This window comes from Onychostoma macrolepis, chromosome 12, assembly GCF_012432095.1.
Source record: "Onychostoma macrolepis isolate SWU-2019 chromosome 12, ASM1243209v1, whole genome shotgun sequence".
Lineage (NCBI taxonomy): Eukaryota > Metazoa > Chordata > Actinopteri > Cypriniformes > Cyprinidae > Onychostoma > Onychostoma macrolepis.
In genome coordinates this window covers 21240982-21350916 of record NC_081166.1, presented here as the reverse complement: position 1 = coordinate 21350916, position 109935 = coordinate 21240982, and the positions used below count along the sequence as shown (strand labels likewise).

General features: G+C 39.9%; 1 protein-coding gene and 1 long non-coding RNA gene across 4 annotated transcripts; both read left to right on the top strand.

The window, feature by feature from the left end:
- The first annotated feature begins 346 nt into the window (after positions 1 to 346).
- si:ch211-217a12.1 (alanine aminotransferase 2-like) lies at positions 347 to 71775 on the top strand. Its single transcript, XM_058792700.1, has 12 exons — positions 347 to 466; positions 24979 to 25158; positions 26295 to 26384; positions 26473 to 26581; positions 33084 to 33217; positions 49027 to 49270; positions 49812 to 49891; positions 49985 to 50121; positions 50858 to 51032; positions 51997 to 52152; positions 53955 to 54067; positions 71298 to 71775. The coding sequence occupies exons 2-12, from the start codon at positions 25024 to 25026 to the stop codon at positions 71386 to 71388; spliced, it is 1464 nt and encodes a 487-aa protein (XP_058648683.1). The 5' UTR covers positions 347 to 466; positions 24979 to 25023; the 3' UTR covers positions 71389 to 71775.
- LOC131550548 (uncharacterized) lies at positions 54087 to 71289 on the top strand. 3 transcript variants are annotated; one of them, XR_009273563.1, is made up of 4 exons: positions 54087 to 56058; positions 56291 to 56355; positions 66994 to 67157; positions 67320 to 71289. It is a non-coding gene; the product is annotated as an uncharacterized LOC131550548 (long non-coding RNA). The 3 variants fall into 3 exon arrangements; XR_009273561.1 differs by having other exon boundaries at positions 65942 to 67157; XR_009273562.1 differs by having other exon boundaries at positions 54087 to 56355.
- Positions 71776 to 109935: the final 38160 nt, after the last annotated feature.

Below are 109935 nucleotides of genomic sequence, written 5' to 3'. Positions count from 1 at the left end.
CTTCCATTTCACAACCAACATGTCACAATCAGCTGTGCGTTATCTTTAGAAAGTGGCCCCTGTGTTTTGATGGCTGATGTTTGAGCAACAGCTGTTGAAGATGTGTAATATGGTATAGTTTATGCTGATGGACTGCAGCATTTGTACATTTTGTCAGAGTGCAGCACATTCTGCTCAACTGAATGTCATCTGGGTCAACATCACATGTCTACAAAGATCGAATATCACTCTCTCCTGAGAAGGTACAATCCATAGAGGCCAAAGTCGACTCGGAAATGTCTTTGAAACTTTCCTTGAATAGAACGGAATGAAAGGGGTGGGCAAGAAAAAGCTCTGATGTCATATATGAACACAAGGTCTTCACATTGGTGGAGTTGTCTTTTAAACTGTGCACAGAAAAGAGGGAAGAGGAGCGGATTAAATAACTGGAAGACTAGAGATTAATGACCAAAATTTATCAAATAAGGTACTGTGCAATTATTTACTGTACTATTTAATTATTTAATTATTTATGTACTTCATGAGTTGTTTGCAAATATTTTTGTGTCTGGAAATGTTTTGTTTGTTTGTTTTTGAAATGACAATTTGAAATGACAAAACAATGGACCAGCACTGAAAATGATTGTTACACTTTGTGGTTGCAGACATTAGTGGAACGTTCAAATAGTTAATGTGATGATGTGATTACTCTTTTAACTTGAGGGAAACTGACATCATACATCCACTAAACTCATTTTTTACACCAACAGTTTAAAAGTTAAGCAAAAATGGCAAAGTTAAAAGTAAAGAGAAGTTAGTTTTCATTAGTTGAATGGCAGAGAACAAATGTATATGAGCAACATGAGGCATGGTTATGTTAATATAGAAATAATTGAAATCAGTGCTTCTCAAACCTGTCCTGATTGTCCCACCAATGCACATTTTATATGTTTCCCCATCTATCATACATGATTCATCTCATCAGCTCATTAGTAGAGACTTGAGTAGAGTACTAGGAATGAGTCCTAAAACCCATAAATAAGTTCCAGTCTTTTTGAATGGGTTTTTGGTTAGATGCCTGAAATATATTTGAAAGATATTTGCACTTATTTTTTTCCCACCATAAAATACATCTAATTGTTATGGAGCCGACGAGACGTGAGGCGAATTTACAGTAGTGAACTTGCCCGCGAAAAACTGACCAATGGCAAAGGAGATTTCTTTTGTTTACTGTTTGGTGGAAGCAGCGGTAAAAGGACAAAAGATAAATGTTGCACCGTTAACTCGACAAAAAGGTTAGTATATTATTTCTGTTTTATGCAAAACTGAGATATTTTAAGATGTTTTCACTTGTTAACAGCAAACTAACATTATTCATTGTGTCGTTTTTCATTTCGGGAGTTGGGGCCTTTTTTTCTGACTGACGGCCGGATTAACGCCACCATAATGGTGCTAACATCGACTGGTGAGTAAGTTAAGGTCACCTATATTAGTCTAAATAAACCTTAGTTAAACTGAGAAACAAGTTTGTAGGTTCTGCTGCCCTTTAATGCAAGTTAGTTAATCTGGCGAGTCGTTACTTAACCTTAACAACGAACTAATGTGAAGTAACGTTACTGAGGTAAAGTGCGTAGGCAGCACCACTGTTTCTGTGGAGATTTTAAACAGTATTTTCAAGTACTTCTTTTGTTTTCAAGTTTATGGTCTGGATGTCGTTTGCAATGTCGGAGGTGTATTTTGGATCCTCTTCTTGTGAATGCCATAGTATCGATGATAACATCAACTGGTAAGTTAATAATGTCAGTTAGCCAAAGTTAACTAACTTAGTTGAAAACAGAGAAGCATAATATCTTTTGTACACTGGCTCTTTATTGCATGTGTAATTCTCTTCAAATGCTATTTAAGTTAGAAACGTATGTACCAGTGTAGTATGTAACTTTAGAGACGGTCCCTAAATTCAGTGAGAGACGTAAAATAAAACCGCGAGCTAACATGAAATACTGAGGAAAACTGAGTTAAGAAATACCACTGTAAAATACATCTTTTGTATTTTATTTTCAAGTTTGTGGTCTTGTAGTAATGTCGTCTGCATCGGAGGAGTATTGGAGTATTGGAGCTTTCATCAACATTTTAAAGGGATAGTTCACCCAAAAATGAAAATTTGATGTTTATCTGCTTACCGCCAGGGCATCCAAGATGTAGGAGACTTTGTTTCTTCAGTAGAACACAAACGAAGATTTTTAACTCAAACCTTTACAGTCTGTCAGTCATATAATGGCAGTCAATGGGACCCACGGCTTTGAGAGTTAAAAAAAACATACACAGACAAAACCAAATTAAACCCTGCGGCTCGTGACGATACATTGAGGTCTTAAGACACGAAACGATCGGTCTGTGCAAGAAACTGAACAGTATTTATATTATTTTTTACCTCTGATCCACTGCAATGTCCAACTGTCCTGAACGCGTTCATAACAGTCGGCGCGTGACAGTGTAAACAATGAGTGACGTATACGTGCGACAGATCGCTTCTGTGCATGCGTCTACTATGCCAGAGCACGCTGACGCATCACGCGCGTGTTGTGAACGTGCTCAGGACAGTTGGACATTGTCTAGTACAAATATGTTGCATTGTTTCATAATTACAGTGTATATGTTTTTCGTTATTTGCCTCAAAAGAATGGAAGTGAAATGTGACAACATGCCCTGTAGGTGGGGTACATTGTAACATGTGAGGGGCAAGTTGTAACATAACCACATGACCGCTTAAAATGTTATCGGATCTAATGAAAAAAATATACAAGACAAACTAAAATATTTTTTCAATAAAATAAAATCATTAACTTTTTCAAATAAAATAATGAATACATTGTTTTTTTGTTTGTTTTTTTCTTGTGCTTGCAGGTTCATTCAGACAGTCAATCTTTGTGGCACCAAATGCACTGAAAGTCACAGATCAGCTGGAATTCTGGAAAGAGGGTGCAAAGAAAAAGCATCTGCCTGAATTCCATCCTGCTGTTTCTCATCGGAGAGCTTGTCAACTTTGACTGTCAAAATTACTGAAATTTAACACAAAAACACAAATTCATTTTTACTGTAATATTTAATTTTATTAACACTACGAGTCAAAAGTTTTTGAACAGTAAGATTTTTAATGTTTTTAAAGAAGCCTCTTCTGCTCACCAAGCCTGCATTTATTTGATCCAAACAAAGTACAGCCAAAACAGTACAATTTTAAAATATTTTTACTATTTAAAATAAATGTTTTCTATTTGAATATATTTTAAAATGTAATTTATTCCTGTCATCAAAGCTGAATTTTTAACATCGTTACTACAGTCTTCAGTGTCACATGATCCTTTACAAATCATTCTAATATTCTGATTTGCTGCACAAAAACTATTATTATTATTATTATTATTATGTCGAAAATAGCTGAGTCCATTTTTTTTTCAGGTTTCTGTTTCAGAAGAACAGCATTTATCTAAAATAGAAATCTTTTGTACATTATAAATGTCTTTATCATCACTTTTGATCAGTTTAAACCACCCTTGCTAAATAAAAGTAGTAATTTCTATAACCCCCTATTTTAAATATTTATGATAATAATAATAATAATAATAATAATAATAAACGTTTAGTTTATCAGCATATTAGAATGATTTCTGAAAGATCATGTGACACTGAAGACTGGAGTAATGATGCTGAAAACTTTGCTTTGATCACAGGAATAAATTACATTTTTAAATATATTCAAATAGAAAGCTGTTATTTTAAATAGTAAAAATATTTCACAGTATTACTGCTTTTGCTGTATTTTGGATCAAATAAATGCAGGCTTGGTGAGCAGAAGAGAATTCTTTAAAAACATCAAAAATCTTACTGTTCAAAAACTTTTGACTGGTAGTGTACTTACTTGTTTCTGCTTTTCAGTATGTGTATGTTTTGCCATGATACAATGTGCCCAGGGGACTGTGGTGATGCCCTTTTTTCAGCTAGTTCATCCTAGAGATCAAGACTTGTAATTTGTAAAATGTTCAACAATTAAAAAGAATATTATCAGAACTAATGCACATGAGTTATTGTGATTTTTATGGAGTTGGGGTGGTAAAAATCATGGATTACAGTGCTGTACCACAATTTGCTCGTACAGGTAAAAAATGTTAAAACTATGTGAAAATAAACTCTACAGTACTGATACTGTAAATGAAAACACGGTAATAATACTGTAAATGCAAATATGGTAATAATGCTGTACATGAAAATACAGTAAAGCCATTATTATACTGTAAATGCAATTACAGTAATAATGTAACCATTTTTACAGTAACTTACTGGCATCCAGCTGCCAGTAAGTTACTGTAAAATTTACAGCAATCTTTTTACAGTGTATATATATATATATATATATATAGATAGATATATTGTCACAAAAAGTAAGTTTTCAAAGACAAACTTTTGCTGATTATAGCATAATATGGCATAATTTGAATCAATGTTCTTGAAATGATCCAAGGAATCTATCAAGACCAGTCTTATGACAATAGGCAAAACTAATTAAAAGCTATTCATTATAATTTTTGACTACAAGGGCGCTGGCCAGAAACTTTTTGAGTACCTTTCAGGGCATGGTGGTGAAGACACACACCAAGTTTGGTAATGATATGCCAGTACGGGAAACATATCGTTCAACTTAATATGTCACACTGAATCTAAAGAGACCATTGGTAAGTTATAAGCAAAAATAACCATTTTCATTTTTAAACTTTGCAGGTACCCTCAGGTCATCATAACATTCACCAAGTTTGGTCTGAATCGGCTAAAGCTCCGCGGGGATAGCCTCATGTTCAGTTTGGCAAGCTCTTCGTCAAATTTGTTCGCTAGTAATTTGTATTAATAATAATAACATTTTGACTAATCAACTTGAATTTGAAAATGTTTTGTTAGCATGGCCTGAAGATGATCGGATTTTCACAAAAATTGGACCAATGGTCTAGGAGGAGTTTTTTTTTTTATCTGTTACGAACAGCCAGAGCCTCTGGGAACAGCAATGTAGCGTTTCCTTAGTTACCGCTTTAAACAAAGCAGAGCTGTGCTTAAATAAACACCACAGTTCACCTCTCCCAAATTAGTGGGACAAGTGGGCTAAAGTCAGTCACACCCAGGGGCGCGGGAAGTGTTTTTTTCATGTGGGCAACTGTTTAATTGTTGGGAATATATAAAAAAAAAAAATCGGAGTGTCTATTTAAGTGCAAATAGCTATGTTGCTGGCAGAGGCTATTTAGATTAACTCCACCCACAAATGTATGATTGGGATAGTCAAATATGCAAAAGACGGTTACTAGCTGTCAGATTCAGTGGTGCAGATGGCAAAATTTGCGTTACACTTCTTTCGACACGATCGACCAGGGTTCGAATCTGCCTTTTGGCAAACTTTTTTTCTCCCTTTTTAAATTTCAAATCACATCACATCAGAAAAGCATTTATTTTTTAATAAAAATTAAGGAAATAATCAAAGAGTTGAACATAAAGTTTCGGGTAGGGTTAGGGTAGGTGTAGAGAGGGCTTTTGTCCCAATAAGGTGGCATCCATTTAATAATTAGAAATAAAATTAAAAAATTACACTCAATAAGTTATTGCATACTATTTTATAATGTATTACAATGCAGAAGTGCAGATAATTACCACTATTTTGCAATAAGTAATGTTTTTCTCTAATAATGTTTTTCGCCATGTTTTTATTTTATTTTAACATAGAATAAATAGAATCTAAAGCTATTTGCACTGTGTAAATAACATCACTAAAGAATACTGCTATTTTCACTTCGTGGTTTAGTCTTGACTTCTGGTCGTGAGTGACAGTGTTGGGGGATGGGAAATCTGTTGATTGTCGAGTGCCAAATAAACACAGAGTGTTTATTATGTATATAGAGTATATTTATTTAAGTTCTGATAACTTATACTGTTTTGTGCAGAATTGTGTTTTTCATGTTGAAGGATTTGTGCAATTGAGAAATATAAGCAATTTTTTATAAATTTTTTAGCAAAAAAACCTAAAAAAAAAATTTCTCGATGGGGCGGAATCCTTACTCGCCCGGGGAGTAATTCAATGTAGAACCGCCACTGGCTATAGTTTAGAAAATAGTAATAAAATATGACAGGAACTCAGTTAAACTGTATCAGGAAAAAAAAAAAAAAAAAAACATCTTGATAATGTCAGATAACTTTGATAGAAAGATATGTAATGGATTACAATCAACCAAAAATTCAGACAACTGTTAGTATGACAATATTTACACAACTATCAATACTTTGTTGAACAATTACCAATTAATTTTGTTCAGTCTGTAAAAAGGTTGCATTAGCAATTAAAGAAAAAAACACTTAAGCAAAACATGGTCAGGTCAAAGTGTCTGAATAATTTTTGGTCCCAAATAATTTTTTATTAATTTTACTGGTAGTCCACTTTATGAATAATTTTGGGGTATAATATAGTTTACTTTATTTTGCTATATTCACTTAAATGAACTATAGTGTCCTGCATCCACTAGCAAAAAAATATCAAAAATTATATCTGGTGTCTGAATAATTTTTGGTTTGACTGTGGATTAATTCTTGTTAACACTGATTTCTTTCTCCACTGTTTACTTTCACTTAAGACATAACCGACCGTTTTTTTCGAGGATACTCTCCGAGACGGGTATTTTGACATAATTCTGTATGTATTTGTTGGTACAAGAGCAAGAAGAATTCGGTGTTCAAGTGCTTCGAGATGCATCTCTCTGCGTGTGCCCAGTGCGCACAGAACACCGCACACGGGTGCTGAATTGGGCTCTTTCACATCTTTTTCTGTTTGCATGTTTAAACTGCGATTTGTATTTGTTCGTTTAGGTGCATGATGCGTAAGGGACCGTCTGACAATTCCACCGACTGGGTTTAAATCGTCTAATGTATTTTAACTAGAGTGACTTTTAACATTTAAAATAAAAATTACCAAACTGTAAATCTTTTATTACTCATAGTGATTTACTACAGGTGGGATCTTGCCAATACTTTCCTTCATATATGCAGTACAGTACACAATTATGTTCATAAAAAAGCAACTGTAAGTACCCAAATGGCTGTTCAAGGTTGTAGTACATTCTTAGTGTCCAGACTGACTTACTTCAGGTGAGATTTTTCCGATATTTCCCTTTCTGTACATACAATACATAATTATTCTTAGAAAACTATTACTGTAATTCACCAAAACCATTTTTTCATGTTCCAAAGGCTGTAGTACTTTTGTAGTTACAAGACTGACTTACTACAGATGGGATTTTGCCAATATATCTCTTACTGTACATACAGTACATAATTAATCTTAGAAAAAAGTACTAAAATTCACCAAAAGGGTTTTCCTAGTTTCCTTACATTCCTAGTGGCCACACTGATTTACAACAGTTGAGATTTTGCCGATATCTCCCTTACTGTACAGTACACAAATATTTTCATGAAAAAATACTGTAATTTTATTGAATTTTACTGAACATTTTATTAATGTTCCAAAGGTCATAGTACATTCCTAGTTAAAATACTAACTTACTATAGGTGATTTTTTTGCCAATAACTCCTTTACTGTACGTACAGTACATAAATATTTTATGACAAAATGATAACAATTTACCATTTTCTTTCATATTCCAAAGGTTGTAGTACATTCCTAGATACAAGACTGACTTACTACACATGACATTTTTCCAATGTCTCTCTTACTGTACAGTCAATACTTAATTATTCTTAGAACACAATTACTGTAATTCACCAAAAGGTTTTTTTTAATGTTCCAAAGGTTGTAGTACATTTGTAGTTACAAGTCTGACTTGCTACAGGTGAAATTTTGACAATATCTTCCTTACTGTATGTACAGTACACAAATATTTTTAGAAAACAATTAATTTAATTCACCAAAAGGATTTTTTTCATGTTCCAAAGGCTGTAGTACATTTGTAGTTACAAGAATGATTTACTTTAGGTGAACTTTTGCCAATTTCTTCCTTACTGTATTTACAGTACATACTTATTCTTAGAAACCAATTACTGAAATTCACCAAAAGTGATTTTTTTTATGTTCCAAAGGTTGTAGTATGTTTTTATTTACAAGACTGACTTACTACAGGTGAAATTTTGCCAATATCTTCCTTACTGTACATACAGTACATAAATATTCTCAGAAAACAATTACTGTAATTCACCAAAAGGGTTTTTTTCATGCTCCAAAGGCTGTACTACATTCCTAGTGGCCAGAATGACTTACTACATGTGAAATTTTGCCAATATTGTCCTTACTGTACACACAGTACATAATTATTCTTAGAAAGAATGTACTGTAATTCACCAAAAGGGTTTTTTCATGTTCCAAATGCTGTTGTACATTCCGAGTGACCAGACTGACTTACTACATGTGAAATTTTGCCGATACTGTTACAGTACATACAGTACATAATCTTAGAAAGAAATTAATGAAATTCACCAAAAGTGTTTTTTTAATGTTCCAAAGGTTGCAGTGCGTTTGTAGTGACCATACTGACTTATTACAGGTGAAATTTAGACTCCGTTACTTTATGTACAGCATACAAATATTTTCTTTAGAAACTAATTCACCAAAAGTTTTTTTTTTTTTTTTGTCATGTTCTAAAGGTTGTAGTATGCTACTAGTGGCCTTGGATTCTATAGTAGATTATTTATATTCATATTTATGTATGTATGTATGTATGTTTGTTTGTATGTGTGTGTGTGTGTGTGTGTGCTTGTGTTTGTATGTACTGTACGTGCATAATTATAAGGCAAGTTGATCTTCTGATTATATTTTTTTTACCAAGCACATTTTACCAATTCCAAGCCACATCATTCTAAATTACTACTATTAATTTTGTATTTAATCATTTATAAGTGATATATAATTGTCCATGAAGGACAAACTTCATATATTCAGGTGTGCATAATTATTAGGTAGGTTTTCTATTACCGATAAAATGAGGCAAAAAAAGAGATTTAACTCAAAAATTAATAAATGCCTATGAGAAATATTCAAAACTAATGCACTACAGAAATTGAAAAGTTAAGGCATAACCATTGGACAGCAAAATGCTCATTGGGTCAGCAGGGTCAGAAAAACAGGTGGAGAAGAAAAGACATGTTACGTACAAAATAATTAATAATTAGAATTAGATGTAAAACCATCAGGAACTCTAGTGCCACCATTTTCCAGAACTGCAACCTACCTGGAGTTTCCAGAAGTGCAAGGTGCCAGATTGTCAGAGACTTTGCTTGGGTAAAAAAATCCTAAAAAATGACCCTCACTTAATAAGAATACCATGCTGAACTGTTGTGAAATACTTGAAGACTGATTTTTTTTATAGGTTTTATACAGATAAGTTGAGAGTGACTCTTGAAGGACCAGCACCACATCCTATTGTACCACTGTTTGAAACATTTACATTTAGTGATTTTGCAGACGCTTTTATCCAAAGCGACTTACAATTGGGGGATACATAAAGCGATTCTTCTTAAAGAGGCAAACAGACACAGGAAGTGCTTGTAATACCAGGCATTTCAGGTGTTGAGGAAAATTCATTTTATGCTTATTTTCTATGTTTATGAGAATATGTAATGCAAACCTTTTTAGGTCTGGCTGTGTAAGAAAGGAATGGGTCTGGGGCCTTTTGCTCCAAGATGAATGGGTGACAGAAGGATTTTGGGGCTGGGAACCAGATAAGAAGGGGACAGAGGAGATATAAGTTTATGACCTGAAGGGTTATTTAGGCCCTAAAACCAAGGGGAACAGGGGTTGAGGGTATAATAAACTAGAGTGTTCCTTCCTTTCTCCCTTTTGGTGGAAAAGTACAGCTGTCTCAACATGTGATCTTTTGACCTTGAGTGTCTTTAAGAGTGTATAAAGGCGGAGGACTGCCCTCCCCTTTGGTTGCACTCTGCAGAAACCTGTGTGTCTGTATGACTGTTGACCTTCTTTGCAAAGAATAAAACCTTTTATTAACTAAGAGTGAGTTTGTCTCTTATGCTGATGAGAGTCAGTTAAAATTGCCCCGACAATTTGGCGTCAGTATTGGGATTCCTTGGATGTGCCTTCTGGACCTGAGAGCGGACGGTGACCGTACATCCTGGACTTAGGGTCCAGCCCTAACTAGGGTTGTTCCGATTCCGATACTAGTATCGGAAATTCCACCGATACCACAGAAAATTCTGGCATCGGTATCGGAGAGTACTTGAACCCAGGTACCGATCCGATACCATTCTTAAACAAGACCTTTAGTTATGCGCGCTGGCTTTGCTTAACGCTGCAAATCGGAAATCAATTCTTCTTTGCTGCTCAGAATGCAAACACAGGAAGCTGTGCTGTGTTGCCACAAGCAACCACTATTTAGAGCAGCGAAGAATAAATACAAACGTGCTAGCACATTGCCAGTAAATCACTCGCGTATGTGACTAAATCTTCTATAATGTGACTAAATGGTATATAATATTAGCCACTGGCTAATAAATGCTCAGATTTTACTCTCCAGTGTGTGAGTTGGAGGCTATGTATAAGTTTAGCACAGATATATCATCACTCTCCGAACACTCTGACTGAGCGCTTCAGAGTTTCGCTCTCCGTCAAGTGATCTGTGCTATTTATCAGTTCATCTGAATGGATGCGCAGCGCACCTGTATTTGACGTACTGTAAGCTCTAGTGTGAAATTCACGACTCACCGTCGCTTTGCTTTTGTCCTCACACGCAAAGAGAGAGTCTTAGATGTAGCGCGTCAGTTCTGCATGGTATGTAAACGATATTCTTTGTTGTATTTTCCTGTCAAAATAACGGAGTTCCTTTTGGAATTCTTCAGCTTTTAAGAACTGCCGGGATCTACCGTAGTAGGCGGAGCTAATACGCAAACGACAATCTCATTGGCTGGCGCTCACCTATTATCGTCCCTGGTTTGAGTTCAGCAAATCGGTTCAAGCGAATGCAGACAACGTGATTAATATTCATGAATCCAGCAGCTCGTTAATCCTTAGTGCGTTTTATGTTGTTCTTAGTAGAATTCATAGTATTATTATCTTATCAGTATTATTGATAGTCCCCCCCCCCATATTTTACAGAAACACTGAATGACCAAAAAAGCACCACCACCAGTTCCGTTAAAATGACTGTATTCATACATGGTTACCAAGTTTTAATTCTAATTGCTAAAGTTATATCATTAAATAATACTTGATTATCATAATAATTATCATAGACTGACTGATGTTAAGAGTGTACTTTTAGATATTTAAATAGATGTGCCATTTAAATAGATGTGCCAGCATATGGTGAAGCACACCATAAAATTATTGTATCAATTCATACAGGGCTAGTAGTACATACAGCTGTATTACCAGATACACACCCAGGTATCGGATCAGTACTCGGTATCGGCCGATACCCTGAGCCTAGGTATCGGAATCGGTATCGGGAAGGGAAAAAGGGTATCGGAACATCTCTAGCCCTAACCCCGAATAGAATTCAAGGGACGAAAGGGACCGACCGCCGAGGCCCGGAGGGGACACCACTGGAATCAGAAAACGAACCGAGGTGGCAACAAAACTCTCTGGTAAGAGACAAATCAAAATTTTCTAAAGAATTTGGGTTTTGAAAATTAGAATTGGAATTGAGAAAAGGGAAAAAAAACATATTGGTGGGTCTGACTCTGTGGTAGTGTGATCAGAAGATTTCTGGGAGAAATTGAGATTACCTGAGTAGATACAGCACAGTTAATAAATTTCTAGGGGGAAATTGAAACTGCTGCAATTGGCGTGATTGGAAATTGAGCAAGAAATTGAGATCAGGTACGATCCGGAGATTTCGAAGCAAGAGATTGAGATCACACGCAAGCAGTTAACATATTTCTAAGAGGGGAACTGAAACTGTGCGGGTATTAATCGGAGCTGCTGGTGCGCTCCGCCTGGCCGGTCTTGGGATAAAGATCGGATCTGTTGGAGACGTCCGACAGATTAGTATATAAGCGCTTAAGAGAAAATCCACAGAGAAGAGAGAACAGCCAATATGGGGAAGTCCCAGAGCAAGCTCGTTAAATATGATACACCGGTATTTTGGCAAATGAAGAAATTATATGGCCAGAAAAGCATGCAAGATATGGGGAAATTAATTAAGTATCATAATTTTCCAGAAGAGGGAACACTGAGTGTCACAAGATTGAATGTTGTGAAAGAATCAGTCGAAGAAGGGAGTGAAAAACAGAAAGGGTGTTGTGTGAAACACAAGTATGATAAATGTGGGGAAACGGTGAATTGCTGGATGGGGGAGGCAGATAAGAGGGAAAGAAGAGCGATGCAAAAAGAATTAGCGTGTAGAGCTGATAGCAAAAAAGAAAATGAAAAATGTGAAGAAAAAGTAACTACATCACGTAGCCTTACTAACCGCTCTGATGTTTCTGTGTTTAAACATGCTCCACCACCCTATCATCACTATCCCGTGGCGGAGCTGCGAGCCCTGAAAATGGACCCTGACCTCGACTGCTCTCCACCAAAGAGACCAACAGCACCGCAGGCAGAGGAGGAAGAACTAATGGAGGAAGACCCCGACATGATTCCTGAAACACCCCACGAAGAAGAGATGGCGTACAGAGCACCCCCGACGAAGAAGAGAAAAACCAGACAAATGGTGAAAGAAGAAAATGTGAGTGTAACAGCACCGATGATTGAAGTTTCAGGACCTGACGGACCAATGATGGTCTTTAGACCATGGACAGTGGCAGATATGAAAGAAGCCATGGCTCACTTGCCGAGCCCTGACGAAGCTGGTGACAGATTTTCCTCAGAACTGGTCACGTTCTGCAAAGAATTCAGCCCCACCGTGTACGAGCTGAAGAGGCTGCTGGCAGTGAAACTGGGGGCCTCGAGCTGGCACAAAGTGAGTGGAAGGCTGCCAAGGGAAGACTACCGAAGAGGACACACCGAATGGGAACACAGAGACAATCTGGAATACCGCGCTGCTGTTGAGGAGCTGGCTGAAAGCATAAGAACAGCATTTCCGGCGCGGGTGGACACAGCAGAGATTGGCAACTGCTGCCAGAACAGAGAAGAGTCGGTTCAAGACTTTTATCATCGCCTTTATGAGATATTCAACAAACACAGCGGCTTGGAGGAGCCCGGCGACCGCGGAAATCAGCCTGACACGTGGGAATGTCATCTGCGGAGCTGGTTTTTTGAATGGACTGAGACCTGAGATTGTGTTGGCAGTAAGAACCAGCTATATTGAATGGAAACATGGACGTTTGTCTGCTATTTTAGCACACGCTTTGCATGCAGAAGAACTGCAGATAGCAAAGAGAGAGAGAGAGTGAAAGCAAAGACTGACAAAGATCTACAGCTGGCTGTGATGCAGGCTGTCGCGAGAACGGGGGAACCCTCTGGCCAGCGCCGCCAGCAGATGAGGTGGGGGAGAGGTAAAAAACGGAGCGAGAGGAATCCAAACGGGGCTGGAAGGAATTCTGAGAAGTGGGCCTGCTGGATTTGCGAGACTGACGATCATATGACCTACAAGTGTACCAAATGCAGACTGTGCAAAAAAGATGGACACTGGGCCAAGGAGTGCCCAGAAAATCAGCAAACTCAAGAAGCAGATTGAAATGAGGATGGTGGAGAGCAGCGGGGACGGGAGAAGGGGGAGCAGTCTCCGAGAGCCACCGAAAAGGGAAGTGAAAATTTTTTAACCACACACACACACACATACACTGATGTATACACTGCTCTCTGCAATGAAAAAAAAGCTTGCATTTCTTTGTGTGATTCTGATTTGAATGATGAAGATTCTGATAAATGTTTAATGATGTACAAAAGTGAAGCATTTAAGAAAATGCCGAAATACCCCATGCTGATTGAGAGGGTACTGATTGAGTTTCTAGACGATTCTGGGACTTCGAGGTCATCCATACGACCATGTGACTTGCCATGTCAACCGATAGTAACAGACAAAACTAATGAGTCTGTTTCTGCATCAGGGCATACAATTTTTGAAAGATTCACGGTGCCTCTAAATTGTGAAACAGAGGGGGGAAGAGTGCTGAAACATGCATTCATTTATTCACCAAAATGCCCTGTGCCCATTTTGGGCCGAGATCTGTTGTGCAAACTAAATTTGATGCTAGTTGCAGACTCCTCGGGTGTCAGAGTGGCAGAAGAGGGGGAGCAATGGTGTTGTTTGCGAACAGAGCCTCAGTGGGCATACGAATGGCACATCATAAATCATGATTGGGCTGAAATGATGTGCGAACTGGCTAAAAGTAAGACCAAGCCATTTAACACAGAAATAATGGTGCCTGACAATTTGCATTGCACGTCACATGTCGTAGTGGAACGAGAAAACCAGTATGAAAAAGACTGGTTTGAGGGGGAAAAAGGAGAAACTTTGAGTTTTGAGAAAATCTTTTGGAAAGAAAATATGTGTGCTGTTTCAGTGGGCCTGACAGAAAAACAGCTTCCCTTTTTTCTAATATCAGAGTCTGTGCCTCACTTATCGCTCTCCAAGGCCAAAGAACAGGCTTGGGCTGAGCTGGGGGGGTTTGTGAAAAACTGTGTTGATGCTACAGACTGGTGTGAGATAAGCGTTGGGGTGAAACACAGCAAAAGTTTGGGAGCATTTATGTCAGAGTGCAAGCATGAAATTGAGGTAGAGAGAAATGTGACACCTATTGACAAAAGCATAAAGGGAAATCACTGCATGACAAACATTTGTGCCTCAGAAATTCACCCGGCTTTAGCGGATGTGCCATCCGAGCTGTGGGCAAAGCATAAATATGATGTGGGACTGATCAAAGGATGTGAACCGGTTGTAATCACCCCAAAATCTGATTACAGGCCGTGTCAACGTCAGTATCCCTTGAAAAAGGAGGCAATACTGGGAATCAAACCAGTATTTGACTCACTTTTGAAAGAAGGCATAATTGTTGAATGCAATGATTCCCCAGTAAGAACACCAATCTTCCCTGTAAAAAAGATAAGGGACAAAGGTCAACCCACAGAGTGGCGGTTTGTGCAAGATTTGCAGGCAGTGAATGCAGCTGTCAGGCAAAGGGCTCCATCAGTTCCAAATCCATATACGATTTTGTCACAAATGCCACAAGATGCAACATTTGACAAAAGAATTGAAGGCATTAAGAATGTACCAAAACCAATCACAAAGAAACAAATGCTATCATTTTTGGCAATGTGTTCATACTGCAGAACGTTTATTCCAAATTATGCAATTCTTGAGCAGCCTCTGAGAGCCCTAACAACAGGGAAGGGGTTGAAGTCATGTGACAAAAATTGAATGTTAAGATGTTTTGTAAGGGGTTTTTCAGCCCATCTATGTCTATACTGTTGAGCTTGCTTGAAATCAGGGTCTGTCCCCGCAAAAAAAGCCTTAGCAGGTTTTTCTAAACTTCTTTCACAGATTTAAGAGGGTGATCATTTATACGAAAATCAGAGATGAAGAGTATAAATGTGATGTAATAGCTTAAATTTTCTTTCTTTTTTTTTTTTTGAACGTATTACGTATAATCTAAGGTAGCATAGTGAGAATGATAGATGTAGAAATTAATTGTTATTATAATCAGTTATCAATGAATGATAAAAAGGGGGAATTGTTGAGGAAAATTCATTTTATGCTTATTTTCTATGTTTATGAGAATATGTAATGCAAACCTTTTTAGGTCTGGCTGTGTAAGAAAGGAATGGGTCTGGGGCCTTTTGCTCCAAGATGAATGGGTGACAGAAGGATTTTGGGGCTGGGAACCAGATAAGAAGGGGACAGAGGAGATATATGTTTATGATCTGAAGGGTTATTTAGGCCCTAAAACCAAGGGGAACAGGGGTTGAGGGTATAATAAACTAGAGTGTTCCTTCCTTTCTCCCTTTTGGTGGAAAAGTACAGCTGTCTCAACATGTGATCTTTTGACCTTGAGTGTCTTTAAGAGTGTATAAAGGCGGAGGACTGCCCTCCCCTTTGGTCGCACTCTGCAGAAACCTGTGTGTCTGCATGACTGTTGACCTTCTTTGCAAAGAATAAAACCTTTTATTAACTAAGAGTGAGTTTGTCTCTTATGCTGATGAGAGTCAGTTAAAATTGCCCCGACACAGGCATTTTTCAAATAAGTACAAACTAGAAAGGGAAGGAATAAATAAAGAGAAAGACAAAGTTTTTTTTCTTTTTTTTTTTCTTTCAATTTTGGATGAAGTCAAGTAGTGTTGAAAGAGATGAGTTTTAAGCTGTCGCTTGAAAATTGTCAGGGATTCAGCATTTCGGATAGGGGTGGGAAGATCATTCCACCTGCCAGGAATGGTGAATGAGGATGTTCTGGAAAGTGATTTTGAGCCTCTCTGTGATGGTACCACAAGGCGTCGCTCACTAGCGGATCTCAGACTGCTGGAGACAAAAGAGCAGGGAGACAAAAGCCCAAAAGCCCACACAGAGATTCCAGAAAATACACAGATAATGTGTTCCGTGATTTGTCCCAGGATCGTTTGATTTTGGTTCATTCACACTGCCAGTGATTTTCCGGAATCCGTGTGTGCATTCATACACATCCCGTAAAGATCCTGTAAAGACACGTGACATTATGTGACGGGTAATGTGGCGCGTACCGTTTCACTAAAGCTGGCGAACGATCTCCGCTTCAGTGCAGATAGTGGGGAGCTCCCTGATCTTTGCTTCATTACAGTTTGCACATATATTTTCATTGCGAACGTTGATCTGCCTTCAAAACACCCGGTAAAACAGTCACACGATAACGTGCGTCATCACTACGACACACCCTTTACGGCATTGATCCGGCTTTTGTTCACACAGAGCTCGTTCCGGGACTGAACCCGGCAATGTTACTAGGTCCCCAACCTGGGATCGATCCCGGAATCAATCCCGGGACGTGTTTGCGTACACACAGAAGGCACTCCGGCAATTTTCCGGGACCAACGTGCAGTGTGAAAGGGGCTAAAGAAGGCACTTTGTTGAAGACCAGTCGTGCCGCTGAATTCTGAATCATCTGTAAAGGTTTGATTGTGCATGATGGAAGTCCAGCCAGAAGAGCATTGCAGTAGTCCAGCCTAGAAATGAAAAGGACCTGGACAAGAAGTTGTGCAGCACACTCCGTTAGAAAGGGCCTGATCTTTCTGATGTTTTGCAGTGCAAACTTGCAAGATCGAGCAGTTTTTGCAGTGTGATCTTTAAAGGTCAGCTGGTCATCAAAGATTACACCAAGATTTCTGACTGAAGTTGATGGGGTAATTGTAGAAGAACCTAGTTGGATGGTGAAATCATGCTGTAGAGTTGGAGTGGCAGGGAAGACAAGAAACTCAGTCTTTGCCAGGTTGAGCTGTAGGTCTTTGCCAGGTTGAGCTGTAGGTGATGCTCTTTCATCTATGCCGAGATGTCTGCCAGGCAGCCTGAGATACGTGCAGCTACCGTTGGATCATCTGGTTGAAATGAAAGATAGAGCTGTCTGTCATCAGCATAGCAATGGTAAGAGAAGCCATGTGCCTGTATGATGGGACCTAGTGATGTAGTGTATATGGAGAAGAGGAGGGGTCCAAGAAATGATCCCTGAGGAACCCCAGTGACCAGTTGATGTGCTTTAGATACCCCCTCTCCCCAGACCACCCTGAATGATCTACCAGAAGTGGAATCCCTGTGATGCCCAGTGATGAAAGGGTGGACAGGAGGATCTGATGATTGACAGTGTCAAAAGCAGCTGATAGATCCAGCAGAATAAGAACTGATGATTTGGAATCAGCTTTTGCAATCCGCAAGGCTTCAGTGACTGAGAGTAATGCAGTCTCAGTTGAATGGCCACTCCTGAAACCTGACTGGTTAGCATCCCGTTTGTTGTTCTGTGAAATAAACAATAATACCTGGATGAAAAAAAACTTGTTCGAGGGTTTTCGCTATGAATGGAAGGAGAGAGACAGCTGTCTATAAGAGAAGTAATTAATGTAGGTTTTTTGAGCATTGGGGTTACCCGAGTCTGCTTGAATGCCGTGGGGAAGGTGCCTGTGAGGAGAGATATGTTGATGATGTGTGTGAGAGCTGGTAAAAGTGTAGGAGAGATTGCTTGGAGAAGGTGTGAGGAGATAGGGTCTAGAGGGCATGTTGTAGGATGGCTGTTTGGATACTTCAGCCTCAGTGACGGGACAGAAGGAGAAGATGGGAGTTTTATCAGTGGATGTGGTTGGTTTGAGGTCCTGTGTGTGTGGAGGTGAGAAATGACTACTGATTGTTCTAGTTTTTTCTGTGAAGAATGTGGCGAAATCATTAGCTGTTATAGAAATGGTGGGAGGTGGAGGAGGGGGAAAGAGGAGAGAATTTAATGTTTTGAAGAGATTACGTGTCTCTGGAGCGCTGTTAATCTTGTTGTGGAAATATGAAGATTTGGCAGTATGGACTTCAGCAGAGAAAGATGAATGCAAAGACTGATACATACTCAGGTTTGACGGATCTTTTGATTTGCACCATTTTCTCTCTGCTGCCCTGAGTTTGGACCGATGCTTACGAAGAACATCGGATAACCAGGGGTTAGGAGGGGCAGCCCATGCTGGCCTGGAGGAGAGAGGACAAATATCATCTAGACAAGAAGTTAAAGTAGAGCATAAAGTGTCAGTTGCTGCATTCACATCCAGAGATGAGAAATGGGTAGATGAGGGAAGAGAGGAGGATACTACAGAGGAAAGATGGGAGGGTGAAAGCGACCGTAGGTTTCGTCTAAAAGTAAACGGTATAGGGTTTGGTGGCACACAGGTAGCAAAATGTAATTTAAATGTAATGAAGAAATGGTCAGAGATATGAAGGGGTTGTACCTAAATGTTGTCTGCAATTGTCACGCCCATGGACTGTTTTGTATGTGTTTTCCCTCCCCATGTAAGTTTTAGGAGTTCATTTTTAGTCATCTCCTATCCTGAAAACTCTCTCTTGCAGAGACTGGACTAAGGACTTAGGGGTTCCTAATGGGTTCACACCTAATTCTTCACATTAATTCCTTTGCAGTTAACGTGTCTTTTCTTCTCCACCTGCTTTTGTTTCTGACTCTGCTGACCCAATGAACATTTTGCTGTCCAATGGTCATACCTTAACTTTGCAATTTCTGTAGTGCATTAGTTTTGAATATTTCTCATGGGCATTTAATAATTTTTGAGTTAAATCTCTTTTTTTGCCTCATTTTATCAGTAAAATAATTATGCACACCTGAATATATTAAGTTTTTCACTTCCAGCCTTCATGGACAATTAAATATCACTTATAAATGATTACAAAATTAGTAGTAGTTATTTAAATTGATGTGGTTTGGAATTGGTAAAATGTGCTTGGTAAGAAGATCAGAAGATCAACTTGCCTAATAATTATGCACGCACTGTACATACACACGCACACATGCACACACACACACACACACACACACACACATACATACATACATACATACATACATACATACATACATACATAAATAAATAAATATAAATATAAACAGTCTGCTGTAGAATCCAAGGCCACTAGGAGCGTACTACAACTTTTAGAACATGAAAAAAAAAACTTTTGGTGAATTAGTTTTTTATGAAAATATTTGTGTGCTGTACATATAGTAAGGGTGTTAATGTCACAATTTAACCTGGAATAAGTCAGTCTGGTCGCTACGAACGCACTGCAACCTTTGGAACATAAAAAACCCTTTTGGTGAATTTCAGTAATTTTTCCCCTAAGATTATGTACTGTATGTGCATTAAGGGTAATATCGGCAAAATTTTCTCCTGTAGTAAGTCAGTCTTGTAACTACAAACGTACTACAGCCTTTGGAACATTAAAAAAAACCTTTTGGTGAATTACAGTAATTGTTTTCTGAGAATAATTATGTACTGTATGTACAGTAAGGGAGATACTGGCAAACTTTCACCTGTAGTAAGTCAGTCTGGCCACTAGAAATGTACTACAACCTTTTTGAAATTTTTTCAAGAAAACAATTGTGTAGTGTACGTACAGTAAAGATGATATTGGCAACATTTCACATGTAGTAAGTCAGTCTTGTAACTACAAACGTACTACTACCTTTGGATCATGAAAAAACCCTTTTGGTGAATTACATTAATTTTTTCAAGAAAACAATTGTGTAGTGTAAGTACAGTAAAGATGATATTGGCAAAATTTCACCTGTAGTAAGTCAGTCTGGCCACTAGGAATGTACTACAACCTTTGCAACATGAAAAAACCCTTTTAGTGAATTACAGTAATTGTTTTTTAAGAATAATGATGTACTGTACGTATAATAAGGAAGAAATTGGCAACATTTCACCTGCAGTAAATTAGTATTGTAACTAAAAACGTACTACAACCTTTGGAACATAAAAAAAAAACCTTTTGGTTAATTACAGTAATTGTTTTCTGAGAATAATTATGTACTGTATGTACAGTAACGCGGATATTGGCAAACTTTCACCTGCAGTAAGTTAGTCTGGCCACTAAGTATGTACTAAAATCTTTATAACATAAAAAAAAAAAAAAACCTTTTAGTGAATTACAGTATCCCCCCCCCCCCCAAGATTAATTATGTACTGTATGTGCTATTAAGGAACATATTGGCCAAATATCACATGTAGTAAGTCAGTCTTGTAACTACAAACTTACTACTACCTTTGGATTATGAAAAAACCCTTTTGGTGAATTACAGTAATTTTTTCAAGAAAATAATTGTGTACTGTACGTACAGTAATGATGATATTGGCAAAATTTCAGCTTTAGTAAGTCAGTCTGGTAACTACAAATGTACTACAGCCTTTGGAACATTAAAAAAACCAACCCTTTTGGTGAATTACAGTAATTGTTTTCTAAGAATAATTATGTACTGTACGTACAGTAAGGAAGAAATTGGCAAAATTTCACCTGTAGTAAATTAGTATTGTAACTACAAACGTACTACATCCTTTGGAACATAAAAAAAAAACCTTTTGGTGAATTACAGTAATTGTTTTCTAAGAATAATTATGTACTGTATGTACAGTAAGGAAAATATTGGCCAAATTTCACATGTATTAAGTCAGTCTGGCCACTAGGAATTTATTACAACCTTTGGAGCATAAAAAAAAACTCCTTTGGTGAATTACAGTAATTGTTTTATAAGAATAATTATGTACTATATGTACAGTAAGGGTGATATTGGCAAAAGCTCACCTGTAGTAAGTCGGTCTTGTAACTAAAAACATAATACAGCCTTTGGAGCATGAAAAAACCCTTTTGGAGAATTACAGTAATTTATTTAATAAACATATTTGTGTACTGTATGCACAATAAGGAAGATATTGGCAAAATTTCACCTGTAGTAAGTCAGTCTGGCCACTAAGAATGTACTACAACCCTTGTAACATTAAAAAAAAAACCTTTTGGTGAATTACAGTATTTTCCCCCAAGATTAATTATGTACTGTATGTACAGTAAGGAACATATTGGCCAAATTTCACGTGTAGTAAGTCAGTCTTGTAACTACAAATGTACTACAGCCTTTGGAACATGAAAAAACCCTTTTGGTGAATTAAAGTAATTGTTTTCTAAGCATAATTATGTTCTGTATGTACAGTAAGGGAGATGTTGGCAAAGTTTCACCTGTAGTATGTCAGTCTTGTAACTATAAATGTGCTACAACCTTTGGAACATGAAAAACCCTTTTGGTGAATTATAGTAATTTTTAAAACGAAAATAGTTGTGTACTGTATATACACTAATAGAGATATTGGCAATATTTCACATTTAGTAAGTCAGTCTGGCCACTAGGAATGTACATTAATCTTAAAAACATGAATTAACCCTTTTGGTGGATTACAGTAATTGTTTTCTAAGCATAATTATGTTCTGTATGTACAGTAAGGGAGATGTTGGCAAAATGTCACCTGTAGTAAGTCAGTCTTGTAACTACAAACGTACTACAACCTTTGGAACATTAAAAAAAAAAAAAACTTTTTGGGGAATTAAAGTAATTGTTTTCTAAGCATAATTATGTTCTGTATGTACAGTAAGGGAGATGTTGGCAAAGTTTCACCTGTAGTAAGTCAGTCTTGTAACTACAAATGTAGGCTACTACAACCTTTGGAACATGAAAAACCCAATTTTGATGAATTACTGTATTTTCTTTCCTAAAAATATTTGTGTACTGTACATACATTAGGGGACGTATTGTCTATGGCGACATATTGGCTAAATATTTTCAGTCAGTTTGCCCACAAGTAATTTACTATGGCTTTGTAAACATAATTTGTATTAATTATTGGACTTCGTTTTTTACCGAGGTAAATTTGCAGACGGTCCCTAAAGCAGCCTAGGCGAATATCCCAGTAGCCCCTCACTGCAGAACAAAGATCCAGGGGGCGGGGTTGGATCCACATCCAGGGGGTGGAGATTGGTAGGTTTAGGGGTGGAGATGGGTAGGTTTAGGGCAGAGCCATAGAGAGAGAGATGCGACAACTCCGTTGACTCCAATGGACCGTTTTTTTACAGCAATGGCGGATCATGGAGCCGCTCAATAGTTCCCCGAAGTTCGCGGTCATACTATCAGCGCCATAGAGATACAGCAGAAGAGACCGCTGTGATGAACTTTTAAAAGGTAAGACATTTATAGAACAAAATTGTATATTATCAGCACAGCAAATCAAATTACCTTGTGCATTAAAACAGATTATTATTAGATTATTCCTAACTTAATTAGTAGATTTACGGGATGTTATTCATCTTCGGGCAGTTTCATTCGTTTCATTCGTTGTTGTGTAATTAAGGCTTTTAAACGTGATTTCTGCTGCTGGGAAGTTATTTAATAGATTTAGATTTATTGCAAAGGATGCTGATGGACCTGAGTGAGAATAAAAATAGGCGAGCAGTTTTCATTTCAGAATCATGCTAGGCTAAATTTCCAAAAATGTATTATATAGGCCTACCACTACTATTTTATAGAAGTAATCACAATAAACCTGTACTGTATTTTATACTTAAATGTCTTAGCTACTGTAGAAGCACTGTGTTGAAGGAGCAGATGCCACAGGACTGAAATGTGATGGAGCATCATTAACCATTTCGCCTGTGTTTTTCTCCTTCTCTATCTGCATCAGAACAAGAACCACCTGAAGACTCCCTGTAATGAGAAATCACCCTCACAATGAGTCTTCACTGGGTTTGGCAAGTCTTTCCCTGTTCTTTGTGAAAAAGTGTCAGTTCCCATATGATTACATCACATTTTGTTGGTGTAATCTATAGATTGCACCTGCTGACTATATCCAGCATCTTATGAAGACTTCAGATGACCAGCACCTGTGAAGAGATGACGCCAGCCCTTGAGTGGACTTCAGATGAATCTGACTCTGAATAAACATACAAAACTGCTAAATTTTCCTTTCATTGTAATCAACATGATCAAATCATGTAACCATTGCTTTAATTTATTCATTGTTTCTGAACTCATGACATTACTTAACTGCATGATTTGTAAAGCCTAATTTTAGAACATTTCTGCCATATGAACATTACTTTGACACAGTTACACCTGTTAACAGAACTCTTATTTGTAATGTAGAAACATTAATTTTCTGTAAAGCTGCTTTGAAACAATGTTTGTAATAAAAAGTGCTATACAAATAAATGTGAATTTAACAAAACTTGATGCATAATTTTTTTCTCCTCTCCGTGTCAGTAGGGAAACCATACATTCATACTCCTTTCTGTGAGTGACTGGAGCGCTCCCATGCAGCACAGCAAACTATAGTGGAGACTGTTCAAGGACAACATGCTTTATAGCATGTAAATAAGTGCATAACAAAAGTTAACATACATCAAATATATGATTAAATGGGTAAAAATGTTTTAAGTTATTTTAAATTTGAATATACTACAAATATATATTTATATATTAATAATGGAGGGGTGCACAAGAATCAAAAACATTAAAAGAGATTAATTCCCACTTAATCTTAAAATATCTTCACTTATTTGGAATGAATTTTCAAAGACAACAAATTTAACATTCACCATGAGATTAATAAAACGACAATGAACATTAAGATGTGATTGCACTTGACTAACAAGTTGTTAGAAAACACACACACAATTATATTTATACAGAGAGGCTGAAGTTGGTAAAAGACCACAATGTCATTTATATAGCAAACATGGGCTTTTACTATGGTAACGTCAGCCTAAAATATATTAACATGGCAGGTAAGGACAGCTGACCACATTAATCCTCAAATATTAGCGAATTTTATATTTTAAAAACAACACTGATACAGCTACATATACATTATTTTATAAATAATGTAAATAAAGTATTTTATTGTCTACTAATTACCAAAAATCGCAGTTCTGTCTCACTATAGTCACTAACTCAATGCATTCCAATTGCCCGCAATGAACTTCCTGGAACTACTGAGGTCTACGTGAACCACGTGACGATCGAGCGTTTTGAACTTCCGTTGTCGCAACTCTGTCTCTCTATGGCTCTGGTTTAGGGGTGGGGATGGGTAGGTTTAGGGATCAGGGGCTGGAGACAGGTAGGTTTAGGTAAATGTAAGGTGGGAGGAGTTGGATCTAGATCCAACCACACCCCCTTGATCTTGGGTTCTGCAGTGAGGACCATCTCGAATATCCAGCGAATATTAAACCTAAAACTAACTTTACCGCGCTGCATGTCAGCCTAATTTCATAACTCTCCCACAAAGCAGTTTTTATGGGCTGCCACAGAATCAAGAGCGGGTGAAGAAGAAGAAGAAGAAGAAGAAGAAGAAGAAAAAAACTAACAGATACAATAGGTGCCATCGCACACCTGTCATGTTGTCTCTTTAAAAAAGAAAAAAAAAAAAAAGAAGAAGAATGGAGAAACAAAGGATGTGATGTGCATGCATGACATTCTTGATTATTACTGCCGCCTTTTTTGAGTATTGCACATTTGTTCTGTTATTTCCAGGTTTACACCAGAAATTCTCTGAAAAGAAATAGGCTACAAGGAGATATGAGTGAGAACTGTGAGTACCGTGAGAGGGTGTTGACAATGGACACGATGAACCCTAACGTTAAACGCGTGGAATACGCTGTACGGGGTCCCATTGTCCAGAGGGCAGTTCAGATTGAAAGAGAACTCATGATGGTGAGTGTCAGTTCATCTACTCATAATCATTAAAATCCTGTAGGCGGTCAGCAACTTCCACAGAAGGCAATCAGCTAATTTATTTATTTATTTATTTGTATTTTGAAGTTGCGTCTTATTAAATACTAGTATACATCTTGACTGGCTTACTACACAGCATACAGCGCTCTGTTTCTTTTCCAAAAAGTGTGAAAACATTATAATGCCATAGGCTATGGCCTACAGCAGTTAGCGTTTTATAGATTGTATATTGTTATCATATAATCTGCATTGTGGCAAGTTTAGTTCAGATAGTTATCGTCACAGAAATAAGAATAATTAATTATTATTTTTAAACCAGCTTTAGATTAGTGTTAACAACAAGCATGTCTGAATCCAATGTTTGTGTAACATCCTGTAAGAATAAAATGCAGCCTAAAGGAGCTTTGAAAGAAATATGTGCATTTGTCTATTGAAAATTAAGACTTGTATTCACTAAATATAATTGCATTTGTTTGAAGATTACTAGATATTATGGTGGTGCCTAAAAAGTCTATGTGTGAAGTCACCGACTGACTGGGCAGAGGTAGCAAGGTGGCTGTAGTTTCGGACACAGAAAATAAGTCAAGAAAGAAATATTACTTCTAGTTCATTCTTCACACTGGAAATGCAAGGCTGAGTGCATTGCATTGTGGAATAGAGTATTCCTATCAGCTCTGTTGTGCTCATTTTGACAAATGTAACTCATCATTAACGTTCATCTAAGTGTCACCTAAATGTACTAATCACTATCATACATCATAACAACAGTGGCTACCAAATCTGCATAACACAGAAAAAAGACAGATTTGAGCTATAGAACACACTGTTGTGATGATGGCTGTGTCTTAAAACCTGGTGAGCTGCCTACCTGATGTACTGTATATCGCATCACAATCATGCTGTACTATGGTGGTACGATGATTGTAATGCAGTTGATCTTGATATGTAGTCTACTGTGTCCTGGCGGACGTTAAGGAATAGTTGTATGAAAATTCTCAAATTATTTAAGAATCCCAGTTATAAATCTTCTGTCCTTTTTCCTGTTTCTTTGTCTCTTCAATTCTCTTTGCTTTCCTAACTTTTCTACTTTCTCATTAACTGCTCCATCAATGTAGGGAATAAAAAAGCCGTTCACAGAGGTCATTAAAGCCAACATCGGTGACTGCCATGCTATGGGCCAGAAACCCATCACCTTCTTCAGACAGGTGTGTTTATGAGATATTGTACATATCATGTTGTATCCTGAGCAGTAGTTTTTGCACATACTGTACATATGCTCCATTTATTTGTCAGGTCTTGGCATTGTGCTCTTATCCAGATCTTCTTGAAGACAGCAAATTTCCAGAAGATGCCAAAAGTAGAGCTTGCCGCATTCTCCAAGCGTGTGGCGGAGGAAGTCTCGGTACTGGAAAATCTTTTCAGTTAGACATTACATACTTCATGTAAACATGAAATCAAAATGAACAACTACTTAACTGTTGCCGAAATCTTGTTCAGTCTCTGATTCTTCTTTTTTACTGACATCACAAAGACAGAGCAAATTATCGGTCAATGTTTTTCCTCTAATTTCCTCTCCACCATAATGCTCATATAGCTCAGTAGGAATCCATAGCTTCTATTCAAAATCTTACATGTGCAGGACAATCTAGGTAAATATTTACATTTGGTGTGAAGGGTCTTCAGCAATAAAGCCAATTGGTGATGGTCTACAGTAATATCTGACATAGTGTTAATACTGGAAGGGTCAATGGAGTGATTTAAAAAAGTTAACTCACACCTTAGAAAAGCTTTGAAAGCTAGAAATGGGTAGACTTACAGTATTTACAATGGTACGCACTGTATAAAGGTAATAGATCCTTTTCAACAACTCACTACTTTCAAAACTGTTTTATGGAGGGTTTTTTTTGTCTACTTAAAGGTTTTTTTTTTTTCAGAAAGACATTTCACCAGATGAACAATGTTATTGGTATGTTGGTATGTTGTTGAACACACAGTACTTCTAGCCCTCACAGCCTCATTTTCATTCCTGAGATGCTGTTTATTTATAAAGATTCAGAAATGTGAGCTCTAGGGCATCAGCGGCCGTTCAGCACTTATGAAACTGATGTTTCTATAGTGGATAAACACAAGAAATAGTTAGTTTTGGGTATATCTCATTAATGTATTATTTCTTTTTATATAACTTTAATGCTGCATCAGAGTGCTGCCTTTGTACTTTTGACTGAATTATTTGCTTGTTTTTATTTTCTTTTACAATGGTTATTATTGTTTATTAAATATTAATTTTCAATAAATAATATTTAACTTAAATAGTAATAGTATTTAGTAATAGTATTTGGTGTTGAGAAACAGTATATGTGTTAGTGATGGTGATTTTGACTTCATCGCAGGTTGGTGACAAGAGACTGTCTTTATGAGTGAGTCAGTAAGATTTTTATATTGAAAGGCTGAAACAAGGTTGTAAACAAGGACATTATTTTTATTTTAAAGGGAAAGTCCATTCAACTTGTACTATTTACTCACCACATTGAGTGTTTAATCTTATCATTATACATTACTGACACTCTATCCTCCAATTTGATACTGTTAAGTGCTTTGACACAATCTGTATTGTAAAAGCGCTATATAAATAAAGGTGACTTGACTCACCCTCAAGTTGTTTCAAACCTATATGAGCTTATTTCTTCTGCTTAACAAAAAATTATATATTTCGTAGAATGTTGGTAACCAAACAGTTGATGGTAGTTGACTTCCGTAATACTTTTTACATATTTTTTTCCGTTGTCATGAGAAATCCCCATAACCAGTTGAAAGGATACTATGACAAAGATATTACTTTCTCAGAGGACATTTGAACTATATGTTATGTGTCATGTATTTTGTCATGTGTTTCCATTCCTGTTTTGCCTTATTTGGTCTTGTTCCTGTCCTTGTTTAGTTTGATTATTACTTGATTCCCCGCACCTGTCTGTCCCTCATTATCCTGTCTTTATACAGTCGTGGCCAAAAATATCGGCACCCTTGGTAAATATGATCAAAGAAGGCTGTGAAAATTAATCTACATTGTTAATCCTTTTGATCTTTTATTTTAAAAATTCACAAAAATCTAACCTTTCATTGGATAATAAGAATTTAAAATGGGTGAAATATCATTATGAAATAAATGTTTTTCTCTAATACACATTGGCCACAATTAACGGCACCCTTTTATTCAATACTTTTTGAAACCTCCATTTGCCAGTTTAACAGGACTAAATTTTCTCCTATAATGCCTGATGAGGTTAGAGAACACCTGACGAGATCAGAGACCATTCCTTCATCCAGAATCACTCCAGACCCTTTAGATTCCAAGCTCCATGTTGGTGCTTCTTCTCTTCAGTTCACCCCACTCATTTTCTATAGGGTTTAGGTCAGAGGACTGGAATGGCCATAGCAGAAGCTTGGTTTTGTGCTCAGTGACCCATTTTTTGTGTTGTTTTTGGGGTTTGTGTTTGGATTATTGTACGGTTGGAAGATCCAAACATGGCCCATTATAAGATTTCTAACAGAGTCAGTCACTTATTGATTTTTTATCTGTTGGTATTTGATAGAATCCATGATGCCATGTGTCTAAACAAGATGTCCAGGACCTCCAGCAGAAATATACACATGGGGTACTTTTTATCCCTGTGTTCACCAAACCCATCTTGAGTGTTTGCTGCTAAAAAGCTCACTTTTTAGTTTCATCTGACCATAGAAGCCAGTCTCATTTGAAGTTCCAGTCATGTCTAATAACTGAATATGCTGGAGATTGTTTTTGGATGAGCTAGGAGAAATTTTCTTGAAACCCTCCCAAACAACATGTGGTGATGTAGATGCTGTTTGACAAATATTTTTTAGGTTTTCTGGCCCCGAGACTCAACTATTCTCTGCAATTCTCCAGCTGTGGTCCTTGGAGAGTCTTTAGCCACTCAAATTCTCCTTCTCACCGTGCATTAGGACGATATAGACACACGTCCTTTTCCAGGCAGTTTCGTAACATTTTATGTTGATTGGAAATTCTTAATTATTGCCCTGTTGGTGGAAATGGGATTTTTCACTGCTCTAGCTCTTTTCTTAAAGCCACTTCACTAATTTGTGAAGCTCAATTATCTTTTGCTGCACATCAGAAATATATTCTTTGGTTTTTCTCATTGTGATGGATGATTAAGGGAATTTGGGCTTTATTTTCCCTCCTATTTATATTTCTGTGAAACAGGAAGCCATGGCTGGATAATTTCATGTTCATAATCACCCTGGAGTGCTCAAAATTGTGAATATGAATGGGAATATATTTCAGAGATATTTTACTCATAAGAATTTCTAGGGGTGCAAATAATTGTGTCCAACGTGTATTTGAGAAAAACATTTGGTTTCACTTTATTTTGATGGTCCCTTTAACACATTCTATTGACTATAAGTAACATTGCACCTACATTTCTACTAACTCTCATTAGAGTGTTAGTAGTGTATTAGTTGACTGGTAGGGTTAGGGTTAGATTAAGTTGACACGTTCTTGCAAAGTTACTTATAGTCAGTAGAATATCTGTTGGGAGACCAACACAATAAGGAGTTAGTAGATATGAAGCAGACCATCTACTAATACTCTTATGAGAGTTTGTTGACATGTAGTTGCAACATTACTTAGTGTCAACAGAATGTTCAAAAGGGACCATCAAAATAAAGTGTTACCAAACATTTATTTCATAATGATATTTCCCCCCATTTTAAATTCTTATTATCCAATGAAAGGTTAGATTTTCGTGAATTTTTCAAATAAAAGATCAAAAGGATTAACAATGCAGATTCATTTTCACAGTTTGTGTTTGTCGGGTCTGCTAGTTATTTTCGTGTGTTTCCTGCTGTTTCCTTGTGGATGTACCCTGTGTTCTATGGATTAAAGACTATTGATTATACTCAACGTTTCCCTCGTGTTCCTCCCGACCAAAAGAGTAACCTCCATGTGTCTACCCTCGCCATGGTCGGAGTATCCCTCACCTCCGCCTCCAGCCTCCAAGGCCCGGACTCCGCCTCGGCCCATAGAACCAGCGGCTACACCTCGGCTACTAGCTCCTTCGCCTCCACCGTCACCCGTCAATCCACCAGCTCCACCGGGCTCCCTCGTCCCTCCGGCTCCGTCTTGGTTGGGCGTCGACCCGCCATTGCCTCAGGACTCCGCTCCTTCCTCCTGCCAGCTCCACCTTGGTCCTCAGTCGCTGCAGCTCCACCACGGATCTCCGGATCGCCGCCTCCGCCCCGGTCGCCAGAGCCCTCGGCTCCTCCCTGGCCCCCCAGATCCTCAGCATCCCAGTATTTACATGTGTTATCATAAGAGTCCTGTTCTTTTTAAATATTGCGGTTATCGCCAATACCGGTATATCGTCACACACTAAATTAACACGATATCGATAATGGTTGCTTTGAATATCACGGTTATCGTCAATACCGGTATATCGTGACACCTCTAGTTCCTGTCCTTGTTTAGTTTGATTATTACATGATTCCCCGTACCTGTCTGTCCCTCAATATCCTGTCTTTATAAGCCCCAGTCTGTTCAGTTTGTGTTTGTCGGGTCTACTAGTTATGTTCGCGTGTTTCCTGCTGTTTCCTTCAGGATGTACCCTGTGTTCTATGGATTAAAGACTATTGATTATACTCCACGTTTCCCTCGTGTTCCTCCCAGCACAGTCCGTGACATTATGTGTGTGTTATATATATTTTTTTGATCCAATACAGCATTTATTACGCTTAAACTTTTAGGCTACAATGGCTGTGTGTTTAACTGTTATTTAGATATATTTAAGATATATTTAATATACAGTGGTGGCCAAAATTATTAGAACACTAGTATTTTCACCAGCTAAAAAATGGTTTTAAGTCAGTTAATTCTATCTTTTGCTGTAGTGTGTCAGTAGGAAATATCAGTTTACATTTCCAACATTTTGCCATTAATTGTAATAATATAGTGAGATTTTTGTTTGCACAAGGAGTCTGACAACAGCCAGTGCTCCACACAGAGATCTGATCTCATCATCATCCAGTCTGTCTGGAATGACATGAAAAAACAAAACAAACTGAGACAGACTAAATCCAAAAGAACTGTGGCAACGTCTCTAAGATGCTTCAAGAGACCTACTATCTGACAAGCTATCTGAAAAACTATGTGCAAGTAAGTGCACCTAGGGCAAAAGCTGCTTTAAATGCAAAGGATGGTCACACCGAATGTTGATTTAATTTAGTAAATAGAAGTTAATTGATAAAGAAAATCTATTTATGAAGAACTGGGGCAAAGACAAGGATCCATCCTGCCATCAATATGGAGCAGCATTTTGCACCCTGAACCACATTTTGTCAGGATGTCCTAAGGCTCTGGGAGAAGGACGATACAGATGGAGACATGATAAGGTCCTCGTTGAAATTGGCAAATGGACAGATTTGCAGAGGATTAAAGCCAATGAACATAAGATACCACCCCCCAGAGGAGTCAGTTTTTTAAAGCAAGGAGAAAAGTTTCCCAAGTCAAGGAGAACTGATAGTTCTGCGCCCTCTATTTTGTATGAAGCATCCGTAAGAATAAAAAGAAGCTTGTCATCCCAGAAGAGGTGGCGATGACTACACTTAGACCAAATATGGTTCTTCTGTCCAGGAGCAGAAAAACCATCATAGTAGTTGAGTTGACTGTGCCCTGGGAGGACAGGCTAGTCATCTCTCATGAGTTAAAGAAGGCTAAGTATCAAGATCTGATCAACAAAGCTTCTATTAAACAATGGAATGCAGCTTTGTTTCCTATCGAAGTTGGCTGCCGCAGCTTTCCAGCTACATCTGTGCGCTACTTCCTACAGAAGACTGGGTTGGAACCTAAAAGATAACAACAGCAGCAGCTGAGTCTAGCTCAAGGTGCTTGTGGTCAATGAGAGTTTGTAAGTGGAATCCTTCTGCAGGTGAAGGTTGATCTTGTCTTTGCTGCCCCGCTGAGGTGAAGTGTACAGGTTAAGGGGCAAAACACTCATGACCCTGAGGTATCTGCTGAAGATGCAGAGGGATTCCCAATGATACCATTACTCTGACCACGCTGCCACCAATGGCTACCAAGAACGGGGGTTAGGACGATTCTAAGGGCCCGACGATGCGCACATTTATCTAGGTTTAACGTTTAAACATTACTGTTTCAGTATATCTATAGATTTTATTTTAAGCAAGTCGTGATGATTTGAGAAGGCTAAATTGATCAAACATAGGCTATGATCAGCCTGCCGGACTGCCACTAGCCGCTTGGTCGTTACTTTAAGAAAGAAAAAACTTATTTAACGAACAAAAAACTATTTTAATAGCTGAAATAGTATTATAATCTGATTTGGGAGAAGGGGAAACGGGAGACGGGCTCGACTTGGGCCGGTAATTCTGTTGAACTGTCGGACAAGTGCCAGGCTAGGGCCTGAGCGTCTCAGCTCTACCGGAACTTGATCTGTACGGAGGGGGAAACCAACAACACCCCCCCCCTCACACACACACACACCCGCCGGAACGCAGGAGGGCCCGAGTGAATATTCTGTCCAGGGGACCCAGAATCCGTAGCGGCGCCCCTGACAAAGAATATTGCATCCGTAGTTGCTCTCGCAGTTCCTGCTTGTGGCAAAGCATCATTGATGTTTATTTCACCTTAGGACATTATTTTTGACAGCATCCTCATTTTACAGCATTTTTACACAAGTGCCTAATATTTTTAACAGTACTGTAGCTTTGCAGGTAGGTTTCTTGAAGCATCTTGGAGATATTTTTTAGCTGGTGAAAATACTAGTGTTCTAATAATTTTGGCCACCACTGTATATTTATATTTGTTCATGTTTTTCCAAATGAATTAATTTTTGGCTTTCTGGACCTTTCAGGTGCTTACAGTACTAGTCAGGGAATTGAATTGATTCGGCAAGACGTCGCACGCTACATTGAACGGCGAGATGGAGGAATCACATCTCACCCTGACAACATTTACTTATCCACAGGAGCCAGTGATGCAATCATGGTAAGCAGATACGACAAACAGACCAAAATGTAACATTAATTTTAAAAAGTGTTCATGTGAATTTTTATTCAAAATAGATATGTGCATCATCCACAGAAATCATTCATCCACACTCTAGTCTCATCATCACAGTCTTCTGAAGTCCAACACTACAAACTGTAGTTTTCAATTCTGAAAACTTTGATTATGAGGTTATAGTTATAGTTCTCAGCAAAGATGTGGTAACATTGCTGTCTAGAGAGACATGGCGAGAGACATGGCACAGACACAGGTAACTGACACGTGCACAATTTATTTATTTATTTTATACTGCACTACTTTATTTTACTTCAAAATTATAGATGTAATGACCTGTAGATAAAGTAAAGACCTTCATTCATCTTCAAATGAAAAGTACGTAAGTCCTTCGTTCTTCTTTGGAACACAAATTAAGATATTTTTTGATGAAATCTGAGAGATCTCTGACCCTCCATAGATAGCAAGGGTCTCTGTTCGTCCTTCTAGATGACCAACTTCATCAAAGTCGTCTAGGGATGGGAAATGTGAGTTCGCAAATGGCTAATAAGGCCAATCCTGGCCTGGAAGTTTCTCTGAAAAACGTGGCAGATCAAGTGACCTGGGGTGCTCTCTGTCATTTGATTGCTGCTTACTCTAGCTTTTTTTCTTTGCAGTTTCACTGTGCATCTGCTCTGAGACCATAGCCCCATTTAATACAGCAAGATGCCAGGCTGAGCGATCCTGTGCGAGGTCTTCCCAAGTGGAAGGATTGATGCTGAAGTCTTTCATTGAGGCTTTTTCTGTCCTCCTTGCGAGCGTGCAACTCTTTTCAGCTCTCCATGCAGGATGTGTTTTGGTAAACGTTCATTTGGCATTTTCACAAGTGACCAGCCCAGCGGAGCCGAGATTTTTGCAACAGTGTGAAGATACTGGGCATGCTTGTCCTTTCAAGTAATTCTGTGTTGGGGACTTTATCCTGCCACTTCACTTTTAACAGTTTACGCAGACAGCAAAGATGGAAACGATCAGCTTCTTTGCATGTCGCTGGCATACTGTCCAAGTTTCAGAGGCATAGAGGAGGGCAGACAGGACTACTGCTCTGTAGACCTTCTGCTTGGTGGTGAGGCTGATCCCTTTACGCTCCCACACTGATGAGCTAAGTCTACCTAAGGCAGAGCTGGCCTTGGCTATTCTGACATCTGTTTCTTCGTCAATGTGCACACATCGTGAGAGGGTGCTCCCTAGGTTGGTAAACTTGTCCACAGCTACCAGTGTCTGGTTGTTCACAGTCACAGTGGGCTCCTGGTATGGCTTTCCTGGAGCAGACTGATACATCACCACAGTCTTCTTTGTGCTGATAGTCAAGCTGAAGTTATTACATGCTGTGGAGAACAGTTCCAGGCTATCTTGCATATCTTGAGTACTTACTGCATCCAGGGCACAGTTATCAGCAAACAAAAAGTCACGTAGTCTGACTTCATGGACCTTTGTCTTGGCCTGAAGGCAACGCAGATTGAACAACTTTCCATCTGTCCTGAACTTGATGTCGATGCCAGGGTCAGTGTCCAGAAAGGTATCTGACAGCATTGCAGAAAACATCATTCTGAACAGTGTGGGGGCAAGCACACAGCCTTGCTTCACTCCATTCGTAACTGGGAAAGGAGCAGATAGAACTCCATCATCAAGCACACGAGCCTGCATTCCCTCGTGGAATTGTCTTACTATACAGATTAATCTTTCTGGGCAACTAAACTTGCTCATGATCTTCCAGAGCCCCTCACGACTTACGGTGTCGAATGCCTTGGTTAGGTCCACAAAGGTGGTATAGAGGTCAACATTTTGCTCCTGGAACTTTTCTTGAAGTTGTCGGGCAGCAAATATCATGTCTACTGTTCCTTGTTCTTTCCTGAATCCGCACTGGCTCTCAGGAAGCAGCCCCTGCTCTAGGTGCATCGTAAGATGGTTCAGAAGAATTCTCGCAAGAATTTTACCTGCAATGCAGAGAAGTGAGATTCCACTGTGATTATCGTACATCTGTCTGTTTCCTTTACGTTTGTTGAGGTGCACAATGGTGGCATCCTTGAAGTCTCGAGGGAGAGTGCCTTGCACCCACATTGTTTGGAATAGTTCTGTCAGCTTGTTATGCAGGCATGGTTCAGCAACTTTGTAAATCTCAGATGGGATCGCATCAGCTCCAGCAGCTTTGCCATTCGACAGTTGGTTGATGGCTTTGTCGACTTCTGACAGTGTGGGGGCATATCGAGATCATCATTGACAGTTACCTGTGGTAGCCTGTTGATTGCTTCTTCACAGATGTGGGCTAAGTTGTTGAGGACTGCATCAAAATGCTCTGCCCACCGCTCAAGTATCTGTGATTTCTCTGTAAGCTGTGTTGTTCCATCATCAGTGAGAACTGGGGATGAGCTGACAGGTTGGGGTCCGTACACTTCCTTGATAGAGTCGTAGAAGTGTTTTGTGTTGTTCGTATCAGCATAGGCCTGGATTTAGCAGGCTTTCTGGGTCAGACAATCATCTTGCATTTTCCGAAGTTTGTGTTGAAGCACACTGCGAATGCTGTTAAAGGCTGCCTTGTTTGGAGACTTATTACTAAGGTAAATCCAGTGAAGTCTATGCTTTTCTTTCAACAGTGATTAAATTTCCTCATTGTTATCATCAGACCAGTCTTGGTGCATCCGCTTACAACGACCAAGTAGCCCATAGGTGGAGGAGTAGACTGTCACAAAATGTAGCCCAGCTGTCCTCGATGTTGTCATTAATCTGGAGATGGACAGCTAAGTTCTCCAGTTTCTCTGTCAGCTGTTGCTTGACCTCTGACTTCTTCAGCTTTGAGATGTTCAGCCGCTTTGGTGCAGTCTTCCCTTGTTCCCGTCTTTTCTGGAGTGTTCTTAAGTTCATCTTGCTGATGATAAGTCTATGGTCAGTCCAACAGTCAGCTCCATCTTATTGACTTTGTTATCGTCAGGAGGAGGGACGGACAGGATGTAAGGGTGACAAAATCCATGTGTTTTGTCACCCTTACATCCTGTCCGTCCCTCCTCCTGACGATAACAAAGTCAATAAGATGCCAGTGCCTAGAGCGTGGATGAATCCATAATATTTTATTTCGAGTAGGGAGGCGAAAGATTGTATTTGTAATGAGCAGCTCATATTCAGTGCAGAACTGTAGTAAGAGAAGTCCATTGGAGTTGCACTTCCCAATGCCATGTCTACCTATAGCTCCATTGTTAAATTCTGTGCCAACCTGGGCATTGAAATCGCAAGGATGATGAGCTTTTTTTTTGATCATCATAGAACTTCTCCTTGACATCATCTGGGTTGGTCAGAGTGGGAGCATGCACAATTTATTTATTTATTTTTACTGCACTACTTTATTTTACTTCAAAATTCTAGATGTAATGACCTGTAGATAAAGTAAAGACATTATAATATTAAGATATTTTTGATGAAATCTGAGAGCTCTCTGACAGCAAGGGTACTTCCACAATCAAGGCACAGAAACATAGTAAGGACACCGTTAAAATGGACATCAGTGGTTCAATCGTAATTTTACGAAGCTACGAGAATACTTTTTGTGCCCACAGAAAACAAAAATAACGTCTTTAATGTAAGATATCAGAGCGAATCAGACAAATTAAGATTCGATCAGATTAGTGTTGAACAACCCAAAGAGCCAAATTCCACAGAGAGGCCCCAGATAACAAGACAATGTCATAAATCTGTCCACGGTACCCTGGCGTCACGAGTCTGAAGCAAGTCCAGCAACTAGCAGCTTTGAGCAGCTCACAACATTAAAACAAAAGAACACTTATTGACCATTCCAACAGGAAGGAGTTTGTCAATTTGGGGCAAGTAACTAAGATTAATGGTCAAAGAGATGTACCGCGTGACCATCACATGTAAATCTGTGATAGAAATCACAAGCTACAGACTTTCTTGGAGAGGTTTCCCCCACCTAGAAGACAAAGAACCAGACTGAAATTCCTTGAGACCTTTTAACCTCTCTTCACAGAACATGTCCGTATGCGCACAGAATGGCACAGAAACCGTCTTCTATGTGTAGATGCACCAAAATCATCTTAAAAGGACTTTTGAGCAACTAATCATTTCTATGCATAACTCCATATTATGTATGACATGTAACCCACACATGTGACTATCATGTTTTAATCACTTATTGTGTATGTCTTTTTAATAACTATTGAATAACTTAAATAGGTTCATATTCATTTTTGGTATGTATGAGTTTGAAAAATCATGCTTGAAACGCTTCTTTCAATTAATTCTTTGTCAAATGTATCATATTCTGGTTATAGAAATCACATCCAAAAGTACACTTTGCAAGAGCGTGTAAAGTTCGGACATGTGACTGACCAGATAACATGCTGATTTATGATGGGGAGGAGAAACAGAGCAACACCCCGAGCTAAGATAATATCTAATTGATCAACACACCAGTTGGATGTGTCCAAAAGCCGAGTTTAAAAACTCAGGACACCATCAAATCTCTCTCTTCTTCTCTTTTTGCTGTTGCTTTTTTCCACCGCGTTTTGACGCTGTTTTTAGCGCTCTTTGAGCGTGCTCTGGCCTACATGCTAGCTGCTACTTAACCACGATGAGAAGAAAAACCACCTAGTTTCGTTACATCCTTTCTTTCTTTTACTTTAGTTTCTTTTCTTTTCTGTTGTGAGTTTCATGTTCTCAGTTTAAGTTTTGCCGCCATGAGTTCAACTCGAGCCTGTGACCGCCTCAAAACTTCTACCAGCCACAACTCAGCATCTTCAGTCAATGCCCAACCATTGGCTTCCCAAGACATCACTTCAACGACTACTGAACTTCCAACCAATCAGAAACCTTGGGAAACCCCCTTTCCTGCAAAGATGAGGACAAAAGGGAATCCCTTAACACAAAGGCAACGCAAGTAATACAACTCTTGGTGCATTTAATGTCAATTTTAGCCTCATTGAGAAACTCAATGCGAGGGTTAATTAAGTGATTGATGGTTGTTCAGGTCTATGCAATTGCACATATTGCTGTAAACTTGGGTGTGATGTGGTTCAAGGGTGGGAGGAAAAAGACAGGGTCGGCATGACTGGGACTCGTAGGCTTTTTAATCTGGTGCTCTTTCACACAACAAAACAAGGCGGGGCGCTCACTGCGCTCCCAAACATTTCAACAAATAACTCAGAATATCAGATCTGCGTATCCTCTTTTCCTCTAGCACCAGTCTCTCTGTCCACCTCGAGTTCCCAGTCCTTCTCTCTGTCTAGCCTCCCGTTCTGGTGGCTTTATCCGGTCCCTCCATGCCAATTACTGAAACAAGACACAGGTGTTATCAATTGCACTTGACCCACTTACGCACCACTCGTCTCCTTTCTCTCTCTCCCGCTGCAGACCTCGCTGAACCACGCCCCCCCCCGCCACATACCCCCACCGCCCGACTCAGGCCGGGGAGCCCTCCGGCCTGCAGCCCCTCCCCCCCCATTTCTGGAGAGGAAGTCGGCTACAGCCATCTGCGGCCCCGGCCTGTGGACCACCTTGAATTTAAAGGGCTGTAATGCCAGATACCAACGGGTGATCCGCGCGTTGGTATCCTTCATGCGGTGGAGCCACTGCAGGGGGGCGTGGTCCGAACAGAGAGTGAATTCCCGCCCCAGGAGATAATAGCGGAGGGTGAGGACCGCCCACCTTATCGCCAAACACTCCTTTTCTATGGTGCTGTACATCGTTCTCTCTCTTCGAGAGCTTACGACTGATGTACAGCACCGGTCGTTCCTCACCCTCTACCTCCTGGGACAGGACTGCTCCAAGCCCCCTGTCCGACGCGTCAGTCTGCAACAAAAAAGGGAGAGAAAAGTCAGGAGAGTGTAGGAGCGGCCCGCCACACAGAGCAGCCTTTATCTGGGTGAAAGCCTGCTGGCACTGCTCCGTCCACTGGACCGGATCTGGTGCTTCCTTTTTAGTGAGGTCAGTCAGCGGGCTGGTGAGGTCCGAATACTTGGGCACAAATCTCCTATAATATCCCGCCAGCCCCAGGAACTGCCTCACCTCCTTTTTGGTCTTGGGTCTCGGACAGGTCGCAACCGCTGCGGTCTTATCAATTTGGGGACGCACCTGCCCGTGACCCAAGTGGAAACCCAGATACCTGACCTCCACACGCCCAACCGCACACTTCCTCGGGTTGGCCGTCAGCCCCGCCCCTCTCAGCGATCTCAGAACGGACCGTAAATGCAGCATATGACGCTGCCAGTCGTTGCTGTAGATGATAATGTCATCTAAATAGGCAGCGGCATATGCAGCATGTGGTCGGAGTATTCGGTCCATGAGCCGCTGAAAGGTGGCGGGAGCCCCGAACAAGCCGAAAGGAAGTGTAACAAATTGGTGTAATCCAAACGGCGTTGTGAAGGCTGTTTTTTCTTTGGATATCGGAGTCAAGGGGATCTGCCAATATCCTTTCGTTAAATCCAGTGTCGAATAAAAGCGAGCCGAGCCGAGCCTAGCCGATCAAGCAACTCGTCAACCCGCGGCATTGGATATGCATCGAATGCATCAGCATTCACCTTCCGGTAGTCTACACAGAACCGGACCGAGCCGTCCGTTTTAGGCACTAAAACTATCGGGCTCGCCCAGTCACTGTTGGATTCCTCTATTACTCCCATATCCAGCATCACTTCTAATTCAGCCTGAACTACCTTTTTTTTTTGTGTTCAGGTAAACGATACGGCCGGCTGCGCACTACCACACCGGGCTCGGTCTCAATGTGGTGCTGAATGAGGTCTGTGCGACCAGGCAGGGGCGAGAACACATCGGCGAACTCCGCTTGCAACTTGGCCACGTCAGTGAGCTGGGATGGTGAGAGGTGATCCCCTGCTGGGGCCAGAGCGAGAGATTGGGTTTTAGCTTTCACTTCTGGCCCGAGATCTTCCTCTCCACTCACCACCATCGCCAACATCACTGACTCCGCCTCGCTCCATTTTTAAGGAGATTGAGATGGTAAATTTGACGTGCACCGTTCCTGTCTGACCATACCACCTCATAATTGAGATCCCCAACTCGTCGTGTGACCTCAAAGGGTCCTTGCCACTTGGCGAGTAATTTGGAGCTAGAAGTTGGGAGCAATACAAGCACTTTCTCTCCCGGTGCAAATTTGCGTAATCTGGTTCCCCTGTTATAAAGCCAGCTTTGTCTGTCCTGAGCCTGTAACAAATTCTCCATAGAGAGCCGCCCCAAAGTGTGGAGTTTTGTTCTCAGGTCCAGCACATACTGAATTTCGTTCTTACCAGTCGAAGGTCCGTCCTCCCAAGTTTCTCTTAGGATGTCCAAAACCCCACGGGGCTGTCGTCCGTAGAGAAGCTCAAAGGGGGAAAACCCCGTGGAGGCTTGGGGAACCTCGCGCACGGCAAATAACAGGGGTTCCAGCCACTTGTCCCAATTTTTGGCGTCCTCGTGAACGAACTTCCGAATCATGGTTTTCAACGTGCGATTAAACCGTTCGACCAGACCGTCTGTTTGTGGGTGGTAGACGCTGGTACGAATCGATTTAATGCCCAATAACTCGTAAAGCTCGCGGAGGGTCCGTGACATAAACGCCGTGCCCTGATCGGTGAGAATCTCTTTCGGGATTCCCACCCGGGAGATTAAATGAAACAATGCGTCCGCCACACTTTTCGCGGAGATGCTGCGGAGCGCCACTGCTTCTGGATATCACGTTGCATAATCCACCAGGACTAAAGCAAAGCGATGCCCACGTGCAGATCGTTCTAATGGCCCGATGAGGTCCATGCCAATTCGTTCGAAGGAGACCTGCATCAGAGGGAGCGGGCACAATGGTGCTTTTGGGGTGGCCGGTGGGTTCACCAGCTGACATTCACGACAAGACGCACACCACCTGCGCACGTTCTCATGAATGCCCGGCCAGAAAAATCGGGTCATTAGACGATTCAGTGTTGCAGTTTGTCCCAAATGCCCAGCCATCGGATTGCAATGAGCCGCCTGGAAAAGCATTTCCCGACGGCCCTTTGGTACTAATAACTGCGTTGTATCTTGTTTTGACTGAGTGTCCTGGGTCACTCGATACAACCGATCTTTTAAAATAGCAAAATAAGGGTAGGAGAGCGATCGCGTTGGCTGGAGAGGCTGTCCGTCGATGGCACGGACCTGATCAAAGGCGTGTTTGAGCGACTCATCCTGGGACTGTTCCAGGGGAAAATCATCACACTCTGTGAGGTTTCTCCTCACCACAGCACTCCGTTCCCCTGTCTCAGCTCCCATTGGTCACGGCTCAGCCTCTCCCAGCTGCGCGACCGCCCCCCTTCCCCGCTTCCCATGGCCCCAGGAGACATCCGCACATAAATGCCCCAATAATACATCAAACCCTGGCCAATTTGTTCCCAAAATCAGCGGATGTCTGAGGTGCGGGCTAACTGCCACCTCTATTCTATGCTTTTGTCCCCGAAATTGAATAGCCACCGACACTAGGGGGTAGTTCACCACGTCCCCGTGTATACACCGCACCCTAACCATGCGGCTCTTATCCAATGCCTCTGGTTGAATCAGGCTTTGATGCATTGAGGATTGGTTACATCCCGAATCCACCAAGGCCTGATACGTACCCCCCTTAATACTCACAGGTATTTGGTACTGGCCAGCTTGATCGGGGGCAGCCTGTGGGTCGTCCGGGACCCGTATCAGTGTCCCCACCTCCATCACAGGACACCGACTGATGAAATGACCTGGGTCCCCGGTTTATAGGGCAGAAACACAGGAGAGGAGGGAGAGAGAGAGACAGATGGCAGGGCCTCGCCGACCCCGGGACACGCCACCATCTGGTCCTCCACCAGCTGGATGGCCTGTTTCAGCGACGCCGGGCGGTTCACAAACTGCTCCAGCACCACTTTGTCGATTACCTCCTCGACGTCGCTTCCATCGGCCATCAGCCATCTGTGGCAGGCGTCCCGGAGCTGTTGGGCCATCACGAAGGGTCGGCCACTGTCCCCAAGATCCAGGGACCGGAAGCGCTGGCGGTGCTGCTCGGGACTCAGGCCGACCCTCTGGAGGATGGCGTGTTTCAGGTCTTCGTAGACCAGGAGGTTCTGAACCGGCAGTTGTTGTGCGGCGACCTGGGCTTCTCCTGACAGCAGAGGGATGAGCCGCACTGGCCAGTCCACAAGAGGCCACCCAGATGCCTCAGCCGACCTCTCAAACAGGTCCAAGAATGCCTCCGGGTCGTCCTGGGGACCCATTTTGTTGAGAGGTACGTGAGGGGGCGGGGCTGAGGCAGATGGAGAACGAGTGGCCCGAACCTCCCGGTCAATCCAGCTCCGGAACAACTCGCGGTCTTCCTGCTGGGCTTGGAGGAGGGCACGAAAACTCCGTTCCTGATCGTCCCTTATGCCCAGCAGGGCCTGATGGTGTTCCTGGTGGAGTCCTGCGAGTGACTGGATAACCTCCGCAAATGGCGAAGTCGGCGGGGACTGCATGGCGGCGGTGGCGTTCCTTTTTCCTTCCTCCCGGGTTTTGGCACCAGTGTGATGTGGTTCAAGGGTGGGAGGAAAAAGACAGGGTCGGCGTGACTGGGACTCGTAGGCTTTTTAATCTGGTGCTCTTTCACACAACAAAACAAGGCGGGGCGCTCACTGCGCTCCCAAACATTTCAACAAATAACTCCGAATATCAGATCTGCGTATCCTCTTTTCCTCTAGCACATACTCTCTGTCCACCTCGAGTTCCCAGTCCTTCTCTCTCTCTAGCCTCCCGTTCTGGTGGCTTTATCCGGTCCCTCCATGCCAATTACTGAAACAAGACACAGGTGTTATCAATTGCACTTGACCCACTTACGCACCGCTCGTCTCCTTTCTCTCTCTCCCGCTGCAGACCTCGCTGAACCACGCCCCCCCCGCCACATTGGGATTTCACATTTTCATTCTCTTAAACTCATCCTTTCCTCACTTTCTCTCTTCCTACAACATGTGAATGTGTGAATGCATGTGTTCATATGTTTGATTAGTTTATATGTCTTAGATTTATCCAATAAAGTTTTATTTACATTGAAAAGAGAAGTATCTTGTGTTTTGTGCTTACAAGTTAAACACTAGGGTGACGCTGAGGAGAAGAATTGTTGAATAAAGTCATTATTTTTGTTTTCTTTGCATACAAAAAGTATCCTCGTCGCTTTGTAAAATGACGTTTGAACCACTGATGGACTATTTTGTCGATGTTCTTGGTACCTTTCTGGACCTTGAACGCAGTGAAAAATACATTGCAGAGCAAAGAAGAAACTGACAACGTGCCGACAGACAAGACAGAGCAGGTACTTCTGGTGTGAAACAAGGTCTCAGGACTCTCAGCTTTCATATTTTGTCATTTTTAAAGAAATTCAAACAATAAATACCATTTTGTGGCTCTTTAATGTGTCGTATTGCCTCAGTTAAAACATGTGAACTGATCGTCATTTCATATTTACGTAAAGCATGAAATGAACATAAATAAACATCAGAAAGTATTTTATTTCAACAGCGGAACACACCATTTTTCAAGTTTAAGTCCACCGAGCCAACAATATAATGTGAAACCTATGAAAATGATTTAAAAAAGCACATGGTGCAGTAGTTTCATCACTTTACAGTGTCGCATTGACCGTCTTTTTGCAGTAAAGGACCTGTCATAGGTTAATGAGTGGGAAGGTGAAGCAATGCGAGGTTAGCTGCATTGAAAACAGATGAGCGCACATGTGCATACCTTACCAAAAAGTAGTATACTTGAAGTTTATTTTATTAAGTATACTTAAAGTATACTTAAAAATATACTTGAACTTTACTTATGTAGTAAGTCTACAAATATCAGTGTACTTGTATTATACTTGTAAGTGTACTATTTCAGTACTCTTTGGGACTAAATTGGCCCACTTTCTAGTATATAGAAGTATACTTTTAAGTATACTTTAAGTATAACAGTAGTAAACTTTGAGTACACAACTAGATTACATCAATGTTTTTAGCTTGTACTGCAACTATACTAAAAGTGAACTTAAATGTATACTTATAGTTCAGTAATTAAATACTTGTAGTAGTATTTTTAGTACACTTTGAAGTACAGTGTCAGTAAACTACTAATTTAGTAGTTTTATACTGAAAGTATACTCATACTTTTTTTTTTTAAAGTGAACTTTACATCATACTTTAAGTATATTACTATGTCCCTATTTAGGTATTAATTTGTATATATTTTGTTATATGAATATCTGAACATGCAAAACATCAAAAAAAAAGAACAGATTATCTGCTTGTAAATAAAAACATTTTATTCTAGCTTCTTGCATTCTTTTTTTAAACACTTGAATGTGGGTTTCATAAATAGTTTATAAATAAAAAATAAAGAAATAAACAATATTTTGAACAAAAAGCTGAAAAAGCAATATGAATTGGATACAGAATGATAATCAAAATGTAGACGGAATCAATCAACACCCCAAAGCTTGACAGTCATTATTACCTCTTCATTGGTGACATTTTATTCCATAACGGTACACAGTTTTGATGCTGTTTTATGTTAGATGATCGTGTTAGATTACACGTGGAAGCATCTGTTGTTTCAGTTTCTTCTTCACTTGTGTTTTTTGGACATTCTGTAAAGAAGATGTGTACTAGCGTCCCCTACCATATAACAATGAAAACACGGATTCTAGGAGCACATATATTTAAACTTTTTCTAAGTATAAGTCAAGTATACTTAAATGTCATTTTAAGTATATTTCTGAGAAGTACATAAAAAGTATACTTTCCTATGTTTTAGTTTAAAAGAAGTATACTAATAGCACACTTGAATAAACAGCTCCTGATCAGGGCGAAGTTCACAGGATTTTGTCCACAGAATGATAAGAGCACAGTCATCACACGTTTTAACATATTATTTTATTATTTAACACTCAGTATTTTAACTTAAGCCATGCATACAGCAACGGACATGACAGATTTCTGGTATGCAAAACAAGTAATTTAAAGGAAATCCTTAGCTTATTGCGATTACTGTGGTAGCCAACAACAACACAGTTTAACCCTGCAACATTTTTATATTTAGTTATATTGAAAAAGTTTCAATTCAGTCTATCTTTTTAACCCAGTTTTAACATGGATTTCTATGGAGACCAGCCGTAGATGTCGGGCAACATGGCGGATAGCAGAGGCGGCACATGATATCGGCATTCTGATTGGTCAGATTGCCTGTCAATCAAGCTCCCTGCTACCCCATTAACCCTCTGGTTGTGTTCGGGTCAAATTGACCTGGAGAAGATTTTCTTTTTCCCAAAAATACTAGTTAACATTATGGCATTGGACTCAAACTTACTGACTTTGTTCACGCAGGGTATAAGTACTTCTCAGAATTTTTTGGAATTTTTGTAATTTTTTGTGGGTTTTATTTCACCTAGTAACACTTGTGGTGTTCAATTTTTTTTCTGAATAATTTTCACAGTATTAAACAAAAAATTATAAAAATTTACACTGTTTATCACACTAGTGTGCTTTAATGTTTAATCAGGAATTTTGCTTTTAAATGCTTTTATTTTCTACAAAATTGCAAAAAGTCACACTTGTGGTGTTTCCGGTCAAAAATGACCGGACTCCAAACAATTGCTTATAAATCTGTTATTATGCTATATTATTATCAAATATTGGATTCAGTCTTTTTGTTAACTTGTTTTCTTTCATTTAGGACTGGTTTTGTGTTTCTATTTGCATCTGATTAGTCATAGGCCTTATTTATCTGAAAGTAGGCACCTCATTTTTTGAGTAAAAAAAGCATTTTTTATGCATAATTTTCACAATATGAGATAAAACAAATTATGAAAATTTGCATTGTTTATCACACTAGTGTGCCTTAATGTTTAATCAGGAAGTTTGCTTTTAAATGCTTTTATTTTGTCCAAAATTGCAAAAAGTCACACTTATGGTGTTCCCGGTCAAAAATGACCGGACTCCAAACAATTGCTTATAAATCTCTAATTTTTCTATAATATCACCAAATATTGGATTCCTTCTTTTTTTCAATTTGTTTTCTTTCATTTAGACTGGTTTTGTGTTTCTATTTGCATCTGATTGAAAATGTGCACTGTTTATCACACTAAGTGTGCTTTAATGTTTAAGAGTAACGGGTTGAGTAATAGCTGAAATCCATGAGCCAATTGTACCATTGTCGATGGTTGTGATGTTAATGGTTGGGATGCAGGGAGAGGTAGGAATCTTGAATCTGGTAACTAGTTCCTCGTTGATTACATTAACAACAGATCCTGAATCTACAAGTGCTGAAACACATTGAGAGGTGGTATCACAACCCAACTTATAATTAAGTAGAAAGCTGCGTTTGGATGGGTAAGAAAGTTCAATGGTACTCACACTGTTGGTGTTTGAGGAGGATATTTTGGCCTTGTGTGGGCAAACAGCATTACAATGTTTTTCCTCTCCACAGTAGTAACACAGATTCCCCTTCTGGCGTTGGTCTCGCTCCTCGGATGATAGACAAGTTGATGCAATTTGCATGGGTTCGTGTGAGTCGGAACATGCCTGGACTTGGTCCAGATTATTTGCCATCTGGCGGCTTGAACATGGGTTCAAATTGTCGATCTTAATAGCAAGAGTAATCAATTTGTTGTAGGATAACATTACATTTTTAATGAGCCATTAAATTTATCAGGTAGGGCAAGTCTTACTGGGGGGTTATGGTGTGTAGGAAGAGAACGGATGTATTGCGTGAGGGTGTCATTAGTATTCTGTGATGGAGCCATAGGTGAAGACATAAACAAGATGTAAGATCCAAATGCAAGAAGTTTAATAGTGTTTAGCAGACAAATCCAAACCACAAAGCTGTATCGTCGTTGATGAGACAGGCAGGTTTTCAATACACAGGCGATCAGTCCAATCAGGCAAACAAAACAGAATAGATGATCCAAAAAACAGTGGTCAATAAAGGCAGGCATAGATATCATAACGATAAGGCAAAACACAATAAATGACAACGCTTGGTAAGGCAGTGAGAACTAGCAATACTTCGCAATGAATGTGAGGAACAGCATGGTATAAATAGGTCACCAAACAGGAAGTAACCCCTGATGAAGAGACAGTCAGTATTCTGGGGAAGGCTCCCTCTGGTGGCCGGATGGATGGTTACCAGACCCATCCATTACACATATTGTGAAAATTATTCATAAAAAATTCTTTTTTCACTAAAAAAATGAGGTACCTACTTTCGGATAAATGAGGCCTACGATTAATCAGATGCAAATAGCTGAAAAAATCCTAAATGAAAGAAAACAATTTGACAAGGGCAACAATTTGAATCCAATATTTGGTGAGATAGCATAATGACAGATTTATAAGCAATTGTTTGGAGACCGGTCATTTTTGACCGGGAACACAAGAAGTGTGACAGGAATCCGAACACAACCAGAGGGTTCCCAGATAGCATGCGGATGTGGGCCACTTAAGGCAATGATACAGCACTGCTGGCCTTCTTATGGCCTGTACAAAATGGATGTAAGCCTGAAGTGGCCCACATGTAAAATAGCAAAAATGGCCCAAATGGATTAAATCACATGTGGGCCTCTGTAGGCAAAGATGTGGTGTTCACGGCAATGTGTAATCTGAATGTGACCCTTAAGTGGCCCATGTGGTAAATAGTAAATATGGCCCAAATAGTACCAACCAAATGTGGTCCACCTTTGGCAAAAATGTGGCACAATCAACAAAGGCTAATCAGGGTGTAATAGGGGTGTAACGGTACACGTATTCGTACCAAACCATTTCGGTACGGGTCTTTCGGTTTGGTGCGCATGTGTACCGAATGAATACAGTTTTCTTTTTTTCCAGGAAATTCAAATAATAAATGGCGTTTTGACAGTCTTTGATGTGTCATGACAGATCGCTCTATAAACGCCTTGGAGAGCCGCTTCTGGCGACGGTTCAGAAACGTGCTGGTATAAACCCAACACAAGCATAAGGCTCTGATACTGCGCAATGTCAGACACAGCACATGCGGCTACATTTATTTGTGGAACTTAATATTTTTTGTCTTCATTCCCTTCATCCCCAAAAAATGTATTCGGTTTGAATCAGAAAGTAATTTTCCTTCAAAATTCACTCCTCAGACTCAGTCCACAAAATTCACTCAGATTTTATTGTAAATGTCATGTGGAGAGCATTTTAATTCACACTACTAAAAAAGTGTACACAAGGTTAGGTCAGGTGTGTGCGCAGACACTGTGTGCATTTTTCTGGCAAATTTATTTTTATATTATGTGTCTGTGGGAAATGGAGTACACACTTTTTGATGCCCAAAATGGACAGTAAAAAAGATAGCATGGACATTTTTAAAATGATATATTCACATTAGGAGCAAAACCATAAATGCACAGATTTCAAATATTGCATGATTGAAATAATGGGAACAATATGCAAATTAGGTCATGGGTATTTAAAAAGACATTGTCAGCTCTGTATGGTTATTTCTTGAAGGCTACAGTACATGGGTGTAGAATAAGGCTAATCGCAAAATGAACTTTGTATGTGTACAGGTGACTTTATGAAAACGTTTGTGTGTGTGTGTGTGTGTGTGCAAAAGTTTCTTTTCTAACATATGTATACTTTTATGATAAAATCTAAGCAAAGTTTTATTTATGAGTGCCTGCCTGGATACTTCATACACTCTTTATGTTTTAGTTTTTTTTTTTTTTGCTACATGTCAGTGTGTTAGAAAATTAAATATCAGAATTACTTTTAAAGTAAGTCTGTCTTTGTCTGTGTCAGACCATGCTTAAATTGCTGGTGTCAGGGGAAGGAATGTCTCGTACGGGAGTGATGATTTCCATCCCTCAGTATCCTCTGTACTCCGCTGCTCTGGCTGAGTTGGGTGCTGTACAAATCAGTTATTATTTGGATGAAGACAACTGCTGGAGTTTGGACATCAGTGAGTTACAACGTGCCCTGCAGGAAGCAAAGAAGCACTGCAGCCCTCGAGCTCTGTGCATTATTAATCCTGGCAACCCCACAGGTGTGATGACATATCTATCAGCTTTTATTGTGGCCAGTTTGTGTTTGCAATATAAGTTAATTTGATATTACTTGATATTAAACTTAAATTTAAGATACATTTATTGAGATGCAAAATAAGAATAAGTCTTGTTTTCTTGAGAATTTAACAAAAATCAAGTAAGTTTATGCTTAAAGCACAAACACATATCTGTCAATGGTGTATGAAAACTAGTTTTCTAGTTTTTTTTTTCTTTCTGACCTTATTGACATATTTGTTGTTGTTTTAATAATATACAGTATTGTGTTCCCTTTAATTATTATTATTATTTAAAATTTCATTAATTGGTCTTAAAAAGTTTTTTTTTTTTTTTTATCTTAAATTTACCTTCATAAAACCTACAGAACCCTGTAATAGTATTTATTAAGGATTTCTCAATTATCCAAATTTTTATTTGCATAAAATTGTTGTTGCAGTTGTGAACACAGGAACAATCATGATAAATCACTGAGCTAAAACATATCAAACTAATCTGGCAACATTGTTTGTCTTTACCTGACAGGTCAAGTGCAAAGCCGGCAGTGCATTGAGGACGTGATCCGATTTGCTGCAGCAGAAAACCTTTTCCTCATGGCTGATGAGGTGATTTGTATGATAGGCTTATAGTTTTTTTAATTAAATACACATAAAAACACACACATTAATAATATTTTCAATATGTTCCGCTTGTTCCAGGTCTATCAGGACAATGTTTACGCAGACGGGTGTACATTTCACTCCTTTAAGAAGGTGCTGTTTGAAATGGGTCCGGAATACTCTGAGAAAGTGGAACTAGCTTCGTTTCACTCAACGTCAAAGTGCTACATGGGAGAGTGAGTATCCAAAACAAGAGAAGTGCAAATGATCTTTAGGTGATTTGGGACAATTATTCCATAGAGAATATTATAGAATCTGATGAATTTGGTTCCAACTCACAGTTTTTCTAACAACTTCTTGTTTTTAAAGGGATATTTCACCTAATAATGAAAATCCTGTCATCATTTACTCACCCTTATGCCATTTAAATTCCATAACACTTTTATCTTTGAAACGCAATTGGAGGTATTTTTTTTTTAATAAAACCTGTGAGATTTCTGTTCCTCAAATGAAAGCCCATTACATCAGATGTTTGACAATTCAAAAGTTTCAAGACCTCTGAAAAGACATGATTGCTATATACGATGAAAAGATGAAATTAGGCTTCTATTCACATATAAACATTGATGAACACATACATATGAGGTCATCAAATATGGTAAACATAACCTCAAACCCGCTTGCTTTAAGCTCCAGAATCAATGAGGTTTGATCTTACATGTCACACAAGCACATGCACAATCATCACATATTGTGATTCACCAATTACAAACACTTTTGCAGTCACTATAAAGACAATTTCCTATATTGTTCCTCCATACTTTGAAATAAAGGTTGTGAAATGATGTGGGCAAGGCATATTGTATACAGTACAAATACTGTGAAAGAGATTATTTGTTTTGACCAAATAGTAGTGTCCTAAAATAAATCAAGTAAATAGCTAAGCTCTAAACCTGTCTGTCTTGCTTTAAGGTGTGGTTTTCGTGGTGGTTATATGGAGGTGGTAAATCTAGACCCTGAGGTTAAAGTTCAACTCACTAAGTTGGTATCTGTACGGCTGTGTCCTCCAGTGCCTGGACAGGCTCTTCTTGATGTAGTGGTCAATCCACCCCAACCAGATGAACCCTCATATGACACATTCATCAAGGTCTATATTGTCCTGTTTATTGTTTCCTTTGTACACTCTAAAAAATGACTCAATGCCTTTGTAAATAACACACAATTTCACAGAAGTAAAAATCATATTAAATATTAAAAGGTTACTCCAACCCAAAATTAAAATTTTGTCATTAATCACTTACCCCCATGTCGTTCCAAACCCGTAAAAGCTTAGTTCGTCTTTGGAACACAATTTAAGATATTTTGGATGAAAACCAGAAGGCTTGTGACTGTCCCATTGACTGCCAGGTAAATAACACTGTCAAGGCCCAGAAAAGTATGAAAGACATCGTCAAAATAGTCCATCTGCCATCAGTGGTTCAATCTGAATGTTATGAAGCGGCGAGAATACTTTTTGTACGCAAAGAAAAAAAACAATTATGACTTTATTCAACAACTCGTCACCGTAGCACCATTTTGGAGAATATCCACTGGATATCCGCAAACTGCGTACGCTGTTCTGTGTCAGCTGCGCCACACGGATCATCAAAATAGTCCACTTGCGAAGGAGACGAGTTGATGAATAAAGTCGTAATTTTTATTTTCTTTGCGTACAAAAAGTATTCTCGTCACTTCATAACATTTAGATTGAACCATTGATGGCAGATGGACTATTCTGACGATGTCTTTCATACTTTTCTGGGCCTTGACAGTGTTATTTACTTAGCAGTCAATGGGACAGTCACAAGCCTCCCGGTTTTCATCCAAAATATCTTAAATTGTGTTCCGAAGACAAACGAAGCTTTTATGGGTTTGAAACGACATGGGGGTAAGTGATTAATGACAAAATGTTCATTTTGGGGTGGAGTAACCCTTTAAGTCTAAACTTGTTTCACCAAAAAAAAAAAAGAAAAAAAAAAAGAGTACATCATGGTTTACATTTTTGGAGTGTACCGGTTAACAAATTTCTATCCAACAAGAAAGTAATCAAACCTTTTCTCCATTGTCTTCAGGAACGTACAGATACTTTGGCCACACTGGCAGAGAAAGCCAACATGACACAAGATATCTTGAATCAGGTCCCAGGAATAAAATGTAACCCAGTGCAGGGTGCAATGTACACTTTCCCACGCATCCACCTCCCACCGAAAGCCATCCCGGAAGCCAAGGTAGTATCAACTTGTGATCAGTTAAATTTAACAATTGTTCACTTGTAACTTGCATTTTATTGATCAGATATCTGATTTCTAACAGATAGCTGCTTGGTTTGAAAGTGACTTCTGTGTGAGCTGTGCATAATACATTGCTACACTGTTGACAACAGACATTTGCTAATGTGCTAAATGCGCCAGTGTGACTGCACCTTGACTCGCCTTTGAAGTGACTTGAATTGGGATTCATGGTGTCACGAATCCTGCCCGTGGCCTTCCGTCCAATTGCCACCAGAGGTCGTCCGTCCATTATATTCACTCCTGCACTACACATACTGTTTTGTGTCACTCCAGACTACATTCTCCATGTTCCATTGCACTGATTGGACTCACCTGCAGCAAATCACACACACACTATATAACAACCACTCAGACCCTTTTCAGATCGCCGAGTATTGTTAGCATTTATCCCTGTGTTAGTGATAGCAACATTACGGAGCCATTCCCAGTTTTCTGAGTCTTAGTCTAGTCTAGTCCTGTTCTATGCCTGATTTATCTGTGTCTTGATCTTAGCCTGTTTACCTTGTCCTGTCTGCTCTCTGCCTGCCTTGGACTTTAGTCTGTCTTGGATTATCCCTTTGCCTTGCTGTTTCGGACTTTGTTTGCACCTCGCCTGGAATATTTCCTGTTTGTGGATTCCCCGTTTGCCTCGCCCTCTGGATTACGTTCGCCGTCGACTGACCCATGCCTGTTTCTGGATTACTCTTTCATCTTGCCTGTGCTATACCTGTTGTTGTTGTTGTCAACCCATGCCTGTTTCATGACCACGTCTTCGGATAAAGCTTTGCAGATGGATCCGCATGTCTCTCGTCTCGTTCGCCCCGTTACACATGGAGCATATTCCACTGAGTTACCATGATTTACTGGGACATGCCAACCCTAGCCCTAACAATTGACTACCCCTAAAATTAAATGGGAAATCCATCACTCCTACAAGGAAATATTGGCTAAGTGGGCAAAATAATAGTTTATAGACAAAACCAGTGGGTGTTTCTTTTTCTCAAATATTTTCTCAAATATTGTTGTTAATATTCTCTGATTATAGGCCTATGGTGAATAAAATTATTAAATTCATTGTGCTCCCTTTTGTTAGTTATTAAAGCAGCAGAATTTTGATTTGGCCCTTTATTTATTCTTGAAGATTATGTTGTTCAGTACATAATAGTGAATAATTTCAGAATAATGATAAGAATATAACCTGCCCTTGAACCACAAAGTGTCACGTGTCTGCCCTTCTAAGTTCCTGTTTTCCCTTATTTGGTTTAGTTCCGGTTCTTATTAGTTAATCATCGTAAATCACCTGATTTGTATTATCTTGTTTGCTCTTTTGTTCCCGTCATGTTATAAGTCCTCAGTTTTCCCCTTTTTCATGGTCTGAGCTAAACGTTAATAAATGGATATGTGTATTGATGATACTTCGTTCTCCTGTCCTTCATTTAAGTTAAACTACAACCACGAACCCCTAACATAAAGGCTGGCTTTGTATAACAAAGTAAACAAAGTAAGAATTGCAGGATTGGTTTTAGTTGGTAATACCACTACACTTGATACACACTTTCCTGTCACCTGAGGATTTGAGCTTGAATTTGTAATTAGTTTATGAGCATATCCCCAGAAAAGTGTGAGGTCTGCAGCGAATAATGTTATTACAAACAAAATGATATAAAATAAAAAAATGAAATAATATTATAGTTCACTTGGTTGAATTAAACAGCATTATAAAACTCTAACCAAAATCCCCCATCCACTCCCAATTTTAGGAGAAGGGACAAGCTCCGGATATGTTCTACTGCATGAAGCTACTGGAAGAAACAGGCATCTGTTTGGTTCCTGGCAGTGGTTTTGGGCAGCGAGATGGCACCTACCATTTCAGGTTACTCTCCCTTTATACAAACAAGAATGATGAGATTAGCCTTGGGTATGTTTGTGACAAAGGTTAGGGTGTCCTATTTCAGAAGGAGCTGATGGGAAATTAAGAGTGAATTAACATCTGAAATAAACGGCAATACAAAAAAAGTTTAAAATACAAAACTAAAAGGGGTGGTTGAATGTGAATTCACTTTTTTAACTTTATTTAGTGTGTAATGTTGCTGTTTGAGCATTATCTGCAAAGTTACTATGCTGAAAGTTCAATGCAAACAGAGATATTGTCTTTTAAAATGATGTCAGTTTAAAGCCTACAATTACGGCTCGTAGGGACTACAAGAAGCTACTTCCCAGGTTGGTGACATCACAAACCCTGAAATTTACATAAACCCCGCCCCCTGGGAACATGCAACAAAGGGGGCAAGGCTATATAGCGCTGCTTTAGAGAAGAGGAAGAGTTGTTGCCATGCCGTCAAAGCTAGGGGTGCACGAAAAATTCTATTCATATATGAATCGCTATTCTGTCTTCTAACGATTCTTATGGATTCACAAGTTTCAAAATCAATGTTCTAAATCAGCTATTCTTAATCCTGTTGGTCGCTTTCCCTTGCTCTGCATACACTCTGCTCTGCATCTGTCTCTCTCTCTCTTTCTCAGATCATCAGCTCGTCACCTCGTCACCTCCATTAATGAACTGTGTTCCAATTGTACACTTTATGTGTATAGACAGACAAATATTTTTCACATAGCTATGAGAAGCATTTAACATGGACTTGCACACAGTTGCCGTGGTAGTGAGCAATACTCGCTGGCAAACACTTCTTACTGTTACAATAATGCTGCAACGCAATCATGTATTCTGCTGTATTAAAGCTTTAATCAGGATTAAACCGTATATTAGATGCTAACATAAGCAGTAGCATTTACAAATAACAGCGTATCTAAAAGTACAGACAACAAGGAGACAACAACAAACAAAAAAAACATTCTGAAACATCCTGTAAGAGCTGTGCTTGCACAGGTTCTGAACGATCCTCTTCACTAATATTCTCTGTGTCTCAATCAGGCACAAATTGATAAGCAATATTGACGATGTCATTGTTTACAATACAATCGGAGCACATGAGGGGCATGATGTTTCTGGACTGCACTAGGCAGTTTAGTGAATCACAACACACTGGGCCAGCTAACCAATCTGAGCCCATTGCGTATTTCTGAGGGAGGGGCTTTATAAAACCAGGAAATCATCAGTGCGTTCATAGGAGAAGGGACATAACGGTGAAGAATAAAGGTAAATTATGTGAAAAATAATGCTTTTTAGAAAATAAATAAATAAACCCGAAACATTAACACATACACTCCATAAACACAATCAAGCCTAGTAGGCCATACGGTGAAGCCATTTTTTGTTTAATCCCGTTCCCATACATGGGGCACTAAATTCTTTTCATTCCAAAAAAAAGATCTATTGGTTTTGAGCGAGAAAATAAAAGTTCTCCATGTGTAATCCTGCAGTTTATTTTTTATAAGAGTTTAAATTTGACAATAGTTCTTTCCTCGCGTAATCGTATTTTGATTGTGAGTGATGAGGCTTTGCGTCATGTGCTTCCCATTAGACCAATAAGGTGGCCGCTTTTCGGAACAACATGTAAACATAAGTCCAAGATGTTTGCGCCCTTGTCATCACTAGTAGTGAAGAAGAGGAACTTACGGCCAGACCTCCTTCAAAACTATGTAAAATTTATTATAAACAACGCTATAAGCATCTCACGTCCATAAACAAATAAAAAACAAAGGATTTTACACACACACGGTGGATACATACAGAAACGACGTCAACAAGTGACTTGGCTTGCAGCATGAAAATCAGAAAATAGCAGAAACATACAAACATTGTTTCTGCTTTGTGCATAAATTTTAAGAAAACGGACAAGTACATTACTGTGGCAGGCAAACACCAGAAGGACCATCTTTCACAGGCAGAAACGTTGTCAGCAGGTACGTAAAAACAAAGTACACACATGTTTGAACTGTTATGCTATATGCTAACTTTCAATTAGACTATTTATTTAATATTTATTGTACAGTCAGAGTCAGGTTTGCATTTTGATGTTTTGCATACAGCTACAGCCAGAACACTCAGTATTGTTTAACTGCAAGCACAGATTTTATTTAATGGGTATTATTTACAAATTAATTTAATTATAGTTTTTTTATTATTTATTTACAGGCCAGATGCTGAAAGTGACATGATGAGATGAAAGAAGACAAAATAAAGATTCTGTGTCTCTGGAGGTGCGATACCACAAGTCACCTTTATTTATATAGCGCTTTTAATAATACAGATTGTGTCAAAGTAGATTTACAGTATCAAATAGGAAAATAGTGTGTCAATAATGCAAAAGGACAATAGTAAACACTCAATTTTCAGTTAAAGGCAGTTCATCATTGAGTTCAGTGATGTCATCGTCCAGCTCAGTTCAGTTTAAGTCATATTACAGACAGTATACCAGGTTCTTGACAGTTTACTGCAGGGGTCTCAAACCCTGAGCAAACGTCCTGCAGATTTCAGTTCCGACCCCAATCAAACACACCTGAAGCGGCTAATCAAGGTGTTCAGGGTGTAGCAAATCAGCTCAAATGGGATAATTACAATTAATTATGATTAATTACACTTATTTATATCAGCTGCCAGTAGTAACTGTAGCAGAATTAAATTGCCATCAACTAATCTGTTTGTCCAGCGAACATTCCGTGTAAGTTCATATCAACTTTAATGGCTCGTTTCCACTGAGCGGTACAGTACAGTACAGTACGATTCGGTACAGGTAACCCTGATCAGGTTTGCGTTTCCACTGCCAATAGTACCCTTACTTGGTAGGCGTGGTGTATGCCGGAAAGTAGCGATCAACGATAAAGCACGACAATAAGCACAACTCTGCCTCTTTTTGTTAAATGTCAGTTTTAATGAACAATAATAGCCATTATAAAAGTATAAGTACAAAGTATAAGAGGCTTATATAAGAGGAAATAAAGACAAAAGCAAACAATTCAGTCAAACGTATGCTACAGGTCAGCGCTGTACTACGGTATAGTTCAAAATAAATATATAAAGTTAAACATAACTTTGTGCTCAGACAAAACGATATGACCAGGAACAAATAATAGATTCATGAGAGCACGAATGCCTGTTAAATATAGCCTACCCAAAACAAATTGTATCTCATGTTTAATCACTGCAGAGACATTAGAGCCAGCGGCAAATGTTGGAAAGACTAGCCGAGCTAAGGCTGCTCTAGGCGGATACATGAGCGCTTATCGCATGGAGCTCCGAAATTGGCATATAAAATTTTAAAATAATATAAATCTTTATAAATAAACTGCAGATTGGAGTTTTAAACAACTACATTCTTGCCTGAAAAACTCTTAAAACTACATTTCATGACACAATAACAGTATATTTAGAAAATTACGCGGGTTTTTGAGCAATGACGTTTCACCAAGAACAGACAAGAACGCATAATGAGAAACAGCTATTGTCTATGTGAAAATATAAAATTATAAAATACACTGTTATATTTTTTTTTTGTGTTTGCGCACTCTGATGTAATTATAAGTCCAACACTCATGGACAGCAGAGCGGAACGAGTGAAGGAGAAGCTTTATCACTTTGTATCATGCAAAAGTGACGATTCTAGTCAACCAATCAGCGTTCTGCAGTGAGTTTCGCTCCACCCTTTTGGCACCCTTTGCTGTGCTAGGTACCCCAATGGAAGGGTACCAAAAAAGTGGTACGGTACGGTTCGCTATTTTGGTACCATACACAACTTCTGACAGTGGAAACGGAAATAATTGTGTACTGTTCCGAACTGTACCGCTCAGTGGAAACGAGCCATAAGAAAGGATATTTTCGTGGCCACAGAAAATACTCTCCTAAGTATTAATGCATTAGAGCATGTAGTAAGGATCAAAATCATAAAGGGGCATTATCTACAAGTAGAATCAGAAACTCATGTAATTTGTGCACAAGAGTTTTATTAACTAAACACTAACACAAACTAGTCTAACAAACAAACAAACATACATACACTCATACATGGGAAAGGGCAAATGAGACTTGATGGATGAAATTATCAGGAAAACCAGAGAATGAAGCTATGAAAAGAGTCAGTTAACCACCTGAGTAAAACCATCAGCACCGTTTTTCAACGTGGTCTACAGCTTATACTAAACCTCTGTTTGTTTAGTTAAATGTACGATACTTGCATTACCTTGGTCGTTGACAAGTGTCTGGATGCAGTCTCGGATGAAAGACATCTGCTGAGATCTGAGGATCTTTTGTTGAGTGGAAAGGCCGAAAAGCCTGGCACAAAAACTTAAGGGTCCAGAAGAGTTCTAGCTCATCCTCCTCATCCTCTTAGGATCTAAAAGAACCGCAAACTGGGTAGGTCACTGATGTTAGGCCTTTTAAACTCTGTGGAGATCATACCTCTCGGGGGTCAAAGAGCCAATGATGACTTTCACTTTTGGAGGGAAAGTTTACGACTCTTTGTCTCAGACCATGGTATTTTGCATAGGTGACTCGATTGGGTTTTGATGCAAAAACTACTAAAGATTCTTAGAACACTAAAATGTTGCATAGGTATAAAAATGTAATATACACTCTCAATTAGATCATCCGAAGATGAATTCATAGAGACCAAACATGGTATAGTTAAGGTTATGTGAACGAGTGGTGCTATCATAGGCATGCACAAAACAGTATACAATACAAAAGACAATATACAAGAACAGTAATAATATACATAATGACCTGAGGATATGTGATAGGAAGGTCAAAGAAAAATCTGTCTATGAATTAATGAAAGAAGTCCTTTCCTATAGAAGTATGTGTCTGTTTTAGAGAGAATTGAGTAGGGGGGAAGATTCTCTCTACATACTTTTAGGTCGTAAAGTTTATCTGATCTGGCTGAGGAGTCCTGGTTGCCGTGGTAACGAGGGGCCTGGTGTCGTTCACAGACATCCTGGCACCCAGTATGTTTATTGGGTGAGGGGTCTGTGACTATTTCGTCGCCTTGGGATTATAAGGTTCTATCTGCATTCTGAGTGGTTTTGAGATATTGAGCTTCAAAGTTTTTGCATTCCATATAGCAAAAATGATATGGGGAACAAGTCTCTTTCCTACATGAAAATGACAGAGACCCTAAATGTATTTTAAATATACAATATCAAAATCCTCTCAAATTTTTAAATGGGGATTTTTGGAACAGGTCAAATGCAGATAGAACCTTCTAATTCTAAAAAGTCCTTTTCCGCTTGGAATTATAAGGTTCCAATTATAAGGTAAGCAAAACATTAATTGAAGCAATAATTTTCAAGAAATACAAATAGTTTTTTTATAATTTGTTTTAAAACATAAAATTAGTATTGTAACAATGTGTCAACATGTATGAGAAAGGTAAATTTAATGCTTTCTTTATCACATTTATTCCATATTTTAGGACAAATAATTTTTTCTTGGTTAAATTAGGCACAAAGGGCAATACTAAATATTTTGTTCAGTGCTAATGTTAATTTTAGCTAGGATTATAGTGGGCAATTAAACACATTATTGAGGGAACAGTTAAGGCAGCTAACGTTAATCTAATCCATCTGACCAGGTCCACAAAAAGTGGGACAGGGAAAATGGCTTTCTCTTTAGGTCAGTATGGCCGAGATAACATGCTGACGTTTATTGTTGTAATTAAGACCCCATCATTTAAATTGTTGACTATTTGATATTTAAGGCTTAATGTTGTAAAATTTAAGACATTTTAAGACTTTAAACTGCATGAATATTCGGGTCTTTAGCGACCCAGACTTACAGTATATCCAGCACGGATGGATCTCTAATTGCTGCAATAGCAAACTCTCCTGATATTTTAAGAACATAAAATAAAAAAAAAAAAAAAGAATAAAAGAAGCATACTTTCTTTCCTTTTGAAACTTAGAAGGGTTTGTCACCAAACAGAGACAAGAACCAAGGGTTAGAGGTGAATGTGACTTTATTAAATATAAATGATAAGATGGTGCGTGAACGTGGAGGTGAGTCTTTCAATGGGGAAGATCGCCGAGTTCTGGATAGTGAGAGTCCGGAGAGCAAATGGGAGTAATCGCAGGATATCGCGGGAGGATTCGGTGGAGTATCGCTGGAGAGATCTGAGGAGTAACAATGGGAGAATAGTGAGTAGTTAGGAGCCAGGTTACCGTTCCATATGTGAACTGTAGACCGGACGATGAATGCAAGGATGTCGTCCCGGGCCACCCAGGATCTCTCTTCTGGCCCATAGCCTTCCCAGTCGACCTCCCCGCCGCCGTGAATCCAGAATCTCGTGGACTTGATAGATGGAGGGTTGGTCCAGGATTTCTGGAGGAGGAGGCTCGTCCGGTTCTGGTGGATCTAGGGTGAGAGAGGAACAAGGTTTCAGTAGGGACACGTGGAAAGTGGGGTGGATACGGTACCTGGGAGGAAGTTGGAGCTGATAGGAGACTTCGTTGATCTGCCTCGAGATCTTAAACGGACCTATGTAGCGGGGACTCAGTGTCTTACAAGGCAGGCGGAGTCGCAGGTCTCTTGTAGAAAGCCACACTCGATCTCCAGGATGGTAAATGGGAGTGGGCTTACGGCGGACGTCAGCGAAGGCCTTATGTCTCCGCACTGCCCGTTGCAGATGGACGTCCCACACTCTCTCGCTCACCTGGAACCAGTGGTCCACAGCTGGAACCTCAGAAGGCTCTCCCGTCCACGGGAAGAGCGGTGGTTGGTAACCGAGTATGCATTGGAAAGGTGTAAGGCCGGTGGTGTCTTGCTGGAGGGAATTCTGAGCATACTCGGCCCACGGGAGGAAACGGCTCCAGCTGTGTTGATCTTGGTGACAGTATGCCCGGAGGTACCGTCCGAGCTCCTGGATCTTCCGCTCAGTCTGGCCATTTGTCTGGGGATGGTAACCCGAAGATAAACTCACGGTGACTCCCAGGAGACGGAAGAAGGCTTTCCAGACGTGGGAAATAAATTGAGGTCCACGGTCGGATACTATATCTTCGGGGATTCCATAATGCCTGAAGACGTTGTGGAAAAGGTGTTCCGCTGTTTCCATTGCGGTGGGCAAGCCGGGGAGAGGAATAAGTTTGCACCCCTTGGAGAAGCGGTCCACTACCACCAGTACACATGTGTTCCCTTCTGAGTCAGGTAAATCCGTTACAAAATCGATTCCGATGTGGGACCATGGTCTGCGAGGTACAGGGAGAGGAATGAGCTTGCCCACCGGTAGTTGTCGGGGGGTGGAAGACATGGTGCAGACTGAGCAACTCTGGACGAACCTGGTGACATCACGGGACATACTGGGCCACCAGTACCGAGCTTGGAGGAGCGAGAGGGTCCGTTGTCTGCCTGGGTGTCCAGAGCCCGGTACGGAGTGAACTGAGCCCAGAAGGGGTAGTCGAAGATCCGTGGGGACGTAAGTCTTCCCTTCTGGGCCTCCCGGCGGAGCAGGTTCGGTGAGGGTGGCGGCTCGGATGTCGTCGTTGATGTTCCAGACGATGGGGTTTACTATGAGGACTGGAGGGAGAATGGGTTCAGGATCAGAGGGAGCTTCTGGTGAATGGATGCGGGAAAGGGCATCCGCTTTGCCATTTCGGTTTCCGGGACGGTAGGTGATGGTGAACTGAAATCGGGTGAAGAATAAGGCCTAGCGGGCTTGGCGAGGGTTGAGTCTTCGGGCTTCACGGAGGTATAGGAGGTTTTTGTGATCTGTGATTACTGTGTATGGATGTTTGGCTCCCTCCAGCCAATGCCGCCACTCCTCAAGGGCCAATTTAATGGCTAGGAGTTCCCAGTTGCCGATATCATAATTCTGCTCCGCGGGGGTCAGCTTCTTCGAGAAATAAGCGCAAGGTTGGAGGCTGGGAGGCTCGCCATGGTGCTGGGACATTACGGCCCCGACGCCGGTGGTGGAGGCGTCCACTTCAACAATGAAGGGTTGGTCAGGATTGGGATGGCGGAGGATGGGGGCCGTACTGAAAGCATTCTTCAAAGTATTGAAGGCTTCGTGGGCACTGGGATCGAAGGACAGGGACTTGGGTTTTCCTCGGAGAAGGGTGGTCAGTGGAGCTGTGATCATACTGAAGTTTCTTATGAAGCGACGGTAGAAGTTAGCAAATCCTAGGAATCTTTGGAGTTCTTTGATCGTTTGGGGAGCAGGCCAGGTGGAGACAGCAGTGACTTTCCCCTGGTCCATTTGTATTCCCTCCTTGCCTATTACGTACCTGAGGAACTGTACCGTGGGGCGATGGAATTCGCCTTTCTCCAGTTTTAGATAGAGTTGATGTTGTCGGAGTCTCTCTAGGACCTGCGCAACGTGTTGGCGATGGTCGGCCAGGTTCCGGGAGTAGATCAAGATGTCATCTATGTAGACCACGACGAATCGATGGAGGAACTCCCGGAACACCTCGTTCATAAATCCTTGGAACATGGAAGGGGCGTTGGCAAGACCATAGGGCATGACCAGATACTCATAGTGGCCGGATGGGGTAATGAAGGCAGTTTTCCACTCGTCCCCCTTCCTGATCCGAACGAGGTTATATGCGCTGCGCAGGTCCAGCTTCGTGAAGATGTGGGCCCCACGGAGTTCCTCGAGGGCGGCCGGGACCAGGGGAAGTGGATAGGGGAGCTTGACGGTCTGGGAGTTGAGGGCTCTGTAATCGATGCAAGGCCACAAGCCCCCGTCCTTCTTACCCACGAAGAAGAAGCTGGAAGCCGCTGGATAATTGGATGGCCGGATATATCCCTTTTTGAGAGCCTCCTCGATGTATTCCTCCATAGCCTTGCGCTCCGGGATGGACAGTGGGTATACTCTACCCTTGGGGAGTTTGTACCCAGGCAGCAGATCTATGGCACAGTCCCATGTCCGATGTGGTGGTAACTGCGTGGCTGCCTGCTTGCAAAAAACATCCTGGAACGCCCTGTAATCAGATGGGACTTCAAGAACTTTATCGGAATCTGGGCTTTCAATCCTCGTGGAGGCCACTTGGAGTTCGGGGGGCTTGCCGTGTCAATGAGCATGGGCTCTGGTACTGGAGGGATGGCGGCGGGTGAAACGGGCTGGTGAGCGGCTTCGGAGAGGTCACATGCAGAGAGATGCTGGGAGATTCTGTTGGCTCATTGCATAAATCCTTCCAATCCTAAAGTATCATCATATATTACCATTTGTCAGCGAATTGAAGGCTCCAACCCCTGTCGGTAGGCGCTAATGAGCGCCGCCTCATTCCAGCCGCTTGAAGCTGCCAGAGTGCGGAATTGCAACGTGTACTCTTGGGTGGAAGAAGTGCCTTGACGCAGATTCAAGAGTTGGTCTGACACCGAGAGCGCTCCGGTAGCTGATCCAAACACTTCCTTAAAATGACGAGTAAAGGCTTCATAGGAATTGATTATGGCAGTATTGGCGTCCCAAATGGCTTTAGCCCAAAGTAAAGCTCTCCCGGAGAGAAGGGAAATTAAAAAAGCTACCTTGGAGCGCTCGGTGGGGAATTTCTGCGGTTGCATCTCCAAATAGAGAGACAGTTGGAGCAAAAAGCCGCCACACTCAGCCAATTCACCCGCATAGGTGGCAGGCAGCGCCATGGGACTGGCCGAGGCAGATGGAGATCCAGGATCTCCGATGGTGATGATGGCTGGGGATCCATGCGGGTGACGGTGTTGGTCCGGTCTTCTGTCACCAAACAGAGCCAAGAACCAAGGGTTAGAGGTGAATGTGACTTTATTAAATATAAATGATAAGATGGTGCGTGAACGTGGAGGTGAGTCTTTCGATGGGGAAGATTGCTGAGTTCTGGATGGTGAGAGTCCGGAGAGCAAATGGGAGTAATCGCAGGAGATCGCGAGAGGATTCGGTGGAGTATCGCTGGAGAGATCTGAGGAGTAACAATGGGAGAATAGTGAGTAGTTAGGAGCCAGGTTACCTTTCCATATGTGAATTGTAGACCGGACGATGAATGCCAGAGAGTGTGAGTGCTTTATGGCAGTGCTGATGAGGGTGAGCAGGTGCAGGTGATCAGAACTCAGGTGATTGTGATCTCGTGATTGCTTGTGATGACGTTGACGGTGACTCTCTGACAGGGTTCGATTTGAGCAGATGATTTTACCATCACTGCCATCGTCAGAGCGCATTTCCCCAGTATACAGAACGGGAACCTACCTCACGCCGCGTCGGATTCTGCCATGTTTTAGGTCACGCTCAGGAGCACACAGCGTAAACAAATGCAAATCACCACAGAAAAAGCCGACCGTTTTACATTAATACTTTTTGGAAAACATATTACATACGCTTAGAATAAAACGGACTAATATGTAAATCTCTTTAAATAAAAAATTAAAAAATCGCTCTGTTGTTTGTCTGAGAGGCTGCAAGTATTCATTACTATTCAGTCTCCACTACAGTGGTACTAATATAGGCTAACTGCTAAAACACTTTACGACAATTAACCATGGTTTTACTATAGTAAACATGTAGCGACCGTGTTTTTGGTGTATATTACCATTTGTATAACCACAATCTTATTAAATACCATGGATAAACTATGGAGACTCCTACTAGCGATGCCGAACAACGATGCGAGCGAGTAAATAAATGAACGAACGAAACTTAATCCGTACAAAAAGTGGCCAGGTATTAACGAGCTGCCGCAAATAACATTTCCATATATGATTTCCTTCTATTTGTGGTGTGAGGGATTACAGTTTAATGCAAATCACTGTATCTATAATATGAAATCTACAGAGATGAATTATAAAGCCACATTTTATTTTAGATGTTTACCATACCGAGTTTCAGTTTAATTTTCATCTGAGTTCCGTAGTGAATGTAGACATATTTAATGTTTATGATTCATTAGATCGTGTTGGAATGATCAATTGCCATAAACCTTATCATCAATGTCTGCAGGTAAAACCTCGGCTTTTTCGGCATTCTAACGCAGAGAAAGCACGTTTTTCACACCGACCGTGCAGAGGGATATGGCAATTGATGATACAGTAAGCCTTAACCACTGCAACGCGATCTTAAGTAGAATAATATAAACATTAAATAATATAAAACGTCTACATTCACTACCACTCGTCTCCGCTGTAGCTCCAGTGACCTAAATTCCCAGAATGCATTGCCGCTGTGACGACACATTCCCAGACTCTATTCAGCATCTGGCTCATATTCACTCTCAATATATTCTCAAAACTATCATTTTCAGCATCTTCAAAAACAACATTTTGATCGCTATTCACCACATCCACCATCAAACGACATTGACACTTGTATTTCATGATGTGCAGTACAGTAAAGCCATTCAAGCCAGTTCAATTTTTGCAGATTATGTTTTATGCATGCGCTAATTATGAGTGTAAAATCACGTCATCATTATGTTTTAAACAGTGCCACTTTGTGGAATAAAGGTGAATTGCACTTATTGATTATGCACACTTAATTATTGTTGTTTAATGTTGAATCTTTCCTGCTGTTAAGAGCAGTTTGGCGACATGAAAAAGAACGTTGATCCTGATTGGTCCTCTTGCTTGCATTCGAAGTGCTGATTGGCTGATTCACAGATAGAACCTTATAGAACCAAGTTAGAGTTCGACTTTGTAGATAGAACCTTTTTGTTTTCTAAATAAAAAGTCCTAAAATTTACAAAACTAAAAATAATAATAATAATAATAATAATAAAAGAACATCACATAATGTAAATAAATTGTCACAGAATAAGATTATGTGAATAACTCAATTTGTTAAATCTAATGAAAAATGGTGTGTCTGATTGGTCCAAATGCTACAAGCCTATTTGATAATTACAGACAGGTGGGTTGGAACTGAAGTCTGCAGGATGGTAGCTCTCCTGGTCTGCTGCAACAGTTACTGGGGCCTTAAAAGAAAAGTGAGTTACTATATTGGATTATCAAATAATGAATATTACCGTATTGACCCGAATATAAGACGATGTTTTTTTCTTGGAAATCCATCTGAAAAAACGCGGTCGTCTTATATAGACTTTGACATGTCAATAATACACCCACAACAATAGGTGGCGCATACGCATAAAATGAGTGTGCCAAGAAATACGTAATGTAATGTGTTGTAATAATGTTAGAAGATTGAGAGTGAAAACAAAAGAAAAAGAAACGCTTACAGCGGCACGAGTCATGGCTGTCATGTTAGCCTGATGGGAACAAACTTCCTCTGTAAGTGATTTTAAAATGTAAGACAGTACCCAGATTTGAAGATAAGATTTCACTTCTACTGTTAATGACATTTTGCTAGGCTACTAAGATGGACAGCCTAATTGTTATATAATTCAGATTGGCTACCTGTTATTTGTATGGTATATCAAAAAGTGTATATTTTTAAATGTAATTGTTGGTACATTTTACCAGTATTTACCATACTTTCAAAACAAAAATTAAAATAGGAAAAATATGCCATATGAAATTCAAGAATTTTTTTCCCCCCCCTTAATAAAACCCCTGATTAAAAGGGTCGTCTTTAATCAGGGTTGTCTTATATTCGGGTCAATACGGTAATTCCCTCACATTATTGCACATTTCAAAAGTAAAGCATTGATCATCTTCATGGTCTGTATATTGTTGGTTCGTCTGTAAACACAGTCTTGACTGCACAACTCTTGGTACAGTAATTCAATATGATCAAATGTGTAGTGGTTCATGAAGGTAAAAGAAAATAGGAATAATTCATAACCAATGTATTTTCTTTCTGGAGAATAAAAAAAAAAAAAGTTTTTTTTAAATTGCTTGGTGAATTGCTTTTGATTTGCTATTATTTATACTAGATTTAAAATAAAAGCCATTGTGAAAAAATTATGGTTCATAACATATCTTTTCTGTTTTTAAAGTGTTTTCTTTCAGAAATTAGCCAACCTTCAATGCCAACTACAAGATGTGAGAGAATCGTCTGCCATAGACAAATTGTAAACCAAGAGGTGCTGACAATGATGTTAAGAAGGATCTTTTTAAATCTTGTGGAAAAAAATGAAGATCTTGATTCCTCAAATCACAGGTATTTTAAATACAATTAGTTTCTTTGGCAGCTTTGGTTAGAACATATATGCAACATCTTTTTTTTCTCTTTCTCACAACAATGGATTTCATAATAATGATAGTCATAATCATATTTTATAACGCGTAGAAGCTGATACACCATGTATTTTAACTTTCACAGTGATCCATACCTTCTCAGGTTGTGACCCTACAAGCGCCTTTTATGTAGAGATGGGACATTTGACACTGAGGCTCTGAAGCCGGTTTTACTCTATGTAAGCAGACTGGTTTGAAAGACTGTGTCAAGGCTTGTATCAAATCTCCGAGATCAAGAGACCAATGATGTTTGAAGCTTCATACGTTACAATGAAACGCCTAAAGCGAGGTGACTGATTCGAATCTTTGGCGCGGCTTCATTCGTTATAAGGAGACATGAAATGCTTGGTGTTCCTGCCCTGCTTCATAGTAACATAGTAACACTTTCATGTGTTGACAATGATTCTCTGAATGAAGAATCTGCTGCTACTGTTGAGTATTGCTTTTGCTCCAGGACTGATGTTGCCTACCCCTGCTCTGTACCAACACTGCAAACTACCAAACAGCCATAATGAGACCATGACCTTGATGACTAGAAATCTTGCCCCTGAAAGTGTGTTGCAGGTAGTCTGCGGCAGTTTCTGTGTTGTACTGATTTATGTCAGTTAAGGTGACCAGATGTGCCACTTCCTGGGGACACGTTCTACACAGGATTTCTAAATTGCCTAAAATAACCAGGTGTTGGTTGTTTGCGTTGCGCAGAATGATCATTGTATGACCTCAAAGTATGTGTCCCCGAGAAGTGGCCTGGTCACCATAATGTCAGTGCCAATACACACTTGAGTATACTAATGCACCAATACTGGTCTCAAATATTTAGTTACATGTATAAATGTCAGTTTGAGAGATATTTTGTGTTGCTAAAATGAATATAAATAAAGTTACAAGCAAAACCGGCAACATAAGATTTTCGTATGTATTTTTTTCTTCAATTCACAATTATATACGTTTATGGATTGTGACAAAAAAACTGCAGGATATTTTGCGGAGAACTTTTAACCTGAAGTCTAAAAGGGTATTGTCTATGCAAAAATGCATTGAACAAGTAGTGCCCAGGTGTGGGAACGAAAATCACTTTCTAGACACTTTTTGCTAGTTCACCTTATGGCCTATAGCCATAAAAAACAGTCAACCACCCCTTTTAACAAGTTAAATATTAAAAAAAGTTTTAAATTATAAAATTTATAAATTCTATACAAATTAAGTTATATGTAAAATTAAGTTACAGAAGTACTTTTTTTAAACATGTAATTGGAGTGCTATAACCAAACAAATATGTGCATATGGCATATCATATTTGAAGGAGAAACCTAATACAATGGTGTTAAATCAAAATTGTTTAAATGAAGTGAACAGCATAAAAAAAATCTGTGACCTTAAAATGGACATAATTACTGCTTGCAACAAACCACCAAAAGTATTTGTAATGATTTTCTTTTTTTCCTGACATTATTGGGGTGCCAAGCACCAAAGGTGTTTATTTCCCTGGCTCCTGAGTTTATGGCAAACTGAACTGAAACTTTTTTTTTTTGCTTCCGTCCCACAGCCAAAGCCAGCCGCCATGTTCGTCACAATTTGCTATAACATTCATATAACAAAGGTCCAAAAATTGACAATAATAGGACATATGAAGAAAGGTTCGTGAGTTATGACACAGATATAATTTTGTGTCTCTTATATAGCGAGATGTACATACGGTGGATGGTCTTATAATGTATTGAATGATTGGCCTGGTTTAAATTTCTTTCCATTTGGGTTGGAAACCAATTCATCCTAACTCACCTAAACTAAAACATTTAATCATGGTTTGTAGGTATAATAAATCAGTAGATTGTATAATTTTGTAACCAGACATTTTGAACGTCACTGTGATTGAAAATGTGTTGGTTATACGTATTATCTTATGGTACACTATGTCTGCATTGTTTTAAATAAAACAAATATGACAAGCATGATAGAGAGAAAAGAAAACATGAACATCAGTAGCTGACCATTTTGGAGTGGTAAAAGGATGCTTTTTTATTAAAGCAATTTGAATTCTTTTTAGAAGGTCAACCCAAGCACACACGCCACACTTCACCACAATGGTAACTCACCCAAAAACACAGTAACAGAACAGAAAGTCATTTAAAATACCAATGTAATAGAACATTAGACTTTGACAAGTCACACTGTTTTCTCATCATTCTAAAAATTGCATACAATTATTAAAAACACTTTCAACATTTTCTCTCCCCATATCCTGCCCTGTGTAATGCATGATGAGAAGTGTAAAACTTATTGAGCTACTTGACTGAAACATGTTCTTTTAAAATGAAAACACTGAGGTAAACCAAAAAGTAACCATTTCAAGTCAGTTTAACATGATTCAGCCATATTTATATGAGAAACCTGATACAATGGTGTTAAATCAAAATGAATGGTTTAAATAAAGTGAACAGCATCAGAAAATAAATAAAAATCTGTGCAACCTTAAAATGGACATAATTTGTCAATAAATATTTTTTTGTTGTTTTTGTTTGAGTGAACCTGTAATTTTCAAGTAAACAACTTGATTACCTGGTTCAGGTGTGTTTGATTGGGGTTGGAGCTGAACTCTACATGACAGCACTTTAGCTGTTTAAATTAAGCCTCATCACAACCTGTTTATAGCACAATGCAGATCAAGGAAGCAGAAGTTGGTGCAGGGTGGAAGTCTACTTTAGATTTCAGGGTTAGAAATTCAGTCAAATAAGAGTAATATTGTAACAGCAGTCCACTGGAGGCGAGTTTAAGAACCCAAGTGCAGTTTATTTACAAAAGGTGATCCAAAATACAAACATAATCCGAACAGAGACTTGACTTGGTATGAACAGATTTGACATGGCTTGAACATACTTGACTCACCGGCAGCATGTTACGACATCAATACACGACGAGAGACAATGGCAACATGATGGCTACTTAGAGCAAACAATACAGGTCACATGACAAGAATCAATCAATGAGCAAACAGAACTGAGAGTCACATGACAGGACAATACCCAATCAGAATATGACACAATGAACAAAGGAACCAATAGCAGGAATACATGAGGGCAAGGGAAGCATGACACAAACAGGGACCATGACTAAACTAGAGGTCTGCGCGGGACTGTTTTTTAAGTCCCGCTCCTGCCCGCTCCCGCGAGGTTATATCCCACACCCGCCCACTCCCGCGATATATTTACTCTTTGTTCACCAGCTGTCCGCTTTGAATAATTTTCTTCCCGACCGCTAAATTTAGATCTGGCTTCCAGAATCACACATTTAAATTTCCTCTACTGAAAGAAAGACAGATAGGCTAACAAATAAAAATGTAGTCTGCACAAAATTGTATTTGTTATTTTATTCGTCTTGTCAAGAGTCTTTTATTGACAGCAAAATGTTAAACGAATTTTGTGTCTTAAGACACGAAATTCGTTTAACATTTTGCTGCCAACACAGTAGAGAAAAAAGTGTCACAGAGAAAATAAAAATGTACAAAAACTGTATTCCTTATTTTTATTTTTAACCGAGTTGAGTGTTCTTCAAGGACAGCGCATCCACACTTTGCTCCATCTTTATTCTGCTCTGTCACTCATCGACAACCTGCCTGTTCTGTCTGCGGGCCGTAGGCTATATTCACTATAGGCTAGCCTGCTCTGAGCATGCGTGCAGCGCGTGCATAACAGTCCAGTGCAGGCTGTACCGGTGCTTGAATAAAGCGCAGATATGCTGTTCTGAAAAGACGTCGGGAACGGGGTATTGTTAGACCGCCCGCTCCCGTTCAAATTGCACCAGAGTTACCGACCGCAACCGCGTTTTATTCGGGAATTTAATCCCGCATCGCAAGAAATCTGATCAGGCAGCCGCGGGAATGCAGACCTCTAGACTAAACTCCAAAATAAAAGACATGAAAACATGAACATGAAACCAAACCCAAAACAGGCGTGACAAATATTTTCACTTTAGAAAACACTATGAATTCTTAAACTTTCTTGACATTCTTTCAATTTCTTTGTTGATTAACTGTACCTGTTTTTTTTGTATTCTTCTCCTACAGAATGACCATCCTTCCTTCAAAAGAGAAACTGAAGATAGTGTTGGCAAAGATTAAGGAGTTTCAGCAGCATTTTATGGAACAGTACTCTTAACCCTGGCCATCCCATTTTCTGACAAATTGACTAAATCCTTAATTTCACACATAAAGCTACAGCACTTTTGAGATGTGCTCTGGATAAATGCCTGAAATGCAAACAAAGTCCTGTGTTGCAGCTTGCAAAGTGTGAGTTGAGCACAGGCATGCTGAAAGTACACAACCAGTCACAGGGTTGTCCATTAAAGACAATGTCAAAGTTGTTAATTTCTATTAATGGAAGTAAAGTAAATGTTTTTGTTTGTTAACTCTATGATTCATTCTGTTACTAACATTGCAGTATTGAGAATGTTCACATTGTAAATTTGTTTGTTAGCCTCTGTTAGCCTCAATTATTTACAAAAGTTAAATAAATATATTAAAAATAAAAATCTACAAAATTTAACCAGACTACAGTGATCTAAAAGGAGTTGGCAGAAGCTCTTTTTATTATGCTTGCTCTTATTTATGTTCATTCGATCTCTTTTATTAGCCTAATATACCCAATAAACATCTGAAACAACATAAAACAACAAATATAATATATATTCATATTTTATTAACTGATCATGTGTAAACATATGGAGGGAAAAGGTTTAAAAACATGTTTTAAAATAAATACATAAAGGACACAGAAGGGCTCTTATGTTTGTTTTTAGAAATGTATAAATTAGTGGTGTCAAAATTAGCGTGTTAAGGCAGGAGATTATTTTTTTCAGTTTAATACCTTAAAATTATTTAACGCAATTAACGCTAGGTTTGGCCACCCCACTGAAAACTGTGTAGAAGATTTTTATTGTTAAAGATCTGAATTAATCAAGTATAATCAAGGTGAATCTTACCATTAATATATCTATATAATCTTCCATTATGTTCTAAGGCCTCTGTGTTAGGAATGCCTACGTGGCAGGGTTGTACAGACAGAGAAACATCTGGAGAAATGAGGAGGGGGCTTTTTCCCTTTACCATAACAAGTCTAGGAGGTCTCCTCTCCTAAGGGAGAGATAGAATTGCATACGTAAGTGAAATGTAGAATTGTATACATAAGAGAGATTCCTAAATGTATAGGAACCCGCCTTAAAATCTTGTATATATACCAGAGCCGAGAAACAGTCTGGAGACTTTTCTGCAGAGGAGCCTCGACTTTATTCTTGTTAAACAGAAAATAAAGTCTATTCTTCTGGTATCAAACTCCTTGGTTGTGTGTGATTCTTCGAGCAGCGGCGGAAGACACTACAGAATTGGCGTCACGAACAGGATTGGAAAAGAGCAACAGAGTGGACGGCCGCTTTGAGCAGAATTTGACGAGCAGCACAAAGGTGGCCACCAATTAGCAGGTAAGCATTTTTGCTTATATAATTTTGTGTTGTTTGCCAGTCTGCTCTTAGCGGTAAGGTCACTTAGATTTTGCTCTTCCAAATTTCCAAATTTAAAAAAAAGAACAAAAAAGGGAGTTTTATTCCAGAAGAAATAACTGCATGCATTTATCTAGTTTATTGTTTATGGCCTTGATAAGTAGCCTGAATTGAAACTGGATTGTGTAAGCAGAAATACATTGCTAGCAATGGTCTGTGTTCATTTAGACTGGGCCTGAAGGGACAGAAATAAACATGAAGCAGATATAGTATAGGAAGCGTGCAAGACCTACAGATACCACCCTGATTAAAGGTCAGGGGTCTGAACGGGTAGGCAAAGAAAATTCCTGGCAAAGCCTTGTTCTTTTAAGAACTAGAGCTCTGGAGCAGGTTACTCGAGAGAAGTGTAGTGTTTTGTTTTGATGAATGTTTGAAACTGTGTCCCTGTTTGAATGCCTGTCGGTGTGAAAGACTGAGTTTGTATGAGAAAATAAATAAATTCCGATTGGGTTGAATAGGAGAAGCTTGCCATTCTCTAAGTAGAGATGGCAGCAGTTCTTGTTACACCCAAGAGGGAAGAATGAAAGCATAAGTCCTATAAAAATTAAAGGGATACTGTATGAAAGACAAGCCCTATAAATGAAGGGATGCAGAATGAAAGAATGAGCCCTAAATAAATAAACATAAAGGGACTTAGCAATGTGAATGTTTTTAGGAAAATAGGGTCAATAAAGATTGAATCCAGATGTGTTATAAGATTTTATTTTGGGTGTCTGTGTGAGAGAGAGAGAGAGAGAGAGGAAAAACTTTCTGAGAGCAGTGCTGTGGAGAAGGGTGATTGAGATAGAAAGTTAAAAAAAAGTGCATTAAAAATAATAAGTGCGCACTAAATAAAAAAGAAGAAAGGATAGATAATTGAAAATAAATAAAGAATTATTGATAAAGATTTCATGCATACTGAGTGGTCATAAAATAAGGTTGAAAAATTCATATAGAAAGTGTACATGCATCAGATAGAATAAAAAACTAGGATAAAAGAAGTAAGACACTAAATAAAGAATACAATTAATTGGAAAAGTAGTGACAACATTTTTATATAAAATAAATAGAATAAAAAATAGGACTGAAGGATTAGAGGAGAAAATATGGCAGCTACTCCGGTAGAGATATTAGAAAATATCCTCTGTGTAGAGATGATAAACAAAATCTCAGACAAATGGCAAAAGAGGACAAAGAATAAAATGATTAAATGGCCAAAGGAAGGGACATTCGATGTGGAATTGTGTGAGGAAATGGAAACTCTGATAAAAAACTACAAAACTAAAAGCATCAGTAAAAAAAAAAAGAGAAAAGAGAAGCTAAAAGAGAAAAAGAAAAAGAAGTGTGAGCTATGTTTAAAAAAGAAGGAGAAAACACTTTAAAAAGTATAAAACAGACCAGGAAGATTTTGAAGGAGGCAGACAAAGAAACGATTAAAAAGGAAATGTTGTTTTTTCAACCACCACCCTATCCATTAATTGAAAATAGTTCCCAGTTCTCAAGGGAAAGGTAGAGGTAACGAGAGAGATGGAGATGGAAGGTCAAGTTGAAATAGAACCAGCTGTAAAAACAAAGAGCAGGGAACAGAAAAAGGAAAGTGAAAAATATTTGCCTATGGATTGTTATAAGCAAGCACGCATAGCCTTAGAAATGATGAAAACAAACCAGGAAGACAAAACACGATATGAGGAAGTGTTAGAAAGAATTAAGAGAAAAGATTGTGAAATTGAAGCACAGGTAGAAATTTTGGAACAAGAGATGGGAAGGAAAATGGCTCAGACCACTGGCTGCACAACTCCCAATTTTAATCAAGGGTGCACAGGGACAATATGTTCCTTGGGCTTCTCAGGACCTTGAGGGGCTAGTAACTCGCCTCCCTGACATTCATGAGGGCGCGGGAAAATGGATAAGAGTGTTTGAAGAAGAGACAATGGGCAAACTTTTGGCTGTGGGGGACATTAAAGCATTGCTGGCCAAAATTGTAGGAGGGGCAAAGATGGATGAAATTTTGCAAACAGCCACTCTAGACAGAGCGGTGAACTCTCACAATATGGATGGGATTGTTTTTGATGCATTCTGTCCAGCAGTATGGCAAGCATTGCGACTTGAGTATCCGATCAGACTGGATCCCAAGTCACTAAAGGGGCAAGAGCTGGGATAATACAGAAAATCCAACCACATATGTCCAGAGACAGTTGAAAAACTGGAAACAAGAGACTGAAATAAATCCTGAGGGAGACCCGTTAATGGCTACATTATTCAGACAAGCTGTGATTGATGCTATGCCTCCAGCTGTAAAAAGCAGGCTAGAAGACGTTGTTGGCTTGAACTCAAAAACTCATAAAGAATTTTGTGATCATGTGACACATGCAGTGGAGCAACACAGAAAAAATGAACTAAAGCTCAAGACCCAAGAGAAAGAGCTACAGCGAAAGCTAACTCAATTACAGCTTGAAGAGCTGACAAAGAAAAATAAGAGAAAAATTCAAGCTCCAATAAAGAAAGAGGAAGAGGAACAAATGACAGTTATGTCTCCAGTAAGCGTTCCGCAACCAACTATTCAGCCAAGCCCATCTACAGCAGTCCCTCCAAACACACACCAGCTTCCTGTACCCATAATTAATGTTTATCCTCAACAGCCAGCTCCAATGGGATGGAGAAAAAGACCAATGCAGAGAGGCTAGAGAGGAAGAGGCAAACCTTATACTGGTCCTCCAGGTGTGTGTTGGGCGTGCGAACAGCCCGGACATATCAAATATGATTGTCCCACCTTCCCATGGCAACAGTACCCTCGGGGTGGAAGGGGGGAGAGCTGGCAACAGTCCAATCGAGGTGCGGGAGAAGGCCCGGTTAATCCGTGGAGAGGTCCAAATCAGGGTTACTAGGGGTGCCCAGAGAATTCTACAGGGGAGAACCAGCTACTAATGTTAACAACTAAAGCCGATCAAGAGCCTATTATACAAATTAAAATAGAAGGTAAAGACACACCTATGATGTTAGCAAGAATACAACATTTAAGCAATCCATTAATATGGAACACAGATGCATTACTGGCATTTGAGACGATGGAAAAAAAATTTCAACAGGCACCTGCTCTAGGAACAGCAAATTATAATAAAATGTTTCATCTGTATGTGGCAAATAGAGCTGATGGTTATACATCAGCTGTACTGATGCAGGAAACTTGCAGTGGGAGGAAAAAACAGCCTATAGCTTATTACAGCACAAAGCTGGATAACGTAGCCCAGGGATACCCGCCATGTTGCCAACAGGGCCTGGCAGCAGTATATTATGCTTATGAAAAAGCATCCACAATAACTATGGGGTATCCAGTAACTATTTATACTCATCACAAAGCTGTGGAATTATTAGAGCAAGGAAAATTTGTTCTAACTCAGGCTCGAATTTTGGCCTATTCCTCATTATTTACATATCCAGATGTAACTATTAAGCAATGCCATACAGTCAATCCAGCTGAATTAATTCCTTTGGCTTTTGAAGGAAAACCCCATGATTGCGTGAATGAGTCATTGGCATTTACCAGATTACGCCCAGATCTTGAATCAACGCCCATTTCTGAAGCAGAGGTCACTTACTTTGTAGATGGTTCTAGCTTTAGAGACCATGAAGGAAATCATACAGGATATTCAGTAGTGAAGAGAGACAAGAAAGAATTTGTACCTGTAATATCACAGCATTGTGTACAACCTTGTTCTGCTCAATTAGCTGAATTGAAAGCTCTTACAGCTGCATGTCAGTTAGCACAAGGACAAACTGCTAATGTGTATGCTAGTGTATGTCACCTATTCGGTGCAGTGTGGAAACAAAGAGGTTTCAAAAAAAGTGATGGGACTCCCATCCAACACGGTGAACAAATAGGGCAATTAATTTCTGCTATGATGCTACCAAACAGATTAGCAATAATCAAATGTCAAGCACACAAAAAAGGAAATGATTATGTCATTAAAGGAAACAATGCAGCAGATTTACAGGCTAAAAAGGCTTCAGGATGTCAAATAGCAGTATTAGCACCTATAGTATTTATAGAACCCCAGCCTCAATTGGATGATATAATTCGAATTCAGCAACAAGCAGGCCCCTATGAACAATCAATGTGGCACCAAAGGGGAGCTAAAAAAGACTCACAAGAGATCTGGCGTACACATGAAGGAAACATTGTTGCACCAACTTCACTTTTGAATATTCTTATCACAGATGCACATGGTTTTGACCATTGCGCAAGGGGGGAAGTGGTAAGAAAAATCAAAAAGCAAGGATATTGGTCTCCTTATTTACATTTACATTTACATTTAGTCATTTTGCAGACGCTTTTATCCAAAGCGACTTACAATTTGGGGAATACATAAAGCGATTCATTTTGAAGAGGCAATCCGACAAACGAAGTGCTTGTAACACCAAGTCTCAGGCATTGTTTAAATAAGTACAAGCTAGCAAGTGAAGAAATAAATAAGGAGAAAGTTTTTTTTTTTGTTTTTTTTATGTGTAGGGTGAAGTCAAGTAGTGTCGAAAGAGATGAGTTTTCAGCTGTTGCTTGAAGATTGACAGGGATCCAGCACTCCGAATATGGGTGGGAAGATCATTCCACCAGCCAGGAATGGTGAACGAGAATGTGATTTTGAGCCTCTTTGTGATGGTACCACGAGGCGTCGCTCACTAGCAGATCTCAGACTTCTGGAGGGGATGTAGATTCTTAATAGTGAGTGCATGTAGGCGGGTGCTGAGCCTATGGTTGTTCTATAAGCAAGCATCAGTGTCTTGAACTTGATGCGAGCTGCGATTGGTAGTGCCAATGCAATGAGATAAAGAGAGGTGTACCATGGGCTCTTTTGGGTTCCTTGAAGACCAGTCGTGCCGCCGCATTCTGAATCATTTGAGGTTTGACTGTGTTTGATGGAAGTCCAGCCAGAAGAGCATTGCAGTAGTCCAGCCTAGAAATGACAAGGGCCTGGGCAAGAAGTTGTGCAGCATGCTCCGTCAGAAAGGGCCTGATCTTTCTGATGTTGTGTAGTGCAAACCTGCAAGATCGAGCAATCTTTGCAATGTGGTCTTTGAAGGTCAGCTGGTCATCAAAGATTACACCAAGATTTCTGACCGAAGTTGATGGGGTAATTGTTGATGAACCTAACTGTATCGTGATGTCATGCTGTAGAGTTGGAGCGGCGGGAAAGACAAGAAGCTCAGTCTTTGCCAGGTTGAGCTAGTTGTGGAAAAATATAAACCACAACGAAAAAGCAGAAAAGAAATAGGTAGGAAACGAACTATTCTTTCCTAGCAGCAAGTAATTAATTTAAACAACAGAACTAAGAACAAGTATTAAAACAGTTACGCGCTGCCGTCCGTCTCTTCTGGTGACTAATCGCCTTCTCCCGGGGTCTAACAGTGCCCGAACAGTTTAAATAGTTTTTACAGTCGCTGTGGTCGCTTTTAATTAGCACAACCACCAGCCAATCACAGGGCAATGGCTCAAATCGAAACGAACACTTCGCACTTAAGTGCAGGAAAGGAGTTTAAGCTAAAGGGCAGTTATTATAATGACCAGTAAGTGCAATCAAAAATATAAACCACAACGAAAAAGCAGAATAGAAATAGGTAGGAAACGAACTATTCTTTCCTAGCAGCAAGTAATTAATTTAAACAACAGAACTAAGAACAAGTATTAAAACACTTACGCGCTGCCGTCCATCTCTTCTGGTGACTAATCGCCTTCTATTTATACGCAACGGTAGATGAATTTTTGTCCACATGTGAAGTTTGTGCAAAGTACAATGTGAGAAAAGGAAAAACGACAACAATAGGGCATATACCCGTACCGGAAGGGCCTTTTAAGCATTTGGTCATGGACTACGTGGACATGATAAAGCGAGTACAAGGTAAAAGATACATGCTGGTGATCGTTGACAGATTTAGCAAATGGGTGGAGGCAGTACCGTCAGCAGATCTGGGAGCAGGGACAGTAATTAAATTTCTTACAAGAGAAGTAATTCCTAGATTTGGGATACCATCAGAAATAAGTTCAGATAATTCATACAAAAAACTGTAAAACAAGTGTTACGTCTGGGGAAGTAGTTCTTTCTCTCTCTCTTTTTCTCTCTCTCTTTTTCTCTCTCTCTCGCTCTTAGGTGACTCCGCCCTAATTGGACGTGAAGACGCATTTGCTGATTCGTCCCGGGGAAATCCAGCGTCTTTTGAAATAGTGGGACGTTGGAAGTGGAAGAAAACGGAGAGAGAGTTGTTGGCATTGTTGTGTGTTGTGAATTGATCTTTGTGGTGACATAGTATTGGTCTTTTCTGAGTGGATAATTTGTGTAGTGTATAACTGAGTTTACTTTGATCTTTGTTACTGTGTTGATTATTGTCTCCTGGTTTCGACTTTTTAACTCAATTTATTTTCTTTTGTTTTTGTTTACTAACAAGGCTGTAGGGACTGGGTGCTGTTTTTCTTTATTGTAAACTAACTACAGACATGTTGCTTTAACGTCTGTGATCATGAAGTCATTTGAGAGACTGGTGTTGGCCCACCTGAAGGACATTACAGGACTTTTGCTGGACCCCCTACAGTTTGCTTACCGAGCAAACAGATCTGTGGATGATGCAGTTAATATGGGACTGCACTACATCCTGCAACATCTGGACAAACCAGGGACTTATGCAAGGATCTTGTTTGTGGACTTCAGCTCCGCTTTCAACACCATCATCCCGGACACCCTTCAGAACAAACTGACACAGCTCTCTGTACCCACCTCCATCTGTCAGTGGATTACCAGCTTCCTGACAGACAGGCAGCAGCTTGTGAGGCTGGGAAAACACACATCCAGCACCCGCACCATCAGCACTGGAGCTCCTCAGGGCTGCGTTCTCTCCCCACTACTCTTCTCCCTCTACACAAATGACTGCACCTCTAAAGACCCCTCTGTCAAACTCCTGAAGTTTGCAGATGACACTACAGTCATCGGCCTCATCCAGGACGGCGACGAGTCTGCTTACAGACAAGAGGTTGAGCAGCTGGCTGTCTGGTGCAGTCACAACAACCTGGAGCTGAACACGCTCCAAACTGTGGAGATGATAGTGGACTTCAGGAGAAACCCCCCTCCTCTCCCCCCACTCACCATCATGAACAGCACTGTGGCTGCAGTGGAGTCATTCAGGTTCCTGGGCACCACCATCTCTCAGGACCTGAAGTGGGACAATCACATTGACTCCATCGTGAAAAAGGCCCAGCAGAGGTTGTACTTCCTTCGTCAGCTGAAAAAGTTCAACCTGCCACAGGAGCTGCTGAAACAGTTTTATTCAGCTGTTATTGAGTCGGTTCTGTGCTCCTCCATAACTGTCTGGTTTGGGTCAGCCAGCAAATCAGATCTAAGAAGACTTCAACGGACTGTTAGGACAGCAGAAAAGATCATTGGTGTGCACCTGCCCAGCCTTCAGGACTTGTACAACTCCAGAGTGAAGAAACGGGCAGGTAACATCATCAAAGACCCCTCTCACCCCGGACACAACTTGTTTGCACTTCTACCTTCAGCCAGACGCTACAGATCTCTGTGCACTAGAACATCTAGGCATAAAAACAGTTTTTTCCCCCATGCCATCTCCAGCCTAAACAGCTAACACATGAATCATTACCGGTGTTCTGTAATTCATTCTCCATCTTTAATTATTGCCTCTTTCTCAAGTATTATGTAAATACACATACATATCTGTTTATTTATACAGCTGTATATAGAGTAAATAATGCACAAATCTGTACATAAATCTACTGTTCCAGATTCATACTTATTATTATTATTATGATTATTATCCATTGTTAAGTCTTACTATTTAAATGTTTTTTCTGTTCTCATGTCAGATGTGTTTGTATGTATGTATGTACCAGGAGCACCTTAAAACCACAACAAATTCCTCGTGTGTTTGCGCACACCTGGCGAATAAAGCTAATTCTGATTCTGATTCTGATTCTGATGACCGTTAAACGCGTCATCACAGCCTTGTGAAAAGGGTCCATTGCCACCTGACAACACTTTAAGCATTACCATTACAGTGTTTTGCTTACATATGTATAGACTGTGGAAGTAAATAACTTACCGCCGTTTGACAATATATATAAAAAAAAGAGCACGCAAAAGTCTTCTGAAAATGCCCGCGGTGGCACAAGTACTCGCGCTCGCACGCGTCTGACTGCCGGTCGGAAGCGCCGGCAACCCGCCAAAATAAAAGAATGCTGATTTTAAGTTTGAAAATGATGAAAATTCATATAAAAACAATTAAAGTAAATATTAGCATTTTATTTTAAGTTTTCTATATAATAATTGTATATGTATTTAATGCTCACTTTTTATTTTAAAATATTTAAAATTATGCATAGTAGTATTATCACACTTTATTATGTTTATTATTTTATTTGAAAAACTAAGTAAATGAAGTGCAATAATATTATGTCTATTATTTATTTATTTTATAGTTATATGTATTTATTATATGAAGAGTTCATTTGCAAAAACAGATAACTCCATTTTTATCAATTTTCAAAAATCGTGTTTTTTCATTGTGCATTCCAATTCATCTCAATCAAACTGCAGTTGGGTTATTTTGATTAGGTTAAAAAATAACTAAAAAATACAGCTAACTAAAACAATAAAACACAATAAAAACATCATAACATAATAATAAAAAATAAAAAAACATGATTTTTGAAAATTATAAAGTTATCTGTTTTTGCAAATAAACTCCTCATATTAGTGCTGTCAAACGATTAATCACATCCAAAGTAAAAGTTTTTGTTTACATAATGTATGTGTACTGTGTATATTTATTATGTACACATAAATACACACACATACAATATATATTTTGAAAATATTTACATGTATATACATTTATATTCTTATAATTTATATTATATATAATTTAATATATAAACATATTTTTTCTTAAATATATACATGCATGTGTTTGTATTTATATATACAAAATGAATACACAAGTAAACACATATATTATGTAAACAAAAACTTTTATTTTAAATGCGATTAATCGTTTGACAGCACTTATTTATTTAATGGGTCACACTACACTGTAAAAACTAAAGGTTCCTGGAGGCACCTTTTGGGGTTCTTCACTTTGCCACTCTGGCGGAACCCTCTGTAGAGCCTCTAGGCACCCTTTAAAAAGGGGTGGTTCTCTGAGGAACTTTAAATGTTCATGGAAGAACCCTTTTATTAAGAATGGCCTGGAACCACCTTGGGTGCTTCGAGGCACCATTTCTCAATTTCATTTTATGTTTGTTTTTCCCCTCTCTGTCTAGTTTATTGTTCCTGCTGTTGATATGTTTAATTATTATTTTAATAGACAAACTGAAAACTAAAACAGATACACAGTAAACATTGTTTATTGTTTTAAACAACAATACCTGTAGAACTTTTAATAAATAATCACTTTAAATAATCAATATCGTACCTCACAAAGCAATTCACAGTGTATATAATAACTATTATAAATATTAATAAAACATTACATATTGACAAAACTTATAAGCAAATAAATGTCACACACAAAAAAATTACAAATATCTATACACAAAAAAAAAAAATTACAGATCAAATTTACTGTAACTCTGTTCATTGTTAAACAACAATATCCCAAGAAGTTTCCTTCAATAATCACTCACGATAGGCATCAATGGTACATCACAATCTAAATGGAAACACATGTATAATGTAACTATTGTTATAAATACATTTTAAAAAGTTTACATCTTAAAAACTATAAACAAATAAATGTGACTGCAAATATCTTATAAACTTCATATTTCAGATACCTTAAAAAGTCATCCAATTAAAACTTACTACAACTCAATATAATGCAAGCAGCGGTACAATTTTCAATCCAGTTCTAAATGGAGGTCACAGAAAGGGAAAATTCACATATGACATTTCAAGAAATTGATAAGTCTCATGACAGCTGTAGCTTGATACTCTCCTCCTGAATGCCCAACTGATACTGCAAGAAAGTTAGTGTACATTTAATGGGTTTTCTGTATTCTGTGTTGAATAAAAAGTAGGCACTCATTGTAAGGCCTACAGCCATGGTTACATCATCAGGATCATCATCGAATAGCTCCTCTCCATCAAGAAAAATGGCAATTCTGCTTTCTCCAAATGGGTCTCCCATAATAACCATTGTTGGCGTGAGATTTGGTGTTGGCTGTTGGTTGAAAAAGGAAAGCATTTACATTTATTACTTTGGCACATGCTTTTGTCCACAGTAACTTAAATGAGCAAAACAAGCAAGTAGTCACAGAGCTTACTGAGTATTTAGACAGACTATGGTAAAAATAAATATGAACTTACCTCATTTATCACATAAAGTCCAGCAGGATCCTCATGCAAACAGGTATTGCAAGACAAGGATTCCTGCAATTACCATTAGTCCTAGAAATTTGGAGAAAATGACTATTTAATAAACAATAAAGAACTGAATGTGAATTATGGGTTTCTGATGTTTCTCTGCAACAGAGCATCATAGAAGAAATGTCATTTCTCTCATAACATTTGGTTAGAACTTATCACAAGACTTGGAGTACATATTAGTATGAACACAATGTATTTCAACAATATACATGAACAAAATATGCAAATATATATTAATACAGTATATGTACTAGATATAGAATACAACCCTTATTATATTGCTGCACACAGAAATTGTTACTGTACAATTTGTTGAATAAACTAAATGTAGTGTATTGTATTATTAGTTTAATGAATAAATAACCTGCATAACCATAGAAACATTTTAATTTGAATTTAGAATGACAAAAAACAGTGTGGAACTTAATATATACAGGTGCTGGTCATATAATTAGAATATCATCAAAAAGTTGATTTATTTCACTAATTCCATTCAAAAAGTGAAACTTGTATATTATATTCATTCATTACACACAGACTGATATATTTCAAATGTTTATTTCTTTTAATTTTGATGATTAGAGCTTACAGCTCATGAAAGTCAAAAATCAGTATCTCAAAATATTAGAATATTTACATTTGAGTTTGAATAAATGACCATCCCTACAGTATAAATTCTGGGTATCTCTTGTTCTTTGAAACCACAATAATGGGGAAGACTGCTGACTTGGCAATGATCCAGAAGACGAACATTGACACCCTCCACAAAGAGGGTAAGTCACAGAGGGTCATTACTGAAAGGTGTGACTGTTTACAGAGTGCTGTATCAAAGCATATTAAATGCAAAGTTGACTGGAAGGAATAATTTGTGTAGGAAAAGGTGCAAAAGCAACAGGGATGACCGCAAGCTTGAGAATACAGTCAAGCAAAGTCGATTCAAACACTTGGGAGAGCTTCACAAGGAGAGAACTGAAGCTGGAGTCAGTGCATCAAGAGTCACCACGCTCAGACGCCTTCAGGAAAAGGGCTACCAAGCCACTTCTGAACCAGAGACAACGCCAGAAGCATCTTACCTGGGCTGTGGAGAAAAGAACTGGACTGTTGCTCAGTGGTCCAAAGTCCTCTTTTCAGATGAAAGTAAATTTTACATTTCATTTGGAAATCAAGGTCCCAGAGTCTGAAGGAAGAGTGGAGAGGCACAGAATCCATGTTGCTTGAAGTCCAGTGTGAAGTTTCCACAGTCAGTGATGATTTGGGCTGCCATGTCATCTGCTGGTGTTGGTCCACTGTGTTTTCTGATGTCCACAGTCAACGCAGCCATCTACCAGGAAATTTTAGAGCACTTCATGCTTCCTTCTGCTGACAAGCTTTATGGAGATGCTGATTTCATTTTCCAGCAGGACTTGGCACCTGCCCACACTGTCAAAGGTACCAAAAGCTGGTTCAATGACCATAGTGTTACTGTGCTTGATTGGCCAGCAAACTCGCCTGACCTGAACCCCATAGAGAATCTATGGGGTATTGTCAAGACGAAGATGAGAGACACCAGACCCAACAATGCAGATGTGCTGAAGGCCACTATCAGAGCAACCTGGGCTCTCATAACACCTGAACAGTGCCACAGACTGATCGACTCCATGCCACGCCGCATTGCTGCAGTAATTCAGGCAAAAGGAGCCCCAACTAAGTATTGAGTGCTGTACATGCTCATACTTTTCATTTTCATACTTTTCAGTTGGCCAAGATTTCTAAAAATCCTTTCTTTGTATTGGTCTTAAGTAATATTCTAATATTTTGAGATACTTATTTTTGACTTTCATGAGCTGTAAGCTCTAATCATCAAAATTAAAAGAAATAAACATTTGAAATATATCAGTCTGTGTGTAATGAATGAATATAATATACAAGTTTCACTTTTTGAATGGAATTAGTGAAATAAATCAACTTTTTGATGATATTCTAATTATATGACCAGCACCTGTATATATCATATCAGATCGTGTGACATATAGACAGCATTCAAATTAAGTTGAATAATTTGTTGTTAATACTTTGCTATTCCTGGTCACCAAAGATTATGCTGGGAGTGTGTAAAAAAAAGAAAAGAGTAGTCACCTTTATGTGCCTCTTCAGCATGTGATTGAAGTGAGGTGTTGTACATGGCCAGTAGATCCTTAGCCACACCTCTTCTTTGCGCCTCAGTCAGTATTTTCTCTGCAGTGGTCCCAAATCCAGTCAAAATTCTTCTGTCCACATCAATATCATATTTTGTTCTCCTTTCTGAAAAAAAATGATTTGACAAAGATCTCACCAGAAATTACATTAGATATTACATTAGATATTTAGATGCCACTTGAAATCATTTCCAAAGTATATGAATGCTTTATTTAAACAAAAATTGTCTCTTACAATTGCTGGTAAGCGCAAGGCAGGGTACTGAATCAGTACTTCTTGAGTAGTTCTCTCTTTCATGAAGACCTCTCTCTCTCTCTCTCTCTCTGTGTGTGTGTGTGCGCGCATGCTGGGAGTGAGTGGGCGGAGTTGGCGTGTGAGTTGGTGTGCGACAGCGCTGTCGAGTGAGTGAGCTTTTTCCTTCTTTTTTTTCTAAAGTGTCTCTATTTTGCTGTGAATTTGGCTTTCTGTATAGTTTTTTATACTAGTTGTTTTAACTCCTGAGCAATAGACTCATTTAAAGTAAGAGTTGAGTTTAGGAACGCCGTCCACCAGCGTTTGCTGGTCGGCAATGGCGGCTCCGGAGAGGCCGAGTTTTGAGCAGCTTTCTCGTAGGCACGGTATTAAAATCGCGCCTGTTATGAGATGCTCAGTGGAGGAATGTAGTTTAGCGGTTGGAAAAGTGGCTGGGTACGACAGCATTTTGTCGGCGTCTCGTATGAATAGTGCGTTTGTTATATTCTTAAACAGCATAGAGAAAGTAAACAATGTTGTGCAAAGTGGAATCGTTATACAGGATACGTTTACGCCAGTAATGCCCCTAGTTCAGCCGGCAAGAAAAATCTTACTGTCAAATGTTCCCCCTTTTATTAAGAATGAGTTGCTCACTACAGAATTGTCAAGACATGGTAAAATAGTGTCACAAATGAAAAAGATTTCATTGAACTGTAAATCCCCCTTACTCAAGCATGTTGTCTGTTTTAGACGGCAAGTTTATATGATTTTGAGAAATGATGCTGAGGACTTGAACGTGGCTTTCAGGTTTAGAATTGATGGCTTTAAGTATGTGGTTTTTGCAACTTCTGAACCTTTGAAGTGTTTTGAGTGTGGGCAGGAAGGCCATATTAGACGCTCATGTCCTGAGCGGGTTGATGTTTCTAACTCTGAACCTGATAATGTAAGAGTTGAAGCAACTGATAGGCCAACTGTTGATAATGAAAGAACTGATGTGACTGGCAATATGGCGATTAATGATGCCGAGGTTAGGGCAGATGCACAGGAGCAGGCTGTAGAAGATGCTGAAAGTATAACTATGGATGAAGTTGTTGGTGGTGTTGGGCTTTCCAATATTGAAAGCGAGGGGAATAGGAAGGATGTTAGGCCTGGTGAAGTTGCTGTGGCAGAGTCAATACTGGAAGGGATGGACACTGAACAAGTGAGTGATGAAGCACTCTTTAAAACACCTTCAACTAAGAGAAAAAGGGCTAAACAAGGTGCCGTAAAAAAAAGATACAACTGAGCAGGCAGCAGATATACAACTTGACGACACTGAATGTAGCACAGTTGAGGATTCAGATAGTGATGCTGCTGACATTAAAAATAGGCGAAATCAACGTAGTGCTTACAACTTTGATAAAATACGGTCCTTTTTACAAAAAACCAAGAACATGAAAAATGTTTGAATTGTGGATTACTTTCCTGAACGCAGGATGTTTCTTGAGTCAGCAGTGGCACTTATGAGAGGTGAAGGCAAAGAACAGTTTACAGCACAAGAAATCTATAGACTTAAGAAATTTGTTTCAAAATTGAGACTTGAGCTACAAGCTGAGGATGGCTTTGAAACAGCATGATTTTTTCTCTATCTCTTGTCTAATGCTTTTTCTTTTTGTTTTTTTTATTATTATTTTTCCAATGAGTGCAGTTAATGTGGGCACTCTTAATCTAAATGGAGCCCGGGGTATTGAAAAAAGAGCTTTATTATTCGAGTTAATTAAGCATAAGAATTTACAAGTAACTTTTGTTCAAGAAACACATAGTGATAGTTTTAATGAAGCTGAATGGAGGAAGGAATGGGAGGGTGAGGTGTTGTTTACGCACATGAACTCTACAAGAGGAGGGGCAGCCATTATTTTTGCAAAGAACTTTTTACCCGTCTCTTGTGAAATTAAGCATGTTATTCCTGGAAGACTTGTTGTTGTACGGGCACGATTTTAAAAATTTACACTTGTTTTTTTTAATGTTTATGCTCCAAATAACGGTGCCGAAAGAGTTTGTTTTTTTAAGGATGTAGGTGCAGCTATTCAAAATTATAGCTCTGATGAATATCTGTTTTTGGGTGGTGATTTTAACTGCACTGAAAATGATGTTATGGATAGGAAACATATGGAACCTCATGCTGCATCTAGTCACGTTATACGGGAATTTACAGAAACTTATGGTCTTTGTGATATTTGGAGAGTACTACATAGTAATGCAAGACAGTATACATGGGCACATACTAGAGAAAATTTTATTTCTCTGGCAAGACTTGATAGGTTTTATTGCTTTAAACACCATTTTAATATTGTTAAAAAATGTGTTATTACTCCTGTTGGTTTCACTGATCATTGTTTAGTAACGTGCAAATTTGTTATAGCAAATTTAAAGGTTAAGAGTGCCTACTGGCATTTTAATACTTCTTTGTTAAATGATGTTAATTTCAAGGATGTTTTTAGTTATTTTTGGAATAACTTTAAGTTAAGAAAGCAATGTTTTGAAAATTTACGACAATGGTGGGATTACGGAAAGGTCGAAATAAAGTTACTTTGCCAGCAATACACTTTCAATGTTTCCTGGAGTACCACTCAATCTATGAGAGAGCTTGAACTAGAAATATTAAAGTTACAGGAATTAAATAATCCTGTTGGAGAGCAACATGCTGAAATCATTGCCTCTAAGAAGTCTCGCCTTGTTGACTTGTTGGGCATTAAGGCACAAGGTGCTCTGGTACGATCGCGTTTTCAGAACATAACGCAAATGGATGCTCCATCAAAGTTTTTCTTTAGCCTAGAAAGAAAAAATGGTCAGAGTCGTTATATTCATTCCTTGCGTTCTGAGAATGGGCAGGAGTTAACAGAGCCCTCTGATATTAGACAAAGGGCTGTACGGTTCTATGCTGAGCTGTATACTACTCAATACAGGGATGATGAAGAGTTGTGTGCCAGTTTTTTTGAAGACCTTGGTAGTATCTCTGAGGACTCTAAGGCAGAGCTGGAGAGACCATTGTCTGAACGGGAGCTTTTTGCTGCTCTTCAGAAGATGGAGAGTGGCAGGGCACCTGGCATTGATGGGCTCCCAGTTGAATTTTATAATGCTTTTTGGGCAGTAGTGGGCGAAGACCTGCTGGCTGTTCTAAATGAGAGCTTGGCTGAAGATGTGATGCCTTTGAGCTGTAGAAGAGCTGTGATCACTCTATTGCCAAAGAAGGGTGATTTACAGGAAATTAAGAACTGGCGGCCTGTAAGCTTGTTATGCTCAGACCTCAAGATTTTTTCCAAGACTCTGGCCAATAGGCTGAGGAAGGTGATGGAGCAGATCATTCATGTTGACCAGACTTATTGTGTGCCTGGCAGGTCAATAATGGATAATATCTGTTTGATACGAGATGTCTTTGAGGTTTCTGATTTTTTAGGTTTGGATTTAGGTCTTGTTTCTATTGACCAAGAAAAAGCTTTTGACAGAGTGGAGCATAACTATCTTTGGAAGGCTTTTGAGGCCTTTGGTTTTGGCACAAAATTTGTCTCTATGATTAAAGTGTTATATCGGGACATTGAGAGTCTATTAAAGATCAATGGTGGTTTAAGTACCCCTTTCAGTGTGTGTAGGGGGATTAGACAAGGCTGTGCCTTGTCTGGAATGTTATATTCTCTGGCCATTGAACCTATGCTGAATAAGCTAAGATCTAAAATTAATGGTTTATTACTGTGTCATGATGTTCGTTATCAAATGTCTGCTTATGCTGATGATGTCATGATTATGGTCAATGGACAACAGGACATTAGTAGTTTAGAATCTGTGGTTAAAGAATTTGGAGTGATATCAGCTGCTAAAGTAAACTGGGAAAAAAGTGATGCTGTGGCTGTTGGTAAATGGGAACAAGGTCTTCCAAGTCTACCTGGTGGGATGACTTGGAAAAAGGGTGGAATTAAATACTTAGGAGTTTATCTTGGAGATGAGACTTCACAAAAGAAAAACTGGGATGGCCTAGTGGAAAAAATGGAAGGAAGACTTGCTAAATGGAAGTGGATTCACTCACAACTATCCTTCAGAGGAAGAGTGCTCATAGTCAACAATCTGGTTGCATCTGCACTTTGGCATAAGTTGGCATGTGTGGACCCACCTGTTGGGTTGCTGCCTCGGTTACAAGTAATTCTTGTGAACTTTTTTTGGGACAGACTGCATTGGGTTCCTCGGGAGTGTGCTTTTTCTGCCTAAAGAGGAAGGAGGTCAAGGCTTGGTGCATCTTGCAAGTAGGATGGCAACTTTTCGACTACAGTTTGTACAGAGGTTTCTAATGAGCTCTACAGATTTAGTTTGGCGAAACATGGCTGAAATGATTCTACAAAAAGTGGATGGACTTGGACTGGGCAGGGCTCTTTTTCTTGTGGATCCTAAGAAACTGCGCTTGAATGGATTGTCTTCGTTTTACAGGGGAATAAAATCTGGGGATATTTTATTTTTGATAGACCTGTGATAACACACTCTCTTTTTTGGTTGCTGGAGGAACCACTCTTAAAAGGGGCTCGCCTGAATATAACAGATGATGTGCCAGGCCTTATACAAATGTTGTCCATCAATAAAATCTTTAAACTGAGGAACCTAGTCAACATTGCTGGACCTGAACTGAACAACATAACAGCAGTGGCGGCCTTGCTGGGGCTTAGATCAGTTCGCCATACTAAGACAATTGTGGACTTGTGGAAGCAAAAGCTTGCTCAAGAGGAATTTGATTTGTTATCAGACTACAGGACAGGCCTTTTAATTCCTGATGAAAGTGATCCTTTTCCAATACGTGGGATTACTCCAGATTTGAAAGACGTTTCTGGTATTTTGTTGAATATTGACGAACTGCAAAATTTGAATTTGGAGACTGTTAGTGGAAAAGCAATGTACAAATGTTTTGTTAAAATTTTAAACAAAGCTGCTTTGAATGAAAGGGTTGATACAGTGTGGAGGGATAAGCTTGGGTTGGGAGAGGAAATAAGGCCAATGTGAAGGGTGCTTTATAAACCACCATTGAATAAGCGTTCGGACGATTTGCAATGGAGAATATTACATGGTGCTGTCGCTGTGAATGCTTTTGTGTCTGTTGTCCTGATGTTGTTGATGTTGTTGATGAATGTGTTTTTTGTGGTTTAAGGGAAACTATTTTTCACTGTTTTATGGAATGTGTAAGACTCAACCCACTTTTTGCTTTGCTGAGTCAAGTTTTTTTAGATTTTGGTGAAAAATTTACACTCAATGCTTTTGTTTTGGGTGCAGGTTACACCCAAAAAATAGGATAAAATGGCAATTGATTAATTTTTTGATTGGGGAAGCTAAATTGGCTGTTTATATAACAAGGAAGAATAGAATAGAAAATCGGAATAGTCAAGATATTATACTCCTTTTTAAGGCTTATGTCAAATCAAGAATTCTTGTTGAATTTAATTATTATAAAGCAATGAAAAATTTGGAAACATTTGAGTTACAATGGTGTTTTAATAACATTGTTTGTGCTGTGGTGGAAGGGGAACTAATCTTTACTTTTTTGGGGTGTTGAGTTGTATTTTAATAAGAGTTTGATCTTTGTGTTTTGATAATGTTTTTGTGAATAAAAGTTGTTGTTAAAAATCAAAAATCTCTCTCTCTCTCTCAGTTTTCTTCATCTTATCCTGTAGCATGGAGATGTTAGGTTTCTTTTTGTCACATTCTGTCTTCATCTTGCTTATGTGCTGATTCATCCTCTGTAGTCAACTGAGCAAAGGAAAAGCAGTAGTTGTGATAATTGTAGGCAAAAGTAACTGAAAAAAACAGCATTCTCAGTCAAATACAAAACTCAAACAGAACCAGAATGCAGTGATCTGCAGAATTTTTTAAAAGCAAGTGTATTAAACTTACATCCACAATTGAAGCATCATTTTCATTTCCAGTCAGGCTTCTTTTTTTTGCCTTTTCTGATATATTTTCCTGGCACATTAATTATATTCAGGTCTACAAGAGGCTTGCGCTCCTTTTTGAATTTGTTTCTCAGCATTCCATGCCAGGATTCCTGCAAACAAGTAAACAATCTAATAGCAGTACCGATATTAAAGGGAGAGTTTACCCACAAATTAATATTATGGCATCATTCACTCACTATTTTTTTTAATTCCAACCCATGTTACGGATTAATTGTCTCAATTACCATTCACTTATATCATCTTTTTTTCACTAGTGAATGGACTGTTTAAATTCTAATTTTTGTATATCCAATACTTATATATCCAATGCCTGTTTGGTCTCGGAGGTTTGGATACATCTCAACAAGTGCAGAACAAACTTCTTTATATTGCTGCTCTGTAGGATAACTTAGGCAAGATGATACTTTTTCTATTTAGTAAGTAATTGTAGTGTCATAGTGGACATATTCAGTAGCAGATATGAAGCATATTAACATTTATGCTTATTCAAAATGAAAACAAGTTATCTCAAATATCTCATTATATCTCTGTGGAGATATAATGTTCCAGCAAGTCTACTTGAGCAATTACCAAAGGGAGGACATACAGTAATAAGTACTTGAAAATTACAGGTTTGTTGAATTTAATTAAGGGTTTTCTTATTTTTTGCAACCCTTCATTTAAACAAAATTGAATTATTTACCTTTTTTTACAGATATTAAGTATAGTCAAACAACACCTGCACAATCTGTGACCTCCATTTAGAACGGGATGTTGGTTGGTGTAATTCAGCACTGTTGTTTTCCATTTTTTGTTTCAATAGAGCTGGGAAATTCGGCAATTTGAAAATTGTTGGCCACGTTTGTCCTGATTTTGTCTTGTGGTCTATATTAGATGATGGTCCATTTCCACCAGATAAAGTGAGCACTGAGCTACAGCACCCAAAAAAACAAAACAAAAAAAATCATTATCATGATGACAAGCATTAATATATCATTAAAAAGTTGAGAAAACATGAATTTCAGATTTTACTGAAATTTACATACCCATGATTCTTGTCCATACTATTGATAATATTAAGGTTGTCCACGAGAAGAATGAATTTAATTCTTTGTTTGATTATTGGCACTAATTGCTCCACCATCCTCTCATTTAGCGCCAATAATGTTTCTCCATCTATTTGGTGTTCTACAAGACAGAAGACAAAATTGTTATATCAAGAAATTAATATATTAACATTTACAACATTTTGACATGTAAACAGAAACAAGTGGCAATTATTGGGGTCCAAGCACCAAAGACTCATGTAGACCATACAGTGATATGGCTGTCTTTTATCAAAAAGAACCCTGAACATAAAAAATTCTCAAAACTTAGTTTACTCAGAATGTCTTGTTGTCCATGTGTGCCATGTTTTGTGAAGTTTGGACACTGCGTTTACAAGATAGAGGCCATTTAGGCCGCATTTACACTGCATGGTTCAAGTGACCCAATTCCGATTTTTTCCTCCCATGTGGCACAGATCGGATATGGCCCACGACCGTGTAAGCAGGAAAAAAATCGCATGGATTCTAAAATTCTCCGATCGGTTTCAGGCCTCATTCATATGTGGAAATAAATCAGATATGAATCGGATCCGTGCATTTGCGCCTGCTGTGTAAGCGGTCAGATCGGATATTCCCCTGCAAATATGACTCCTACGTCATTGAAAAGTGAGTTTTTTTTAAACATTTCGCGCTACAGACATACCTGTAACAAATGAAACATTTCTAGTTGAGTAGCAGAGTATTAATTTCGTTCGTCCGTGTTAAATAAAAGACGATCTGACGCTGAAATGTGCTGGTGTTGTCAATGACGGCGGCTCGTGCACGGACGAGCGCTTCAGTCCCCTTCGTTCCACTGAAACCACAAAATGAAATGCACACAAACATATCCCTGCCTTTGATATACAATCACTGATGAACGCATTTGGTAATTACTAAAAAAACACAGACGATGTGACATGCTTAACATTATACCACCTAAGTATTCCACTCGCAAGCTTTCAGCGGAGCTGAAGATCATTGCTGTCCTGAAGAATTTGTACAGATATATAATTATTTTGATGTAGCCTATAGATGTGACTATTGCAATAAAAACGTTTCTATATGAATTCCATGTCAGTAAATTAAACTCAATGTACTATTCAAATTGATTTGTGATGTCATATGCTATTTTTGGCTTGTTTCACCAAGTGCAGTGTAAAATGCACACATCGGATACGGGCCACTTTTAAAAGAAATGAAGTGTAAATGCAGCCTTAGTCATTATTGGCCATGCCCACAATAGAGATATACATGGGTTGGACAATGACACTGAAACACAGAAAAAAAAAATTCTTAGTAGGGTGTATGACCTCCTTTTACAGCCAATAGAGCATCATCATGTTTGTTTGTTTATTATCTTCTTAACGCCATTCCAGCATCTATGGCTATATTTATGGCGAGAACCAGTTAATCCATACACAAGCCGATCCATACACAAGTCTTATCTTACACACAAGTTGGGGAGGGGGGCAATTTAAAATCTTCGATTGACCTAACCTGCATGTCTTTGGGATGTGTCACTTTCATGTTCATCAAATCACTCTTGCTGTGTGTATTGATGCATTATCATCCTGATACATGGCACCATCTTCAGGGTAAAATATTTGAATCGCATGGTCATCCAGAATGGATTGGTAGTCCTTGATGATGCGCCCATGTAGCACGAGTAGTGGGCCAAAGGAAATGCCATGGTATTGCAGCCCAAAGCATAACTGATCCACCCCCATGCTTAGCTATGGGTAAAGGTGGTAAGCTCTTTGGGGCTTCTCCACACCATAACACAGATGTGGGAAAGATGGTGAATATGGACTCATCAGAGAACAACTTTCAACTTCACATTGTCCACAGTCTAAGATATGCACTGCTGGCACCATTGAAACTGATGTTTGACACTGGCACACGTGACCATAAGTTTGCCTGTTGCAGCCCAACCATGAATAATTACTCTGTGGAGCTCCTGACCAGGGCCGGATTATCCATAGACGGGATTGGGCGAGTGCCCTGGGGCACCAGCCAATAGGGGGGCACCAAGTGATTACGATAATGACAAGACCTTTAAAATATTTTTCATGTTTTGTATATATTATTTTGCTGGAAGAGATACAGATGCATAGAAAATGAACAGTTAATGATACAATATATACAGAAAGAATATCAAATATATGCACGCATATAAAGAATTGCGATTGGGTCAGGTCATCAACTTGGCGGTTGTGCGAAACGTAAATTTTACACATAGCCAGGGCTATACAGTGTGACTGAAAAGTACTGTGTGCGACTATCAAAGAATATTTAGGAGCACCTGTGCGACTAACCCGATCAGCATAGGCTATTTGTGTTTGCGCTGAGAGGAGCTTCAAAGATTTCTACTTGTGTGTTTGTGCAGCGGTGAGTAATGTATCGCAGACATATGTTGATTCCTTGAATGCAATGTTAATCAGAATCCACTCACTGCTCAAAATACTTTTGTTCATTGCTGAGTTATGCAAGCTCACAAATCCTCTCCATAACAAACAAAGTGTAGACGGTGTAAATAAGAGATTCGTTGTGCAGTGTAGAGAGCTTCATTGATTATAATGGAGCTTTGTGAGATTGCGATGAACTGAAGTGAGTAACAGCTTTTAAAGATTATTAAGGGAATTTGTAAATGTGATATTAAATTAATACAACAGTTCAATGAACAATAAGTTAATATAAAGTGATGTACATTTGGAAAATAACACAGGAAAATAGTTTCAAACAGTCACTGCTGAGCCTCTGCGCATCTCCATTCAAACACAGCGGTGTTTCATTTATGAATGAACCTGCATTTTTAAATGAATCTAGTGAGACAGTGATTCAATTACCCATTCATAAAGACGGTCACTTGTTTCGTTCCTGAATGAATCAGCTGTTCAAACGAATCAGTTGAATGAATGATTCAGTGAAAAGAAATCAGTGACTTGCCGCCACCTACTGGCAGTTTTATTTTTATGTTTAAAGTGTCATTTCAGTTATTTAAATCATTTCAATCAAACAATAGTTCTATATTCAAAGTTTTATATTTAAAACATTACTCTCACAACGTTGTTATGAATTTAAAACATCCATGCCACCTCTGAGCAACTGTAAATGTCTGTAAATTTACCTACATGCCACTTTTGTGTTCTTCTGTGCCAACTTTGTAGTGGAAACTAATTTTGTTAATATTTCTTTCGATTAGTAACTTTGATTATTATTCTACCTGTTCTTATTCTATTTTTTTTTTTTTTATTAGAAATTTTGGGAAAATATACATTTTTTAATTTGACAATCACATAGCCTACCTTTAATAAAAAGGGGGGGCACTTCAAATGTGGTCACCCTAGGGCACTACACTGTGTTAATCCGGGCCTGCTCCTGACTAATGGTTTTGGTGGAAACAGGAGAGTCCAAAAGTTTAAGTTTATTTGATAAAGTCCAGGTTAGTACCCATCCCTTTCAGATAGCTTCCTCTTGTCTCAACAGTTAAAGTGATGTGATGTGCAGACAAATATTGTAACCCATACTTGGAATTGGTGCTCTGCATTTCACCCATCCAAGTGCGCACACACAGCAGTGAGTATTGATCACATATCCTGGGCAGATTTTGACATTTTTGCTGCAGTGCCTGGGGAGAAGTCAGGGATTAGATGCCTTGCTCAAGTCATGGGGATTGAAGATGGAAGAGAGGTCTATTCATTCACTCTCCCCACCTACATTTCCTGCCAGTACTGAGGCTCAAACCCATGACCTTCGAGTTACAAGTCCATTTCTCTAACTATTAGGCCACAACTGCCTTACAGGCCAACTTATTGTGCATATACAGTCATGTGAAAAAGAAAGAACATCCTATTGGATTGGCAGTTTGCTGGTCTGGAGCTTTCAGACGTGTGCTAACACAATGCCAAAAGGGAAAGACATAAGCAATGATCATAGAGAAGCAATTGTTGCTGCCATCAAGTTATTGCTGAACTCTCCCTTTAAGGAGTCATAGGCAAAAAAATTGAAAGACTATTTTGATTTTAGCACTTAAGGTTCCAGAGACATGGTAAAAAATGCAACAGCACTTATTATAGAGCCACATGGTGTGACAGTTGTGTGTCTACACACCAGAGTCTGGTATCTTTATGACTTAATAAAAGATGCACAGATAATTTTAGAGTAGAAAAAGAATAATAATTATAAGAAGAAAATCCAATAGGGATACTCCGTGCTTGGACCCCTAAATATATGAAAAAAATAACTATTAAGAAGAGGAACTGACTGTAATCCAGTGTCTTAGTGGTAGTGATATCTGCCTATCTGATTTCCTGTAACCATCAAGGCAGTGGTAGCCAATCTCCTCTCCAGGTTTTACAACAGTCTACTGACGCTCCTCCTCAACAACATATACGTACAGATGACTGATTAACAGTCTGATTAACACTGTATAGTCCCCGTATCTCCATGAACACAGGTATCTCTTCTGTATGTGCGGTGTTGACAATGATGTAGTCTCCCACATGGTATGCCACATTGTTTACACAGATGTATGTGGTTTTACTGACAGTGACAGGCACAGAGTGTGTTTGAGACATTAAGGCTTCACGTACATCAGTTGGTAGAGCCTGCACTGGAATATTTTGTGTGTCTGCAGTTTCATCAGTGATACCTAGGCAATCAGTATCTGATTGTTCCCAGCACGGTCTAAACTGATGTCGTCTGGCAAGTGTCTTTGTGAAGTTTTTGAAGTTCCCGAGAACTGTGGCCACTTTTTTAAAATATTGGTGTTTTGCCTCAAAGCGGAGACAGGACAGATGCACCAGGGGACCATACAATAGGATTAACCTCGGATAATGGAGCAGGTAATGCATTTTTGGGGTGATTTTGCCAGGAAAATGTTGATTGAACGTGGTCAAAAACTCAACTATCCTCTTTGATAGATATGGAATCCAAGATCTTATTTCAGGAGCAATGACAATGTCCACTATCTCCTGAAGAAGAAGGTAAAGCTTCCATAAATAGTCAGCTTCTGGAATTTGTTCACCAATCATGAAAGGCAGTAATCGAAAAAGGGTAATATTCTGCATGGCACTGCCTCCCAAATGGCCACTTTTGAGTGCTCTATCTGACAGTGGCACAGGCTTTGATTTCACATCGTTTTTGCCATAGGGAAGATTCTCAATTTCGTAATTTAAATCACTTGGGGCAAAGAATTTATTTTTTAGCCACTGGGAAATACTTCGACTAAGGACCATTGGTAGGATTCCTTCATGGGAATCGTGCATAATGTCTGGTGGGAAGAGGTGTAATATTGGAGAGGGCACATGATTGAGCTTTGAAAGGCAACAGGCATTGGTGATCCCATAGACTGATGAGTTTGCTGGATCTTCTTCAACAGCATTAAGATGATACCTGTAATTGACAGCATTTCTCAGGGTGAACTCCTCTGTGAATTTAGCCTTGATGTCATTTGCAGTTGCCAGACAAAATCGACAAACTCTTCCAGTTGAAAAACTCCTGGTGAGTCCTGCCACAGCGTGAGCAGATAGGTTGTCTGCTGATACAGATGCTACTGTACCATTAAACAACCTGCTTTCTCCATCACATGACAACATGAGCCCAGTAGTTTCCAACATTGCAAGATCAGTAATAAGGGGCTGAAGTACTTCGGCATAAGATGTGAGTTCATTTTTGAGGAAACGATGGTGACAGAACCATTACCTCTACCACAAAAGACTGCTTTATAAATAATCTTCCTGACTTATCTCAGTTCCTCAGCATATCCAATAGCTCAGAACAACTTGATGATGTAACTGAAACTATGGACTCTCTCTTTTCTAGCACTTTAGATGCGGTTACTCCTTTACGCTTAAGGAAGATTAAGGATAAGAGTCCAACACCGTGGTATAATGAGCACACTCGCACCCTGAAGAGAGCAGCTGGAGGAAAACTAAATTAGAGGTATTTCGTTTAGCTTGGCGGGAAAGTACCCTTGTCAGGATGGTAAAGGAAGAGGAATCAGTTGCGGGGATAACAGAAATTTATTGAGTTTCAAACACAAAACAGGAACTCAGGAACTAGTCACTGTCTGAGAGGGTAACCAGGAGAGATTCCAGCCAGGTCCGTGGGAGAGAAAGACAGCTCAGCAGGAGGCATCTAGGAAAGGGTTTTCTGAGTGATAGGCAGAGAGCAACAGTCCAAGAGCTACGAGACCGATCAGCTCTCCAATGAACAACAGGGCACAGGGAATGGTGAGGGTGGGTGAGTGGTTCCAGGAGGGAGAAGGCAGAAGCCTAGCTGACTAAATAGGGATCTCCTAGGGCAGGTGGGCGAGACTGAAGTAGCTTAGCAGCTGGAGGGATGAACTAGAAAGGCCAGGAAGCAGGCAGAGCTGGGCCGCAAGGGATAGGAAGGAGGCAGGCAGTAGGGAGTCCAGCAGCCAGAGCCAAAGAGGGAGCTGGGGAGCAAATGGGGAAAAACAAAAACAAAAGAAAAACTAAACTAACAGGCAGGAGCTCAAAAAACAAGGAACTAGATAGCTCAGACCTCTAATCAAAAGAAAAACCCTAAGTCAAAAGTATAAAATAAAAGCAAAGGAAACTAAGCAAGACTGGGCTTGATAACAATTAACAGAGACAAGAGCCAGGTTAACTCAACGGAGCATAGATTCGATCTGGCACAGGACAGAAAACAAGAGGGAATATAAAGGGTGACTAACGATTAAAACAGGTGTAAACCCTAACAAGATAATAAGGTAACAAGAGGGCGGGCAACAATAGACAATAGAGCACATGGCAAACACAAATACCATCTGACAGCCATGTGCTCCAGACAAACCAGGACACAACAAAAACAAACCCAGATCAGACCGGCGCCTTGACAGTACCCCCACCTCCAGGAGCGACCCGGCGCCCATGAACAGAGGAGGCCTGTTGACGGTGGAAATCCTCGATCAAGGAGTGGTCCAAGATATCCCAAGACGGCACCCAACACCTCTCCTCAGGACCGTACCCTTCCCAGTCCACAAGGTACTGGTATCCCCTACCACGCCTTCTGGCCCAACAGCCTCTAACAGAAAACACAGGGGAACCGTCCATGAGACGGGGAGGGGGAAGGAGCAGACACACCAGGGTTCAAAGGGAAGAAATGACAGGCTTGACACGAGACACATGAAAGACAGCGTGGACACGAGCAAAGACAGATGGGAGCCTGAGCCGCACCGCCGGACTTAAGACTTTGGTACGCGGTATGGCCCTAAGAACCTGGGTGCCAGCTTGCGTGCTGGCACCTTAAGGGGCAGGTCCTTAGTGGAAAGCCATACCCTCTGCCCACAAACATACTTGGGTGCAGGAGTCCGACGACGATCAGCTGCCACCTTGGCACGTCTCCCCGCCAGAATGAGCGCCTTCCTGGCTCTATCCCATGTGCGTCTGCACCTCTGGACAAAGGCCTGGGCAGAGGGGACTGCGGCATCAGGTTCCTGTGAAGCAAACAGAGGAGGCTGATAACCAATAGAACTATGAAAAGGGGACATACCAGTGGCCGCCACAGGAAGTGTATTATGGGCATACTCTGCCCAGGTGAGCTGCTGGCTCCAGGAGGCGGGATTGTGTGATGCCAGACAGCGGAGCATCCGCTCCAAATCCTGGTTGGCTCGCTCGGACTGCCCATTGGTCTGTGGATGAAATCCTGACGACAGACTCGAAGAAGCACCGATCAGACGACAGAACTCCTTCCAAAAATGGGAAATGAACTGGGGCCCCCTGTCAGACACCACATCTTTTGGAAGACCATGAATCCTGAAGACGTGATCGACTACCACCAGAGCAGTTTCCTTAGCAGAGGGCAATTTAGGTAGGGGAATAAAGTGAGCTGCCTTAGAAAAGCGGTCCACAACTGTCAAAATCACGGTATTGCCCCTGGAAGAGGGGAGGCCAGTGACAAAGTCCAGGGCAATATGGGACCAAGGGCGGGTGGGGATCGGCAAAGGCCGCAGCAGACCAATGGGAGGCTTGTTAGAAGTCTTGTTCTGGGCGCAAACCGAGCAAGCAGCCACAAACTGTCTGACATCATGGGGCAGTGAAGGCCACCAAAAGCGCTGGCGGGCAGAAGCCAACGTCCTCCGCACCCCTGGATGGCAGACCAGCCTAGAAGAATGACTCCACTCAAGGACTGATGGACGCAACGGACCTGGAACAAACAACAGACCAGTAGGGCAGCCTCTCGGAACTTCCACCCCCCGCAAGGCCTCCCTGACCCGCCTCTCAATACCCCAGGAAACGGCCGCCACCACGACACCCCGGGGCAAAATGGTGTCGGGCGGCGCCCCGCTCCCCGGACTGGCAAAGAGACGAGACAGAGCATCCGGCTTGATATTCTTGGACCCAGGCCTATACGAGAGGGTGAAACGGAACCGATCAAAGAAGAGAGCCCACCTGGCCTGCCGAGAGTTCAGCCTCTTGGCCGAACGGATATATTCAAGGTTCTTATGATCCGTCCAGACCAAGAAGGGCTCCGCCGCCCCCTCCAGCCAGTGTCGCCACTCACCCAGTGCCAGCCTAACCGCAAGCAGCTCACGGTTACCGACATCATAGTTCCGTTCTGCTGGGCTCAGGCGGTGCGAGAAGTATGCACATGGGTGCACCTTCCCATCAAGGGGGGGAATCGCTGAGAGAGGACCGCCCCAACCCCGACCTCAGAAGCATCAACCTCCACAATAAACTGCAGACCAGGGTCTGGAACAGACAAGACAGGTGCAGACGTGAAACATGATTTAAGTTTCGTAAAAGCCCCCTGTGCCTGCTCCGTCCACCTGAAAGGAACACAAGTGGAGGTTAGAGCAGTTAAAGGAGCAGCAGTTTGACTGTAGTTCCGGATGAAGCGCCGATAAAAATTGGCGAATCCCAGAAACCGCTGCAATGCTCTACGAGAGTCTGGGACTGGCCACTCAGAGACGGCCCTTACCTTAGCAGGATCTACCTTAACCCCTTCCGCCGAGATTATCTGTCCCAGGAACGGAACTGAGTCTGCGTGGAATATGCACTTCTCCGCCTTGACATACAGCTGGTTCTCAAGTAACCTCTGCAGCACCTGACGGACATGCTGAGTGTGTACCTGCAATGACGAAGAAAAAATTAGAATGTCATCAAGGTACACAAAGACAAATCGATTGATCATGTCTCTAAGCACATCGTTAATCAGGGCCTGGAAGACAGCTGGGGCATTAGTAAGCCCAAAGGGCATCACCCGATATTCAAAGTGCCCCGTAGGGGTGTTAAAAGCTGTCTTCCACTCATCCCCTTCCCTTATCCGAACCAAGTGGTAGGCATTGCGGAGGTCCAACTTTGTGAAGATACATGCTCCTGCAGCAGCTCGGGAGCTGAGGACATCAATGGCAGGGGTACCGATTCTTTACAGTGATGTCATTCAGCCCACGATAATCGATGCAGGGCGCAAGGAACCATCCTTCTTCTCCACAAAGAAGAACCCCGCACCTGCAGGAGAAGAGGAAGAACGGATGAGGCCAGCTGCCAATGACTCCTGGATATACTTATCCATAGCCTCTCTCTCCGGCGCTGAGAGGGAGTAAAGGCGACCACGAGGCGGAGAAGTGCCTGGGAGAAGGTCGATGGCACAGTCATAGGGTCTGTGAGGAGGAGAGATGCCACCGAGACTTGCTAAAGACCCTTCAAGATCGAGATACTCAGCAGGAACACCGGTCAGATCCGCAGTCCGTTCCTCCTGAAACATAGAACAAGAAATGCCAGCAGACGAGGCGACACCTAGGCAAAACTTAAGACAAAATGAGCTCCATGCCAACACAGAATTCTCAGCCCAACCAATGTGAGGGCTGTGTTTAACCAACCACGGGTGCCCCAGCACAATAGGTGTGCTGGGAGACTCGAGGAGATAAAATGCAATCTCCTCACAATGATTGCCGGAAACTGTTAAACTTACTGGGGAAGTGATGTGAGTAACTTGGGTGAGGATAGTGCCGTTGAGAGCCCTGGCAAGGAGTTTCTTCTTGAGAGGGGTGGTGGGAATGCCCCACCGAGCCACCAGGGTAGCATCAATGAAATTACCCTCAGCCCCAGAATCCACCAGGGCTGAGCATGGTCTTGAAAAAGGCCCCACTTGACAATGGCAGGCAGCTGGGTACGAAATACAGGGAATCGGATACAGGGGTGACGCCACCAATACTCCCCTATCTACTGGCGAGCTCTGGCTTTTAAAGGACATGCTGCAGCAAAATGTCCAGATTTTCCACAGTAGAAACAAAGGTTGAGGCGTCGCTGCTTCTCCTCCGCTGCCAGACGGGTACGCCCCACCTGCATAGGCTCCACTTCGAAGTGGCTCGGGTGAACAGTAGCAGCCGCCACAGAACGAGGGATTGGCCAAGAAGGGTGAGTCATGACCCATTGACGGCGAGATTGATGCGTGTCTCGACGCCAAGCGCCAAATCCACCAGGTCATCAAATGAAGCCGGCAGGTCATGGATAGCAATCTCGTCCTGAATCTCAGGATTGAGCCCTCTCTGAAAACATCCCACAAAGCTGCTTCATTCCAACCACAAAGCACTGCCAATGTCCGAACTGAATGGAAAAGTCAGTGACTGACGACTCGCCTGCCTCAGTCTCACTAGCTGACTGGCTGCCTCCTTGCCAGCGACTGATCGATCAAACACCTTGATCATCTCCTGACGGAACAGCTCAAATGTGGCACAGTAAGGCGCTTGCTTTTCCCAGACTGTAGTTCCCCACTCTCGGCCCTCCCAGTGAGTAGGGTAATAACAAAAGCCACCTTTGCTGCTTCGGAAGCAAAGGTTGTGGGCTGCAGGGTAAACGTGATGGCACACTGGGACAGGAACGGGCGACAAGCCCTAGGATCCCCATCATAAAGCGGCGGAGTAGGCACTCTAGGTTCTGGAGCTGCCCGGCATGAACAGGAGCTGAAGCAGAGGCAGTGGCTGCAGTGCGAAGGCTGTCCTGGTCCCTCATCAACTCCCTGACTTGATTAGTGAGTTCAACAACTTGAGAGGACATGACCTCAACGTCTCTGGTAGTTTCTGTGAGTCGTGTGGCATGTTGACCCAGCAGCACCCCCTGCTGGAGGACAGCTGTCCGGATCTGGTCAGACCCCGCTGATTCCATGCTGGCCAGATCGAACTGTCAGGATGGTAAAGGAAGAGGAATCAGTTGCGGGGATAACAGAAATTTATTGAGTTTCAAACACAAAACAGGAACTCAGGAACTAGTCACTGTCTGAGAGGGTAACCAGGAGAGATTCCAGCCAGGTCCGTGGGAGAGAAAGACTCAGCAGGAGGCATCTAGGAAAGGGTTTTCTGAGTGATAGGCAGAGAGCAACAGTCCAAGAGCTACGAGACCGATCAGCTCTCCAATGAACAACAGGGCACAGGGAATGGTGAGGGTGGGTGAGTGGTTCCAGGAGGAGAAGGCAGAAGCCTAGCTGACTAAATAGGGATCTCCTAGGGCAGGTGGGCGAGACTGAAGTAGCTTAGCAGCTGGAGGGATGAACTAGAAAGGCCAGGAAGCAGGCAGAGCTGGGCCGCAAGGGATAGGAAGGAGGCAGGCAGTAGGGAGTCCAGCAGCCAGAGCCAAAGAGGGAGCTGGGGAGCAAATGGGGAAAACAAAACAAAAGAAAAACTAAACTAACAGGCAGGAGCTCAAAAACAAGGAACTAGATAGCTCAGACCTCTAATCAAAAGAAAAACCCTAAGTCAAAAGTATAAAATAAAAGCAAAGGAAACTAAGCAAGACTGGGCTTGATAACAATTAACAGAGACAAGAGCCAGGTTAACTCAACGGAGCATAGATTCGATCTGGCACAGGACAGAAAACAAGAGGGGAATATAAAGGGTGACTAACGATTAAAAACAGGTGTAAACCCTAACAAGATAATAAGGTAACAAGAGGGGCGGGGCAACAATAGACAATAGAGCACATGGCAAACACAAATACCATCTGACAGCCATGTGCTCCAGACAAACCAGGACACAACAAAAACAAACCCAGATCAGACCGGCGCCTTGACAACCCTATCCTACAGAAAAGCATTAAAAACTGCTAGATCTGATTACTTTTCGTCTCTTCTAGAAGAAAACAAACATAACCCTCGGTATTTATTCAATACAGTGACTAAATTAATGAAAAATAAAGCATCAACAGGTGTTGGCATTTCCCAAGAGCATAGCAGTAATGACTTTATGAACTACTTCACTTCCAAGATCGATACTATCAGAGATAAAATTGTGTCCTTGCAGCCATCAGCTACAGTATCGCATCAGATAGCGCACTATAGATCCCTTGAGGAGCAATTCCATTCATTCTCTACTGTGGGAGAGGAAGAATTGTATAAACTTGTTAAATCATCTAAACCAACAACATGTGTGTTAGACCCGATTCCATCTAAACTTCTAAAAGAGCTGCTTCCAGAAGTCATAGATCCTCTTTTGGCTATTATTAATTCATCATTGTCATTAGGATATGTCCCCAAAACCTTCAAACATTAAGCCTCTCATAAAAAAAACGCAACTTGACCCCAAAGACCTAGTTAATTACAGACCAATCTCAAATCTCCCTTTTCTGTCAAAGATACTAGAAAAGGTAGTATCCTCACAATTATATTCCTTCTTAGAGAAAAATTATATCTGTGAGGAATTCCAGTCAGGATTTAGATCGTATCATAGCACTGAGACTGCTCTCATTAGAGTTACAAATGACCTGCTTCTATCATCTGATCGTGGTTGTATCTCTTTATTAGTTCTACTGGATCTACTGGTTCGACACTATCGACCACAACATTCTTTTGAATAGACTACAAAACTTTGTTGGCATTAGTGGAAGCGCCTTAGCATGGTTCAAATCGTACTTATCTGACCGCCATCAGTTCGTAGCAGTGAATTAAGAGGTATCATATCGATCACAAGTGCAGTATGGAGTACCTCAAGGCTCAGTACTAGGGCCGTTACTTTTCACGCTTTACATGTTACCCTTGGGAGATATTATCAGGAGACATGGTGTTAGCTTTCACTGTTATGCTGATGATACTCAGCTCTATATTTCTTCGCGGCCCGGTGAAACACACCAAATTGAGAAACTAACGGAATGCATAGTCGATATAAAAACTGCTAAATTCTGAAAAAACAGAGGTGTTAATTATCGGACCTAAAAACCCCACATGTAATAACCTAGAACATTATCTAACACTTGATGGCTGCTCTGTAAATTCTTCTTCATCAGTCAGGAACCTAGGTGTGCTGTTCGATAGCAATCTTTCATTTGAAAGCCATGTTTCTAGCATCTGTAAAACTGCGTTTTTTCATCTCAAAAATATATCTAAATTGCGACCTATGCTCTCAACGTCAAATGCAGAAATGTTAGTTCATGCGTTTATGACCTCAAGGTTAGACTATTGTAATGCTTTATTGGGTGGTTGTTCTGCACGCTTGATCAACAAACTACAGTTGGTCCAAAATGCAGCAGCTAGAGTCCTTACTAGAACCAGGAAATATGACCATATTAGCCCGGTTCTGTCAACACTGCATTGGCTCCCTATCAAACATCGGATAGATTTTAAAATCTTGTTAATTACTTATAAAGCCCTGAATGGTTTAGCTCCTCAGTACTTGAGCGAGCTCTTATCGCATTATAGTCCTCCACGTCCGCTGCGTTCTCAAAACTCTGGCCGTTTGATAATACCTAGAATATCAAAATCGTCTGCGGGCGGCAGATCCTTTTCCTATTTAGCACCCAAACTCTGGAACAATCTACCTATCACTGTTCGGGAGGCAGACACACTCTGTCAGTTCAAATCTAGATTAAAGACCCATCTCTTTATCTTGGCGTACACATAACACACTAATACACTTCTATAATTCAAATCCGTTAAAGGGTTGTTAGGCTGCATTAATTAGATCAACCGGAACCGGGAACACTCCCCATAACACACGATGTACTTGTTACATCGTAAGAAGAATGGCATCTACGCTAATATTTGTCTGTTTCTTTCCTATTCTGTTTCTCAGTCTGTATCCGATCAGATGGTGGATCAGCACCAAGAGATGATGTCTACAGCCCTGATTGTCAGCGGAGACCAGGACCCCCAGATGACCCCCAGAGACATATCCCCAGCGAAAACCTAGATTAAACTACAATAAAACTAAAAAATATAACAAAATAACTAAAAATATAATAAAATACCTAACTACATAATACTACTATTGTTAGAACTTGCAACAAAATTAAAATAGAAATATAAACTTTTGAACTGTGGGTTTCGTCTGGTCAGAGGAGAACTGGCCCCCGACTGAGTCTGGTTTCTCCCAAGGTTTTTTTTTTCTCCATTCTGTCACAGAGGGAGTTTTGGTTCCTTGCCGCTGTCGCCTCTGGCTTGCTCAGTTGGGGACACTTAATTTCTAGCGATTATCGCCGATTTGATTGCACAGATACTATTTAAACTAAACTGAGCTAGACAATGACATCTCTGAATTCAATAATGAAATGCCTTTAACTGAAAATTGAGTGTTTAATCTTATCATTATACATTACTGACACTCTATCCTCCAATTTGATACTGTTAAGTGCTTTGACACAATCTGTATTGTTAAAAGCGCTATATAAATAAAGGTGACTTGACTTGATGGTGGACCAAAGTGGACAAACACATGTTTTGTATCTTGGATGTGTCCTTGTGGTCCAGATTTCCAAGCTTGAAATAGACAGCGGTTAGTTTGTGTCTTCCTCTTTTTGAGCCAAGTGGATTGACCACTTCAAATTCAACCACATAAAAATGGAGACGTTCTGTTTGATTTAAACATCTCACCATCTGCAAAATCTGTGAGAATTTCATCATTTGCAGACTGGGCTCTATTGAGACCGGCCCAGACATCTTTGTTCATCGCAAGCTTTTGCAGCAAAGCAAGCAGAGGAATGTACTGGAATGAAATTATTTTTCCATTCTCTTGTTTATCAAGACATATCTTAATGGGCTGTATCATATCCAGCTCCTGGACACAGTATTGTTCCAGCATCCATTCAGAACTAATGCTCCTAATGCACTGCTCAAAGAACATGCCATTATCTAGCAAAACCTGGAGCTCATGGTCATCTTCAATATGTATTTGATTATTTGTCAGGTGAAAACTGATGGCTTCTTTGTAGTGTGTGATGAATGTATCACATACTGTCCTGAGATCTTCAACAACACTTTTCTGTACAGCTGCTGGCACTGTATGTTTTTCTCGAATTTTTAGGATGAACAAGCAAAGGCTTTTTTTTTAAACCTTCAATTAATTCTTCATGAGTAAGGTTGCAGGCCTTTATCATTTTTTCTGTCTGTACTGAGTCACATGGTAGATGCTCATCTTCTTCTGCTATTTCTGATCCTAAATCATTCTCAACATGTTGTTGGTTATCCACAGAATGATGCCGTTTTAACAGTGCCTTATGTTTACGGTAAACATGAGAGCGGTATGAAGCGGTATGGCTGCATCCATTAAGTCCACAAGTTATGTGGAAATGAGGCTCATGCTGGTGATATAGTCTGATGTGTTTGAGTAAATGTATAAGATAAAATGTCTTCTTGTTGCACAGTGGGCAATTGTAAATAGTCATTGTTCACATTGTTCACACACCTTCAAAAGATGAAGTTAAGTCCAGATAGGTCATTTTTTGTCAGCCAGCAACAGACATCATCAATTTTCCACTGCCTCAAATTTGAGGTGTCCCTATAAAAGTAAATTAAAAAAAGGATAGTTAACTTAGAAAATGATAAACACAAAGGAAAAGGACAACAGATTCTCAGAGCTGCTCTTTATTGAGCCATATTCATGAAGCATATGCAGAACATATTTCTGTATAATAAAAATGGAAACATAAATAGAAAGTCTTTGTCTGTTTCAAATAAAAGTAACAGTGTATATGAAATTTGATCCATACATAATTTTCTGCTTGTGTTTCATGCAGTACTGCAGAGTCTGTCAATATAGCAGATATGGCAGATACAATTTCATTTAGGTCTATTTCAGATTAGGAAATAAACACATTTATTGCTGGTCAGTGAGCCCTATAGAAAAATATAACATATTATATTAATATACCATTGATCTGTGACAGCTTTCCGACGCACAATGCACTGTACACGTCAGGAATACGCCAGTGAGTAAACTAGTGAGCGATTTCAGTTTCCGTTATTTCCAAGCCCAGAAATACTTATATTTACCGTTGCTCAAATGACCCTTGGAGATATTCAGAGAAATAGCGTAGCCTACTGGATGTTCTGGGAAGAGAGAAAAAAAGAAAAAAAAAAGCAGACTTTATGTACGTGTGTGAATGAATCAAAAATAAATTTAAGTAGGATAAACATGTATAGTAATGATAGCCCAAATATTAAATGTCATGGATTAATATTTACTGAGTAATCCACTATATAGACACAATATGCTACACGTAATGTTAAATATTTAACAAATTAATAACTTCGGCGTAACATTGACATAATAAGAAAAGATGGCTAAAATCACTGTTTGTGATTTAAAAGTTAACCTATTTCGTCCCACATAAATTCATTAGATCGTGTCTTTTGTCTGTTGTTGTTTTGCTTTTTTCATTGTGGCTTATTTGTATTCTACACCCAAAAATTGTTTTACGTTTTCATATTTTTCATATTTCTCAATCAATTTCAAATCAATTTCCTTTGCCGATCATTTTTGACTGCAAACAAGTTTCACAGTTTTTAAGACCATTTAGCCTTTTATAATCATGTCAGTGATTTTCTTGTGTATTCACACAGCAAGTGCTACAAAATCCACCAAGTTTTGTACCATTCCAATGAAGTTAAAATTAAATAAATTAATAAATAAATAAATAAATAAATACACATCACATTGTCTGGTCACTGTTGTAATATTTTATTGCTCTCACTGGAATCTCTAGGTTCCTCCAGATGCTGGCTTTTACAAGTAAGATCTTCAAGGAACCACTTCAATGTTAACAGATCTTACAATAACCAATTTTTAAAATTTGAGTTCCTCCAGGAACCTGCAGAGCACTCTGAGGTCTCAGTGTAATGAAAGGGTGACTCCAGAACCTCAGAACTGAAAACAAAGTGCTTCAAGGATCCCATAAGTTCCTGAAAGAACTGCAAAGACTGAAATGGTTTCTCTGGGAACCCTATTATGAGAAAAAGAGCTTTGAGGCACTTAAAATACATTTTGAAGTTCCTTGAGTACTCAAAAGGATATTTGAGGCACCTTTAGTTTTTACAGTGATGTGCAGTGTGAGGACCAAACCAAATCTCCAGGTTCTCTTTTG

Bases quoted from the DNA above. Each gene is read 5' to 3' on its own strand.
- si:ch211-217a12.1 (XM_058792700.1), top strand. From the start codon at position 25,024: ATGAGTGAGAACTGTGAGTACCGTGAGAGGGTGTTGACAATGGACACG. The intron at 49,892-49,984 runs GTGATTTGTATG...CGCTTGTTCCAG, and splicing joins TTTTCCTCATGGCTGATGAG to GTCTATCAGGACAATGTTTA. The intron at 54,068-71,297 runs GTTACTCTCCCT...CTTCTCCTACAG, and splicing joins GATGGCACCTACCATTTCAG to AATGACCATCCTTCCTTCAA.